The following is a 144,179-nucleotide window of genomic DNA, read 5'->3' on the forward strand; positions in this document are numbered from 1 at the left end:
CTAAGCCTTTTTTTCCTGATCAGCCAGACCATGCAGAAACAAAGACCCATTTGCATTTTAATTGAATTAATCCTTTATTATGATACAGCTCTGATTAAATTTTGGCTAGGATTAATTCCTCGCTGTGGAAAATGGGGTTCGTTGTCAGACAGTATGGGACATCCTGTCTTGGTCAGGTTGGATTTTGTTTTCACACAGTCAGTCTTTTGGGTGAAATGTAGATTTTTTTTGCTGCTACTATATTTTTGCTTTGTGAAATGTTAAAGCCTAATGTTAAATACAAAACTTGTTTTGTCAGCTATGTGCTATCCAACTTAAATGAAGCGGATGCTTAATCAATTAACGGTTGCAGTTTAATTAATACTTCCAACCATAAATTCCCAGGTACAAAAATACAAACAGCACTGTGATGGTCGCTTAATGTACACAAATCATCTACACCTATTACATTTTAATGGTTGCTGTTTTGGGAGTGGCTTTTGACCATTGTAGTAAACGTTAGCATCCAATCGAGCCAAACCTGCATTAATAATCGTCTTAAGAAGACAAGTGAGATGTTTCTGACAGACTCCATCACTCAAGAATCCTCAGTCTGCTATTTCAAGCCCCATCTTCTCATCTCGCTTTCATGTTGAGAACCTCATTGCTTTTCTCCTTAAGGGGCCATCACAAGTTCACACTAACCTTCCATTAAACTGACCTGAATTACATGAATGCATTAAACCGCACCTGCATAAAATCTTTATGAAGTCAGTTGAGCATGCATTTTCATTTTCAAAGATTTGGTTTTTATGTTAATTTTTTCTTGCCTAAAGATTAAGAGTTTTGTTTATAGATTCAGCGAAGATGGATGATTCATCATTTAGATAGTTGGGAGAGACTGCATTTTTATGAGTAAGCTCACTCAATCATAAAAATGATTAGGTTTTCTCAGTAAACAGGTCTCTCTGGAACAGTTTGGGAGCAGTTTTCCGGGAAAGCACCATTATTAGTTTTGTGAGAAAGAGAGATGTCTTCAGATATAAATCTGCTATAAATAATCCTCCAGCCTGCTTCTGTGACAAAAGGGTTTTTTGTTGCAGTCTCGGGGTCTTGTGGGAAGAAATAAAAATGCATTACCTTACCTTTTAAACCGATTATTGACATGGCATTATACATCATAACATCATAAGATCAATTAAAATGTGTTTCTAGTGACTCTAAGATACTCTGAAAATACACTATTTTTGCATTTCTTAAAGGTGAAGTGCATAATCTTATTGTAATGAGTTAAAGATAACTATGTTAAATGAAAATTCTGTCATCATTCACTTACCTTCATGCTGTTCGACAGAGCTCCGCACTTGACATGCAAGAAAAAAATAATAATAATTGTGCGCACGATTTATTAATTTGTTCTTTCAGTGTACTAAAACGTGCACATGATTACTAATTAGTTCCCTTGATTTTCTAAAATGTGAACACAGTTAACTTCGTGTGCACAATTTATAAATCAAGGGAATTAAATAGTAATTTGTGTACAACTATTTCTTTTCCTGTATGCCATGTGCGGGGCTCTGTACTGTTCTTACCCTGCATGTCTTTTAGACATAATAAATTACATACATGCAATAAATGTAAGGGTTCAAACTTATTTTGAATAGCCCCTTTGAAATCCCACACAACAAAGAATTTCATACAGGTTTAGAATGACATGAGGGTAAGTGAATAATGGCCTAATTTTCATTTTGGGTGAACTATACCTTTAAGCCATCAGTTGTTTGATTCCCCTGAAAACTGTAAAAAACAGTAGCCATCTTTAAATGGAAACAAGGACAATTGTTTCAGTAATAATAAAATCACTCCAAAAATCATTCATACACAATTTTTACATTAAATGAATAAAGCAATCAGGTCGATATGCATATTTCTATGTGACAAGATTAGAAATGGATGTAATTTTTTGACATGTGCACACTGCAAATAGCTATTGCTATATTAAATTCAAAATCAACATCAGTTTGTTTTGTATGTGTAAATCAATTGATGTCCTATCAGATGAATTAGAAAAAAAAAAACTGATTGAAATTTCAGTCGGGTTTGGCATTTTTATTTACATGGAGCATTTTCATCCAGATTGTAATGCAAAACTCATTTGATTATGTGATGCTAAAAAACATTGCTCTGTTTGTTTAAAGATTTCAATCAGCCCAACATTGCAACAGCATCAATGCAACCCAGCAACAGTGACTCTGTTTCAATATCGAAGGGAGACAAGAGGAGTGTTTGGGAAACCTGTTTGAAAACAGGTCCCCGAAGTGACGGCAATGGCAAAGAAATGACATGCTTAATCAGATAGCTGACAAGTTATACAATAGCATAAAAAAAACATAATTATGACATGCCATATCGAATCTGAATAAGCATCAGTCTCTGTTTTTCCTACACTTGTACAGATGGATCCTGTCTGTTATAAAAGTGCTTGCTGAGAACATGTCAATCCAGTGCATCACATGCTGCAGAGATGATCAAGAATTTGTTTTCTCTGTCTGCCAGCGATGAGAGGAATTTTGTCAGCCTTTATCATAATAGACGAGTTGGTTGACCTTAATCTAGGCTCTGCTCAGGGCTTTAAAAACTATCCTCCTATTCAGATCTGAGAAGAATGACATCTTTCCCAAGATCAGCATAGATTCATTTGTTGACATTCTCTCTCACTGTCTGTCTGTGGTCACATATGAGTGTTTGCATATACTGCATGCAGGAGAAGATAACGATAGCAGCTTTACATGTTACAATGAAGAGAGGATTGCTGGATGTTACAGATACCCCAAAATGTATTCATAGCCATCTTGTCCTTTTAAAAGATTAGACTTTAGTGGAAAATGGATACATTTCACTTAATATGTGCCTTTATTACTATTAAAATGTGCTAATTTATATGTTAAATAATGCTAGTAAAACATGTAATCTTTATAGTCTGTAAAAAATGGTCACAAAGCATTAAACAGATCTAAAGTATATATATTGCATAGCCTTTATTTGTACTGGTTCTGACTGAAAACTGAACAAGAACAGGTTAGAGGTCACCATGGCAACCTGTGCCAGATGCAGAAGGGGTGAGATGTTTGGGTGAGAACTCTGACACTACAACACAAAACACATTTGTTATTAAGGGGAGTATACAGTGAGTTCCATGTGAGCGGAATAAAGCAGAAATGGTACCATTAGGCAAAATATGCTAAATAGCTAATGGATACATTTGCAAAACTAAGATAAACAAGCTTGGTGTTTATTTGAGAGGTTGGAGAGTCTGCAATTACTGAAGAAGAAAAAAGACTGTGGCAGCACCACTGTTCAATGATCAGATGGTAAGGGCATGAGATTTTTAAAAGAAATAAAAAATAAAAAGAAAATCTGATGCCAAAAGCAAAAATAATCAAAGTATTTCCCCATCTGTGAAAGTTTAGTCAAACAGATAGCTCTACCCCAAACTTACACCATTGGTTGCTGTTTCAGACTGCAATATAATAAACCATTCCAAAAGTTTAGTTTTTTTCTGTGTAAATGAAAATGCTGTCATCATTACTATTGTGTTGTTTCAAAACTCTATACTTTCTTCTGTAGAACATTAAAGAAGACATTTTAAAATATATATCTGGTTTATTTATTTATTCCATCTATTTGACCCTTGGCCGGGAGATTGATTGACAGGTGATCTGGCCAATCATAAGGCAGAATCAGCTATTTTTATCCCCCCCAAAAAAAAGAATACGGACAGGAGAGTAGATTAACTTTGATGGATTTGATATGGAAAAATGGTTCTTAATAACGTCTTTCCGCGGTTGCAATAAAATACCTTCTGATGTTCATTCATGTTTATTTTGTGCTATAACTATTAAAGACAAAAGACTGAGGCGCTATACTGAAGAACTGAGGCTCTACAGTGATCTGTCATGATTCATTAAAGAGCCACAAAATGGTATTTATTGTTAATAAATTGGTAATTTTTTTACAAAATTACAAAATTGGATAGCTGCTGTATCTTGTCTGTCAGCATGTTGTCAGTGTTCTCTTTGCTCTGTGATGTATGTTTCACTGCGTAAGAACGTGTGGGGTGAGATTGTCATGGCTTGTAGGGTCTTTGCAAAGCATCAATTGAAGTTAATGGTTTTGCTTGTTTCCCAACTTTTGATGTTTTCATCCCTTTTTTTTTAACCTTTCAGCACTTTTCCCACTAAATCAAGTTACCAGTTGATTACTTATAGTGGTCTCTTCATATTAACCTGGACAAAAATGATCCTTCCCTTTTAATTTAAATGAAGTATATTCCAACAAAATCCATTGCCAATGTAAATGCTCCTTTTTAAAGCTTTACACCAATGCTTTTAAAAATCAGAATGACAAGCAACTGTGGAAAACTGATTTTTATTAGACTCTCTTGCATGTTTATGTTTCTCTTCAACATGTCAGATATATTTTGGGATGCGAATGGGTTCTTTGAGGAGAACTTGACAAGCGCATCTATACTGTCATGCTAGCTGTCAAGTGTTTGTTAAAAAACAGAGTGTACCTTTTCACAAGACCCAGTGTGCGCATATCTGTATTTGGATGCGTGTGCAAACGACTTCTTTGTGGCATTGCAAATCTTACTTATCCGTGTTTACATCCTAGGGAGTAGGTGTCACAAGATGCAAAACCACATATGAAATGACCTAGTGCAGCAGCAAGGGAAAAGATGACAAAGCATTAGTTAAATGTCAGATATCATAAGTCACCTATCTGTACACCCTCCGCAAATTACTTTGGGGAATACAATGAACTTGATTCTCTTAAGCATGACAAGAGTAAATTAGGGGAATTGTAGTTGGTTGGCCTCCACTCTCAGTTGCCTAGCAGCATACTCTGATGCAAATTCAAAGTCACTTTGTTTCCTATTGTTGTGATGCTCAAAAAAAAAAAAACCTTCTGCATCAAAGCTTTCCATAAATACAAACAGAGGAGAGCAATACTGTCCTCCTACACAAATTGGGCTTTTACATTTACATTGTGTTGTATTGTAATCAAGAGTGTGTTGCTGAAATGGAGAGGACTGTAAGTGGCGTGTTTGTCAGTACATGCACACATGTGGAAGTGTGGGTGGATTAACATCACCATAGTGATCACATTATGTCAGGCTTTTGCAGACCACAAATCTTTGGCTGTAAGCACCTGTTTCTAAAGGGTGTCATAAAAGTGTTTGCTTTCGTTCCTTCGTATTTGTTAGAGCACATAGTTTTGACATTTATGCATCATAATGCATCACTGAACATTACGACAGTATCTTCCCCTAATGTCTGTCCAAGGGCAAGAGTTGAAATTCAGAGCAAGTATTTTGATTAAAGAACAAAAACATGCTTACATTTTTATTTCATTAGGGGCATTTATATATGAAATATTATAATAATGTAGAATGATACTGACCCTCATGCATTTAAACCTGTATGCATTTCTTTCTTCTGTGGCACACCAAAGAAGATATTTTGAAGAATTTTTATTACCAAATAACTTTATATGAAATTCTATTTGAATCTGATTGGTTGAGGACCTTTTCCAGCAGTGCAATATTACAGTAGTATCAGCACTTTAACCATTTCACCATTTTTATCTCTCCACTTGTTGTCGGATCTGTACTGGCAGCATTTTTCTCAGTGAGAATCAATGGCAGAGGAGTGAACCTACTATAATTTTTCAATATTTTTACTTGTTATCTGTTGAGGAATGCAGTTTAAAGAGATTTTTAGATGACCATGTAGTTGTTTAGAACTCAATTGATATATAAAGACAGCAGCTACAGTATTTGACAATTTATTTAGACATTAGTGCTCATAAACCTACCATGAACAGCTTTATCTCAGCCAATCCTTTATTTCTCAAAATATCCTCTTTTCGCTGGACACAGCCTACTTTTGTATGGAGAAGAATTACATGAATACCATTGAGATATCTCCTTTGGGTTTAGAATAACATGGTAAGTAAATAATGACAGCATTTTCAATTTTGAGTAAGTTATCCTTTTTTTGCATCATATTGTATTTGCAGGAACCTTCTGGACTGCTCTGTCTATTTTGTGTCATCTGCACTTAAATGCATGCTGCTACATTGCAAAAAGTAAACAAGTACGGCACTCTAAGCAGGCATTCTTTTTTCACAAGCCAAGAGGGAAGTCTACATTTTGCTATGATGTTCTTTGGCAATCTCTTGCTGAAGCTCAACAGCATTCTGTCTTCTTGTTCCCACAGCTCCATCTGTCCCAGCAGGGGCCTCGGATCTGTCAAAATGATGGGAATCAGTGACAGCATTTATTCATGGTGGATTATGCCATGCAAATAATGATAGTCTCTGTTCTCTTCCATTTCAGATCTGGTTGCGTTATACATAATTGTCTTCAAGAAATTTCTCAGGATTGGCAGACTAATTACGTGTATAAGAAAGAGAAGGGTCAGCACAGAGAGGCCTTACACTAATGTGGATTATTAAAAATGAATGTATTTTTCTGATAAAGAAAGAAATTTACTTTGACAACTATAAAGGCTTTATTTTTGAAGGAATTTTGTTTTTAAATGGGTAATATTGTGTTGCTTAAAAGAACATTATTTTGTGTATTTGGTGAAATGGCACACATTATTGCACATTATTGTTCCCTATCTGTCGGTCACTACGAGCTATGTCGAACGACATATGGGGTCTCACTTGGGAGGCCAGTCATCTCTGAGTTTAAGAGAAAATGCCAATGAAAACTGGCTAGTGGATTTAAAATACCTGAGCCACTCCCTGTGCCAACGGGAATAAAAAGGGCAACAGGTGCATCCACTCATTAGATTTTTGCTTCGGAGCCAAGTAGTTGATGAAACTTTCATCTTTGTGTTCAAGCTGTTCCTGGTTGGTGTGACGGCACGGTACAGCAGTGTCCCTGTGAAGGCGATTTCCCTGGGCACTTAGACTAAAAGAGCAGTTTCTAAAAGAGCAAATCACGAACGATTTGCGTCTTTTTCAAGATGCCGTTTCATCCGTGTCCTTCTGGATGTGGTCGTTTCCTGTCTTCGGTTGACGGTCACGAACGTTGTCTGCAGTGTCTGGGCATCCAACATGCTGAGGCTGCGCTCGTGGATGCGCTCGTGGGTATGAACAAGTCATCGCTGCGATCACATCTCTCACTTCTCAAGGGGAGTGCACCAGACCCTTCTGTTGCCAACCGTCCCGGTCTCTTTGGCTCAACCAGGGGACCGCCGGCTGGCGCTCTGGGAGATCTGAGGATTACAGTGAGAAGTCCACCGGCCAAGACCCACGGTCTCACTCCTCCCGCGACGCAAGTCCCGTGCAGCTGCCGATTGATTCTGCTGGGCCGTCTCACGGCGGCCCTATCGTGTCTTTCGGTGCACCGCCCAAGGATCAGATGTCGATTGCTGCATCGGGGGATGGGTTATCGACCTCTGAGGATGAGGATTCGGTGGGGCTGCCCCCTGACCAACCCAGCTGACACCACCCAGCCTCAAGCCCTCGCGGCTGGACGATTGGTTTCTCCACGCGGGCGCGGCTCACAACCTCGTTCTGCTCCGGTTCCTTTCTTCTTGGAAGTGCATGAAGAGGTGACGAAGTCGGGGAAGGCCCCTTTAATCACCAGAAGCCACCCATCTCCCTCTTCCATCCTCACCACCCTCGAGGGCAAGGCAGCCAGGGGGTACGTGGACATTCTCCTGTGCCCGCAAAACGCCGCCACTTGGAGGAATCGTCCGCATCTCCCGTCCAAGGCCTGTAAGCTGTCGTCCGCTCTGGCTGCCAAGGCTTACAGTGGTGCGGGCCAAGCTGCCTCATGCCATGGCTTTCCTGCAGGTACATCAAGCTAAGGCGCTAAAAGCAATGCACGAGGGTGGTACCGACCCGAGGTTGATGCAGGAGCTTGCCTTACAGGCAACGAAAGTCATCGCCTTCCCTCGGGAAGTCCATGCTGGTGGTCCAGGAGTGCCATCTCTGGCTGAACCTGGCCAAGATTAGAGACATCGACAAAGCCTGCTTACTCGATACTCCCATCTCCCAGGCAGGCTATTCGGCGAAACCTTCGAGGACTTTGCCCTGCAGTTCTCGCGGTGCAAAAGCAGACTGAGGCCATCCAGCACATCTTGCCCCAGCGTGATCCTCCGGTTGCCACCTCAGCCTGCTCGTGGCTGTGGGCGCCACCTGCATTCTCCGTACCAGCTCCGTCCCATGCTGAGAGCTCTTCAAGGCCGGCACGTTGAGCCCCGCATAGGAGAGCAGCATCCTGCATGTCACTCATGGCTGCAAAGTCCTCTAGGAAGACGACTAAGTGGTCCTGACACGGGCCTGAACAACTCGGAGATGTGGGAGAAGACGTTGCGCAGTGCAAATCCGTGAATGAATGAAAGCACAAATCATCAGAACACTGGCGCGTCAAGGCAAAAACCAATAAAACCCATTTCAAACGAAGCATTCGTTGTATCCAATGGGGACATAATTACGGATGTTATTGACTTATACTGTCTTTTTACATATTGCATTGCAACAAGTAGCATAACCATAAAAGCATGTCTGCATTTGTAATTGGAGAAATGACAAACAACAAATGCTACTCTAATAAATGTAACAACTACCTTACTAACTATTAGTAACCAGCAAATTAAAAGTTTAAGGCAAATGCCGTACTTAATAATTAGTTAATAGTGACAATTGGTCCCCAAACTAAAGTGTGACCAAGAAAACTTTTGAGTCATGTAATTATATTCAATTATACATCAACCAGCCACAACATTAAAACCACTGAGAGGTGATATATTGCTTACATTGTTACAATGGCACCTGTCAAGGGTTGTGTTATATTAGGTCAAAAGTGAACAGTCAGTTCTTGCATTTTGTGTGTTGGAAAATGGGCAAGTGAAAATATCTGAGTGATTTTGACAAGGCCTAGGTGAACAACCAGATGTTTTAGGTGAACAAAATTAATATCACGTGAAACTGTTCAGTTAATGTGGAAAAAATAAATAAATATGAAATTTTATTTTAATATTTCAATAATGTATTAGTGAATTCACATTAACTAACATTAATAAATGTTTCAGAAGTATTTTTAATATTTTCCATTGTCAGTTCCTGTAAACAAAGACTAATTTTAACAAATGGAAACTTTCTTTAAAGTGTTACTATTAGGGTTGCACACTGTAAATTGCATATAGGTTAAATATATGGATAGTGCAGTGTCCAGTTAATGGAACTGAAACTTTTGGGTGGGTGGTAGTTTTACGAATCACTGATGGTGATATAACGGACAGGGTTGAAGGGGCCAGCAGAAGTGTAATGAGTCTAAAAGACAGACTGACACCTGGAAAATAGAGGTCAGTTTGTCTGTCTGCGGTGAAAAGCTAGGATTCTTATTATATCTAGCAGACACTTAAACTGTTGAAGATGAATGTAATAATGACCTTTCAGAGATTGGATAGATTTTATTTGACTCAATATAAGGAAAGCAATGGGTGTCTCCAGGAGTAACATAATATAACTCATTCACTAAGTTTATGTATAATTTGGTGTAGGCCTGCTAAGCAATCATAAGTGATGAGCCATCATGAGAGAAATGTTTTAATGGTAGTTGATAGAACTGCTAGATTGGCAGGTGAAAAATATGGAAGGACTTCACTTGTGTTAAAAGAAGAATTCACCCAAAAATAAAATTCTGCCATTACTCACTACTCACATCTTGTTACAAACCTGTACACTGTTAATTTTCTTAAGTGGAACAGAAAAGAAGCCTTGACAGACATTCTGTCATTATGAACTGCCAATGAATGGAAATGTATGCAAAGATTCTTAAAAGTGTTGCCATTTGCATTCCACTGAAAAAATTAATTAATTTTGGATTTAAAAAAAAAAAAAAAAAATGAACCTGCATGTTTATATCCAGCGATGGGATGTGTGTGGGTGTGTGGGTTGTGGCCTTCTGATTCTTTGGAGCTGCAAAGTTAACAAATGATTCCTTCACAAATTTTTGTCCCAGGTGCTTATACATACTAAAACTGGGATCAGTTAAAAGAGAAGCGTTTCAAACTTTCAATGCCTCAAATGTCTTATTTCAGTAAAAAAAAAAAAAAAAAGCCACTATGAATGCACAACCAATAAAAGATTTAAATGAATGTTTGTCTTGAGCAACAAAGACACATCCAGTCAAGTAGAATAATACTATACAACTAATGCTATTTCTTGTGGCCTTTTCATGAAAGAAAGAAAGAAAGAAAGAAAGAAAGAAAGAAAGAAAATGTTCATTTTTGACAAACCAAAATAGTTTCAGAGCACTAAATGTGGCTTTAAATCATGTTTCAAGCTACACAGACTCAGGGTCTGAAAAAGCATGTGATTTGCCAGCACCTTTGTTTATAGACATTGCTAATTGGATTACAGAGTGAAAAAGTAGTCTAGACTATCAGCTATGAACTTCAAAAACCTTTAGACAAAGTCATTTGACAAAACAAAACAAGACACAATTTCAGCTGGTAATTTAAGACCAAAAATATCTTTCATAATTTAAAAGAACAAATTTAATGTTTTTGTGATTTTCTCTTTTTTTTTAAATTGAATGATTTAACATTGAGGGACTGATTAAGCATGCATCCACTCCAAAATTAATTGTGCATTCCTAAATATTACCCTCAGAGTTTAATCCTATATTAAAACCAATTGACTACCAACATAACCCTGAAGAGCTTTAATGTGAAATTCAATACCAAATCTGGATTATTTAAAAATAAATAAATAAATAAATAAATAAATAGCGTGTGGACTTGATTCCATTGATTGTTGTTTGTAAGGAGGCAGATCTGAAAACAAACTATAAAAATCCATTATAATAAGACGTGCCCTTAGTGCATGGAGTGTGAGCTGCCCATTGCACAAGCACAATTTCTGATGGCCAGACACAATTATTCACAACCACACCACAAAATTTCACACACAAAAAAAAAATTTCTTTGGTTGTTTGGCTTACATTTTATTTGCCAATGAACTAACTATTGCATCAATCAATTTAGTGCTCAAGGACAACAGAATTCAATTTTAAATCATTTTAAAACTAATAACATTCCAGAGCTTCTTCATTCATTCATTCATTTATTCATTCATTCATTCATTCATTCATTTATTTATTTATTTATTTATTTATTTATTTATTTATTTCAGTTGTTTGTGTTTAATATTCCTTGCACTAATAAATCATTGTTAACCATGGCTAGTGCTAAATTCCTCCCGGCCATTTAAAAAGATGATCATATTACTATATTACAGTAGATGGAGGAATACACATTTGCAGTTATATTGTAGTTGGTTCAGTCCTATTTACCTCACTTCAAAGGCACAAAAGCTTGTAAATGAAACAAAAGCTGTTTGAGACTAGTCATTCCCTGCAGTCACAATCTCTGTGTAGATCTAATCGCAAAGCAGAAACTTGTCAATGTTCATTCGTAAAAAAAACCATGGGGAAAACATCCCTTTGGAGAGGGAAAAGAACAAAAACCAAGTCTTACAGCTGCAGAGTATAGAGAAATAGACAGACACATTAATTTGTTGTGGAAAGAGGAACATAGAAATAGCTGAAATATTGTATTTTACTTTATTTATTTATTTTTCATTTTATTTTCATTTTGCAAAAAATTGTGATGCAGTGGTGTTTATTACAAATACTTCATAAACTCTAAACCTAAATATATTGTTTTTCAGTAATCATATAACAATGCGAAACCTGTAACAGAGGCGTTGATTAAGCTTGAAAGAATCTAACTATTTCTTCCTTGTTGAAATGCCTTGACTGTGCCAAATAGTTTGCATAAGCCCCCCTCCAGGGGAAAATTTTTGTTTTAATAACATCAACTCCAGAGCTTCACTGATTAAACCTTTTCAGTGTGCTTAATTGGAGTTGGTATCAAATGGCCTGGACCAGATCTTTGGCACACAAAACTGCTGTTACTTGAACATCAAATTAGAAATTGTCTAAGAAATATACTTTTACATGGAGTGAAGATTAGTTAGTGAAGTTTAACAGTTAAATCTTTTGACACAAATATGTGTATTCTTCATTCTGGTGATGTTTCACAACTATATCATCAGAGAGTCTGTTTGACAATAGATTTTCCTTCAAAATTAGCATGGAAAGTTTTTTGCAAATTTTGCTCTGGCCGGCTAATATGTGAACCAATACAAATTGATAATGTTCAGGTCAGTATACTCCAGAGGGTAATCCACAAAACAGTCAATGTGCTGCATTACTAATAAGATAGATGTCACTTGTTCTTTAAGTGTGCCTATAAAGTGCTGTGTTTTTTTCCGTCTGATAAGTGAAGGTTGAAATGGATGAAGACAGAAAATCTATATGAAAGTTTTCTGTGTGAGTGTCTTACATTACTTGGCTCTATAATTATTATTATTTTTTTTTCTCGTTTATGAAAGGAGTAAGCTATATTTTGTTTTGCTGGAAGTTTGTACTAGCTGATAACTCATTATGAGCTTAGAAATCAGCAGATTTTTCCCAATGTGATCACTAAAATAATGTTTATTACAGTAATGCTTTGCTGTAATTTAAGCAATGTCAATTAATAACTCTTACATGGCAGCTCATTAAACAAAACATGTATATATAGTAAATTACCTTTTCACACAATATTTCCAGTTCCTTTGTCTAAGTTTTGCTCTCCCAACAAAATTAGTTCCACCACAAAAGTTGAAATCGCAAATCAGATCAAATTGTTGAATGAATCGATTGAGTAAATGATTAAGTAATACAAACAGTAATATGTTGCCATTTACTAACGTAATGAGTTAAATGCTGCTTACCCTATCAAATTTGAGGACTGGAGCTAACTGTTGAATAATTTACATGCTAAGTAGTAAGTGATCCTGCCAAGCCAAGAAAAGTGCACTACAGGCTCATGAAACACTATTGGCAGACCATCAAAGGGTTCCCTTTACTTATAGCTAAAGCCCAATGTTATAAGCTATATTCACCAAACAATTACATTCAAACATCTACAGGGGTTGAGAACATGAGGAAAAAGGAGAGCTATTCTGTTTGTTCCATAGAGAGGCTTAATGCAAGCTTTATGAGTCTAACCCATTATGAGAGACTCGCTGAGGCTCTGAGGTAATTATGGCCACCTCTCCTTCTTATTTTCACTTTGTCTTCCTCTCTGTCAGTAAATGGCACTGCAAGCATGTTTGCCGCTGTGCATGTCATTTACAGCTTTGAAAACAGCTTCCTGCTGAAATCTCTTGCTGACCAATCTTCTGAGACACGCACGCACACACAGTGCTTGCGTTCAATGCAGAGCATTCTCCTCTAAACAGTATTGCAGACACGATTCCCATTCAACATATCTCGTATTCAAACCCTGAGGCATCTATCCAAATGAACGTCAGAATTGTAGTCTTTTCTTTATTATCAAAGAGCTGCCATTCATCCTCCTGTCATTCATCCCACCTCACATCAGTTGGAATAGAGATTATAACATACTGACAGCAGAAATGACAGAATGAGTCCTTCTTCAGATGTTCTGGGCTGCTTCTGATGGGGATTCATTATTATTAGGTAAAGCAGATGTTTCTGCAGAAGGGTTGATGTCAGTATGGGTGGCATTCAAGATACAAATTGAAACGTTATTGTCAACAAAATGACTTCATGTCTACACGTAAACCAGGTAACATTCATATGGGATAGTTCACCAAAAAAATCTTAATTCTTAAATCTCTATACTTGAAAACTAACTTGAGTAAAAGTGCAGATATCTTACAGCAAAAAATACTCCATTGGAAGTCACAAATTCCAAAATGTCTGATCTGTAAAACTGTAAAATTAAGTAAAGTATCTGATTTGAACAGTACTTAACTATTTTACATTATATAATGTAGGTTCAAAGATGCACTAGTCCTCAAAACCTAAGATAAATGCCATAGAAAAGCAAGAAATAGGTTATTTGTGATGACAGCAACCAGAGTGTTTCTGTTGAATGAATTATATATGAACTATAATTTTTTAGGTTTAAAGTTGCATTTCAAAAATGAAAATTGTCATCATTTATTTAAGTTTTTTTCCAAATTCAATCCTTAATTCAAAATTATCATAAGCTTAATTGATTTGGTCTAAAGAGAGAAGAATTAATGACTATTTTTGTTTGAAAACTACATATAACATAGCTACTAAAATAAATGTTGGTAACTGCAGTTTGGCACAAATGAATTCGATAGTGTGAGTCTATTTTGGATACACCAAGGATGACATTTAAATATTGCCGTAAAAACCACTGCTAAAAAGCGAACACATGGCTTTAAACTATTATATTTTAATGTACAATGCTGAATGCTATACTGACGCAAAACTACAGCTTGTTAGCTTAGCATTCTGCCTGCTTCAAATCAGACAGAGATTAAATATTGTGGTAAGAACACGTTTATTTGAATTCATTAATTATAACATTTAGCCACTTTAATTAATTATTTGATCGGGGGACAGAGAGCACGCGAGAGAGACAAGTGTTTCGGGAAGAATGAGGCATCTGCAACGTTCCTGTGTGTGTGTTGAACCTGCATCTGTGCCTCTCTCTACAAACATGTGTTTCGTAACTTAAACAGTGATTTTACCAGCTAGTTGCTAATGAAAATAATGTCACAATTCAGCTATTTTATTAATAAATTTCATGTGGCAGGGTTCATAAAAAGTTTGTGTCCTCATGCAAAAAAAGTTAGGTGTCATGCATAATGTAACAAGTAATTGCATTAATCATCACAAATGTATTGGAGTACATATACTGTATTTATTATAAAATGTACTTATTGTAATTATTTCCCCACTGGATGCAACAAATGCCTTGTTTGTAATGGGTTTTATTGTTTTTATATTGTCACGCCGTGACACGGCATCACAGTATGGTGAGGATCGTAGCATTTCCGTCACACGCTTGAGGTATTCAGCCAATCACTACGCATTGGATAGTTGACCAATCAGAGCACACCTCGCTTTGTAAAAATCAAAGCGTTTCAGAATGGCGGGGCATAGAGAACCAACAATAATTTAGAGTATGTGGGAAAATAATGTGTTTTTTTAACCTTAATCCACATAAACACATTGCATTAAACCAAATACACAATAATACAATAATGTTCTTTTAGCAATGTTATTTTACCCTGTTAACATGACAAATCATAAGTCTCTTGGCCAGCCTAATTGCCCTTGAAAGTAGGAGTCATCAGACCCCACTTTCAAATCTGTGATCATATTTCAGCCAGAAAACAGCACAAATGGTCAGTTGAGGGACAAACCTGCTATTTGTCTTCAACTGTGCTAAGTGTTGTATCTGTCAAAGCTGTCAGACACAGAAGAAATGTCTCAGCTGTCCAAATGCAGAGTGGCATAGGGGGTTTTACATACATAGAGGAGCTGGACTTTTCACAAAGGAAAGAGCCCATAGAGCTCAGTGAGTACATTTAAATCTATAATTTAAGAGCTAGTCTGCCCAAAATTAAACTTCTGTCATTGATTACTCATAATGTTTATGATGATATATTGTATATATACTGTATTGTATAGCAAATACAACAATATTTCTTCCTTAATTTCTGCTTCTTCTTGGCTGTCCAACCACAGACATCAATTGTTAAAATTTTCTTTTAATATTGTTGGATTTCGTGCTGACACAGTTTAAATTCAATATTTGAACGATTTGTTAATGAATCAGTGATTCAGTTATCAAATTCATGAGTCAGTGGATGTCAAGATTGAAAGGAAAATATATATATAGAATATTAATAATAAAAAATAAAAGTCTACCAGCTGCAAGAAAATAAAAAACATTTTAAAGTTTTTTTTTTTTTTTTTTTTTTTTTTTTTTTGTTAAATATGTGTGTGGCATCCCTAAATTGCATTTTGAAAATCAATCACATATATGACTCTGGGCCACAAAACCAATCATAAGTAGCACAGTTATATTTGTACCAATAGCCAACAATACATTGTATGGGTCAAAATTATAGATTTTTCTTTCATGCCAAAAAAATACAAAATTAACTAAAATAGTTAAGATATTAAGTGTGTACCATGAAGATATTTTGTAAATTTCCACACACACATATATATATATATATATATATGCTCAATAATAAATTTCAAATAATTGTATCTCAGCCAAATATTGTTATATCCTTACAAACCATACACCAATGGAAATCTTATTTATTCAGTTTTTATTTATTAAAGTTAAAAGTTCTTTAAAAAATTTAAAAGTAAAAAAAAAAAAATTACCATTAATACTGGTTTTGTATTCCAGGTTCAGATATATTTCTACAGTGTCATGGCCCTACCCACAGTGAAATCTGATTGGTCTAAATTTAACTCTACATAACGCTAATAACTTAATGCTGGAGACTTGGTGTGTCCTGCTTGGTTAGGAAACAGTATGAGAGCACATTTTTTCCATATAGTACTGCCACTGTACGTTCTCTCCAAAGTAGTCACAAATAATTGCAGCAAATGAGATTATGTCTTGAAATTCAACGTGTACTTCAGATGGTCAAATTGCACAAACAACAACATTTACTGAGCTGAACAGGCCTGTTTAATAGATTGCAAAGGTCAGCTGTCATTGTATTTGGAATATATCAAACGCATTGAGCTGCTCTGCTGACACAGCATTAAAAAAGTGCTAGTGTTCCGACTGTATCAGAAATAGCCTTAATTCCATCCATTTGCCATTTCTGGAGGATTTGTTGAGCCTGACCTCAATATTACAGTGTAATACATGGTGCAACAGAACATTCATTGCAACCTCAAGGATTTATTTTTGTGTTGTCATGCAGTTGAATCAGGTCAAATTTTGCACAACTTATTCCTTGAAATTTTACGGCTATCATTTAAAACATTCATTTAGACAGGTAAACAAATGAGAGAGATCTCTCATGAACTCCATGCCTGTTCAGGCCAAGGATCTTCTGGCCTGCACTATAGTTACACAAGTCTGACATTTTGCCAAGGTCTAACTGCTGACCTTTTCATGAGGCGAGAGCTCTTACCATTTAGTGTCCTCTAATTGAGCAAGCTTGCATTGCCAAGAAAACATTTGCCCTGGGATTCGCTTCCCTGAGGGGGATGCTATCCACTTCTAAAACATCTAAAACAATACTTGCTATAACTATAGGCCAGAGCAGCACCTCTTATTTAATATAACATATTAAGAGAATATAGGTTCAATAACTTCAGACACTTACTTTACACAAAACATATTGCTACCTGCCCATTACATAGCTTACAGTACTTGTGTTGCTCTGGATTTGTCTAATAATTCAGGTCATTTTCACATGATATCTACAAAAACATTCCAGGAAGAGACTTGACATCAAATAAATATCTAGTCCAGTCGAATAACTCTAGATGCCGCAGATTCTTTACATCCAATCTGTTAGCAATCAAATTTGCCACACGGTACAAGCCATCACGTCATTATTAGTATAGTTCTTCTGAAACTCTCCAGCTCCATTTGTCTGCGCAATCTGCAACTTGCTCTGAAAATAGAAAATAATTGTTCACGTATAACTCTGTGGATAGTTTTAGCATGATACAAAAATGGTAATGTATTTGGTCTTGGTTGACTGCATCTGCTACGTCAGCAGCAGTGTGCACAGCAGATGTAGTCTGCCAAGAGGAAATACATCAACACTGTCATATTGTACTAAAACTATCCACAAAGTTGTCATGATTGAACTATATGTGAACAATTATTTTCTATTTTTAATATGAACATACTTGGGATAAGTCAAGCCTTGCCATTTAAAAAGAAAACACAGAACACATGGATAAAAATTCATCTCAACATCATCATTTGCACCGAACAGATGGCAAGGATTTAAAGGACATCTTTTCCAGAGTTGTCTGATTCTTATTCACCAGCGGCTGTGGGATATAAAAAGATTGAAGTGTGAGCGTGTGAAGTAGACATGGAGGTGAGATGCACTGCTGAGGAGTGTTAGGTGACGAGCAGAAGGTGACAACTTGTGATCAGGTTTATCCATGAATAGCCGCAGATTTCACATTATGCACAAGTTCACATTTACATCTGGTTAAGTTGTATTATGCTTATTTAAGGTGGTAGAAGATTGCACACCTCTGGGATACTCAACAGATATATTATAACCAACCAACTTGCAAAATCAATTAGGTACTATACACAATGGTGTGTCTTTGGAAAGCTTTCATTCAATGAGTGCATATTTTGAATCAAAATGTTGAATCAGATGAAAATAGGTGCCTTCAAAAAATGTTTTAAAAATGTGAATTCAGACACATTCTGTTTCCTGTAGTGAACCTTGTAATGAATTTTTGTACTTTTTCACAGATCGTGTAGCAAACAAGAGGCTTTTTGATCAGAGCGTAGTAGCTGAAAGTCGAGTTCTTTGACTTAAGAGATGTGAAAGCTGAAATTAAAAAGAAGAAGAACAAAACATATAAGGGAAAAAAGTTATTTAAAAAAGCTTAAAATTTATAAATGAAAACATGTATGCAATGGAAAAAAAATGCAACAACAGAAAAAATCACATGTAATTAAAACAATTACATATGTACATGGATAAATGTGACTTCTGTTTAGTTCTTAAGAATATATGCATAAACATGAACCAGTCATTTTATCAGTGATCAGTGTCTTTAACAATGTGAAAACTCACCCCCTCCGAATAGAAAAGACATAACATAAAAAAAGTGAAAATAAAAAGATGACATCTGTAAATAATGTCTTTTGCAGTTGTAGGTGTTTTTTCAATGTATTGACTCACTAAAAATAGAGTTCTGAGATGAAGAGAAAATGTTAACATTCATCATGGCAATTGCCACACTGCCATTTGGGGCAAGAGATGTAAATATTTTTGAAGTCTCAGAGTTGTAGCCATCTCTGAAAAGCTCATTAAATATTGATAGTTGTATTATGGGCTCTGTCACTTTACCTTATGCTTACGTCTTTTTGAACGATCCATTGCGTGGATAATGTTGATTGTTAGTTATGATTACAAGCTGTCAGAAGTATCCACACACCTCCCACCACATCACACAATGTAATAGCTGGATCTGGTTTCTTTCAATTTGGAGATATGATGGCACAATGAAAATATGAATGATCGTTAGATAACTATTGGGTAAGGCAAGGAGACAGTTTTGAACACACACACACACAAATATTCTTGCTCACTAATTGATTTATAATGAGAAATTATCCACAGTGCACCTATAATTTATCTGTACTTAAAATAAAAACATATTTATTTTATATTACATACTTTTTCGTATTCACTTTAACCTTACAATTACTCTTGAATGACTCCATGTTTTCCACGTGCTCTGCTAACCATGTCTGCCCTCATGTGTGTTGTGTCCCTGATGTTCATGTTGTGTATCTAAGAAGTAAAGGGCTAAGAACCGAGCCCTGAGGGACATCAGTATGAACAGGCCCAACCATCAAATTTGTTACCGCCAAAAGATACAAACTCACTAAGATAATAAAGGGATTGTGGAGTTGGGAAGTGACTATATATTTATTGTTGCTTTTGGTCAGTATGAGAAATTATAAATGAATATAACTTATTAAAAACTGTTCAAATCAGGCTTTTTTTCTGTTGTTGTTTGTTTGTTTTTTCAAAACTTTTTGAAATAAAATATTTAAATGCTGCTGACACTGTACCAGTTGACAGAGCAATTTATTATAGTGAGAACAGCAAGATTTAAATGCCCTTACAGGTAAGGAGTTTGAGCATGCAAGTGAAAGCTTTCTATACACAACAGCAGCCTGCAAAGTGACTTGAGAGGTAGAAAGATAAATTAGAAAATAAATGTATGCTCGAACAATTGACTAGTAATGCAAATGGCACTCGTGAGCTAGAGAGCTAGAAGAACTAAGAGAGAGAGAGAGAGAGATAAAGCGAGAGAGAGATAGAGAGAGAGAGAGAGAGAGAGAGAGAAATCAATACTGAACTGAAGCAGATAAAGTGCTAACAGCATTGACTTTAAATAGCCTATTAATATTGTGAAAGCTATCTAGAATTGCTTTGGTTATTTTTAGTAATCGTAATCGGAGAAGAATATGAAGATCCTGCTGTTTCAGTTGATGTAGAGAATGAGGGAAAGCTTGATGTGCATGTAACAAGTATCTAGTAAATGTCTACATCAACAAATGAAAACTTTCACATAAATGAATCATTTGCAGTAACTTAGTCCAGTTTATGACTTTTCCAAATGAGTAGAGCCATTAAAAATTAAAATTAATAAAAAAAAAAAAAAATAGAGCCATTATTGTGTGAGACTTAAACTGTTTAAAAAGACAAAAAGTCATTGGTCATTTCTAAGCTTTTATGGTCAATATGTATGCTGAAGTCCCCCAGAGTCAAGGTTCTCTTACATTTAACACATAACATAGCAGATAAGCAAACCCAGGCATAAATGCTACATATGGTTAAAAAAATGCTCCAATGAAGCATTACAATGTTGAAAAGTTGTAGTACAGAGCACTCTGACAGTAAGCCGTAGAAGATCAGTTTTTTACATTACATTTTACATTTGCAATTAAGAGTCAACATTAAAGTCAACACAAAACATTACATTCAGTTTCACTTGATAATTTAAAGTATGTGGGGCAGCTGTGGCCTAATGGATCGAGAGCTGGACTTGTAACCCAGAGGTTGCAGGTACGATTCTCAATGTTGGCAGGAGTTGTAGGTGGGGGAGTGAATGAACAGCAATTGCTCCCTGGGCACTGTGGCAAATAGCTGCCCACTGCTCCGGATGTCTGTGTGTGTGTGTGTGTGTGTGTGTGTGTTCCCTACTCACCTCTGTGTATGTGCACTTGGTTGGGTTAAATGCAGAGCACCAATTCTGAGTATGGGATACCATACTTGGCAAATGTCACGACACTTCACTCTGTTATTTTTTTTTAAGTGTACTTCTTCTTTCATGGGGGAAGATAACTACAATGCCTATAATAGATGAATATCGTTGATTTATTTATTTTTTTTTCCAGAAAGAACATTTTAGCAATAAAAAAAAAATATACACAAAGCCACAACGTATAAAGCTTTCAGTAGGCTACAGATAAGTTCTTAGACTGTTAAGAGATCATAGATGCTTGTATTGAATCCACAAGTGTAATTTCAACTCCATTTGAATTCAAATAATAATAATAATCCAGAGGAGGGCAAGCCTCACAAATCCATTAATCACAGAAGTCACTATGAAAATCATTGCATAAAAATCTCCCTGGTTTATTTGTACACTCTCAGAAGAATTAAACATTCTTCTTCTATTCTGTTTGTCCAAAAGCCATTTCAAGAATGCAGATATTTTGTATAATATCACTTAAATGTTTTCTCTCTGTATCCCACTGCTTGACTGTGTCCGAACAGAGTATGTGACCAAAGCAGATTATAGTTTGCCTGGGGTGAAGAGCAACTTACATGTAATTAACATATTGAATTGGAAAATGAAAAACAAATGAAAAAATAAATAATAATAATAATAAATCTGTCATTCACAATTGAAACTGAGATTTCTTTTTTAAAATGTGCACTATGATTACAGACAATAACCCCACCCATTTCCATAAGATAGTAGGCTCTTAGTTCACATCTCAATAAAAGATAAATTTAAAGCTCACTTTCCACCATCTCTATTGAATTTGGCAGGAACGTTGTACTGTTCTACTAACTCAGACTTGATATGCCCAGAGGTGGGAGAAAAAGAGAAGGTTTCATTAACAGTAATTTTAATTGCTAATCAACTGTGCTAATTAATGAGTATGGAGAAGGACTATGCAGAGCTGACACAAAGACAACTGCTGCAGTTCAGACACTGAGAGGAACCAATGTCTCAGAATAGATTCAGTGTAAAGAGCTGTACTGGTGATTGTTCTCCCACTAGATTTAGTTTAATAGCCCTAGGCTCTGATAAGGCAATAGAGCTTGGAAAAGTATAAAGCCTACTGAGCTCCATTGCTGTCTGTTGTCTACAAGAGACACTTTCATGCATTAAACCTGCTAAAGTGCCATAAAATGGACTTTTGCCATGCACTACCATTCACACATTAGCACCAAAATGCAATTAATACATTTTTATATATAATTGGCCAGAAATCTGTTCAGCTGCAGAGAAGCTGTTTTTGTATTGTAGTGTGGACTGTGAATATTTAGATATTTGAAAACAAGGTACGAGCAAGGTCATTTAAAATTTTTTCTGATATTTGGTGTGGACAAGTTGTTCTCGGAAAATGCTAGAGTGGACATAGAGCATTTTGAAACCAAAACACCATTTTCAGATATATCCTGATTAATGTGGATTTAGTCTCAAATGCTGACATTGTGAACAGTTACCAAGATAAAGTAACCATAATGCACTACATGACTGAATGTCACATTATACCAGACTTCCAAGTTGTTGTGAACACTACAACAGAAACATGTACCTTTCTGCTTGGAGACAGCTGAAAAATTAAAAGAACGTGTTTTAAAATTGTCGCAAAATATCAAACAAGTTTGGCATCCTCTGACTTCACAGAATCATAGTCTGAACTCTGCTCCTAAAAAAATTTTAATCTGTGCCCATCATACACTAGACCCAGACCTGTGGCCTACCGCTTAAAGCTAGCTGAAAGAGTAGAGCAGGTTTAGAGTTGACAAAGCTGAACAAATTCAGCCTGGGTTAGATCAGGTTCATCAGGCAAAGATCAGTATATATATATATATATATATATATATATATATATATATATATATATATATATATATATATATATATATATATATATATATGATCTGGAGCGTGTGCACCTAAAAGTTTGATATGTGCAGCAAACATCCAGTCACACAGAACATGGAGTGCATTGATTTGATTAACTTCTAACTAGAGTCGGCACAATACACTTATCTGCTGAAGATTGTTATTAAAATAATAATCGGTTTAAACACATTCACAATGCAGGAATTAACACTGCTGCTACAGTGAAAGCTTTAGAAGGCAGTTGAAAAATACAGCATTATCTACAGTATAGCTATATAATACATATACAGTATACACTATACCAATGCAAAGGAATCAGATTAATATAATAATTAATATAAGTTCGAAAAGAGCACTAAAGAAAATATAAGCATAGTCAAAAGTATTTTTAGCAATTTAGTTTTTAAAGGGATGTCTAATTCTGTGTCATGCATTCTGAATTATTTACACTGCATGTATGTATAAAAGTCTTTTGTGACAATATAAAGGGCGGAATGTCTTGTCTGCAAAACCATGTGCACACATCAACCAGGTATGTGTTTCCCAAAAGCATGATTAGCCAACTATTGTCACAAGGGCCGTCGTTATCAACATAGTTTGCATTTGTTGTTTCACGACTCTATAGTTCAAATGAACATTCGCAAACAGCGTCACAAACTTGGAACTACAGTACAGCTCTCGACCAGTGGTTAGAAGTCTAGTTTTTTGTTAGTAAGACATATGGTCTTAAATAAATTATGCTCTTTGGCACAATGAGCAAGCTAACATGCACTACAGTGTTTCCCCAAAAGCCCAAGAATGGTCCTCAAAAGTTTTGTCCACAACTCAAAGATATTCAGTTGACTGTCACAGAGGAGAGAAGACACTAGAACATATTCACATTTAACAAGCTGGAATCAAATATTTTTTTTTACTTTTGTCTTTCATATATTTTATCAATGACACAGACTGCATTGACTCAGACAGCTTCATTGCAGAAGGACATCCTTTTGGTCAAGTGGTTCACGTGAGCTAATTGACAGCTTTACAAACTAATGATATCGCACTGATGTCATAGCTGACGCGAATCAATAAGAGGAGAGTAATCGCTGGCTCTGTTAGCTGTTTTAGCTCTTCAGATCGCATAAATCAGTGTAAAATGAATAGAAATGCTATTCTGTATGACGAAATATTTTCAAACATGTCATAAAATTATTATCTCTTCAAATGTGCGCACCATTGGATTATTGAGAGTGAGGAGTCACGTGCTGATTTGGGCTGATTTGGGAGGGGTCTGAGCCATAGACAGTAAAAGAAATGGACACAGCGACTCCATTGGAACTCAATTGAGACAAGTGAAGCCCATTTTTAGCTATTTTTAGCACTTCCGTTTCTGATGCGCAGACCTAAACTAAGCTTGACGACGTCAGCAACCTGTCTGCCAGATGTAAATCTTCTAGTAGCTGTGCGTGCAAACTGCCATCGTTAATCTTGCAGAGACGGCGAGCTTGAGCGGGGAGTTCTTTGGCGTGAGTGAGCAGGAGTAAGTATTCTTATTTAATTATTTTGTATAGTATTTTAAAATGTAAAGCCAGTACGCCATATTAAGTTAATTGCCTGCTTCTTCTTCTGTCTGTACGTTATTTTTTTACTGTGCGACAGAGAGTCGAGTGGTTATGACGCAATCGTTATTTTTTTCGCTATTTTTATAAAAACTGCTTCTACATGGCCATAATGTAAGATAGAAGGTAGTGGAGCCCTTTATACATTGTCGTGTATCTTCAGAAATAAATAATGGACAAATGGAGTCTTTAAATGCCTCAGATGTAAAGTTATTCGCTGTCAAAGTGACGCCAACATGAATGGGAAGTCAATGGGATCCTAACGCAAGTGAAGTTCTGCTTCAGAACTTCACAGAGGCGTGACTAAACATTCCAGATCTCTTTAATTTTTGCGCATTTATTATGTCAGCGGAACAGAGATGGATCTACGAATACGAGAAAGGGAGGAAGAAAGTAAATCAATGCAAAAAGATGAGGTAAAAGACAGGGGACCTTACAGGAACAAGCGCAAATCTCTGGCGGATCGTGGATATTGTATGTATACGAACACAAATAAACTGGAGATGAGATGATTGGCTGCTGTATGAGTGATGATTTCTATTCAAAATAACGAACGTTGTTATTATTATTATTTTTAATAGCCGGATATCCATTTTTGAATCTTGATGCAGTCTGTTACGTGTCGATCATTTTGAACGAATCTTTAATATGACTCAGGAATATCGAGTGGTCTCAGAGAGTGATTCATTTTGTGTTGACCACACATGCGCATTACACAACATATGGGTTCTGAATCGACAGGTGAGGTCCGAGTCTTTTATTCTTCATGTCAGTCCCATAGAGACGGAAATATAAGTTAATTTTGCTGAAAAAGACTCAAAGATCCGAGTAAGTAAAATGATCCGAACTTCCCACTACTACTGGCAACACCGCAAGCAATTGGTCAACACTGATAAGTTGCAGCGCAATATGAAAGACTTCATCTTTAACAACAAACAACCTATGAAACTAAAATGACATAAGCTTAATTTAAAATGTCATAGGAACTGTAGGCTATTTCGAGGTGGATAAATTCAATTTAGAGGTGGATAAACGCTATTTCCGAATTTTGGGAGGTGCGTAAACGGCGTTTACGTGCGTTTAGCCTCCACTAAATCCCTGGTTGTGACTAGCTAGTTCATTTCAACAACAATGCATCGTTCTATGGTGGGTAATCAGTGAGTTACATCGTTGAACAGGTAACGCACCCCAGAATGTGCATTTTTCATTAATTTATTAGCCATTGTTCATTTGTTTCTGTAAAGTTTTATGTTGATGTCACAACTTGCAGACAATTGCTACACAAAAGCTATATATATGACATCCCTGACCCAGCCTATAGTGTAATGGTTGCAGTTCATCCTGTCAGATACTACTGTCTGTTGTGACCAGATGCATCCACACTGCGATCACATCGCTTGCCACTTTAAATGTTCAAGCTCTGTGAAGTCGGTTGGATTCTGATATCAATACTTTTATTGTTAATTAGCTGGAAGACATGTTCTGAAAGTGATTCAAATGAAATTGTTCCAACATTATTGTTATAGTAAGGGTGTGGATTTCATTATTGTCAATGAATTGGAATGATTATCACAACGTTATAGTTATAATTAATTTCATTAGTGTGAATGGGCCTTTAGAATGTTTAGAAACTCATAAGATATTTTATATTAATGCAATATTTTTCTTAGACCCTATTAAACAACCAAACATTTAAAAAATGTCATTTATTCCACTGCTCCTTTTCAAAGGAACTCTGACTAAATGCAGACTTAAGACTGTAAAATCAACCCATCTACAAAAAAGAAGCATAATGTATATAAATAAACCATCCTCTGATTTTGAATAATGCATGCATAAGGTCTTAATGGTAGCCCAAGTGCAACTGGTGAACAAAGTGCCTATGGGTAGGAAGGCAGACAGGCGAGCAATGAAAAGTAGGCCACGCCAAAATTACACACAAGTCAGGAGTGTGCCCTGCTGGGATCCCTAAAGACAAAATAGAGAACCAAGAATTACTCAGAAGGTGGAAAGAACCAGACACATTTGGAAAAGAAAATGCTCTCAAGGACAAGTTGTGCAAGTTTTATTTTAGAGCAATAAAGTCATATCTGCTAGAGTCATTAATCCTAGCTAGTTTGATTTACTATTATCTGAACATTTGTACAGTAATAGAAAGCTTCAGAGGTGTATATTTAGCAGACATTTAATCATTATTGACCGTATTTAGCCTCCTAATAAACATTCCTGGCCTTAGGTCGACAAAAACTAGTCACACATACATACACATACAGCATTGACACAAGGGGCACTATAGCGGACATTCGCATAAACAGTCTTTTTCTACAGGGTTTCTCTTTTGTCTTTTTTTGTTTTTTTTTCCAGGTTTCTCTTTCAGGCCAATATTGTTCTTTTCTGAGTAAGTTAACATGCTAATACCTGTACCTGAATTATACCACATTTGGTTTAACAGCAGTGACATTTAAGCAACTATTGTTTATTAACTTTAAATATTATCAAATAGAATTATATATTATATATCACTTTACTACAGTATATGCAATATCCCTTATGAGACAGCCCATGATCACTAGATTTTAAACGTGTTATTATAACGACTTTGTTAATGGTGATCAGCAATCAAATATTGATCATGTGGAAGTTAATGTCTTTTGCCTTTGTGTGACTTCCCACGTTTTGCAGAAAATGCAAAGGTATAGTACATTAACTTCAAAATAGGGGTAAAAATATAATACATTTTTGGCTGGACAAGTAAAAAGTCATTTTTCTCAGTTTCACACTCTAGCATGTTAAAGGTCACATTTTTTCGTGTTTTTTTTAAAGCTTTGATTGTGTTTACAGTGTGCAATTTAACGTGTTCATGTTTCCCGTTTAAAAAAATATATATTTTCCACACAATTAACTTATCTGTATACCGCTGTTTTCACTGTCATAAAAATGGGATGATGACTTTCTTGTTCTATAAAGTCCCTCCTTCAGAAATACATAACGAGTTCTGATTGTGTCAGCGGTTCCTGTGTTGTGATTCGACAGCAGCTTAGCACACGCTGCACTCCTGGAAACGTGATTGGGCTAGTTTTGGACTAGTTTTGAGAAGCAATTGGGCACGATTTGTTTTGAAAACCTGGCAATCCTGATCTGAACGCACGTGCTGGAGATGTACTTCTAATCAAAGAATGCCTTTACTGATGAGATGTGCATGAAAATCATTTGATTTTCTGTAGAGCCATACCATCTATTTAACTAAGCAAAACAGTGTTGCCCTTTGTTTAATAAGTTAGAGAAACTGTTAAACGCATCAACTTAATAAAATACACTTACCGGTTGTTGTCAATAAACAACGCCTTCTCTAGACAAAGAGGGAACTGCTCCATCTTTCAAGAATAATCTTTGTAATTTTTCGGGAACCGAGTTGAACATAAATTGTAACCATTAATCTCCAAGTACAGCGTCCCTGGGAAAGCAAAACAAAGATGACTGGACTCAGAGATGAAAATAACAGCATTTCGATGACATGGCGACAAACAAACTCGCTTCTACGGCAAGTCCAGACTCACGTTGGTGCAATCCATAACCTCCAACAGCTAGTCTCAACAGCCTCAGCTTCTTGGCCGTCCGCGTGAGGGAAAGCCCCTCTTTAAACTCATCGGCCAGATCCACCTGCGATCCCAGCAAGCTCATTCTCCTCTGTGACTCAGCAAGGACAGGTCCTGAACCGTGGGAAGCAGTTGGCTGCCCCTCTTTCCTCAAAAATAGAGTCACTATGGAAAACGCTCTTTTTTCATTGGAAAACGCTCACAATGCACGCAAATTGCCCCATTAAGGAAATCGTATCCATGCTCTTTGCCCAAACAAAATAAAACAGAGATTGTTTGTGTCATCAGGTGTGAAATAACAACGACATGGATGCAGACATCCTCAAAACTTTGCTAATGCTCGCAATGATAGAATAAAGATCACTCGTACCACGTACAGAATGCATGCTTCAAACAAAATAGTCAGTGAAAACGAAGAAGATAATGACGTGTTCTCCCGGCACCTATTTATACTATAGTCGCAACGGTAGTGAAGTCATGGGCTGTCACCGCCCAACGTGTTATTGGTGTTTTTCAATGTATGCATCAGACATGGGTTATGACGAGGCATTCACCATAGCAACCCCTATAGGATGTAAATCGAAGTTCCCTTGAAAGGGAATCATGTTTATTTCATGTTTAAAATGGGTTTTATGTTTATGGGCCGTTTCATAGTCAACACATCTGTACGCATACGCGTCCCCGAGGCTATGCATCATTACGCTTCGGCCGCCATTATGCGTCGGTGCGTAGCCAAATGTATGGTCCTAGTTTTTGATACGCGACACGCCGATTCACGCAAAACTATGCGTTGTCGGTGGGGGCGACATTGCAAGTATTGTACATTAATTCAAGTATATTGTGTTTACAGAAGAAGAAGGTTTGAATACAATGGCGGGCGAAGAGGAAAAATTATGCGAACTTATACGTATTCATCCACATGTATACGATAGTTCATCAGCAACAGAATACACTCCTTTTCGCATTTTGATCTGAATATCACACGACCCGACTCTACTAATATCACCCGACTCTACTACCTCCTGTTGCGTGAGCGGTGTATTGCATACACGCATCACCCGTGACGCTTGCGTTCACTGTTTAGACTATGAAAGGGAGCGCGTCACTCGCGTCGCTCGCGTTGCTTGCTCGCGTTTCTCGCGTTGACTATGAAACGGCCCTATGTCTCGTTGCTCTGGACGGACAGGGCATCATAATATGTAAAGGGACATTACATTTTCGCCACATGTTTGAGGTATTCGGCCAGTCACAAGGCACTGGACACCTGGCCAATCAGAGCACACCTCACCTTTCAGGCCGATGAGAATCGTAAAAATCAATGCGTTGTAGAAGGTGAGTCATAGAGGAGAAACAATAATGTACACTATGTGGAAAATAATGTTTTTTAACCCTAAACCACATAAACACATTTTATTACACCAAATAATGTTCTTTTAGCAGCATCATATGACCCCTTAAATAACTGAAGTATACTACAATTGTTAATTCCATGCAGTTACCCTGTAAGAACCATTCTTTCACGAATCAAGTCTTGCCATTTTTCCCCCATTGATATTCTGTTTCATGCTGAACTTTCATAACATTGTTGTGAATGCCACTTCACGTAAACCTTAATATCAGTGCATGAATCGCCTGTAGCATTTGTCAAGTTCTGACTATGTGAAATGAAACATCTCGTGCTACATTTGAGCACCAAACTACGCTCCCGCCTAAAATGAGGAGACAGATGTCACAATCAGAAATCTGTTGGGACCCTGTTAGAGGGGGTCGGCATCAGCACCGTGTGAGAGCTTCCTGTTGAGATGAGTCATCTGTGTATAAAAAAAGGGGTGTCGTGGAGCTTCGCTTTCAGTAAATTTGTTGTGTTCTGTGATTTTGCTTTAACCTTGCTTGCTTTACTTAGTCGTGATGGGTGACCTGCTACCTCCCTCCTTGTGGCCAGACAACAGCTTTTGGGTGACAGGGGCACAGCAGGACATATGCATACACACACACACAGACACACACACTCACACAAAATTGCTGTAAACTCTTGAGAGACCAAATCCATTTCTTAAGCCATAGGCTCTGCAGTCATAGTATGTCAGATTTATCTTCTTACGCAAATGAAAGTGACATTTTTCAAGACATACATGTTAAGATGTAAGACTTAATAGGAGTAAAAAAAAAGTGTCCAACTGGATCTGTCACAGTACTTAAGTATGCATGAAAACCAGAGGGACAGCGTTAGTCCTATGTCTTGACACTACAAATTACAAGCACCACTGTGAAATGATCTTTACACACTCATTTAGGGCAGTTTTTGTATATGCATTATATATAGAGAGAGACTGGAAGTCAGAGAATCGTTTATTGATTATTATAAAAGACATATCAATACATAGCTTTTAATGCCATTAGACTGACTTACAATTACTTAGATTGAATTTTGGTTAGTGTGTTCAAATAATTTATACTTTATACTTACAAATACTGACGTGTTGTTTTCCACTGTGCTTTTCCTCACATGCGTCACAAGTGCATTGCTACAGGTTGTGGTGAGACACAAAAGCTTGATGCTTCAGCTGGCTCCATAGCAACAGTGAAACATCACAATTTAGTTTAACTGGACCTGTTCCTCCCAGACACTTCCATGCTCTTGTGTTTTCCCTGAATGATAATTATGTTCTGTTTAAGGCTTTGGAAAAGCTGTAGTGTATGTGTTTTTATAAGTTGTAGTATGTAGTATTTCCATTAGTTAACTGCTAAAACATACATTCATCTATATTTATTATTATGTTCTTTGTGAAAAAGAAGTGCACATAACTGTACTGAATGTGCACTTGTTGTTTATTTCTTAAGAAAACCGCTTGCAGATAATATAATGTTAAAGAAATTAAAGGATATTTAAGTGTGCTTTTCTAAACACACTTAAGAAAACTTTTAAAAAGTGAACTTTAATGACATACTAAAAGGTTCAAATTAATTATTTCTTTTTTTAATAAAAAGTGCTTGTTTTGATATGTTGACTAACTGTGCTGAAGCACAGCATGTAAAGTACTAAAAGTATTGTAGTACTGTAAAGTAGTGTATTTTTATATATTACACTTGAAATAAATATATTTTAAATGTTCAACTTTGTTACAAATGTGTAATTAAAACTTTATGACTTTATAATACATTTTCATTCAGTTGTGAATAACATGCAGTTAAATGTCTTAAAACATTTCATTAATTCATTCATACTGAAGTTTATTATTTTAAAGTATATCTCTAATAAGTGATCTTAAAAAAAAAAAAATTCTAAATTTTAAAAGCTTCCAAAAGAAAAACCCACACAAAATTTAAACTTCCAGTGGATATGAAGAATTTTAAATGGAGGAAAATATCATTATGCAATTATTTTTTTTCTCAAATTGGACAGTTACTTTCACCCCTAGAAATTCTTTTGAGTTAAATATTTCTGAAGTATATTCCCATTCATATTCACACTTTTAAGCACTCCAGGGTGATTATGAACATGAAATTATCCAGCCATTGCTTCCTGTTTCACAGAAATATAAATAGGAGGAAAACAATGCCCAAATTCCCTAATCATTCATCACAATGAGAAAAACCTACGTATATATTTCTGATGTCCAGTAAAAGATAATTGAGCTTCGCAAATTTGTGAAGTGGATTTAAGAAAAGAGTTAGAGCAGTAAAAATTCCCATTTCCACCATCAGGACAATAATTAAGAATTTCCAATCAACAGAAAATGTTACTAACCTGCCTGGAAGAGGACGTGTATCTATATATCCTAATGCATGATGAGGAGGAGAGCTGAGTGGCTAAAGACTCTCAAAAGACCACAGCTGGAGAACTGCAGAAAATATTAGCATCTCGGGTCAGAAAACCTTAAATAATATGGTTAAACAGTACCTACATCACCACATGTTGTTTGGGAGGGTTTCAAGAAAAAATCTCCTAGCTCATCCAAAAACAAACTCCAGCATATTCAGTTATCAGACATGACTGGACCTTCAAATGGGACTGGCTTCTACGGTCAGATGAAAATAAAAATGAGCTTTTTAGCAGTCAACACTCAAGATGGGTTTGGTGAACACAGGGATAAAAAGTACCCCATGTGTACAATAAAATATACAGCTGTATTTTTAATGTCATGGGCCTATATTTCTGCTGGAGGTCCTGGATGTGTTGTTCAGGAACATGGCATCTTTAATTATATCCAATACCAACATATAACAAATCAAAAAGTGACTGACTCTGTTAGAAATTTTATAATGGGACATGTTTGGATCATCCAACTGTACAATAATCCAAACACAAACCTCAAAAACAACTAAAAATGGGTCACTGGGCACAAAATCAAGCTTATATGGCCATTCCAGTCCTCAGACCTGAACCCTACAGAAATTCAGTGGGGTGAACTGAATTAATGTTCAGAATTTTGATTTTTTTTATGGTCATGGGATATTTTGGAAATATTTATAATTTTTTATTCAAATAAATCAGTAACTATATCTTATAAAGATAATACCACAGTCTATAACAGTACGACAGGAAGTAGTCCATAAGTAAAATTTCCATTGTGATAAAACCACAGAAATGACGTCAAGGGACCTTAAAAAAACAAAAAAAAAAAAACACTTTATTGTTTGTTTAACGTTCATTTTTACTATTAAGGGACAAATAAAGGGGCAAATAAAGACTGACCTGTGTTGTACAAATCTGTGTTTTCTTTTTGAGAATATGATGCTTACCTTGAAAGGCAGCTTCAGACAGCCTGCCTGAGCCTAGTCTGTTCTGATGGGTTTTAGAAGGGTTTGAGGTATTTGCAGTTCAGCCAAAATGGGAGACCATGCAGCTGTTTTGAAGTTGTGTGATCTTATTAGCTCACTGCTCTTTGTGGGATTTTTTGTCTTTGACTTAATTTTTTCACCAGCACAGAGAGGGCTAGATCTACCTTATACTTTGAGAAAATCCTCTTAAATCTAAAACCTCAGATGGATTTGCAAATGTCCTTAAGTGTCATATCCGATCAATGATAAAACAAGTTCAAAGGATCTTTTGAAAATCATTCTCACAGATCTGGTTCTTGTCAAGTACAGTGCAGTTTAATATAGGCTTTTGAATTAATGGCAGAAAATGTTATTGCTCATATGTTGCTCTTTCATAACTCACCAGACTTAATTGAGTACAATTTCATCTGTATTGTTTCTCTGAACTCCTTAGGGGACTTGAAATAAACATTCAAGCTTGTTTTTTAAGCTACTCTACACTTCACCAGTGCACGTTATTAAAAAAATATATACATAGAATAATAAAAAAATAGAAAAAATATGATGGCACAAATCACGAGCCACCCTGCATTTTTTAATTATAAAAAAAAATACCAGTGAATATTATGTTTGACCCAGAACTGTATTTCACTGAGGAATTCAATTTCTTTTAAATGCTGTTGTGTTGACTTTCAGCAAAAGTATTAATTTACTCATTTTAATATTGCTTTTGTCTAGTAACAAATAAACAAATAAACATCTTCCGTTTCTTAAAAATTATACTCACTATATTTTTTATCCAAATGCTCATTATTTAGTTGATTACAGAATCAGTGCACCCATGGCAGTTGTTTATCGATCTGTATCTTGACTTTCAGGATGCGGCTCAGTCTTCTCAGCACGAGAGAATGTGAGGTGAAGGAGAGCTGTGAACACACGAGATGAACAGGGTTGCTAATTAGCCAAGCAGAAATAAACCAGCTGTCAGTCTAATGTGCGACTGCTGTGCTTCACTCATATGAGACTCTAATCCACCCAGGAGAGAGAACTGTTATCATTTTGAGTCAACTGACAGATTCACCAAGTCATCGGACATTGTTTAATTTAGCCAAATGTTGTATTTTTTCATTATTGCTGTGTTGCTATTATGGTTAATACATTATTCAGGTATCAGTTCATTAATTCACATAATTCATTATGACAAAAAAGTCATTATGACAACAAATATCATTATTTTTTTTTCTTTCTTTCTTTTTCTTTCATCTGTATAATTTGTTAACTTTATCAGTTAATATGGTGTTTTTTTAATGATCTGGTCTTACTGAGTTTCATGATACTTCATGTTCATTTAATGCAATTAAATAAAACGGTCCATTCGCCAAGGGACCCCCTCAAGTACGGGGCCCGGTGTGACCACACCTGTTGCAACCCTCTAAGGACGGCCCTGGTGAGAGACAAAGAGATATCAGGGCAAAGACACTGAAAATGTAAATGGGAGTGAAGGTGCAGTTCAGGAGAGATCTTTTCATTATTCTGCATGTCAACAGCCTAAGGATTTTTCATGTGATGGTCATACAAAAAATAGGATTGTCTGTGTTTTAGAATTAGTTTGGGTGTATAGGATGGCAGGAGCCAAAAGACAACAATTGAACACGTTGTATATCTTTATTATTTTGAACCTAAAGGATACACAATCAAAAATACTCAAGGCTTTGCTACATCTAACTAACAACAGCACAAGATTTCAAAAATCCATTTTTTTTTCTGACAACGAATATAAAAATGGAAAAAGAGCAGACTAGTGACCAAACATAGCAGAAAATCAAGCTTTGGCAGGAATTCAGATGAGACATTTCACCAAATCATCTCAAGAGTCCAAGGTTTCGCCTCTGGTTAAATGCAAGCATAGACGCCAGCTAAAGCAAGTCGCAAAGCTCTAAACACCTCCATCCATTGAGAAACCGTGAGAATATTACAATGTGTCTGACAAACATACACACCATGGGTAATTGCTCTCATGAGTTATTTACATCGAGGTTCAAAGTAGGAACCATAACATTCTGTACATTTACAATATGTTCTTTTGCCATTTTATTTTTGGCCTATATCAATATTTCAATAATATGTTGTAACAGGTGGTACATAAAAATTAGTCTAACAAGTAGGGTGTCTGTTTTCATATTCTAATGTGAGAGCATGTATGTATATTTTCTGCTGTTTCAGAAGTAAAAGCACAAAACTCTCTGTTTTATCATGCCTTTCAAGATTGTTGTTACCTAACTACAATAAGGGGCGTATGGATATTCTGTTTCCATAATGGGTCATTGACACTCACAGACATTGTGGGGAAACCTCTTGACAAGATAGCAGAGTCATGCCTTTGTACAAACAATTGTTGAGTATTAAATACAAAAAAAAGGTACAACAAAAATAATTAATAATAAATAATAATAAAAAAATTAAATAAAGATTAAAACTACGCAGCTAAAAAATTAAACACTGGACATGAACGAAACAAATGAGCCGTTGGAAATATTGGGGGATTAGGGAATTGCATGATGAAGGATGATGACAAATCTTTAAAAAGCAGCATGGAAAATCTCATTGGCTATCTGTGTTGGGAGGCTTGACATCATGTTGGGCACCTCCAGCGGGAAGCCATGGAGAAACGGAGCGGGAGGTGGTCTGCTTGGCCATGCTGTAGTGGCTGATGACGGTGTAAAAGCGGCCACGGCTGTTGGCATCCTGGGCGGTGTAGTAGGCCTCCAGTGAGGCAGGGATGCAGCGCTTGTGCTGTTGGAAAAAAATAGAAATATGCAACATTAGAGCTATGAATTGTGACTCCAAATTTATCATCAGCATAAGAACAAGATTATCATTTAAATGCTTCAATGGGACAAATGTGCATCAAGCATATTGCTATTATTCTGTCATCATAGATTAATGTACTAATCATTTAAGAAAGTATATCAAGTGTCTTTATATGTGTTTTCATAATAACTTCATGTGTGTTTGAAATAGTGTTAATATGTGTTTCAATTACATTAAACTAAAATATACTTATTTCCATTTAAAATTGTATGTCATGATTTTATGTACATTTATAATTACACATCTGTAATGACAAAGATGCAATTAACTAAAAAATATATATAACTTTAAGTGTAACATTCAGTAACACTTTAGTTAAATCATAATCAAGAATGACACTGAAACACGATTTAAAATGAACTTTAAATAAAAAATAATAATTTGACTATCACAGAGTGCACTTATAGTTACAAAAGTGTACAAAGTGGTCTTTTAGTCAAAGCTTTTTTTTGGCCTTTAATATTATGAAATTTTGTCTAAAAACAAAGTGAGCATAAATATGATTTTGAATAACTATGAATTTTACAGCACTATATATTTACAGTATTTCTCTACGTAACTGCATTTATACATAACATCTGACAGTAGGATTATTCTTATTTTTAGTCAAATTAAACAACCATTACAGAGAGAATTTAATTTTAATTGTATACACTGTTTAAATGGTTTATTTAATGAAGAACACGAAGAAATTGAGACATTTTGTGTTCATCTATTTACCTTATACACAAAGCCATCAGGGCAGGTGTGGTCATAGGTAAACGCTTTGTACACCACCAGAAACACTATGCAGGCCAGAAAGGCCAAGGCCAGTATGATTAGGATGGTCACCTGTGTGTGGAGAAAAAAAAAAAACACAAAGTTCATTACTGTGCCCTTTTAACTATTCTAGGAGTCTTTAAGCTTGGCACTTTACTTGTAGCTCAAACTGTAGACCATGCCAAGGTCATGAGGGAAAAACAAGAAATGCAATGCAAGTCACTTTGTAATAAAGCATTTGCCAAATGCATTAATCTAGATCAAATGGTCAAAACCTTGTACATTGCAAAGATAGTTGTTCAAAATGCACCTGAAAATAAGTTTTAAATAACAAGTGAGTCTAACTTCTCAAGTGAATTTATCTTTGTTTAAATTTAGTGAAAATAAATTTAGAAATTAAAATTTAGTAACCGCAACTGTTCGATGTCCAATGTTTAAAAGTCATAAGAAATATTTCTGTTTATATTTTGCAAAGTTGGAATGCATGATACCCTCATGAAAGATACAGTGGACATTTATGTTGTTCTCACTTATTATTAATGAATTCAAAAGTGTGCCATACATCAACACTGCATAGGTGTCAATTATGAAACAGAGGCAAAATAACTTCAAATTGCTAAACGGTCAGATGGTGACAATAGTGTGATCACACATTTATTCCAATCACTGCCTTCTTCAAGTACATTCACCTCACAGGATGCAGTTCAATCTGTCACACTACATTTGTCTCGATAAAGCAGCTTAAACATTAAATCTATGTGGTCCAATCTAGAAATCCCAGGCTTAAAGAAGCCATTTCTCAACCAGACCAGACTAATTTGTCAGGGGCAATTAGTTCTGTAAAAATTCAGGCCACTTTTAGCTTTTAAGTCTAAGAAACAGCAAATTAATGTTTTTGAGGACTGACTAATTAGAATTATGTGAATGGAAATGAAAGATAAATGACAGAAAACCAGCTGACATCTAAATATTTCAGATATCTCCAAGATACTGAAAAATGCATGTGCTGTCAAAAAAGTGCTGCAACACTTCCGCTAAATTAATATTAAAAAAACTGCCATCTTGTATCAAAATTACAATTAACAGCTAAAACCACAGCACCATGGACACTATTTTTGTGTCACTAGTATAGCTGATTTTAAGAAAACAGAGGTGGTTATCACTGAACTCGATGTGTGAGAGTGAATATCAGATTAATGGAAATGTTTCTACAGATATTGTGGTTCTGAACTGGATGGCACCAGATACAAAGGTTTTTCTAAGATACAGTACGTAATTTTTGACAAAATCTAAGGCATACACACACATATATAAATCATAAATTCAACTCAACAGCAAAACTATTGCTGTGTATTGCTACACTGGCAGATTTGTTTTTCACTATTTTTAAGAAGCCGTAAGACAAATTACATAATTTAGAAATTGGGAACTAGGATCCAAGGCAATAAAATAAAATGATAGTGTTTAGAAAGATGACGTTGAAAGAAGTTGCAGAATCCATCTGAAATAAGTGTTGAGAGAAATATTTCATAAAAGCTGCAGTCCGTAACTTTTTTTTTTTTTTTTTTTTTTATTATCCAACATCAATATTTGAGGAAGTACATAACCAGTCAGTGTCCAAAACTATTTCCTTAATATAGCCCATTTCAAAATGGTTAGCTTATAATAATGTTTTATAATTTGAGTGGTACGGACAGGTAGGTTTTCTAGAATAATTAAATGTATCATTTTGATGGCAGATTGTAATCGAGAATGGACTATGTATTTATGAAACACGTGAATAAAATTTAATTATATTGCAGTTTTAAATGTGATTCTATTACAGATAGCTTGGGATAACACAATATTTGTATATTAAAGACAGCCAGTTCAAAAGGGAGCATAATATGCTTTTTGAGTTAAAAGAATTTCTTAATATGAAATTTGAATGGTATGACAATTAGACATTAAACTGCACAGAAATTGAAATCTACATGCTAATGCACACTATAGGCAATGCTGATGTCGTTAACATTAATAATTAGAGAATAAAGTATAACAATAATAATAATTTGCATTGTTTGATTTTATATGAGCTAATCAAACTCAAGAAGCACTGTCTGACAGTGCCTGTCAATCACTCAACTGACTGACGCAAGAGCCAGAAAGTGACAGGAGGCGTAAGTAGACCAACTGGAGCAACTTGAAGGGAGGGCCCCGAAGGCCCTAAGGACTGTGGCTGAGTACCATGTCTGCACAGTATGAGGACGAGGTGGATTCGATCTCCAAGCTCGACTCAAGAACTTAATGACTAGGTTTAGTGTGTGAAAAATAGGTGTTTAATTTGAAATTGAAAAACTGTAACACAGCCAAACAAAGATCATTCTTATTTTTTTTAATTATTATAAAAAAAAAACATAAGGATCAGAATCAGAAATTAGAATTTAGTAACCGCAACTGTTCGATCTCCAATATTTAAAAGTCAAAAGAAATATTTCTGTTTATATTTTATATTTCTGTTTTTAAGTTCGAAGAATGATACTCTCATTGAAGGATACAGTACACATTTGTGTTGTTCTCACATATTACAAATTAATTAAAAATTGTGCCATACATCAACACTAATGGGTGTCAATTATGAAACAGAGGCAAAACAACTTCCAATTTCAAACTCTCTGATGGTTCTTTAAACCTCTGCAAAGGTAAAGACATAACTGGGGCAAAACGGTCAGATGGTGACAATAGTGTGATCACACATTTTTTCAAATCACTGTCATCTTCAAGTACATTCACCTCACAGGATGCAGTTCAATCTGTCACACTACATTTGTCTCGATAAAGCAGCTTATACAATATATCTATGTGGTCCAATCTAGAAATCCCAGGCTTAAAGAAGCCATTTATCAACCAGACCAGACTAATTTGTCAGGGGCGATTAGCTCTGTAAAAATTCAGGCCACTTTTAGCTTTTTAGTCCAAGAAACAGCAAATGGATGTTTTTGAGGACTGACTAATTATAATTAAGTTAATGGGAATGAAAGATAAACGAGAGAAAACCAGCTGACATTTAAATATTTCTGATCTCTCCAAGATACTGAAAAATGCCTGTCAGAAAAGTGTTGCAACACTTTCTCTAAATTAATAAAAAAAACTGCCATCTCCTCAAGAATTTTATGACTACGTTTAGATGCTCCATTTGGCTAAGCAGCAGCGACCTGTGAGCAAGAAGTTCCTGCTTTGGCTGATCTGGCTAACACAAGACCATCATCATGGTAAATTATTATGCGGATTACCATCTGCCTCAGAGGGGAAAGAGCCACGTCCACGCATTTCGTAAAAGTGTGCAAGGACAGAGACAACGCAAAGGACAGGACTGTATATTGATAAGGTATCCCCTTGAATGTTTTCTATGGAAAGGTCTGTGATGAGGGGCTATCTGTATGCGAAATTAAGCCTCTTTTAGATCCACCAATAAAAAACAGTTCGGGGGACAGCACTGTTTTCATGTTGTAGTGTGGTCTGTGGAAACAGAGGCTTTTGAAAACGATAAAGCATGTTTAGCCCTGTAAAACATTGTACCAATAGACATGATTATAACAGTAACGTTAATAACAGTTATGTGCTATTCACTTTCAAGCGGTTTCTAAAGATATTTACTTTGCATGCTTTTCGTATTACAGTCCTGAGAAGAGAACAGAAATTTTATTCACACTTGCTGTGACATGAGGGTAGTTGTGTTTTAGATAAATTCTGAGTGACCACACAAGTAAATGGTGAAATATGTCCCTAAATAAATTGGTCCTGCCAGAATAATTGCATGCAACTTATGTCTGTATCATCTAAGTGAGGTTTAAACATGCAGGGTAAGGCAAATGTAATGTCTTCAGACATTTCAGTGTGGATGAAGACTAGGGTTAGGAGTCAAAAATGGCATCGGTCATTCAACAGAATTACGCCATAACGTTGTTTAACAAAATTTAGCCGCAAAACTTGCATTTAGCGTCTTCACCTGAAAATGTATTGATTTACAACACTGCACCGCTAGTGGAGGCAGCCTCAAACTGCGCTGCGGCCAGGAAAAGCCGCGGTGAAAAGCCTGAGCCGCGGCGGGAAGCGAGAGAGGCTTGCTATGGTGAGAACTGGGGTGCGGCCCAGTATCTGATGCCCTCCTCCCAAATCGTGTTACTAAAACATAATTTTAAGATAGAATTTTCTCTCCCTTTAAAGGCATCAAAACTTAGGCCAGACTTGTCTTTCGTGCAGAGAAGTTAGGCCTGGAAAAATTTAAACCACCATCGTATAGATCCCAGCCCACTAGTATGTAGGTAGTACTGCAGGGCTTGGATGGATGCACTGCATGGGACTTCTATCCCAGGGTACACCTTGTTTAAGTGGCAGGGGGCAGAGCTCTTCACAAGCCGACCAGTCAAAGTTGAGATTCTCCATGGCTTTCATGAGGATGCAAATCATCTCGCTGTCCATGCTGGCCTGTGCTGAAATCCGGAGAAGGAAGGTTGCCGGGGTCCTCACCAGTAAATGCCCACTCCTGTGCATCTGAAGCTGTCAGCGACATGGAGTCACCAGCGACAGCTTCTTCCTCTGATCTGCCGAAGGAAATCAAGCAGTTCACAGCAGATGAGAGGTGCTGATCCTCATGTACAAAATACACTGGCAAGTCAAGGCATTGTTGGGAAAGTGAAGCACACAGAATTTATGCTGGTGTGAGATCACTCATGCCCAATAAATCAGTGGCATTGCCATGGCTGTTTATTCCTACAAATCTACTGGGAGGGAAGAAACAGAAAAGTGGACAGGGGAGGACCGTTTTCATTAAAGAAGGTGTTCAGGAATCGAAGTGGTGTGAGACTCATGCTCTCGAAAGTGAGAACAGTCTGTCCAGGTGAGCGCAGCTTCAGTGTGAGCACTGCCCAGGCAAGCGACACGTTCACTGTGCCACATTCAGTCGTGCATGGGTTCCTGTCATGAAATAGTCCATCTGCCATCAGTGGTTCAATTTGAATTTTATGAAGTGACAGATACATTTCTACATTCATTGACACTGATTTGAATGAAAACAACGCATCCGTGTGGAGCGGCTGACACAGAACTGCATATGCTGTTTGCGTTCAGGGGATATTCTCCAGAATGGCCGAGATGAATTGTTGAAAAAAGTTGTTCTTTTTGTTTTCTTTGCGTACAAAATGTATTCTTGTCACTTCACTCAGTCTAAAGCGATACTAAACTGCAGTGGAAACCAAGCCAAGCTATGCAGTGCCATACAGAGCCGTGCCGAGCTGAGACGTACAATGCAGTGGAAAAGTGCCATAAGTGGTGGGACTAGTGTCAAAATGGCTGTGTGCCTTTCACACTCTGAGTGGCATCTAGATTTGAACCACTTTAGTGTTGCAGGCCAGCCTGGGACATTTTCAAAAAAGTTATTTATTTATTTTATTATTATTACTTTTTGCTTGAAATTTGGCTATGGTTTGATGGGGAAAGTCTTTAATTGTATTTTTTTTCAGTCTGAGCCCCTGCTGTTGTTTGCAGGATTATTATTAATTATTCATTATTTTTGCATATTATTAATGCTGTCTTCACAGATTTTTTTTTTTTCCTTCCCCATCCACAATAAAAGAAAGATAGGGAGCCACAAAAAAGCATTCTGGCAAATCAAATCCAGGTGGACAGGGAACAGAATTGGCATAAAATTAGGTCATTCTGACTTAAATGTCAATGTGTTTGTGGCACACAAGCGTACCACCATCTGCTTTCATGTTTGTCACCCCCACACAGTTTATTCATCATTATTGTGCCCTACTGATGAGCCTCAAGGTTGTAGGGTGTTTTGTTGTTGTTTTTCTTGGTCCCCAGTGTTGTTTTTTGGGGTCAGATTAATCTATGTCCAGAAAACCATAATCCCCAGGGTGGATTTATTCAATAGCTCTTCTCTGGAGTGCTGGGGGTATTAATGCTTAATGCTGATTCTGCATGTACTATAGAAGCTACAGACTTTTTATTATAAATAAAATGATAACATGCAAAGATGTACAGAAATTACAGATGTAAGGATACACTGAGCTTTTAAATATGTCTAAAAGCTCAGTGTATCCTTACATCTGCCACTTGAATGTTCTGCAGTTCAGGTCATAATTTGCCAGCCTCTGTGACTCCATGTTTGAAAGAGTTTTTCCTTGTTAGAACCTTGCTAATGGTTTTCATTGTTCCCCCAAGATACATTTATAATTACCATAATTATGGCACAATTTAATTTACTTCTTGTCTATTAGGCACTGTATTCTGATACACAAGGCCAGGACTGATTTTTTGCTGCTTATAATATGTCTGGCACTTGTTTACTAGCTTTGCTAACTGAATAAGCCATGGCTATATATAAAGAGCTTAACTGGAGTGTTTCAAGGACAGTCTAAATAACATGTTCTTGCTGAAAATGAGTTCAAATGAACTTCTAAGTTATACTTTTTAGAAAAAGAAGTATACTGAGGCCTATACACTGCTATTTTATTTATATTAATCTATATTTACCAGTTAAAAAACCATATTTTTTTATGGAAGAGACAGATTGTGAACATGTTTTTCAAAGCCACATAATTTTATGCTGTAGCCATGTCAGGAATACTACTATATTAATTTGAGAACACAATCTTAATTTGTCAGAAGCATATTTACATGCTGAATGAACAAATCTGTCTACTCTTGGACACATTTTCACGTCTCACTTGCTTCCAGGTACTTCTGGTCATTAGGGTCCACCATTTCACTACACAATGGATGCTTTTTTGTCCAGGTCCACATACAGTATAGCTTATGCTAAACAATGGAACCAAATTATTTGTGGAATGGCTGACTAACCACTGACAACTCCTCTAATGGTGATGAATAATAGTTTTATAGTGTTATTGCCACTGTTATTTATATAAAAGAAAAGAAAATTATTTAAAAAATGTGACTTTAAGATCCTGTAAAGAGAAAATTATACCTCACTCTCCCCTTTTTACAGAAACAATGAAAGGGTATAAAAATTTTGCCTCTTCATTCAAGTGTTTGGTTCACGCATGTACATATCAGCGGCTCCTTGTTGTTCAGTCTGAGGTGGAACTGAGAGAGTTTGACTCCTAACCCTAGGGTTGTGGTTTTGAGTCTCGGGCTGACAATACCATGACTTAGGTGCCCTTGAGCAAGGCACTGAACCCCCAACTGCTCCCCGGGCACTGCTGCATAAATGGCTGCTCACTGCTCTGGGTGTATGTTCATTGCTGTGTGTGTGCACTTTGGATGGGTTAAATTCTGATTATGGGTTACCATACTTGGCTGAATGTAACGTCACTTCACTTACCTCAGTTCAGTAAATACCAGGATCATATACGACAGAATTTTGGCTCATTTCAAGTCATAGTGACTACCAGAGACATACAGTACAAAAGTGAATTGTGACCGAGTAACTTGTAGATTTTTGCTAGTCGAGCTGTTGACTGTTTCAGATGGTTAAGTTCAATTTGGTGAAATAGTTAAAAAATTTTCATTTGCAAACCAAACATCACTCTAGAACATTTGCCTGAGGCTCTGGATTACAGGTAATAATGTTGCAAATAATGTTCAGTTTCTTGCACAGACCGACTGTTTCACTTTATAAGACATCAATATATTTTCAGGGGTATTTAGTTTGTGTTCTTTGATATGTTTTTTTATTCTCAAAAATAGGCAGCTGCTGACTTGCATTTTATGAATCACCAAGGACCACAGTTTCAGCTAAAGATTTTCTTTACTGTTCTATTCAAAAAAAGAAATCAATTAAATTTAATTACGGTTGAAGTGTTAAGCTTCATAAAATTACGGTTCAACCGTCACATGGACTACTTTAATAATGTCCTTACTACTTTTCATGGCCTTGAACTTTGTAGTTGCAGTGCTGTCTATGCAGGGTCAGAAAGCTCCCAGACTTAATCAAAAATATCTCAATTTGTGTTTCAAAGATAAACTAAGGTCTTATGGGTTTGGAATGACATGAGGGTGAGTAATTAATGACATTATTTTAATTTTTGGGTGAATATTTCTTTAAGCACACTTCTTTTTCACAAGGTGATTTAACCTATGAATCCTGTAAAATGCATTCACTGGCTCTGACCTTATAGGGACCCTAACACTTAAACCAGGCTCTTCGGAAATATGTGCCTGTGGCAATGTTTCTACAGCTCTAACATTACATACCTGCAGTTTTGTGGCAGTTTCACAAGTGCCGTGCCATACTTTGTTAGCTACCGAGCAAACCTACTGCATTAAAAAAATAACATACACATAAAGCTGTATATGTGAAACAAACATTTAAAAGTATCAGTTTTCCAATCTCACAGCATGTAAAAATAGTTTTTAAACCATAACATAATAGTGTGCATCATTGGACTTTCTTAAACAAAACTTTGGCTCTGTAAATCATACTTCGTGTGAAAGTGAATAAAAATTGTCAGAGTTTTACTAACTCTACTGTTCATTATAACTGGAAACTGGAAACTTCATACTTATAGGTAAGTTTTTTGAGTTAAGCAGAAATGTGGGTAGAGGTACATGCTTCCAATTATGAGTCTCTTTGGTGGATGATCCGAACAATGCATTTATTTCCCTTTTAATAGATACAATCAAATGGCTTTCTTGCAACTGCCTTCTGTATTTTTTTTTCTTGTATTTTTTTCTGCATGGGTACAACATCTGAACTTTTTCTCAGCACATAAAGAAGACTTAAGCAAGAAGTTGTCAATTTCCCCCACTGTCAGTGCAGTTTAGTAAAAATAGAATTCTCAAATCTCAAATGTCTTCTTTTTTTTTTTGCAATTAATATAAAAGGAATCTATCTTAGAATCCCTGTGGTTTAATTCTGGAGTACTGTAATTCAATGAGTCTCCCTTGTTTCTGGCATTGTCCTGCTTTCTCTGCAACTGCAACAATCGCCTACAAACACAGCCAGACCACTTTCCACTCCATATGTGTGAGCAGCTCATCCGTCATAATTTCCTCAGGGGTTCTAAGATTCTCAGTTTCATCTACTCTTGCCGCATAACAACGGTGTCCTCAAAGCAGTGTGATACCAGTCAATAAGTAAATCAATGCATCCCTGAGCTTCAGATGACGGAAGACTCATTTTCCCAGGGTAACTCTGTTATGAGATGTGTGCCAAGGCTAACCACAGAGCATTAAAGAAGATATCCAGCTTTTATATTTATTAGATGAACAATACCTTAGACATCTGCTTTCCAAATTACCCACTCCTCCCACCTTGTATTTTTGAGCATCTAAGATTAACAGAGGAAAAGTGCACAGACATTTTAAGAAAAAATTTATATAAAAAAACAGTTGTGGGACTTGTAACTTAAGCTTAATCTGTTTCTAAGCATTTGCTATAGACACACAGCGGTGAAACAGGGTGAGGAGAGGCTTGGGAAAATCCCAGTGATGCATTAGACATCAAGGGAACAAAAAAGACTAGGGAGTTTATTCAGTATTTGTTAAAGGGGTCATATGATGCAATTAAAACTTTTCCTTTCTCTTAGTCTGTAAGTACGTTTTCATATTTAAAGAATTTGCCATTGATGATTCAAACGTGAGTTTTCAGCAGTGTAGAGTAATGCTTAATGTTTTTCATTTCTCCGATCTCAAATACAGACATGGTTTTATGTTTACGCAGCGCGATACGAAATGCAACACGTAAAAAGACAGTATAAGTCATTACAATCAGTAATTATGTCCCCACTGGATGCAACAAATGACTCGTTTGTAATGGGTTTTATTGTTTCTGTCTCTTCGTGCAGGTACACATTATGGCAAGGGGTGTAACATTTTCGACCAATCAGTGTGCACCTCGCTTTTCAGAACAATGAACTTTGTAAAAATCTATCCATTTCAGAAAGGTGGGGCGTAGAGGAGCAACAATAATGTACATTATGTGGAAAATAATGTGTTTTTTCTTTTACCTTAAACCGCAAATAAACACATTGCATTACATCAAATAATGTTCTTTTTAGCAACCTTTAATATAATTATGGCCTAATTACCATGAGTATTATATATTCATAACTGTTTGTGAATAAGCCATAACAATCTTGACAACTATTAACACAGAAACACTGTTTTGTAGTGTGGCTCTCTACACAGCTAGACATCCCTTTCAATTTCATAAAATGAGAAGTGACACAAATGAAAGAATTCTCCTCAGGGGTAGGACAGAAATGTCATGTTCAACTCCAATTACTGTATCTTAATATGAGCCAATTAGGCTGGGACTCTGTGAAGATACTCAAATTGAAGGGGACAAAAGAACAATTTAAAAGACAACCCCTATTTATCGGAGATTCCTTCAGAATGCTTAAGGCAAATGAAAAGAGAGCTTCTGAGAAAGAAAAAAATCCCTTTTATCTTGGAATTCTAAAGACAGGGTTTTTTTTTCTGCAACAGAGGAAACAGCTCTAAGAAATATTAAAACCTGAGAATCTCACAGTATTTGTTCTTTCAGAGTATAAGCTTAGCATTGATTTTCATTTTGGTTGTGCCAGTGTTTGAACACTTGATACTCCTAACAGGAGTAGAAGGGAATTTTTTTAAGCATATTTCATGAAATAATTTTAATGTGAAGCACAGTATGAAAAAAAAAAATATGTAATTAGGTATTTGAAAATGAACTCTGATCAAATTTAGAGAACACTTACAGATACCTCCAAGTTTCTGGTGTTAATCTGGCACCTGGTGCAAATTTACTTAATTACATAATAAACCCTATTTAACTAGCAGCATTGCTCTAATTTTTACTGAGACTGTAAGATGGCGGGCTGTTCTAAGGTAACTGAAACCCTGTGACAGGAGGTTGTCCAGATGAAGGCCAAAGGGATGACTTTTTCAGCCATTGCAACAGAAGTTGGTCATTCCAAATCTGTGATTTCTCTTCAACTAAAGTAGTTCCTTGAAGCTAAGAACACTGAAATAATGAAATGGCCAGCCCAGAGTCCTGGTCCTGACTGAGTCCTGACTGAAAATCTCTGGAAATCCTTGGTGTTTTTTTTTTCTTTGTTTTTTTTTTTAACAGGGAAGTTGTATCTGTCATTCATACTGCAGTGCTAATTTAACTTCCTCTGAAGTGTAGTCTTATTGCGATGTGCTAACTACTTCTCTGATCTAATGTAGAGCTAGAAGGCTTCTGTAAGGGGTAATCAACAATCTGGCAGAATAACAAGACTGCCTCTCCAGGGCCGTGTCTCTCACACCAGTGAGCCTGTGGGCATTTTGGCCATTAGCCCTGCTAACAGTGTGAGCTGAAAGACAGAGAAAGACAGAAAGGAATTGTGCAGCAGGGAGAGCTGCTCCACGATACTAATTGCTCCCCAAGCAACCTATAGGTGCATAGGTAAAAAGGCTTTTTGCTCAAGAGAGGCAACAGTGTCATAGAATAATGTGAACTCATTTTGCTGTGTAGTCAGATACAGTGAAATGTGTGTTTTTGGCACATACAAAAATGACCAGCATTGGCACATTTTTTTGAGCATGTCCTGTAAAGCTGTAGCATAACGAAAATAAATGAAGGCCGTCAAAATGTATGATGTATGATATCATACAATATAATCTATTTTTAATCAAAACTTTCTTTTGATTTTAGAGTGAAATAGGTTTCATTATGATTCATTCTCTCATCTATTACCAGTGCAGGTAATAATGTCTGGTATTTATATACATAATTTATCTGGGTATGGCCTGAATTCCATTAGGATAGCACATACAGGAAGTGTGACTCAAGAAAGTAATTTGCATTTTGTATTTGATCACACTATAATATGGAAACAATCCAGATTCATTAGTCATAGCTCTATGCGAGCTCACTATGTGTTAACATTATGCTGAACTTGCTGATCTGGTGAGTAAAACTCTGTTGCTGAAGTGGAAGTTTTTTGTTTGTTTGTTTTTAAATAAAATAAAAAATGAAAAGCAGGCTGGATTTGAACACATTTTATTGATATCTCTTGACAAAAGAGTGGATTACAGATAAGAGAGATATCATCACTCTTTAAATTGTACTAAACAATTAATCATTGGAGATATATTAAATATATACCTGTTGTCTTGTTTTGAAGGACTTTCATAAAATTGTGAAAACAAAATCATCCATTGCAAAAAGTTGTGGTGTATTTAATTATCTCCATGTCTAGAACAATAAGTTTAATATTAAAACAAAGCAGTTGTCACTTGAAATAATAAGTAATTCAAAAATATATATATATCTATTTCATGTATTATGTTGGTAGGAATGTAGACACTGAAGCAGCTTATATTTAATAAAAAAAAAAGAAAGTGAATGCTTTAATTTAAAAGGCACCTATTGTGCCCCTTTTTACCAGATGTAATATTGGTCTTGGGTGTCCCCAGAATGTGTCTGTGAAGTTTCAGCCCAAAATTCCAAACAGATAAATAATTTATTATAACAGCTGGAAAATGTTTGTCATTTTTGAGATGTGTTTATAAAAAAAAAAAAAAAAGCTGTTTTGGAGTGTATGGCTTTTAATGGAAATGAGCTGCATATTCCCGCCCCATCTCCAGAAGAGGGAGTCACGTATACAGTAAGTCTCTCTGCATTGCATATCTACAGCAATAAACAGCCAGTAGAAGCAACATAACTGTGAACGAGAGCGTGAAAGAGTGCACAAGCATGATGCTGATCAATTAAAAACTCACAAGCACCATCACACTGAACACTGGGGCCCCCCATGGATGTGTGCTGAGCACCCTCCTCTTTACTCTGCTAACCCACAACCAGTGTTAATTTTGACAGCAAATTCAGATTTAGTCTTAGTCTTTTGAATAACACACCATTTAGTTTTAGTCACATTTTAGTCATCTGAAATGTTTTAGTCTTAGTCTAGTTTTAGTCGACTAAATATCATAAGAGTTTTAGTCTTAGTCTAGTCTTAAGTCTTTTAGTCTTAGTCTAGTTTTTTTTTAGTAGAACAAAGTCAACTTAGTTGACTTGACTAAATGTTTCCATCAGTCTGTTATGGAATGGTATTTATAAAATAAACATAAGGCCTGCTCTCAATGAAAAATATACATATGCAATGCATATGACATTCTTTCAAGATGAAGTACTGTATTATTGAAATAGACAACCACCTATATTATATTTGTATTGTATGTTCATTCTATTTCTTTATTTGTGCTATTTACACAAAGTTTACATTTTTTTAAGTTTGTTTTTGTTCATTTAAAATAGCACTGCATAGTCTTCACTGTAAAATAAAATACACAATCAAACCAAAATGTATTCAGACACCTTCAACGTTTCTTACAATATCACAGTTTATTTGCTGTAGTTTAGAAATTGGTAATAAAATATGACAATAACTCAGGGTTAAACTGTGTCAGAACAACAAATTCATCTTGATAATGTCTGATGCAATGGTTAATTTGGTTCAGTCTGTGGTGTGAAAAGGTTGCATTAGAAATTAAAGAAAGAAACACTTAAGCAAAACATGCTCAGGTCCCTAATATATATATATATATATTTTTTTTTGTATTTTTTAGTCACTAGTAAAACAATATAATCTATTCTATCTGATTTTCGGATTGACTTTGGATAAATTCTTGTTAAAACTACAAAGTAATTCAATCAAGAGCAGTGAGTGATTTACTTTCATTTTCATACATTAAAGACACTGACAGCAGAGCTAGTAAATTAGGCGCGGTCACTTTAAGAGACAAATGCATCCATTATAAAGATACGCATCCGATTTCTTTCCAACGCTTTACTTTCACTGAAGACATAACTACAGACTTTTTCGAACACACTTTCCAAGACGGGTATTTCGACATATTTAGTATGTATTTCTTGTCGGTACAAAAGCAAGAAGACTTTGAGACACGTCTCTGCTTGCTCCCTGAACACCAGAACACCGCGCTGCTGAATTGAGCTCTTTCACTTTTCGCTCTTTTTCTTATGTTTATTTAAAATGCGATTTGTATTTGTTCGTTCAGGGTGCAGGAGGACGCAAATGTGCTGAAAGAGAGCTTGGTTCAGTGTTACGCGAGTAACCAGCTGCTCTGCTCAGTTAAACTTTCCCGCATCGCGGGGCTGAAGCCAACTTGATGTGTTGAATGCTTGGAGCACGTTATAAAACGTATTCTTAAAATACACATTTCTGTTTTAATAAATGCTCATATTAAAACATAGCATTACACATAAGTAGGTACAAAAATAATCAGTGATACATTTACGACCCCATAAAAATTTGGGTCGCAATGGCATTTCAAAAGGTTGCAGTGTAGTTCCCTGTGTAAACAACTTAACTGTTATGAAAACGTCCTCGAAACTGTGCGAATTTCTGCAAACTCATCTTTGTTCTCTTTTCTGTTTAACTGCTGCTTTGTTTAGCTGTTGCGCTTGCATTTGCCGCGGCTTTTTAAAATGGCTCGGCTGCTTCTGCATAGATCAACCTACCCTCAAAGATTCGCTCTGATTGGATCTCTTCTCCATTCGTCCCTCCCATATATTTTCGTCTCATTTTTATTAGTTGACTAAAGTGTCAGTTATATTTCGTCACGTTTTTCGTCATCATATCTGACTTTTTATTTAGTTTTTATTTAGTTTTCGTCCGTGAAAAAGGTTAGTTGACGAATATTTTTCGTCTGGTCTTCGTCAACGAAATTAACACTGCCCACAACTGCACACGTCACATAACTTCAACCTCTTTATTAAGTTTGCGGATGACATGACTGAGGTGGGTCTCATTAGCAACAGAGATGAGACCAACTACAGGAGCGATGTAAGCCCCCTGGCCAGGTGGTGCAAGTGACCCTGCCCTATACAATGTGACATCACACTGCATGAGAATCAAAATGGCAGGCCTAGTGAGACTGACTTAGTCTACATTTACACGACAATGAAAACATTGTATTATGTATGCCAGGCCAGTAGTTGTCACCTTGTCACCTTGTTAGTAAACAGTACCAGTAGAGAAGTGATGATTATGTGTTATATATGATGCATCTCTGTTGTTGGTTGTAATATTGATGAAGTAAATCTAACACATACTACACATATGCATGACATCACCGTTTTCAAAGATTCCCATTTTGGGTGTTTACATGGAAACAATAATTGAAACCCATGAAACATGCACTTTAAAACCTATTTTTCAAGAATATGGGTTTTCAGTCCCCAAAACGCTGCTGTGGTGTAAACAAACAGTCAAAACACATAAAACTTTACAGTTTTTGGCTGAAAAAATTGTTGTGTAAATGACCCCTTAGTTTAAAGGGGATTAAAAAAAGCAGAGTGGGTGGATTTTTATCATTGTAGGGTGGTTGTGTTTACACACTGCCAACACACATTTATGTCCAAACACCATGTAAAAGAGGACAAAAAATCTAGGTGCGCCTAGTTTTTGTTGTAGATATTTAAAACTTCATAGTATATTACAAGAAAACTGTTTAAGGCATAAATGAACTTACACAATGCTGAGTAATTAAGTCGAGTATGTAAACATATAACAAGTCTATGTCAGAGAGGATATAGTACACCATGTGTCAAAAATTTGATTGATGAGGGTCATAAAAGCCATCTGTTCTGGACACCTGTTTGTACACCCCCCACCCCTCCCCTCCCTGTACACCTCGGTGACCTAGATATGAACTTACGACTCCAAGAAGGAATTTCGGTGAGGGAGGGTGAAAATGTGTTGGGATCTATGTGCTTTTTTTTTTAAACTGTGGAAAGGGATGAAATCATGAAAATGGTATAAGGGAAGTTTTTATTAAGGTTTTAAGTAAACAGTGCATTTCAAGAAAAAAGGTTATACACACAAACAAAATGGGAACGATGTAATGATTGTTTTCGTAGTTGGAAAAGTGTAAAACGTTGTTAAAGTTGTAACAAATAAAAAAGAAAAAAAAATAGGTTACTGGTTATTTATCTAAAACAACTAAACAAGTCAAAACTATCAGATGTGTTTGCAACACGTGAAAAAGATGTGAGAGCTTGTAAAAATGTAAAAAGGTGTTTTGTTACCAGCTAGAAAAGAAAGCATTTAGCATTTGTACCTTACCTCAAACTAAAAAAGAAATGAATGTAAAGCGGCGATACAAACCAGAAAACTTGGTGTTTGTCACAATGTTATAAAAAGTTAAAAACAAAAGAAAAAAGATGGTAGGCATTACGCGGATCAAAAATAAAATCCATCAGACAAGATACTTCAAATCAAATCTATGTTGTACTTTACCACTAACTATAACTTTAAAAATCTAGACTATTACTGACAGAGAGTTAGACGAAAGAAAAAAAGATCTCACAGCAAAGTGTCAAGGCATCTCCGTTGAGCGATACTGACAGCACCGCAGACACACTTAGAACTAGGCTCGGGGAATGCTCCGGAAAAAAACCATGCCTCCAGCGCTAGAGACTGCCCCGCTAGAGGCGTGATAGCAGCGTCAAATAGATTTAAATGTTAAAATAATTAAACTAAGTAGTTTTTAATAAATAGACATCAGTCCTTAATTAGTGAAAACTTTAAAACCGTTTAAACATAAGATCAATTTGTACTTTTTAAATGATGTAGCTTTATGCGATTTTTATTTACTTTGTCTTAAAAATACAAAATAAAAAATAATAATAAAAAACAGCATTGAAAAAGCATTATTTGTTAATTACAAGTTAATTACTCTCATGTACGACTAGTCTAAATTTAGACTATTGCCGCCGATATATTTTTTTATTTTTGTCAGGCTTAATTTCTCAAGCTATGACAAAATTAACACACACAAACACACTTGCCTTCTGTCCAGTTTGTAAGTTTGTGTCGTGTTATCTAGTAAATAAAACAGACATATGTAGTTAAAAGTAGTCGGTTTAACAATATGACAGGAAAGAAATATCTCGTCTCTGTTGCCTGCATATCAGTTAGACATCAGCGGGTGTAAAAACATCTAAAGGTTTTTGGGGGTTTGCAACTCAACTGTTATCTAATTAGTTTTCCGGGGGTTCTGGTGTTGTAAATGGTCTGCTGCAGGTCGGCTAAAGTTTAAAAAAAAAAAAAATGTGTGTAATCAAATTCAGGGATCAAAGGCGCGACAATTTCAAATTTATGGCTTAGGCCTATGATCGTGAGGTTATCTGACAGTTCATTTAGTGGGTCAAATGGATGTGAAATCTTTTAACAAGTCAGACCATATAGGAATATGTAGTTTAATTCGAGTTAATTTAGTTTATTTTAGTTACATTTATAATTTTTATTAACCCCTAGATCTTTCAACCTCAACATAAATGTACCGAGAATGCAAACAAGTACACAAACACTCACTCACACACACACACACACACACCCACCCACACTTTCCTTCTGCCGAGTTTGTGTCGTGTTATCTAGTAATTAAACCATACATATGTAGTTAAAAGTATCACCCATTTAACAATATTACAGGTAAGAAATATCTCGTCTCAGATTGAAACGTGACAAACTTAGTAGTGATTCTTTAAATCCTGTTTATCAACTCTTTGAGATACTTAATCATTGAAACATTTCTATAGTCACATCTTTATTTAATATTTTCTAAAATGAGATCTGGTTTATTTCTATATTAAGTGTAAGTAAGTTGTATTCTTTCGTTGTCATATCTTTTACATTTTATTAAAATTGGTTCAACTGATTCAGGAAGATCACATTTAACACAAAGTCCAGACACATGTTTTTCCTCTTATAAATAATGACTGATTAAGTGCAATGTGTCCAATTCTATGGCGAGAGCTTCCTTTCTATCCCCAAAATTCTCCTTTCATTAAATTTGATGTCTGACATTTTAATGTTTTTATCTGATCCACTACCTTCTATTCCTATATGTGCAGGTATCTATACAAAATAAATATTTGTTTTTGGTTGTATTCTGAACAAACTCTGTAAAATGAATGACAAATTGTCTTGTTGAAGATGCGCCACACTTTAAACTTGGTAGTACTGCAAATGAGTCTGAACATATGACTACTTTAGGTATATTAATGTGTTCAACCCACTGAAGAGCCAAAAATATGACAATCATTTCTGTAGTATAAACAGACGGATGATTAGATGTGCTTTCAGGTATTCTATATCTACCCACTTGGAACATATGTGTCCTGTTTCAGGATCTTTAGATACATCTATGTATATGAGTTACTTTAAAACTATATGCTCTTTATTTTTCATCTAAACAAAAGTCCTTGATGTTTTATTTTATTTTAATAAGCCACTCAAACTTACTTTAGTAGTCTAAATCATTGAATATGTCTTTTATTTTCTTAATATCAACTTCTGGCACAAAATTCTACATTCATAAATGTATGTTTCTCAAAACTCCCCGCGTTTGGTGGCATTTAAAGAGGAATTTGTGATGTATTTGGAGACGTTAAAAGAAATGAAAAGTCTCAAAGCAAGATTTTTGTATTCTTCATTAAAGGACTTTGGTTTTTCTTAATGTGAAAATCTGTTACTCCCCTACTTTTTCATTCTTTATCTTTTTCTTCAGTGTTGTTTTATTTATTTTACATTTATTTTGTTTTATGATGTACAGAGTGTGAACGAAAATTGAGTGTAATCTCAGACCATATTTGTAAATCTACCAGTAATGTACGCCTTTATGTTTTTAATGTTTAAAGCATTGAATAAAAAAGAAAAAAACACCCACTAACACATCTCCCTAACACCTCCCTAATAACGTTGGTCACAAAGGTTTAAAGGTATGTTAAAAGAGTTAAACAAAGTAACGTTTTTAATAAAAACACATCAGTTCTTATTTGATGAAAACATTCTACCTGGTTTTAATATTAGACCGATGTTTTTACTTTAAAATTAGGTTAACCTATACCATTTTATTTTCATCTCAACAAAAATTCCTTGTTGAAAAAAATTGTTGTTTTATTTCATTTTAATAAGTCACTCACACATACTTTAGTAGTCTAAATCCTTGAATACGTCTTTTATTTTGTCAGTATTAACTTCTATCATTGCTATTTCGTTGCTATATCAATTAAAACATGTGTTTAGGCATACACAAATCTAACTGGAATGAAATGTTTTGGAATGTCTTTGATTTTTTTGCCAAAGAAACTTTAACAACATTACAGGAGAGGATAAATATTTCATCTCAAGTAGTGCGTAGAAACGCGTCTGGTATCTGGAATCTGATGTCTTTGTGTTTACTGTTACGACCATGTCAGCGAAGATTGTAAAACATCTAAAGGTTTTTGGGGTTTGCAACTCAGCTGGTACAAAGGGGGTACAATTTAAACTTTATGGCTTAGGCATGTGATAGCAAGGTTAGCTGAAAGTTCATTTACTGGTCAAAAGGACGTGAAATCTTTTAACAAGTCAGACCATATAGGAAGATGTAGTTTAATTCGAGTTAATTTAGTTTATTTTAGTTACATTTATAATTTTTATTAACCCCCTAGATCTTTCAACCTCAACATAAATGTACTGAGAATGCAAACAAGTACACAAACACAACCATACAATCATAAACACACACACACACACAAATGTAAACATTACAGAAAACATGAACATGCAAACTAAATAAATACTAATATACACTCAAACAAGTAAAAAAAAAAATACACAAACAAACAAAATAGGTCACAAACACGAACATATCTATATAAGATTGAAAATGAGTTGTCCTAAGTTTTCTTTGAAACCAAAAGTGTTTGTTGGTACAAATGTCTGACAGAAATGTATACAATAGATTAGACGTCCTTTCTCACTTTCCAAATGGTGTTGTTAACCATGATGTTTAAAATAGTTTTAAAAAAGTATTATTTTTTAGCTTTCATGCAGGATTCATGTCAGCACTCAAGTGTTTTAACAAGAGTCCAGAGACAGATGAAAATAGATGTGTGAAGAACTCATAAACGCATTGTGGTTAATAAAAAAGACTTATTTATCTAGCATAACTTACCTTCTTTTCATAACAATAAACATTCTTACGACTTTAACAACTGCAAACAAACGGTTTGGTTGGAAAAAAAATAAAAAAATAAAAACATATTGTGTTTTCTTAGTTAGAATGCTTATAGTTTGTAGTAAAATCACATATATAAGCTAAAAAAAAATTCTTCCAAACCATGCTGCTTTCACACACACACACACACACACACACACACACACACACACACCTCACAAAACTGTCAACAAGGACCTTAAGTTTTTGTTATAACGTTTAGCTGTAGCTGAGACCTTGGTGGAATTATTTTACGTACAGTTTTGGGGAAGTTACTATGAACGTTGTAATAGGTTATAGATCACAAATTAACCCATTTAAAATCTAAAAGTTTAAAAAGTAATGTAACTGATAACATTTGATTACATGTTTTAAGACTTGTAATGTTTTCAACCGTTAATCTTTTGAAACGTGTAAACAGGACAGGGGTTAACATTAGAGTACTCAACAACTAATGACCGTCAGACTTTTCAAATCCTTCATCACTTAAATTAGGATTGTGATCATTTCATTTTAAAGCACAACCACCACGAAATCAGATTTGCTTGGAGATTAAATACATATTTAAAAACACAACAAGAAAGTTTAACAGCTATGATACTGTTTTTAAATCAGGTTTTTGCACACCTATGAAGGGAAATGCCATGGCATCTAACAACGGTTGGTAAATCGGTTCAATTTAACAAATAAATATACATCGGCCAAATAGGAAATAAGCATACGTCTTTAACTCATGAAACATCTGACTCATATTTTAGAGTATTTAAGGTGGTTTATGAAATATATCAATGAAATCTGTAATCTGTAAAAATATTCAGATGTAACATTTTCATAATTAACCGCAATTTAATTATTTTTCTCACTGACTGTAACTGATTACATTTATTTTTAATCAGTTGGTGAAAGAGTTCATTACCCTCTTTAACTTTAAAAATGGGTACAATGTCCACAAACAAGGGTTTGCTCTTAAAACAAGCCCCAGACACCGACTTGGAAGCACCGTAACAAGTATAGCCATTGCAGAAATTTGTTATAGAGATTCAGTAAGTTAAACTCTGGATGCACGATTGACCGACTTACGTTTGCCATATTATTACTTTTTCTAAAGATAAAGACAATTATTTGGTTTCAGGACACACGAATCCTAACGCCCAATGATTCACAAGATAACATGACAACGGTTGCTCCATTACAGCATAGTCAACCCATTTTAGCCTGTTTTAGCACATGTATATCGTATTATTGTTGAATATAGTCATTTGGTCTAAATATGTGTTAACAGTTATTTTATTGTTGTTATATGTATTATATGTTTTTGTTTTACAAATGTAATATGTTTACCTAATACCTCATTCAAGCTATGTAGATCTTCAGGTCAGGGAACTACAATACCCATCACACACCTCAGGCTTCAAACATGCCTGTCGTGAATACATACTCATATTGTATGTGGCAACGCTCTAAATCATTGGACATCTGATTAAACGCATACGCAGATAACCTAAATAAAAAGACTCATATTCTTTTCTGTGATCTGTTTTAGTGATGCAAAGTTCGATTCACTTCTGAAAAATTATTTATTTGGACAGTTTGGTTCAATGAACCGATTCATAGGGTCCTTAAGTCATTTTCGCAGTTACGTAGTACACTTTTTTTTCTTCTAACAACTGAAGAGTCATTTTTATTTCTGTGAATCATCTAAATAAATGTAATTGTGTGAACACACATTAGCGGTCATTGTCTATTGTTCATTTAAGTTAATTCTGAATCATCTAAATAAAGTTAACTGTGTGAACACATATTAGCGGTTATTGTCTTTTGTTCATTTAAGTTAATTCTGAATCATCTAAAAAAAAAAAAAAAAGTTAATTGTGTGAACACATATTGGTGGTTATTATCTTTTGTTCATTTAAGTTAGTGATGTTTGTGTTTGCAGTTTTATGCACAGCCTCTCTGTCGTTGTTTAGCTTAAACATCAGTTTTTAGTCAGTTACAAAAGTGTCAGGCATTAAGTTTTTGTATTTTTAATTCACCTAATTATGACAGAGTTACAGGTTTCGGGTGTTTTTGAAAGTGTAAGCGGTGAAAACTTAAATGTGACCGTCGAGTAACGTTAGCTACTCAAACGAAGACAAATTGTGTAAGTGTTCATTAAGATGCAGAAATGAAAATAAGCGTACAAATATTCATAATGACAAGTACAATATAACCTAAAAACACTATAGACCCCTGCTAAGTATACCTAAACTTTTCTAGAGCGTTGAGATATTTACATTTACTGTACATTTATTAATTTAGCAGATGCTTTTATCCAAAGTGACTTACAGATGAGGACGGTGGAAGCAATCAAAAACAACAAAAAGAACAATGATATATAAATGTTTTAACAAGTCTCAGTTAGGTTAACACAGTACACGTACCATGGGATTTTAAATAATATCATAAATAAAAAGAAAACAGATTGAATAAAAAAATAATAGAGCAAGCTAGTGTTAGAGGTCTTTACACATACACACACATGCACACACACACACGCATAAATAGATATAAACCGCAATGTTTTTCATAGCGTTACACTTTGAACGATATGTTTCCATGACATTGTTAGCTCTTTCTGTTTGAATCTATTTACAGCAGTTTTCACCATCCTAATTGTAATGGTTTGGTCTTATGCTTAGGGCCTTATACGTTGTATTTTCTAGTTTTTGCTCTCGTGTTAGTGGGTCTCTTTGTTCATACAAATCAATATTTCTGCGGATTTGGGTATTAAAATATTGCTTTAAACATCGTCTTCATTCGAGACGTTTACTTAACATCATTATATCATCCTAGTTTATATCAGATATAAGATATGTTGATTATTAATTATTATTGTTAATTGTTAACAAACAAAAAAGTTGCTGAACTCAGAGAACAGAATAGCGAGTGAAGTGGATCAATCTTTTATTTCAACACTATATTGTTGAATATACATTGATGTAGTGAAGAAAATTATCAAATTGTCATTAAAAACAAATAGTACTCATGACATTACAGGCAATCTAACCAGAATATAAAATCTCTGCAGATTAACATGTTTTGGTCCAATATAAAATCAACCAACGCTGCAACAATTTCACAGGTCATAGAATCATAATTTTTGGCAGCCAACAGCACACATTGATCTGTTATAGATGTACACATAATTATTATTAATTAATAATTAATTTACGTGCATGTTTCTGCACGTAAAATTCTGGAAGTGATGTCTGAATGTGAATATGATATGGACGTTAATGACGTTCTCTATCTGTGTACATCTATAACAGATCAATGTGTGCTGTTGGCTGCCAAAAATTATGATTCTATGACCTGTGAAATTGTTGCAGCGTTGGTTGATTTTATATTGGACCAAAACATGTTAATCTGCAGAGATTTTATATTCTGGTTAGATTGCCTGTAATGTCATGAGTACTATTTGTTTTTAATGACAATTTGATAATTTTCTTCACTACATCAATGTATATTCAACAATATAGTGTTGAAATAAAAGATTGATCCACTTCACTCGCTATTCTGTTCTCTGAGTTCAGCAACTTTTTTGTTTGTTAACAATTAACAATAATAATTAATAATCAACATATCTTATATCTGATATAAACTAGGATGATATAATGATGTTAAGTAAACGTCTCGAATGAAGACGATGTTTAAAGCAATATTTTAATACCCAAATCCGCAGAAATATTGATTTGTATGAACAAAGAGACCCACTAACACGAGAGCAAAAACTAGAAAATACAACGTATAAGGCCCTAAGCATAAGACCAAACCATTACAATTAGGATGGTGAAAACTGCTGTAAATAGATTCAAACAGAAAGAGCTAACAATGTCATGGAAACATATCGTTCAAAGTGTAACGCTATGAAAAACATTGCGGTTTATATCTATTTATGCGTGTGTGTGTGTGCATGTGTGTGTATGTGTAAAGACCTCTAACACTAGCTTGCTCTATTATTTTTTTATTCAATCTGTTTTCTTTTTATTTATGATATTATTTAAAATCCCATGGTACGTGTACTGTGTTAACCTAACTGAGACTTGTTAAAACATTTATATATCATTGTTCTTTTTGTTGTTTTTGATTGCTTCCACCGTCCTCATCTGTAAGTCACTTTGGATAAAAGCATCTGCTAAATTAATAAATGTACAGTAAATGTAAATATCTCAACGCTCTAGAAAAGTTTAGGTATACTTAGCAGGGGTCTATAGTGTTTTTAGGTTATATTGTACTTGTCATTATGAATATTTGTACGCTTATTTTCATTTCTGCATCTTAATGAACACTTACACAATTTGTCTTCGTTTGAGTAGCTAACGTTACTCGACGGTCACATTTAAGTTTTCACCGCTTACACTTTCAAAAACACCCGAAACCTGTAACTCTGTCATAATTAGGTGAATTAAAAATACAAAAACTTAATGCCTGACACTTTTGTAACTGACTAAAAACTGATGTTTAAGCTAAACAACGACAGAGAGGCTGTGCATAAAACTGCAAACACAAACATCACTAACTTAAATGAACAAAAGATAATAACCACCAATATGTGTTCACACAATTAACTTTTTTTTTTTTTTTTAGATGATTCAGAATTAACTTAAATGAACAAAAGACAATAACCGCTAATATGTGTTCACACAGTTAACTTTATTTAGATGATTCAGAATTAACTTAAATGAACAATAGACAATGACCGCTAATGTGTGTTCACACAATTACATTTATTTAGATGATTCACAGAAATAAAAATGACTCTTCAGTTGTTAGAAGAAAAAAAAGTGTACTACGTAACTGCGAAAATGACTTAAGGACCCTATGAATCGGTTCATTGAACCAAACTGTCCAAATAAATAATTTTTCAGAAGTGAATCGAACTTTGCATCACTAAAACAGATCACAGAAAAGAATATGAGTCTTTTTATTTAGGTTATCTGCGTATGCGTTTAATCAGATGTCCAATGATTTAGAGCGTTGCCACATACAATATGAGTATGTATTCACGACAGGCATGTTTGAAGCCTGAGGTGTGTGATGGGTATTGTAGTTCCCTGACCTGAAGATCTACATAGCTTGAATGAGGTATTAGGTAAACATATTACATTTGTAAAACAAAAACATATAATACATATAACAACAATAAAATAACTGTTAACACATATTTAGACCAAATGACTATATTCAACAATAATACGATATACATGTGCTAAAACAGGCTAAAATGGGTTGACTATGCTGTAATGGAGCAACCGTTGTCATGTTATCTTGTGAATCATTGGGCGTTAGGATTCGTGTGTCCTGAAACCAAATAATTGTCTTTATCTTTAGAAAAAGTAATAATATGGCAAACGTAAGTCGGTCAATCGTGCATCCAGAGTTTAACTTACTGAATCTCTATAACAAATTTCTGCAATGGCTATACTTGTTACGGTGCTTCCAAGTCGGTGTCTGGGGCTTGTTTTAAGAGCAAACCCTTGTTTGTGGACATTGTACCCATTTTTAAAGTTAAAGAGGGTAATGAACTCTTTCACCAACTGATTAAAAATAAATGTAATCAGTTACAGTCAGTGAGAAAAATAATTAAATTGCGGTTAATTATGAAAATGTTACATCTGAATATTTTTACAGATTACAGATTTCATTGATATATTTCATAAACCACCTTAAATACTCTAAAATATGAGTCAGATGTTTCATGAGTTAAAGACGTATGCTTATTTCCTATTTGGCCGATGTATATTTATTTGTTAAATTGAACCGATTTACCAACCGTTGTTAGATGCCATGGCATTTCCCTTCATAGGTGTGCAAAAACCTGATTTAAAAACAGTATCATAGCTGTTAAACTTTCTTGTTGTGTTTTTAAATATGTATTTAATCTCCAAGCAAATCTGATTTCGTGGTGGTTGTGCTTTAAAATGAAATGATCACAATCCTAATTTAAGTGATGAAGGATTTGAAAAGTCTGACGGTCATTAGTTGTTGAGTACTCTAATGTTAACCCCTGTCCTGTTTACACGTTTCAAAAGATTAACGGTTGAAAACATTACAAGTCTTAAAACATGTAATCAAATGTTATCAGTTACATTACTTTTTAAACTTTTAGATTTTAAATGGGTTAATTTGTGATCTATAACCTATTACAACGTTCATAGTAACTTCCCCAAAACTGTACGTAAAATAATTCCACCAAGGTCTCAGCTACAGCTAAACGTTATAACAAAAACTTAAGGTCCTTGTTGACAGTTTTGTGAGGTGTGTGTGTGTGTGTGTGTGTGTGTGTGTGTGTGTGTGAAAGCAGCATGGTTTGGAAGAATTTTTTTTTAGCTTATATATGTGATTTTACTACAAACTATAAGCATTCTAACTAAGAAAACACAATATGTTTTTATTTTTTTATTTTTTTTCCAACCAAACCGTTTGTTTGCAGTTGTTAAAGTCGTAAGAATGTTTATTGTTATGAAAAGAAGGTAAGTTATGCTAGATAAATAAGTCTTTTTTATTAACCACAATGCGTTTATGAGTTCTTCACACATCTATTTTCATCTGTCTCTGGACTCTTGTTAAAACACTTGAGTGCTGACATGAATCCTGCATGAAAGCTAAAAAATAATACTTTTTTAAAACTATTTTAAACATCATGGTTAACAACACCATTTGGAAAGTGAGAAAGGACGTCTAATCTATTGTATACATTTCTGTCAGACATTTGTACCAACAAACACTTTTGGTTTCAAAGAAAACTTAGGACAACTCATTTTCAATCTTATATAGATATGTTCGTGTTTGTGACCTATTTTGTTTGTTTGTGTATTTTTTTTTTTACTTGTTTGAGTGTATATTAGTATTTATTTAGTTTGCATGTTCATGTTTTCTGTAATGTTTACATTTGTGTGTGTGTGTGTGTTTATGATTGTATGGTTGTGTTTGTGTACTTGTTTGCATTCTCAGTACATTTATGTTGAGGTTGAAAGATCTAGGGGGTTAATAAAAATTATAAATGTAACTAAAATAAACTAAATTAACTCGAATTAAACTACATCTTCCTATATGGTCTGACTTGTTAAAAGATTTCACGTCCTTTTGACCAGTAAATGAACTTTCAGCTAACCTTGCTATCACATGCCTAAGCCATAAAGTTTAAATTGTACCCCCTTTGTACCAGCTGAGTTGCAAACCCCAAAAACCTTTAGATGTTTTACAATCTTCGCTGACATGGTCGTAACAGTAAACACAAAGACATCAGATTCCAGATACCAGACGCGTTTCTACGCACTACTTGAGATGAAATATTTATCCTCTCCTGTAATGTTGTTAAAGTTTCTTTGGCAAAAAAATCAAAGACATTCCAAAACATTTCATTCCAGTTAGATTTGTGTATGCCTAAACACATGTTTTAATTGATATAGCAACGAAATAGCAATGATAGAAGTTAATACTGACAAAATAAAAGACGTATTCAAGGATTTAGACTACTAAAGTATGTGTGAGTGACTTATTAAAATGAAATAAAACAACAATTTTTTTCAACAAGGAATTTTTGTTGAGATGAAAATAAAATGGTATAGGTTAACCTAATTTTAAAGTAAAAACATCGGTCTAATATTAAAACCAGGTAGAATGTTTTCATCAAATAAGAACTGATGTGTTTTTATTAAAAACGTTACTTTGTTTAACTCTTTTAACATACCTTTAAACCTTTGTGACCAACGTTATTAGGGAGGTGTTAGGGAGATGTGTTAGTGGGTGTTTTTTTCTTTTTTATTCAATGCTTTAAACATTAAAAACATAAAGGCGTACATTACTGGTAGATTTACAAATATGGTCTGAGATTACACTCAATTTTCGTTCACACTCTGTACATCATAAAACAAAATAAATGTAAAATAAATAAAACAACACTGAAGAAAAAGATAAAGAATGAAAAAGTAGGGGAGTAACAGATTTTCACATTAAGAAAAACCAAAGTCCTTTAATGAAGAATACAAAAATCTTGCTTTGAGACTTTTCATTTCTTTTAACGTCTCCAAATACATCACAAATTCCTCTTTAAATGCCACCAAACGCGGGGAGTTTTGAGAAACATACATTTATGAATGTAGAATTTTGTGCCAGAAGTTGATATTAAGAAAATAAAAGACATATTCAATGATTTAGACTACTAAAGTAAGTTTGAGTGGCTTATTAAAATAAAATAAAACATCAAGGACTTTTGTTTAGATGAAAAATAAAGAGCATATAGTTTTAAAGTAACTCATATACATAGATGTATCTAAAGATCCTGAAACAGGACACATATGTTCCAAGTGGGTAGATATAGAATACCTGAAAGCACATCTAATCATCCGTCTGTTTATACTACAGAAATGATTGTCATATTTTTGGCTCTTCAGTGGGTTGAACACATTAATATACCTAAAGTAGTCATATGTTCAGACTCATTTGCAGTACTACCAAGTTTAAAGTGTGGCGCATCTTCAACAAGACAATTTGTCATTCATTTTACAGAGTTTGTTCAGAATACAACCAAAAACAAATATTTATTTTGTATAGATACCTGCACATATAGGAATAGAAGGTAGTGGATCAGATAAAAACATTAAAATGTCAGACATCAAATTTAATGAAAGGAGAATTTTGGGGATAGAAAGGAAGCTCTCGCCATAGAATTGGACACATTGCACTTAATCAGTCATTATTTATAAGAGGAAAAACATGTGTCTGGACTTTGTGTTAAATGTGATCTTCCTGAATCAGTTGAACCAATTTTAATAAAATGTAAAAGATATGACAACGAAAGAATACAACTTACTTACACTTAATATAGAAATAAACCAGATCTCATTTTAGAAAATATTAAATAAAGATGTGACTATAGAAATGTTTCAATGATTAAGTATCTCAAAGAGTTGATAAACAGGATTTAAAGAATCACTACTAAGTTTGTCACGTTTCAATCTGAGACGAGATATTTCTTACCTGTAATATTGTTAAATGGGTGATACTTTTAACTACATATGTATGGTTTAATTACTAGATAACACGACACAAACTCGGCAGAAGGAAAGTGTGGGTGGGTGTGTGTGTGTGTGTGTGTGAGTGAGTGTTTGTGTACTTGTTTGCATTCTCGGTACATTTATGTTGAGGTTGAAAGATCTAGGGGTTAATAAAAATTATAAATGTAACTAAAATAAACTAAATTAACTCGAATTAAACTACATATTCCTATATGGTCTGACTTGTTAAAAGATTTCACATCCATTTGACCCACTAAATGAACTGTCAGATAACCTCACGATCATAGGCCTAAGCCATAAATTTGAAATTGTCGCGCCTTTGATCCCTGAATTTGATTACACACATTTTTTTTTTTTTTAAACTTTAGCCGACCTGCAGCAGACCATTTACAACACCAGAACCCCCGGAAAACTAATTAGATAACAGTTGAGTTGCAAACCCCCAAAAACCTTTAGATGTTTTTACACCCGCTGATGTCTAACTGATATGCAGGCAACAGAGACGAGATATTTCTTTCCTGTCATATTGTTAAACCGACTACTTTTAACTACATATGTCTGTTTTATTTACTAGATAACACGACACAAACTTACAAACTGGACAGAAGGCAAGTGTGTTTGTGTGTGTTAATTTTGTCATAGCTTGAGAAATTAAGCCTGACAAAAATAAAAAAATATATCGGCGGCAATAGTCTAAATTTAGACTAGTCGTACATGAGAGTAATTAACTTGTAATTAACAAATAATGCTTTTTCAATGCTGTTTTTTATTATTATTTTTTATTTTGTATTTTTAAGACAAAGTAAATAAAAATCGCATAAAGCTACATCATTTAAAAAGTACAAATTGATCTTATGTTTAAACGGTTTTAAAGTTTTCACTAATTAAGGACTGATGTCTATTTATTAAAAACTACTTAGTTTAATTATTTTAACATTTAAATCTATTTGACGCTGCTATCACGCCTCTAGCGGGGCAGTCTCTAGCGCTGGAGGCATGGTTTTTTTCCGGAGCATTCCCCGAGCCTAGTTCTAAGTGTGTCTGCGGTGCTGTCAGTATCGCTCAACGGAGATGCCTTGACACTTTGCTGTGAGATCTTTTTTTCTTTCGTCTAACTCTCTGTCAGTAATAGTCTAGATTTTTAAAGTTATAGTTAGTGGTAAAGTACAACATAGATTTGATTTGAAGTATCTTGTCTGATGGATTTTATTTTTGATCCGCGTAATGCCTACCATCTTTTTTCTTTTGTTTTTAACTTTTTATAACATTGTGACAAACACCAAGTTTTCTGGTTTGTATCGCCGCTTTACATTCATTTCTTTTTTAGTTTGAGGTAAGGTACAAATGCTAAATGCTTTCTTTTCTAGCTGGTAACAAAACACCTTTTTACATTTTTACAAGCTCTCACATCTTTTTCACGTGTTGCAAACACATCTGATAGTTTTGACTTGTTTAGTTGTTTTAGATAAATAACCAGTAACCTATTTTTTTTTCTTTTTTATTTGTTACAACTTTAACAACGTTTTACACTTTTCCAACTACGAAAACAATCATTACATCGTTCCCATTTTGTTTGTGTGTATAACCTTTTTTCTTGAAATGCACTGTTTACTTAAAACCTTAATAAAAACTTCCCTTATACCATTTTCATGATTTCATCCCTTTCCACAGTTTAAAAAAAAAAGCACATAGATCCCAACACATTTTCACCCTCCCTCACCGAAATTCCTTCTTGGAGTCGTAAGTTCATATCTAGGTCACCGAGGTGTACAGGGAGGGGAGGGGTGGGGGGTGTACAAACAGGTGTCCAGAACAGATGGCTTTTATGACCCTCATCAATCAAATTTTTGACACATGGTGTACTATATCCTCTCTTATGTCAATAAGTGGGTGATATTTCTATCTGCAAAGATGCAGACAAAAGATATGAATGTGATTCTCCAGCAGTGGTGGAAGGTGAGATTAATCAGGGTTCAAACTGAAGAAAAGCCATCTGGTGTCATAAATCATCTCTGTCGTTGTGAACAGAGAACAGCGTGTCCCACAGGAGTTCAAATACACTGTCGCATTTTAACGTGACAAATGACTCCAGTAAATTGCCCAAGCTTTTCATTCAATTCTAATGGTGTCTCTAACTCCATAGAATATGTCAACTGCAGATACAAGATATAAGTGTGATGTAATATTGACTATTTTATGACACACTGGTTCATACAGAGAATTCTAGACAAGTGCCCATAATGGTTCTTTTTTTTCAAGGATAGAATCTTAATTGGATATTTCACCCAAAAATGAAAATTCTGTTACCATTACTCACCCTCATGTCATAAAATAAAATAAAATAAAAAAAATGAAGAACCTTACAGTTGTTAGGAGTACTTTTACACTAGTCTCACCATCTCATGTCTCACCTTTTTGGAGCTTGAGACTTATGGACTCAATTAACTATTGTTGCATGAAATAGAAAAACAGCTTTCTTTTGTGTTTTGCAGAAGAAATACAATGAAAAACAATATGGTGAGTAAATTATGACAGGATTTTAATTTTTGCAATTAAATTTTCGGTAACATTCTACATATTTTTGGTTGGCACTGTAGTGGAGAACATTTAAAAACTGGGGGTTGAGTGTTTCCAACTTGTCTTTGAAGACTATAAACACCATCACTCACCACGATCAATCACTCTGACAGTGACTGGCCCCTGCATTACCCGGGGTCACTGCTTGACAACATATGGTTTTGCCCAAGCAAACGATTTGTCAAATTCAATGAATGGCCATCATCTGTAGGGGGATGCTTTGAGCAATTCAGCTTAACTGCAGCATAGCATGGTCTCCTGACTTCAGGGTGGGTGACAATCGTCTCTGTTTCCTGGCACTCCCACATGATTGGGTACTTTATTTTGTCATCGAGCGAACAGCCAGTGACAATTTACTGTGTGACTAGAGAGAATGGATTGGCAGCGTTAAACAAAAGTGGATTGTGTCCCCTCAAATGCATCTCTCTGCATGACGTTCTCTTTTCTGTCAATGACTGGATGAGTTACGTTGCACCAACAAAGGCATTTCAGCTTCAATGCTTGCAGGCTTTCACATAAAAATTATTTTAAAGGGGAGACATTTGCTATTTTTGTTTATTTTTTTTTTATTTATTTTTTTTTAGAAAGCACTGACTTGAAAACATTGAAATAAATGTGAGTGAGTGAAGTGACATTCAGCCAAGTATGGTTACCCATACTCAGAATTTGTGCTCTGCATTTAACCCATCCGAAATGCACACACACAGAGCAGTGAACACAAACACACACACTGTGAGCACACACCCGGAGCAGTGGGCAGCCATTTATGCTGCGGCGCCCGGGGAGCAGTTGGGGGTTCGATGCCTTGCTCAAGGGCACCTAAATCATGGTATTGAAGGTGGAGAGTGAGCTGTACATGCACTCCCCCCACCCACAATTCCGTCCGGCCAGAGACTAGAACTCACAACCCTTCGATTGGGAGTCCAACCCTCTAACCATTAGGCCACGACTTCCCCTAATGGGGTTAATGTTTTAGCACATGTACTTATACTTTACATTACTTTACACCAACCAAAAATTAACAAAAAGTACCATGGTATTACCATTGACTTGTAATATGGTAACAGCAGTATTATTTTAATTATTTTAAGTACTATGCAGAAATCATGGATATGAAAATAGCAAGCAATTATCTTTACACAAGGCAAAAAAAATTGGCATGATATTACCATGTTTTTTTTACATTGCATCATGACATTACCATGTAAATTCACTGGAACATGAATCTGATCACTGAAGCCAGGGTATGGATATGGTACAAACTTAATTACCATGGTAAATATCAAAGCAAATGGATAATTTTAGTCCATAAGATAAAATAAATAAATAAATAAAATACAAATAAAACAAAATAATGAAAATATAATACAATAAAGTTTTAAAAAGGTCATAAAATTTTTTCTTTCTCTTTGGAGTGTTACAAACTCTTGGTGCATAAAGAAGATCAGTAAAGTTGCAAAGAATAAAGTCTCAAATCCAAAGAGATATTCTAAATCAAAGTTAAGACTCTGCCACGCACCCCTAAAATGGCTCATTCAAACACACCCCCACATGTCTACGTCACTATGTGGAAAATTTGGCACCCAAAGAAAGAAGGCATGGTTTCAGTAACCGCTGTTAGTGTTAAAGCAGCCATGTCAGGAAGATGCTGTGTGTATCTAGGAGAATGCAGTAGATGCATTTAGGAATCTTTAAGATTACTTACAACAGAAGAGCAACACATTATATGGACAACCGTTTTGTGAACCTAGGAGAGGAGGTCATTCTGATTTTGCTATGACAATCTGGTGTTTCTGAATCAGCTGCTGTAAGTATGTTTGTTATTAGTTTAAGCACTTGCTATTGAATGGTCAAATGCGGATTTTTGTCGCATGTGCGAGAGAGAGAGAGAGAGAGAGAGAGAGAGAGAGAGGGTCACACAGTGGACTTAACTGTCCGTGGCTTGTGTATTGCCACTCCTGAACTACAGACAATGTCTTCTTGTGGCATCTTACCTGGGCTAAGGAGAAGAAGAACACGCCACATCGAGGCAGTAATTAAATCATAAGCAGCCCCTACCAAGTATTGAATACATGTACACTAAATGAACTTACTTTCCAGAAGGCCAACAATTCACTAAAAATGTTTTGTATTATTGGTCCTATGAAGTATTCTAATTTGTTGAGATAGTGAATTGGTGGGTTTTTGTCAAATATGAGCCAAAATCATCACAATTAAAAGAACCAAAGACTTAAACTACTTCTGTCTGTGTGCATTTGATTTATTTAATATACAAGTTTCACAATTTGAGTTAAATTACTGAAAAAAAAAAAAATCATTTTTCTATTCTAATTTATTCGAGATGCACCTGTAAATGCAATATTTTTTTCAAGACCTGTTTTTAAAATTGTAAAAAGATGCAAGGTGTACAGCTTTATTTGAAATTTAAAATATGCCCACTCTATTTGTGGTCTTGTAAAAGCTTAACTGTGTATTAAGTGCTTTTTCTCTCTGTCTGTCTCTCTGACTAGCTGCCTCCGGTGAAGCAGTATTTTTCTCCCTCCTTTTTATTTCTTATTTCCCCCCATTTTCTCTCTGGTGATGTTAAAATGGTAGGCTTAACAGGAGCCGAAGGGTCTAGGCAGTGCAGCGTGGGTGTGCCAGGATGCGAGTGGTCCTTCAAGCGAGCACGTCTGCTGCTCACCCAACCCCTCTCCTTCATTCTTATTCTGCTGCGCTCCCAGAGATGCCAAGACCGACGGGGCAGCATTTCAGCTCAACGTCCTCTATTTTTCTTACCTCTCTCTTCCCATTCCTCATGTCTGCTGTCGGCTTGACATCCATTCAGCTATGGGATGTGTGTCTGAACTGAGAATTGTGCAGCTACGACTGAGGATTAGCTGGGTATCGGTTTTGCACTGCTAATGAGAATTTGTGTGTCTTTGTGTGTGCAAACACTCTCCATTAAGAAGCTTTATTATTTTTAGATAGATTATTAATTGGTTTGCAGCACTGCCTGAAGGTTCTGCAGAGGTGTATTCCTGGAGTTTGACAAGTAATTTCTTCTAATAATGTGTTTGTGGGCTTGCCTGTTAATTCAGTATTTTACATTTACATTTGTGCATTTAGCAGACACTTTTATCCAAAATGACTTACAGTGCATTCAGGCTAAACATTTTTTTTTTTTTTACTACTGTGTGTGTTCCCTGGGAATTGAACCCACAACATTTTGCGCTGCTAACGCAATGATCTACCACTGAGCCACAAAAATTATTTTAAAACCTTATTGAGCACAATTCATCAGCAAACATTCTACAGAAAGAAAACCACTATTTTGAACCTGATCTAAATACATTTCTGAAACAATGTTTCTAAATTTCCCACCAATGCTACACATGTGCGGAACAAAGAATATTAACTAGCAAGATTTTTGTTGTTGCAATTCAGTTGTTAGGAGGTGTTTGCCTATTGCTCCAAGCCAAAAGCGCCCAGCAAAGTCAATAAAAAATGCTTGGTTCTCTCTTTGAATGTAATGGATCTATGATATTTTTGGCAGTTTTCTGACTGAAATGAAATACCTAGAATTAAATTGCCTGGCAAACGGCAAGCAACTGACCAGAAGTTACCAATTTCCAATGGGAAGTAGTTCAGGAGCTATGTAGAGTTCCGATCATATGCTTATGTGGACATTTTTGATCCGATTCCAGCATCGGGCATGTTAAAATAATTAATTCAACTTCTGTGGCTAGACCGTATCTGACCGCCCAACCGGATGTTATGCATTCTGATCATAACAATGAGTAAGAAATTAGAAATACTTTTTTTTTTCACTTTAACATTATTAACATTATTAACAATATTTTGTAAAATAACAGTTATGAATATATATGACAGAAATAATTATTTAAAAATTATTCAATCATTATTTATGTTGATTAGCCCCAGAAAACCTATGTTTTTTTATTAGGTGAGTTTTATTAGGAGAGTAAAAATAAACCGTGTGGCAAATCTAATATTAGTATTAATGTAATTATTTTTGAACAACAATAATAGTTTTGTGTTTAGTAAATATTTGTGGCACTTAGAATAGTTAGTATAGTTTTCAAATCATTCCCCATATTTTCTCCTTCCAGCCAACTGTACTAATATCATACAGAAATCATATAACCTTCCTGCTTAATTAAGTTGTCTTAATACATTTATTTTTACATGATATGTTAATATGTTCCACTTGGCTGCATAAGACACCAAGAGACCCCAACTCTCTTTTGTTTTGAACATTTAATGAGGGGGAACATTCCTTCTTTACTTGCTGGGGGAGTACAGCAGGGAATAGGATAAAAATCCAACTGGGAGGCTTCACACATCAGAGATAACCCTGCAGTTATCTTTCCGTACTCTGAATGACTCATTCTAGACAACAACCTCGAGAAGAGTTTGCTACGTCAAGCTCATACAAGATTGCTCCGGTATGTTTCAGTGCTTCAAAAAATAACAAGCAGAAAGTTGAAAGATGATTTCAGACTAGATCATCTAGATTTTTCGTAGTGCACTGTGGTTTCAAGACAGCTGACAGTTTCATTCAGTGTCATTTAAGAAGGAAGTCAATCTTTTACCAATGTTTGCTGTCTTCTTCACCTGTCTCTCCAATGATATTCACTGCTACTGTTCACTGGTAAAACATCCCTCCAGACTCTCCAACTCTGCATTAATGAAAACAGTTCCGCCCGCCAACAACTCTCTATCACTCAACTGCCTCTAGAAATGCTTCCAGGATTCAATCCAAATAGTTGAAGAAAACAGTATTGAAACAAAGTCTGAGTGTCTACTTTTTTTGTGACAGCATTAATGACACTTAAAAAAGAAGCGATCTTTAGAACATCTTTCTAAATCACCAAGAAAAAAATATCCATGCTGTTACAGGCTGGTCTTTGAACTGGTTTCACAGGTTCACCAGTGTGGTCTTGCTGGTGAATCTGTTTTTTCCCATAATATCTGTTGACCAGCCATGATGTTCTTTTAGCAAGTGAGTGTAAAGCAATGCCACCAAAGCCAATTTATAAGAACTGACAGAACTGATTGCATTGTAAACTAATTGTTCAATGTTCATTTTCTTTCTATGAATTTCAGCCAAAGGAAGTCCAGCCATACCTTCAGTCTTTCAGAAACTCCATCAGACACACTGATGGTGAACTCCTCCACCTTGGGGACCTTCAGCTTGGCCTTATTCTTCTGTTCCGTCTGATACTCAGTTCGTGTCTTCACCACCACCTGCGAAGAGAGTGTTTATCCATCAAAACGTCAGTTTGACTTAATGTAAACAGTAAATTCCCTGAGCGTTTGATATCTGTATATCATAAAGGAAGTAACTTTCTGATCAATACCGTAATAACCATAATCATGTTAGGCCTTCCTCATGATAAAATGTCATGCTGATTTTTTAATTGCTCAGAATCACTGATCCCACACACATGCTGAGGTAAGCAGGACTTCCAGTAACGTTATCATAATTGGCCTTACCAAAATCAAAGCCTATTCCCACAACAGCACTCAGTCATGGCAAATCAGACAGGGAATATCACATTGCATCCCAGATTATGAAAAAACCTACTTGAAATACAAACTGATTATCAAAAATCTAATTTTAATCTTGTTTTCAAACCACAGGATGTGTATGTGCTTTAGGTAGTGTTTATAAAAATTGGATTTCAAGTGTTCAAAATTTCAAGCGGATTTGAGTTGGATATCCAAAAAAACATATTTCTTGAATTGCAATTTAGTGAATTCCTTATCCTGTCATTCAGTATAAACTCCAACTAATGAACTGAGATTTGAACTTTGCCCAATTTAGAATTTTTCCCAACCCTCGCTGAAGATGAGATGTGTGGTAACAGATGGAGGAATGACACCTCTAGATGATTATGTCTCAGTATTGACCTCGGTTCCTGCCACCTTGCTTTCTAGAAACCCTGAGGTTGATCAAGTCTAATGCCCTGTAGACCACTGGATGAAGCTCAACCACTTGTCATGAACTCTGCAATTACTGCTTATCTGTCTCCTTCCCAAACCCTCTGACATTTCATTTTCCCCATGAATAACCATCTTGTCTGCTTCCATTTCTCTCTCCTTCTCCTGAGCTACTGTATATGAGGCACTCTGTTATCGCTGGGATTGTTATTCTGTGTTTCCACTCCCCTAGAATGCAACCTCTGCCTCCAGGCAAGGTTGCGCATTGACTTTTTTGCTGCTGATTCAAGCCATCGATAGTGTCAACACCAGGGACTACTCTGGATCGGACTAGATTTATCCTCTCCAGTATGTGTTGTACTGATAGAAGACATATTTTATTGAAAAATGTTGTTCTTCAGTTATGGTGTCAAATAACTGACAAAAACTCATTACTGTTTTAATTCAATGAATCTGCACACCTCATCACAGCAAATAAACCTAATTCTTCAAAGATTGTGTTCTTAACTAGGCTCATGTAAAATGAATAATGTTAAGACAACTTTCAAATAATTTGCAGTCATTACTGGCTGATTGCTATCTGCAGACCTCTAGAGAAAAACAATGATTTCCCGCAGGGCTGATCCTTGTCCTGCTTAAACACTTTAATGTCAGCATGAACAATTAATGATTATTACACTGTCCAAGTTTAGGTGACAGAATTGTATTAAGTGCATATATTACAGCCACTTCAGATTCTATGATTCTCTGCTTTGCTTTGGACCATGCAAACAAACTGTTCATTTATTTATTTTGATTCTTACAGTCACAGAAGAATGAAGTTGGTAATTTAAGTGCCGCACTGGATTCAGCATTATTGATTAGTTATATATAACATTTTTCATTGTGTTTTCATTAGACTTAGCAGCAGTCTTTGAATATACCCTTGAACTGACTGACTTTATACATGAAGCTATAATTAGTGATCTTCGTTACAAAATAGAATTGGGCATATTTGAACAAAATGCTTTCAAATAATTTGTACTGGACAAATTCAGTCATTTTTCAGACTGAGGATCAAGGCCATTCTGTTAAGTTACTATACTCTTTCATCTTACAAAAAAAAAATGTCATAATTACAATCTATTTTTTTATTATTAAATAATAAATATATTGAAGTATTATGTAATGTGAGTAGGGCAGGATCATTGTCCGGCAAGGCACACATCTCAACATTAACTGACCTTATCCAAGATCTCTTCAGGGACCTTTAGAAATATGGTAGTCTAGAAAAAATTATTAAAACCAGTATTTTTTTCTTTCTGTGCTTTTATCTTCATATAGCCTAGTAATTTTTTCTTCCACTAACAACTGGAGCTAAAAAAGTGAAGCTGTAAAATAATATAAATATTATATTTACAACCAGTTTTCATTGAACAACATTTTAGTCCACAATAATGATCAAGTATACATAAAACCCTAAATTGCATAGCCTATGAGTGCCACTTGTTTTCACAAGAAAAGAAAAAGGCTCACCGGGTGACATAGATATTTTAATAATAATCCAAATACATCCTCTTCACCTCTAAACTGGCATTAAACAAAGGATGCAGCCATATGACATCTGAGATAAAAGATAAACTGGCTTTTTCTCTTTGTCATGCAGGCCAATAAAGGATTGGGGAGGGGTGGGGGTGGGGTGTTTAGGCTTGCGTGGAGGGCTGCGCTCTCCTTAAAATATGATAGCGTTCCCTTTTGTGACTGGCTTGTGCACAGGTTTTGGCAGCGTGACAGGCCACTTCAGTTAGCAGGTGCAAAGAATGATTGCGCCTTCCTCAGCAAGATCCCAAATGAGGGCTGAAGCACCACTCACAGAAAGTGTCACAGCTCGCACCCTAAGGCACACTGGTTGGCTACTCAACCTTAAAAGCAGAAGATTGTACCGACATGTTTGCGGAAAACAGTGAAAGCTTTTCATATGAAATAAAAAACAAAAACAAAATCCAAAGATAAAATGAAAGGATACTGTAATAAAAAAAAATAGCCTGACCATTTAAGTTAACACATACAGTAGGGTCAATACAACATTATGCTTTCTAGGAATCAATTCCATTTGACATTTTGCTGTGACAATAGGTGAAGGTTATATTTTTCTGACCTGACAAGAGGGATAGTAATGTTCTATTATATAAGACCTGAAGAACAATGTTCCTTACCTTGTCTGGGGCTTGGTACTGAAGATTAGTAACATCCAAGGGCGTGATGAGGGGTACGTTCTGAAAGCCGTCCTCAACACTAACAGCTTTTGCTCCTTTCTCTTGTAGATTACTCCCCAGTTTAACCATCTTTAAAAGATTATTTCACTTTTCACCAGCCTATAAATGCAGAGAATTAAAAAAAAACCGTTTAAAATAGCATTTTAAAATATTCCAGCCTGGCTCCAAGTCAAATATCGACCACCTTTAATAATAAAACAAACAAAATCTATACACCTCTGGCACATCAATAAACCATGCAGAGTCACATCACACCTTTTAAATCAAAGCATTAGGTAAACACCTCACGTGTGTCTGTCTGATGTCAACCCGAATGCTTTAAAACACACAAACGTTGCGCTTGTAAATGAAAGTAAAGGATTGTGCATTGATCTTGAAGATGAAAGAGAAAAAAGCACAGCACAGCTGAACTATATGGTGTAAAATCCAGTTGCCGAAACATCAGCCACAGAGCAAATAAAGCATCCGCGCCCCTTTTATGGCTGGTTTACCAGACACAACAATTTATCTCCCACCCAAACACAACACGCCAAAGATGAAAAGATGTTTTTAAACACGTACTCACCAAACGAGGTCAACTCTCACGCTTTAAACGGGCTCAAAGACAGTTTAAATTCGGCTTGTTGATGAAGGCAGGTGGAGCGTCGAGATGGAGATGCTGTATGTGTGTGTGCGTGCCTGTGTGTGTGTGTCTGAGTGTGTGTGCGTGGCGCAGATGCGAGAGATGCAGATACTGACGGCCTCACGCAGCATCCAGACCCTCACTTACACTCAAGCCACTAGGGGGGATCTAAAAGAAACCCTACATTTGTTTTGCCCGACCCTTACAAAGCCTGAAGCTATGCCTACCCACACCAGCTGACTTGTTTGCCACCTAGTGAAAAACTGAGAGAAGTGCAGTAGCATTTTAATGTAGGGTAGCCTACAGATCAACATTTTAAGTCAAATAACGCAGCATTAAAAAAAAATGGCCATAGTTCTGATTATAGCCTGTAGTTCCGATTCTGAATGTTGATCGGACAAGTAAAAATGACTGTAAACACCTAAGAACGTCTATTTTATATTAGCCTAATCCGTCAAGTTGCTTCTTGCTTGGCAGCCACAAACAGCTTGTGGGATAATACATGATGTACCGGAATTGTCTATTGCGATACTTAAAAATAACTAATGGTAATGTTAAAAATCTGTTAAATTACGCCTAAATAAAACATTTTATCATTGTGCAGTTTAGTTTTAGGCCTATATAAACAATAAGGGCATTGCAATGATTTTAACACGGGTAAAGGGGTTTTAGACAGCTTTTTGTGGCTTATTTTCTTTAAATAAAACACCACCACCAATAACAACAATTATTATTTATGTGCCAACATCATTATGATAAATACGCCAATGCTAATTAAACAATTGCAGGTAATTGTTAGTTCTTAATATCATAATAAACTAATTGGTCTATGTTCGAACGAGAAGATCTTTAGTCGCCAAACAAAATACAAAATTGAATTGATTTGTCATGAAATCCAATTTTAGAAACACATTATCAGAATAGTATTTGCTCACAATATGTTGATCAAGACCACCAATTTAAACCAGTTAAAACGTATTTATAGTTTAATTAATTATATATTTATAGTTATATATAGCCTAACAGTATAAATAGTAGCCTACATGAGAATAAAGAATATAATTCTTTTATTTCTGTGTTTAATTTGTTTCATGGCTAGGCTTCTAGGCTTCATGCGTTAACAAAACAACTGCTACCAATGGATTTGCATACATAGGGCCCACTCAATTTCATCTCCAGCCACGAGGGGGCGTGAAACATTACATATTTATAATGCCTGCCATTGCACTAATAATTATTCACTCAGTTATGTGTAACACTTAAGGCACCGATCCCAATTTAAAAACGATTGAAGGTGGATGGGGGTGTAACACCAACAGTGATTTTACACACAAATGTGTTATATATTGTAGCTACATGAAATACACAAACACACTGTCCCTTGAAAAAAAAATAAAAGTGCACTTAACTGTATTGGATGTCTTTTTTGTAGTGTACGTCAAATCTTTCAAGTTCCACTATTTCCATTTAATATAAATGTAAATTAAAATACATTTTTATCTAAATGCAAATAACGTGCAATTAAGTTTCTGATATTCAGCTTAAATTTAAGCAGTTGTATTCATCAAAGTATTTTAACCTTTCTGTTCCCTCCTTCTTTGGGATGCCAGAAAAAAATATGCAGGAATACTCATCATGTAACTTCTGCTTAAGGGTGTGGCAATGATGTCTCGCGTCATGCACTGCTTCAACTGATGATCAATCTGTTTATCATCCAAATAATTCCAAACGAGTTCTGTGATTGAAACCTCTCACCAGTGAACCACCATGATCTACATTTCCTGTCCCGCAGTCTCAAGGGAAATAAATAATTAGACTGTGACCTTTGTTTCCAGAGTCTGAGATGAGGATGATCTCATCTCACTCTTCCATTATTCTACAGATCCTGTAGCTGGACAGATATACGGGAACAACTGAGGCATGTTCACTGTTTTATTAGGGTGGATCATCTTCATTACCTCAGCATGATGGCATCGACCACTGTGAAATCTAGACAAAAGAAGTTTCACTGAAACAGAGCCACACTGATCTATTACAGTTGATGAAAACGTCACCTGTAAAATTATAAAGCACAGAAATCGTGATCTCCTGTGGAGTATCGAGTGAAAGAAGGCAATAAATGAATTGGTTAATGATAAAATCAGATTGGTGTTCACCGAATTGAAAAATTATGCTATCAAGCATATACATTTCCCCAATCTGACATCTGCTTCTGATTTCTCTCTAAACATGTTCAATCTTTTTTGTTCCTTTGTCTATTTTGAGAATACTGTAGAATTCAAGACATTAATAAACAAGACACTGCAAAATGGGAAATCTACATGGGTGTCAAATACAGTTAATGTGAATGTGAACAAAAGCGTTAAGAAAATGTAAGAAATGTCATCCAAAGAACAAATAAAGCGCTAACAAGATCAAGTAACAAAGAACTGAATTTCTAATAGAACCATTCAGAGACAGCAGATGGTGCCACTGAGAACACAATAACTTGGAACATAAAACCTCTAGATATAAAAACAAAAGAAATACACCCAGCTTTCTAAAGCAATGCAAATGGATGAAAATGTTAAGTTTTTTTTCTCCCTGCAACGTGGTTATCACATAAATTCAGTGTAAAACTGGCAGAAAATCCAGAGGTTGGATTCCACGGCAGAATTCCTACTAGTCATTATGATTCATTTGAGCTGTGAGCGACAGCAAAAAGAAAATCAAACGAATTCAGAGTAGCATCTGCCAGAATCTACAAGTGAGATGCATACAGAGAATATCTAGAGAACGAGACTATTTCAGGCATCAATAACACATTTCTAAAACATAATGCAAGAAATACAGGAGAGTCAACATCTTGTCACAGTTAAGTTTTATTCATTCAACATTTCACATTACAAATATTTAAAAATTATGCATATTGTTATAAATAGTTGGCTGCAAACAATTAAATAACATTAGATTTTTCTTTTGTTTCACTAGCACTTACAGACCAACTCCTAGAATATGGACATTTCGTATAACATAACTTAATTAGAAAGAAAAATACAAAAATAGGAACTTATAAAGTGAAATGACAATAAAAATTAAGGTGATATCTTAAGTAAAAAAATGCTATTAATAAATACAACAACCTTCCCATACACAGTTAAAAACTATTGAAATTTTGCCATTAAGTAACATCGTTAACAGACAGATATTTAAATATTTATTTTCCTTCAGAAAATGTGAACCATATTTTGTGGAGCACAATATAGCAATTAGTAAAAACTAGACACTTTAACATATTAAAAGCTTCACCTCAAAAATATAACAAAAATCTGATCAAAATTATAAAAATTAATTATACATTCCAATTAAAAATATACCAATAAACAGCTAAATACATTGTTGACCTAATAATTACAATGCAATCAATCACAGTAGCTTGAAATAAACAAAATAAGCAAATGAGCACAAAACCTTTAATGTTTTAAAAATAACTTCAATTATTTATATTAGTACAAATAGTTTGATTTCTTTTCTTTTTTACAAACACCAGCATGAAAAGGATTACAATAACAGTAGAAAATGACTGTGAAAAACATATTAACATCTTCTTTAAATGTCGGCAATTAAAAATGGCATTAAAGAATTACATTGCAAAGAGTCTTTATCTGGAAAAAGTTCAAAAAAAGTATTGCACATAACAACTCCGAGTTAACTTGCAACATTTACCACATTCAAGTCTTAAGTTCCCCTTCCTCCAAACGGGTTTTGATTTACTTCAAACAGACAGTGGGGATGAAGTTCTCAAGTCTTTTCAACAGCGTACTAAAGAAGATGCTTTCGTCCTGCACTGCAAATTCATCCAATGACATTTAGAGTACTCTTTTCACGTGTGTGTGTGTGTGTGTGTGTGTATGTGTAAGTGTGTGCGCGCATCCTATCGATACTGGATTATGGGGAAGGCATAGAGAATAACATGGGTGTGGGGTGGCCTTAAACGAAAGGTTTAGAAACATCTGGTGCACAACCACAACAATTAATTTCAATAGCTAATTCATGTACGTCTTTTTTTTTTTTCTCATCATGCATGCTAAGGATTACAATAGGAACTAGTTGGCAGTTCAAGAATATATATTTTCAAATGTTAAAATATCTAAACATCAAACATCCATTCTTGTGATACGAGGATCAGCCTAAACATGAACCAGATTTAGCATTCTCCTTATATTATAAGTTTATATTCCAGCTATGGAGAGGTTCTCTTTTAGCCATTTTGCGTAATATTAACATGAACGACAACTTGTTCTTACCATGCTGCTGTCAGATCATTTCCGAATCTAGGGTTGCCATTAAAATCTAGTGTACAAGAGCCAAGAACTTAAGAGATATACACTCTGATCTCTCCTCTGCAGATTTGTCGCGTCAACACAAGTGCGTGCTTAGTTGTAAAGATTCCTCAGCACTGAAATGTATAAAAAGCATAATTGAAAATAATATATATTAAATTCACTCAACTTTTTTTCTCTTAAACTGAAAATTTCCATATATGCAGATCTCTCAGTAACAAAAGTACAAAAGCTACCTTTCACAATGTGAAAAATTGAGGTATTGCAAAAAGGAGGTTTTTTTTCCATTTTGTGAAAAATGTGCCTAAAATGACTGTTGAAAAAAAAAAAAGGATTTAGAAAAGTAGTGCATAATAAATGTTTATATGTGCATGACAAAATAATTTAGCTAGAAAACACTGTACCAAAAATCAGCAGGCCATGTATAAAATAATCACCTTTAACAGCAAATTCTTCAAAAAGTGTTTAACTTCGAAAATGTTCAACCACCAGTTCAAGTGACGGCGGAGAACGCCGCCAAGCCGACACGAAGATAAATTTCTCACTAGTGCATCAAGTCTTAATTGATCACTTACTCCCTGACGTTTTTGCGCTAGTCGATTTAAATGCCGTAAATCTACCGAATTGGAAATCCTGATGCCTGGCATAAACTCCTGACCGTGCGACACGTTCGGTTGACCTTTGGAAAGCGTGTAGACTTGCGAAAAAGGTTCAGTGGTTTTCACTAGTGTTACTAGGACTTTAACTGCATGCTGATCGATTCGAGGCCAATCTTTGGTTTGCTGGAGCCCATCTGGTCTTTATATTGAACGGGATGGGGACTGGGTCGGGGGCAGAAATAATCAGCCAAAATGAAATCTGCGGGGCAAAAGAAAGGAAATGTTCATGGATTCGCTAGCTAATACACAGCCATCTTTGGTTCCCTAATGTCTGAAAGTAAAACCTCTTATGTTTCAGGTGAGCGTTCGGGGAAAGGGGCCAAGTGAGCGGAGAGATGCATGGACTACCTTCAGTTATACTTCACACTCAGGCTGCTGCAGGACAGGAGGTACATTGTTTGATCATTCGTCCTCCCTTCTAAGTAGCTTTGACTGCTGTTCTGCTTGTACGTACACCTCTTTTCAGGGTTTTAGGCTTCTGGGGGCTGGGGAAAGGCTTAGGAGACACATTTCGCGAGTTAAAAATGAAAACGAAGGCTTGCCGCTAACAGCCTGAGAGAACGACGGCTGCTTCTTGCTAAGCTGGGCCAGAAACAAAATCGAGTTCCTTGCATTTGAACCAGCTTGCAGGCAGACTACTGCAACTTTACCAACATGCTGTACATTCCCCACTAGGATGCTGAATCGAGAATTCAAATCAGGAAGTGACAGAGCAGATTTTCTCAATGTGCCTTTTGCTGATGTCATTTCCTTTTTCTGTGGTCCTGGGGGAAAGGGTGAGACCAGCTTGATATTTTTTTTTCGTTTTGTTTTTGTTTTTTTAAATATATATATTCGACTTAAACTAGCAGCTAAGCTTGAGGTATTAGTTTTCTTGCATGTCACAATGGAGATCAAATCCAGACAGCTGTTGTGGAATCAGTTGTTGTCATCAAGAAACATTAAAGATTAGCATGGTCTTAAATTACAAAGTATACAAAAAAAGAAAAGAAAAGAAAAAGAAACAGCGTCGAGAGAATTCACTAACCAAGCTTTGGTTAACAACTGAGATCTTAGACCACACATCTGCACTCTGGGTAGCAAAGAAATAAGTGCACTCTTCCCGCACCTCTTCTTTTCATGTTTGCTCCTTCGCCTTTCCGATTCAATTAAAATAGGACATAATACTTCCAATCGCAATGTTAACAAAAAGCCAATTCTAAAGTCATGCAGATACTTACTGACAAATTATACTAATACTCAATATATTCACATCTCTGTGCACATGAAAATGAAATATAATGGAGTTATAAAAAAATAGAGAGATGGATTAGACGATTTCTTTTTCTTCCTGAATCTTTTTTTTTTTTTATCCATATTTTTTTTAAATATATTAAATGACAAATTAAAATCATATTTTTTGTCTGTCTTTTTAAAATTAAACTAAAAAGGAACCAGCAACAGAAAAGTGCATTTATTTAGATGATGATTTTGCGACTCCTCCTAGCCTTCTCTTTCTCTCGCTCTTCTCCTGGCCTACCAGCTTTAGTTCCAGCGGAAGGAGATGTGGCGAGGTCTGTCGCCTCCTTCCTTGACCAGAGGCTTGTGGAACTCCCGGCCGGCGCGTGAGTGGATGGCCGCCCAGCAGTATTCACAGTAATACTGGAGACAGGTCACATTGGCGCAGAAGAAAGGAGCGAACTTCCCTCCGCAGCGAGTCCCCTGACATTCATCGCACAGCTGGTCATCCAGGACGTATGGCTTCACTTCCACCTGGACCGAGAAAGAGCAGACTGTTACACGTGTGTTTTTGGACAGTTGTCAGTAATTCCTATTATTCACAATATGAATAGTCATGACAGAAAAAAAAGTAAAAAAAAGGAAATATCTGAATATTTTTACATTATATATCAATTGTTCTGTTTTGTTTGGTTAAATCTTTTATTCATTTGATTGTCCAATCAATTATATATATATATATATATTATTTTATATATTAATACCAAAAAATATTCATACCAAAACTTTAAATATAGTTTATTTTTTACATCATGTATTTGGCAGGTTTCATGGGATTTTACTATTGAGAACCAACACCTGACCATTTTGACCTTCCAAACTCCATCTTTCTTATTTTTTAACAAGTCCTGCATTGAAGAAACTCATTTAAATTGTAACTGAAACTATGCAAAACATGCTTTTGTTGATCAGCCAAAAACATGTTGCAATGTCACAACTAGGGTTAGAGCATAGTCCAAAACTGTGCTGGATCAATGCCATTTCATTGCATGTGTATTTTTTGTGGAAGTCAGCACTGACCCGTTTATCGATTTCTCCATGCTGCAGTTGTACAAAACGAGCACTGATAGCAGCAATGTAGCTCTGCTGATTAGAGAAGGCGACCCGCCCTGCTCCCTTGGGGTACTTCAGCTCTGGGTCTGTGTCAATGCCTGCGTAGCACACGCCTCCATACAGCCTGTCCATGATCATCGCCAGCTCCACTGTCAGAAAGACAATACATTTAATGCTTAATGTTTAGAAACACACACACCACACTGCAGAATTCTTTCTACCTGTTTCATGATCTAATAAAATGGCATTTTTTTTTGCTAGCAAAGAAGATTGGGTTGGGGAAGCACTAAAATAGTCTGCAGCTAGACTGACTTGTTCTGGCACAATATAACCCTGGCTACTTTAAAATCTCACCCAGTCACTAAAAGAAACGCCATACCTGCACGAAGCGGACGTGGCACCCCACCCACAAATATGGTCTTCCTCGGGTCCAGGGGCTGTGATCCATCCATCACAAAGTCACTATCATTAAGATTCCACGGGCGAATCTGGACCTGTTATAAAACCGCACGTCAACAAAATAAATGAAGAAATAATCCACGACAGTTCAAATCTGCTGACAAATAAAAAAAATAGCATGTCTTCACAGAAGAAGTAAGGACAAATAATGCTTGATTTGAAAATGCAACTGTTCAAGAAAAAAAAAATGTAATATTTGAAGTGCAGTAGTGTAATTCATCCTTACAGGTTTGTCTTTAATGGTGGGGCTGGAAACGCACAAGTAGAGTTTTCCATCCTCCTCGATGCAGGCATCGATAAGGGCTTGAACAGAGCTCTCATCTTGAAACAAGAGGAAAGCGTATCCTTTGGAAAAATTAATTTCAGAGTTAGTAAGCAGTAGAAATTGAATATATATTTTTTTTAATAGACATAATACCAAAACAACTCCTGTCTTTAAACATAATCAGCTTTACAAACCTTAATGGATAGTTCACCCAAAAAAATATTTCATGAAACTTCAGATTTCTGTCCTATTGAAAGTCCATTCCACCGAAAATTTCAAACTTCAAAAAGTTCATAAAAACACCACCAAAGTAATCCATATGAAATGAGCAGTTCAATCCATGTGAAGAGATAAAGATGGTTTTATATGGCATACAAATGAAATTTCGGCTTTTATGCACATATATAATTAATTTACTGGTCGAGCATAACAGATATGAAGTCATGGAGTCTCTTCAAAAGACTTCAGCACTCGATTCATATGGATTACTTTTTAAAGTAGAACGGACTTCCAGTGGAGAGAAAAATCTCTCAGGTCTCCTACACTTGAGTTTTGAAGATGGGTATGGAACGACTGAGTACATGATGATAGAACTGTCATTTTTGGATGAACCATCTCTTTAATTCAGTACTCAAGCACTCTCGTGGTGATCAAGCCAGCCACAACTATAATATTGGAATGTGCAAATTATGACAATTATGGTTTAAAAATGCCCTTTAATTGGTCAACTAATCCTCTTAGCTCACCTTTCGGGGGGAAGTATGACTTGCTCTCTGCTTTGTGAGGCCAATCCACAAACAGGTGCCCAAAACGGCGAAAACTAGCGGTTATCTCATCTGGGAAAGATAATATTGCAGATATGAGCTAGTGGCTATCGTGGACACGGTTCCAAAGCCAAGAATGAACCTTGAAACCTGCTTTTGTTTTCATAAGCAGCAGCGTAGAGGTCATTCTTAACGTGTGCAATACCTTCGTCTATATCAGGGGGGAGGCCACCCACAAAGACTTTGCGAGAATAGCGCTCCACCCTCTCTCCGTTCTGGTGAGGGAAGCAGTGGGGGGAACCCAGGCCAGGCAGGCTCTGATCGCCTCTCTCCTCGTCTGGGAAGCCATCTTCCATCGGGAACAGGGATGAATGTCCTGAGGAAATGGGAGAAGGCAGGAATTATTATCTGTGTCTTTCTCAGTGTTTAAACTATATTTTCCTGCACCACAGAGTAAAATGAATTAGACTGATGGATTATTCTGAGCCCGAGAAATACTAAGACAGACAATTGCATCATCTCGGTTGTGCAATTTCGAAAGCATAGGGATTTCTGAATTATGGCTACTGTGGTCCTGTAATCAAACAAATTATAGCCCAAAGATTTGGCCCAAGTTATTTTCATACTCTGCACAGAGAGTTTTGTTAAAGCATGGATAATTATTATACTTTTCCAATGTTTAAGGTTGGTTAAAAAAATAAATGCATGCATCTGATCAAAAATACAGTAAAAAAAGAAATAATGTAAAATATGAGTACAATTTAAGGTAACTCTTCTTATATACATTTACTGTAATTTCTGTTGTGGCAAAGCTGAGATTTCTGCAACAACTACCTCCAATCTACAGTGTCGTATGATCTTTCAGAACTCATTTTAATGTGAGGATTTTATGCTCAAAATTACTATGCAATGCTACTTAATGTATTTGTGAAGAATGTGATTTTGTTTAGGATTCTGTGAATTGAATGATCAAATGTACAGCATTTGTTTGATACAGAAACATTATGAATGTCTTTACTGTCACTTTTGATCAATTTAACACATCCTTGCTAAATAAAAGTATTAACTTCTTAAGGAATCGTATCGACCCCAAACTTCTGATCAGTAGTTTATATTTAACTCTTCGTTGTTAAATACACAAAACTACATTAGAAATTTCAGGCTAAATTTACATATTATATTAGTTAATTGTGAACATCTAGCTAAACTAAAATCTATTTTACATTCTTTAAAATGTCTGTGAATGTAGAATGGGTTGTTTGTTGGTCAAATGTATAATTAAGAATTTTTATTGATTTTTATGGGGCTTTAGGCCCTTTGCTTTGCATTGTGCATATAAAACTAATTTTTACAATTAGGTCATATAAGAGAATATTTTGTAAAATATATCCTAGTGTGAGTGTTAACGTCCAGCATATGATCATGTAGCTCTGCACTAAAGCTGCAGTAATAACATAGGGCGAGGACTGGAGGATGTAGTATTAGTCCTCTGGCTCAAGCCACTCCAGCAAATTTCCTCCTGACGAGACAGAACACAGGCCTGAGCTGCTTTACAAGACTTTATGTAAGGGAGTTAGTCACAACTGTGGCCTGGATGTGTGTGTGTGTGTGTGTGTGTGTGTGTGTGTGTGTGTGCGGATGCCCTGACCACAGAAAAGCCCCAATCAAATTTACTCTTCACCAAAGAAAAAATTAAATCTCTGAAGTACAGAAGGAAAGAGGCACAATCGATACACAAATGGAAATGAAGGCTGCACGTGAACATGCAAACGATGCCCCAAAACATGTCATGCAGATGCTGGATTATTCCACCCATAATTATTTGAAAGTCTTCATTTTTCTCATCTGGATTTGTTAAAAGTTGTCTTTACCTCGTCGCCTCCCATAATTCCTTGCTGCATGTAAAATAAGATGATAACAAGTAAAGTAACACATCCCCAATGAAAATGTGAATTCTCTGACTAAAGTTATTTTACACTTTATAAATGTGTTAAAAAGTATGCCATTTCAGAGCTGTATGACTTTAAATCAAAATCTTGCAAAAAGTACAGTTAGCACATCAATTACCTGGGTTTGTTGGCTAATTGCTTAAACACTGTTTACAAGACTCATACTAAACTGTGCAACTAAATGGACTAGATGTTCTTGGCTCAGTGAAGATTGGTGGAATGTATATCTAAGGACACTCAAGATTCAACCTACCAGTCCAAAAGTGTCTTAATTCTGAGCCAATTATCAACTGCATTAAGATTGCATTAAGATAAAATGCATGGAAAATATGCCTTGACTTTTTATGTACATGTTACTTTGGGCATTAAACAATTTGTGGCTATCTAGCTACAATTTCATCTTATTTAGAAAATATTTTAAGATATATTTCTAGCTAGCACTATACGAGTAAGGAAAATGATTTGAAACAAGCTATGAAAACAGGGCCAGTTTTAATGTTATCACCATATGACTGTGGGATTTGTACATATATCCTCCATTTTTATTCCATTTGCCCAACAGTACAAGATCATGCACACCTATATTATGACATCTAGCTATACATTACCTACATTTAACTACATCCTATATTTGTCTTGTTTTTATACATTTATAAACATTTGCATTACCCCGTGTTTCAAATGCATTTAAAGAGAATATTGAAGCTAAAAGGAACCATTGAGACAAATCGCCGCCTAAAGTATTTTCAACACACAGCTTGGGCCTGTCAAGCCACCAGAACAGTAAACCAATTAAATGCATATGCGTACCATTTATGGGCAAGGGGCTGTCTCCTCCTGTGTGGGTGAATCCGAGGCGACCTTTGAGAGAGGAGGGTATAAATCAGCTAGAAGGCTGGAATGACATACAGCACAACTGAATCCACACGTGGCAAGATTAAGCAGCCACTTGAATGTACACCGAAGGTTTAGTTTTCCAGTTGACAAATTACAGAATCACTCAATAAAATGGTTGTTAAGAAGCCAAAAAAGTATTAATTACATCACTCATATTTTTTGGATGACCACCCACTACACGTTAGAATCACAATACTCTCCTGGATGCAGATCACTTTCATTCTCTTGCTCAACTCATTCTGCTTGTAGTAGAAGAATGAGAGGAAACATCAAGTTCAACCAGCACGGTTGGTATGGATTGTTTCTCTATGTGGTGTTAACATGGCTCTGGCAGCCCCCTCCTTCTACGTTTCACTCTGAGAGCAGTCTGCTGGCCAGGGCCAGCACACCATTTTGTTGCTTTAGCGAGAACAGAGAGTTCTTTTACAGGCAAAGGACAATGCTGGAAGCTATTCAAAGCAACTTGTACAGTGGACTACTTCTCTTCCCCGTCTCTTGTTTGGTCATCTCTGCCACACTGGGGTGCTGTCTGCAGGGTCAGCCATGTCAAATTATTCTAATTTGGTTATTATGTATATGGGGTGAGCAGCTTTGATGCAAGAAACCATACAACCATTTTGGGGTTGCATTAATCACGGTCCAAATGAGTGGAAAACTATAACATGACAACGATGTAGTCAAAAATGGAAAAGTTTTCCATTCTATTTTTAAAAAGTTTCAGAAATACATGACAACATTTTCAAAACAATTAGCATTTACACATATCCACGAAAGCAGCCAATAGGCTGTATTACATACGCCAGGCCAGTAGTTAGCACGTTCCTGTAGGAAAGTGAAGATTATATGTTGTATATGATGTATCTCTGCTTTTAACTGTAATATTGGTGTAGTAAATCCACACTTTGCTAAAGAAGCATTAGCAAACTCTTAAGCAGCAACAACAGTACCATGTACTCCAGCATTATTGTGTATGTTTGTTTGCGCTTGTCTTTAAAATCGAAATGTAATGCGCATGTCTACACACCTAACACACACTACACACGTGCATGACGTCACCATTTTCAAAGAGTCCCGTATTGAGTGTTTACACAGAAATGATAATGGTGGGCTTTTCAAAAACTTGCATGTTTTCAAAAATATGCTTTTTCAGTCCCCAAAACGCTGTTGTCGTGTAAACAAACAGACAAAATGCATAAAAGGGCTTCCCATTTTGGCTGAACACATTGTCTTGTAAACGGCCCCTAAGACCAGGAATGTTAATTAAAAAAGATTGCATGCTTGATTGCACCTTATTGCAGGTGTTCTTATTACCATTTTACAAAAAAATATATATATAAATAAAACAAAATGGAAGAGATATTGATTTTGAGCCACAAATATGAGCGCTCGCATAAAGAAAGTCACAAGTCTCACAAAACCAGGCTGATGTGTTTGTAAAGACTGGTGTAGTTTCAGAGCTAGAGCTGCGGAAGGAGCTCTGGTTAAGCTCTGCTGCACAGACACAGCTATTTGTAGGTCAACAAAGAGCTTTATCTCTCTTCTTGCTCTGTTTGTGTGTGTGTGTGTGTGTGTATGTGGGTGTGCAATGATTCAGCGCTATTAGGCAGCTTTTTACAGCTGCTCACTCTCACACCAAAAATGTAACACCACATCTGATGTTAAAAAAATCTACAAAAGTATGCCAGAAAATGAAAGGTGTAAAATGCCACTGGAGAGTGCAAAGTAAAAATACTGCAAAGAAAAAAAGAAAATGTTTTAATGTCGGTTTACTTTTATTTTCTTTTTTCTTTCAATATAATTCTGCTCTGCTCAATTGGGAAATAACGGGCAGCCATAGCCAGCAGCAGTGACCATAAAAAAAAGATTAAATCTAATGTCTGCTCCAGAACATGCTCTAATAAACGCTTGGAATAACGTCATGGGTTCACTGTCGTTTGTATGCATTTACAACTGTTATCAAAGGTCAGGACTCCAGGACCGTGCCTTGCTATCAGTTGTCAGCTGCCTCAAAAGAGGAATATAAAAGTGATGCAATAACCAACCAACTTTCAAGAAAATGGGACACTGGTCACAGAATAAGAGCTGTATCAAATTATCAAACTCATTATGGTACTATTAGGAGCCATTTCCACAGAAAATATTACTGCATTCAAAAATTTGAAATGCAGGGCAGTGGAATTAAAAAAGGGTTTCTAGCCTTCACTTCTTTTTTTTTTTTCATTTAACTATAACTTGAGCACTACAAACGTGAAACCAGACACAAATGAAGTGATCAAAGGTGATTGTTCAGCACGTTTACATAAAACACCAACTGAAAAGCAGTGCAGTAGTACGAAAAAGCATGTTCTGCGTGAATGACCCCTTACTGGAGTACAAGTCAGCTACAGCTTTCATTTGATTACAGAGTGAGCAACGTGGGAGCCAGCATGAGACTAACGGCTGACGGGACAAAGGTTTTTGGCCATCAGTATGGTACTTTAACACACAATCTCCTTTGGTGGACTTTTATCTTACCTTTGAGAGTGTCTTGCTCAGCCCTCATGATGTCAATCAAAGAGTTCTCCAGAGAATGCATGTTGAAGCCATCGAATGAACGGGGACGATCCTGCGAGGGGAGAAAAGGAGGATGGGTATAAGGAAAAAAACAACTTTGATGGCATTTCTCATATCCCTCAGCTCTGCAGGAGTATCCCTTTCATCTACAATGGAGTTCAAGCTGTTGTTCTTTTGTTCCTCTCAAAAACTATATCCTGTTGAAAAGAAGTCACGAATGAAAGCCTCAACAGAGGCTCTAGACCAAAATATAAATCCAATTTGGTGCACGCTACTGAATTGACCTCTGGATCATGAGGCTAATTTCTAATGTTACAAGTCTAATGTTTGACATGATTTATAAACTCAAAGGTTGAAAAACCCAACGGCTTACACTTGCAGATTTAACTTTACAATGACGTAACCCAACAAATACAAACCAAGAAATAAAATGAACTTAAACCACGTTTATCAATGATGTCGTTACTCAGAACAATGTTTGCATATATGCATTTGCCATTAGCCAAAGGGACTAATGTGTGTGTGTGTGTGTGTGTGTGTGTGTGATCCCTGGAAAACAAACTCATGGTTTTGGCAATGCTAACATCATGCTGTACCAGATAATCTACTTGATTATTTGGAAAAAAAGTAAAATGTATTAAAGACTGCAAACAGTAGCTGTTGGACAAGAAAGGCCAATACTTTAAATGGATTAGGTAGGTTATTCCCCTTTAATCGAGTGTCTGAACAGGCTCAAGACTCTTCATTCTATTGTCCACCAAAAGCAAACAATAACAGAATCTAGGTTTTCCTGTTTTTTGAAGGTCAGTAAGACAGGCTATGCAAGTACGTCAACACAGACGTAAATGTTTGGCCAAAACATTACAGGAGTACAATCCTACTGTGCATTCTTGATACGCAGTCTTGCATTACCATGACGGTAACAAACATCAGCTCTTCAAGGCACAATATGTACGTTTTCACCACTAGAGCTTGCATTTTCAAAACATGAACAAAGGCAAAGCTTGATGATGCTATAAAGGAGGATGTTCAAAGATGAGGTAATTATTATTATTATTATTTTTACCTGTACCTTTCACAGTTATTCAAACCATGAATTATACAGAGAATGCAAGCAAGGGACATTTTCATTTTTCAACATTATGACTGACTTAATTCTAGCGCGTTTAAGCACTCTCAAAATACTCCCCTTATAATCAGTAAAGCTGTCTATACATGGTTTTATGAATTAATCTCCGACAGCATTCATACATCTGCACTTTGTTGTTTACGATGAATTTGCGTGAGAACTAAAATCGGTTCATGTGTGCGTGCACTGAACAAAAACTCATCTGAGCGCCTGATTGGACATTGCATTCATAAGCTCTGCAGACTCGAGTGTGATTGGTTATAATGCGCAACAATCTATTCTCTATTACTTACTATTGGAGTAACATCTAACTTGGATCACATGTCCCTTAATAACCAATCACATCACAGCCTTGACGTCAATAAATTTCTGACAGAGTTGTATGACACTCAATTGTTGTTTACGAATACCATAGGAATGAATGCAAAATGGCGTAAGCTGAATCCCACCTGTCGGAAAAAGTCAGTGACCTTATAAAACAACTTTTTATTGTTTAGTGTAAAACATGTTTAAGATTAGCAGATAGGCTGTTGATTCATTAAATGAGAAGCAGTTTCCTCTAAAAAGGTCTTTATTCAGCGTAGTGAAGCCTCTCCTCCATTGACATCCATAAAAATAAAAAAAACAGCCTCTGGTCTCCTTTCCCACCTACTGCCAGACTGAAAGAGTTAGCTTTAGCCGTTATGCTTTTTCGGCTAATGTTTGCAGGCTACAAGCGGAAACTGAGAATATGCAGATATTACATTATTTGTAGGTGACAATGACCAGGGACGAGTCCTTATTTAAAATCTGAATTTCTCTGGAATTAATTTTTTGGCAAAACAAATACACAACTGCATGAAATATATCACATTGAGCAAGTAGTTTTTGGATATTATATCACAGAAATCGTACATATTGTGCCTATAGAGTTACCTTTAAAAGTCTGCTCAATACAAGGATAGTTTACTAAAAAGATCCTCTTCCTTGTGTAGTTCTAAATCTGTGACTTGCGTTCTTCTGTGAAATTTAAAAGGAATCTGGAAGAACGTTTTCGGAAATGTTTCTTGAAGAACATTTTGTTCTTTCAATCAATGTCAGTGGGGTTCATTTGGGTCCAGTTGTTTATTTTTTTTTATTTTTTGTTATTTTATACATCAGTGTCATACAGGTTTTGAATGATTAAGGGGATAGTTCACCCCAAAATGAAAATTCTGTCTTTAATTGCTTTCCCTTCATGTCATTTTAATCCTGTAAGACCTCCATTTATCTTTGGAACACAAATTAAGACATTTTTGATGAAATCAGAGAGCTCTCTAATAACCCGGCATTGACAGTGACACAACTGACATGTTCACTGACCCAGAAACATAGTAAGGACAAATTCAATTTTGCAAAGCTACAAGACTATTTCTTATTTGCAAAGGCAAAAATAAAGGCTTTATTCAACAAATCATCTCTCCTGCATCACCGTCTTCCATCATTTTAGGGAGTACAATGATACATGCACGCACTTTCCAATGAACATAAACAGCACAGATTCTGCTGATGACATTCTGGGTAAAGCACACGCATGCCTTGTTGTACTCTCCAAAATGGCAGAAGATGGTAACTGGGGAAGAAGAATTAATTAATAAATTAGTTTATTTTTGTTTTCTTTGCACATCATCACCCAGGACCTCAAGTGGGAGTTCATCAGCTCTCTAATTAAAAAAAGCACAGCAGAGGAAGTACTTCCTGAGGCAGCTGAAGAAGTTTAACCTGCCAAAGACAATGATGGTTCATTTCTACACTTCCATCATTGAGTCCATTCTCACCACCTCCATCATCATCTGGTATGCTGCTGCCACTGCCAAGGACAAAGGCCGACTGCAAGGCGTCATCTGCTCTGCTGAGAAGTTAATCGGATGCAACCTTCCATCTCTTCAGTACCTGTACACTTCCAGGACCCTGAAGCAGGCCGTTAAGATTGTAGCTGACACTTCTCTCTGACACTGGCAGAAGACTGCGGTCCATTGGGACCAGGACCTCACACCACAAAAACGGTTTATTTCCATCCACAACTGTCCTTATTAACAAAATATCCATGACCCACCAGAGCTTCTTACTCATGCGCATGGAAATTACTTTTCAAATAAAAAAATAAATAAAATAAAAAAATTCTGCACTTATTATATAGCCTTAACTTATATTTTAAAATTGTTTATTTCATTGTTCTATTTATTCTTGTTTGTCATTTGTCTTTGTCAAGTACCAAATTACCAAGCCAAATTTCTTATACATGTATACATACAGTACTTGGCAATAAACATGATTCTAATTCATAAAAAGCATTCTCGTAGTTTCACAAAATTGAAGTTGAGCCACTGATGTCACATGGACTGTTTTACCGATGTCCTTACTACTTTTCTGGGGTCTGGGAACCTGTCAGTTGTGTCACAGTCTATGCAAGGTCAGAGAACTCTCCGATTACATCCAAAATGTCTCAATTTTTGTTCTAAAGATGAATAAAGGTCTTACGGGTTTGGAACGACAGAATTAATTAATGACAGAATTTAAATTTTGGTTTGAATTATCCCTTTAAATGAAAGTAAATGATAACAAATATAATATCACTTTAAATGAGAAGTGTTCACACAGAACTTGAGATGCAGGGCAGTGTAATTGAAAAATGTCCAGGTCTAAACATTTATTTTTTATTATTATATATATATTTTTTTATCTTAAGTTTTCAGAATGCTTTTAGAGCAAAACAGTCAAACACATCCATCTAGTTATTGCTGAAGTAGAAAAACAATTCATGTCCAGTACAGCAGCTCTAAAACACTGCTGAGAATGTGATCTGCATTAGCATGCATTTCATGCCAGAATTGTGTGTGAATTTCATCATTATTCAATTAGCTCGCTTAAGCTTAACTCTTTATTCAAAACTACTGTTACTGGAATTAACACCAAATATGCCACCTTTTTTGAATTATTTTAATAAAAGGCCTCCCAAGGAATAATACAGTTAGAGAAGCAACTTGCTCTCTGCTAGATACATGATGCAGTCGGGTCCGTACCTGAGGCTCCAACATAACACATCTTCCATCTGAACTGGATGGTGCTGTTATTAACAGTACAATCTGCTTGTGCTCAGTCACGATCTGGCATCTGCTGGGATCTTCAGAGCAACACTCATCCCCCTCAGGTTAGAGAGGCTTTGTGCTCACGCAGGGCACTTATGCCACAGCACAGGGCTGGCTCGCTTATTCAGAACACGAGTGCGGGCCAAAGGCCGTCTTCAGAATTACTGCACAGTACACTCCGCTGAGAGCCCTTTGATGAAGAACCAACTCCATGAGGAACTGAAGCCATCATTGACAAAAACCGAACGAGCTGCATTCTATTCACCACATCTTATTAAAAAGGTGTTAATGAGCATTTTCCACTTCCTTAACACGAGAGCTATTTCGGGTTTAACTATAATTAGACTGCGTGCACAGCTTGCTGACTTAAAGGCCTTTACCCACCAGGGGCATGTTTTCAGGTCATCATAGTTCAAGCGATATGGAAAAAGTCTGATGTGAGCTTTTCAGAACGGGACCTTGATGGAACACCCTGATGTGAGTGATTAAGTGTGGCATGTTACGGGTGTTTCAGGAATTACATTAATCTGAAATGTCATGGCTAAACTAATGAAAAGGGGGACGGGGGGAGAATGGGAGGCAGAGGCTTGACATTGTGTTTTTTGTCGCAGCACAAGGTATTTCAAAGCCTTCCACATCAAATCACTCTAAAGCCTATTAATCCAGCCTTTCCACACAGTTGGGGAGGCAGGGGGTATGGAAACCTTCCACAGGGGAGTGCAACTGACTCTGCTGATAAAGTAATTAAAGTGTAGAAAGAGCTCTCGTTCAGATAGATGACATAAAATAACCATGGCCGACATGTTCATGCCTCTATGATAGACCCTTTCTCATTGGAGAACGATCAATATGACAAAATAACATTGAAAAGGTATGTGGTCTCCAAATGACATTTGAAGAACACTGAAGGGTCTATCTATCTCCAGACAGCACTGAATCAAGATACCGGAGATAAGCATATCTATTTGAAATGGAGTCCACAACAAAATGCAGTAAGAAAATGAAGGGAAGCAGCTAGTGTGAATTTATTTTCGGATTACTGTGGTAATATTACAGCACTGTGCCATTACAAAGGAAATTGTAGGTTAATACAAACAGAAACCTAAACAAAGAACTCAACACAAGCATAATTACTTGTACCGACAAAAAAGTTTTAATATACATCCTGTAACCTATTTCAACACAAACATATGCATTACTACTATTTAACTGATCATATTTGCCAATGTATGCCAATATTCCAATTTATGCTTATATGTTTCAAAACCAATATGATTGCAAAAATAAGTGTCATGCTGGTCAAATACAGCGACCAGGGAATATAATACAATGTACATTTATTGACTTTGAGTTACAATACTTAAGATTTTTTGTGTCCATTACTACTTTTATTGTATGGAAAAGATAATCTTGCTCATACTGCAAAACATCTCTATTGTTAAATCATCTCTTCTGCAAAAGATGCCAAACTCGAACCCAATGGTCAAAGGCATGCATGTTTCGCAAGTTTACATAGAAAAACAAAGGAAAAGCAAGGCAGTGAAAGGCAAAAACACATTCTGGATGAACAGCCTTTAAATAATGACAGAATTATCATTTTCATATTCTAGAGTCTAACCCCAAAAACCATTTTCCTTTGTATCAAACCACAAAGATCCCCAAGATTAGAGGTGGTTTAATGCACTGGGTTGAATGTCTGTGCTGAGGCAGCCAGAAGCCCACGCAATCATACGAGAATTTAAAGAAGATTATAGAGGGTTAAGATGATGGCTAGAATTTACAAAGCAAAAGACCTCGCCGACCGATAGCATAGTGTACTAAAAACACATTACGGTAACAGAAGAGTTTAATATTACAGAACGAATCTAGAAAGGTATCAACAAAAAAAAAAAAAGAAAAAAAAAAGATTGAGAATGATTTGCATGCGGTGCAAAATGAAAAATGTAAAGTGTGTCATTAGGCAACTGCGCTGTCAAATTCTTGGCTAACCCTCTGTTCTTTACAATAAAGCTGAACAACAGATAGTCTCAGCCTCAGACGTCACACCCACCTACCGTTGGCTGAACGTCTGATGCATATGTCAAATAAAAGTGGAAACACTTCAGGAGTATCAAAGTCATCATCGGATTGGTTGAATTATACAGGATTTCCAGAGACGAATGTTTTGCATTCTTTAACGTTCTGCCTGGAAACAAACATGCCATGACACCCAACCCCCGCACGAAAGAAGAAAGCTGTAGTGTTTACAACTGTGACGACGAGCGCTTATCAGGATCAACTAAATGCTGGATTCTCAAAAGTATATGAAATATTTAAAGTCCGCGGCATAGATTTTTTAAAATACGTCTGAGAGTTTTATTGTGTTACTGTTATTGTGGCGACATTTCCATGCCCCGAAACATGATACTGAACAAAACAAACTGTGATTGGTCGTTTGACATGTCTGTTAAACGGCCTCATTGGTGGGCCTTGGCCAATGAAAGCTGCCATGGATTCCAGACCTTCAGCCTTCAGTCTGAAGGTCTGGCTATGCAAGACTAAGCAACAGATGACTATTTGCTATGGGCACCTGCGCCCCGTGACAAAAGCCAAACAAAAGCTGGCCTTGAAAATTAAACAAACAGCTTTAAGTTGTCTCCATGTCAGCTTGATCACTAATTGAACCTTGGTCACATAACAGCCCAGTTGGGTAAGATAAAAGACACTTCCCAACAGCCATATTTGTTTTGCTGCTTTCTTTACAGTGTCTTCAATCATTTAACCTTGTCAAGAGAACCATCTTCACCATCATGAATTGCGTGTCCCATTTCTAATTTTCGCTCTGAGCACTGCTTAATTACACATCTCAGCAGTGCCTGTTCATGTGTGAGTCTGTCAATGTGTGTGTGTGTGTGTGTGTGTGTGTGTCCTGCCCCCCTCCGGAGACAGCCTTTGCTTTCACACCAAACATCAGATATTCTTGGCTGAGAGTACACAGAGCCTGTGGAAACTTCCAGCGACATGAGGCAGTGCTGGGAATCACATCACGTATTCAACCAGCTGGAGCAAATAGCTGCAAATAAGAGCTGCCTGTTCTCAGTGGTGGAAGCCACAGGTTCCAAGCGCTATCAAATATCTTTAGTTTGTTGGTTTTACAAAGTACAGAACACATCTAGATCACAAAAGTGCAGGCTGACCCAAGTTCCTATACCAGATGATGACCTCTCTGCGCAAACGACTTGATAAGAAGATCTGGGAAGCACCTGTTCACTGGAATCAAGCTGAAAGGGAGATACTCTGACACAAATGAGGGCTGATGGCCCACAGAACTCACAGTGCTTACTATAACGCTACATTTAATGCTAACTAGGGATGCAACAATTAAAAATTTTCAGAACCAAACCGATCCCGAAGATTCTGAGTATCTACTGATACCGATCCAGTCCGATACCAACACAGTTTTTTTTTTATTCAATTTCTATACTTCTCTGTGTTGACCTGATCGTCACTCTTTTGTGTGTTAAACACTATCTACTACCAGTGATGGAGTACTCGAGTCCTGGACTCGGACTCGAGTCCGACTCGAGAATCCATTCTCTGGACTCGTGACTCGACTTGGACTCGTGAACTGATTACTCGTACTTGGACTCGGACTCAAGGATATATAAAATCGGACTTGAGCATTCATCACGTTGTTTTTGACTAAAAATTTTATAAAAAAAATGTTTCGTGCCCAAGACCGGCCACGATCTATTCTTTTCCCTAACAGGCACTGCTACAGTTCGCTCTCTTTGCTTGACAACACACTCACTGACGTCATTTACTTTCACTTTACTTTTTTCCCAAAGCGCTCGGGCACTTGCGGGAAAGGATGAAGCTGATTGGTTAGTTCTTGTCACATGACCCACGGTGCGCTTGTGGCATTCTGAAAAGTTGAGATGTTTTTAACTTGATGGGGTGCGGACGCGCCTGGATGCTGCCGTTATGAGCGTGCATACGCTTCCATTATGAGCGTGCATACCGCGCGCCTACAGTACATTGTAAATAACGAACTTGAGCGTGCAAAAGACGTGATATTTGAACGGCCCTTATCGTTACACATTGCTTTCTGACTAGGCGCGTGCTGTCACACACACACACACACATTCACTTGAACACAAACAAACGCACTCACGCTAAATCACTCGTTCACTAACACACAAACGCTCTCTCTCTCTCTCTCTCTCTCTCTCTCTCTCTCTCTCACACACACACACACTCATTGTAATATGCACATTTCTTTTTTTTCGCCGAGTGTATTTCTGTAATACAGTGTTAAAGGATTAGTTCACACAAAAATGAGAAATTTCTAATCATTTACTCCTCCCAATGCCATCCAGGATATCCATGGCGTTTTTTCTTAAATTATGTATTTTAAGGAAAACATTTCAGTATGTTTTCTTCATATAATGGACTTCAATGCCTACCACCTCAGTTGGTTGCTATTGTTTCCTCAAAAAAAAAAAAAAATTCCAATACGGGACTCGAGACTCGACTCGGACTCGAGCTCTGGTAATGGTGACTCGACTTGGACTCGACTCGGACTCTTCTTTGGTGACTCGGACTTGGACTCGGACTCGAACACTGAGACTCGAGACTCGACTCGGACTCGACAGTTGGTGACTCGACTACAACACTGTCTACTACATATAGACAACTTAATTTGAATAAAAAATAACAAATTAAAAATTATACAATCACAATCTATGACAAAAATACTATTATAAACCAGGTTAGTAGATAGTTCAGCAACTAAAGACACTAGAAAAATCAAGGGTGCACAACAATTGTATAAAATCTAGTGAAATATTTTGTTTACAAATAAAAGTGAATATGTCCAAAATCTGGTAAAATGTTACACATTGCTCCTTGTATTGTTGTAAAATACATTAATGAAAAACAAGTATATACATTTATATAGAAATCTAAAAGACGTTTCTTTTAAATGTATAGCAAGGTAATAGGATACAATAAGAAAGTCTATTAATAATATTTGATTGCGCAGAAAAGTATTATAATACTAAAGGCGTCAATATAGAGTGCACTTATGCACATCCCGTGTACAGAATGAGGAACTTGAAACAAAACCCAGTCACAAGTGCACAGGCAGCGGAGCCCTCCGAGTCCACATAGAACAGTAAGTACAACACACAATGCTGCTCGGCTCTGTGTTCATCTTCACCTCTCTCTTCACAGCAGTTCAGTCAGCGTATTGTTTGAGTACCGTATTTTCCGGACTATAAGTTAGGGCTGGGCGATATATCTAACGATATGATCATGCACCTAATCAGTAAAGCTGCTTCGGTTATCACCGCTAAAATCGACATCACTTGCTTATAATTGGAGTGGCATTTAATACACAGAGCCGTAGATCGCTGACAAGCTACGCCATATTGCGTTCATTATCGCAGATGAAGCGCCTTCAATAATGAACGCGATATGGCGTAGCTTGTCAGCGATCTACGGCTCTGTCTATTAAATGCCACTCAATATAATGACAATATAGTGACAGCTATGGTGATGACAACATCTGTTCACCAAAACATTTATCCGCATAATATACAGTAATAACATTTTTTAAAAAAGGCAGCTGTAGTTCCCACAGATTCTGCTTTATAATAAACAGTAGCAACATTTTAGGTTTCACAGGACTGAACTTACATTTGCAGTAAAAAAAAAACAAAAAGGTAAATTTCGTTAACTGGTATAATGTTACTATTAAATTCTGCTACTCTGTTTTGTACCTGTATTATATACTGATAACCACCATAACAAAACACATAAAAGATACACAAATTTGAGTTAATCACAAGTATCTACAAGCTGTGCTATATTAAAAGGGTCATATGGTTTTGCTTAAAAGAACATTATTTTGTGTATTTGGTGTAGTGCAATGTGTTTATGGGGTTAAGGTAAAAAAAAAATTTGTACAAAGATACTGTACATTATTGTTGCTCCTTTATGCCCCACCTTTCTGAAACGTGATGATTTTTACAAAGCTTTACAAGCGTGACGAGACAAAACCAATAAAATCCATTACAAACGAGGCATTTGTTGCATCCAGTGGGGACATAATTACTCATTATTATAACTTATAATGTATTTTTGTTTGTTGCGTTGCATATCGCACTGCATAAACTTAAAACCATGTCTGCATTTGTGATCGAAGAATTGACAAACAAGTGCTTTACACTGTTCAAAACTTGTGTTTGAATAATCAGTGGCAAATTGCCGACAAACAGGCGCCAGAATGTGCTTGCAAAAATGGGATTGCCCCACTTTATAGAAACAGCTTTTGTGCACAGAAGCATTTTAGGCTACTAGTTCAGGAAACAGTCCTCATCCTTCATAAAATGCACTGCACATATCTGAATATTTGGGCTGAATATCTGGAACACTGTTGTAAATACAACTTAACCACTGATTTTCTAGTTGTGTCCTCTTTTGGAAGACCAAGCAAAGTATTTTCACTTTCACAACGAAACACACAGCATCTCCACAACATGGTGGCGGCAGCAACAGTGAGAATAAAGGTTACACCTCTGCATGAACATTTGGGTGGTGTTATGTGGTGGCATGTTAGAACGAGCCGTTTTAGGAAGGCGTGGTTGACTTAATTTTTATAAAGAATCTCTCTTTGGATTTGAGACTTTAGTCTTTGCAACTTTACAGATCTTCTTTACGGATCAAGAGCTTGTAAAACACTCCAAAGAGAAAGGAAAAATTTAAGGTGCACACAAATCCAAATAAAACATCATGGTAACACACGTCACTTAGATGCATTAAATAATTAAGGAACATAAGAGGTAAAATAACACTCAAAATGTACATAACTGATAAAAGGTAATAAGAAACAATTGTTTAAACAATATATCACAAAGAAAATTGAGAATTTGACAGTGTACATTTGTTTACTGTAAATTATAAGACTAAGATTATCATTATAAGATGACTTCATTTTTAAGTCTGTACATTTAACAGTAGGTTCCTAAAAATGTCTTGTAAGATTGAGTTTTTTTTTTTCCCGTATATGGGAAGGGAATCAATAATTAAACAATTAGTAGCATATTATTATCACTATAGTGCTATACTGTACTATTTTTTTTATTTATTTTTTTACAGTGAAGAATCCATAGCATCTTTTTGGAAAGCTATTTTTTTAGTTATTTATAATTAATACATTTGGCTTTAATGGACAGGAAAGTCTAAAGACAAGAGTAACAAGAAGGGAGGTCGTCTTACAGGGTTTTCTTTTTTTCTATATTACACTCAATTTGCTTGATAAAATAATGTTTTTTTTTTTTAAAAAAAGAAAAAAAAAATATTATCACTACACTGAGTCCTTAATAATTTATGTTGTTAGAAAATAATGCACTCCACTAGTGGTCGACCTATATATTGGCATTTTTCGAATATCCGCATTGGCCGATAAGTTTTTCTGCTTGGCCGAAGTGTTCGAGGCGAGGCTTTTATTTTGACGGTGCACCAGACTTTTATTTTGACAGTGGTGAGAGCGGCAGCGCCTGAGCACACAGTGCTCACATTCTCCCCATAAATTGTATAAAAACATGGACGTAGTGTCCGTGAGGTCACCCGTAGACTCCTGAAGTCTGTTTTTGAAGCTTAATGTGTGCAGAGCGAGCCGTCGCCATCTTGGCAGTGCGTCATTGAGCGACTCTCCTGGGCGATCAAAAATGGGCAAAAAGGCGGGAGCTGGTAGCTGAAGCCACGCCCACCTAGTCCGACGGCAGTGTCAGCAGCGGCAAACCACCTGTCACTCACATGGCCACGCCCTTAATTATGCAGAACTTTAAGTCTTGATATAATATAAATGGATGAGTTACAAAAAAATTCATCCCTCACAGTTGTCATGAAGGCCAAAATTTGCTATTTAGACCAAAATCATTTCTCGATTCTCCCTCGTTTACTGTTGTTGTTAACAGTTCTAATACGGATAGAAATCGGTCTAATAACCTGATAGAACAGTTCAACAAAGGAATTAATGTATACAGAAAGTATTATAATGATCGCTTTTATAGTGTTAGTAATAGAAAAGTAAACATTAGAATACTTTCTTGTTTGCCGTCAGCATTAAAGGTCCCATGACGTGGATTATTTCCTTTTCTTTAAATGCTTTTTAATGTTTCCTTAGGTGTACTTATATTGTTAGTATGATTTTTACATTTAAAATTTAGAAATAAAAATAATTTTTATATCCTGATATTAGCCCTCTGGCTTGAATGCTCTGTTTGAAGGGGCGTGTCTGCTGTGAGACTCAGAGTAAACGACAACTGTTGTGATTGGCTGACATATTTGCATTCGAAATGCGTATTACTTGTGGAAACCCTCTCATACATATATATATATATATATATATATATATATATATATACACACATTTTTCTTTTTACTATTACAGCTGTCGAGATTAACGAATCGTGGAAGTGTTGATTATATAATTATTTTTCTGATCTTTTCCCCATCACATGAAAGGCTGCAGTGATGAGCATTGAGTAGATGGAGTCTGTTTATCGCGTGAATGCAGTGATCGCGTCATTATTGCAACACGTTTTCTCCCACAAAATGCTTTCACCACAAATAACATCAAACACATGAATACAGTAAGAGCTTTGTTGTGCAGCATAACAGCGTCATTCATTGTAATGGAAGTTTAGGCAAGTTTGCAGATATACTCGCGACGTGTGACAGCTCTGAAAAAAAAAGGGAGCGTTCTTTGATCGCTCTCTGTAGTTAAATCACAATTTAAATAACAGATTTGTTTCATGCTACTAAGAGAAACAACATGAAGTTGATCATTTAGTCACTGGCTTGATTCACTGATGCATAAACAGTATTAAACGATTTTGAAAAAAAGTCTGTGTGAACTTGAATGATTAGCTACACATCAGAAATCACTGATCACAGATCAGGCATTAATGAACACTGTTACTCACTGTTTGTGGCAGTGCTGTCGAATCCATATCATAAAAGTATATTTGTAACGCCTGTGCTGACATAGCGACTGGATTATATGTGAATATTTGGGCGGGCAAAGCAGAGAAAGGGGAGGTAACAATTCTCCTTATAACGTCACAAGGAGAAGACTCAAGATCAGCCCCTTTTGAGCTTCCATTTTCTCAAAGGCAGAGAAAGATAGAAAAAGCTCGATTTACACCGATTGCAATTTCTAGAAACTTGGGGACCATATACAGGCTAGGGGAACTCATTATAATGTTAAAAAACCTCAGAAAGTGAAATTTTCATGTAATAGGACCTTTAAGCAAATATGCATTTATATAATTTAAACAAATCTCTGAATGACTAATAAACATTTCATTTCACAAACCTTGCAAACTTAGTTGAATCCCGTTGTGAGATCTTGTGAAATGTATGTGTATTCAGCATGATTGCGTGTTCTCTGTGTGACGGTCAGTCTGTGTGAATTGAATACTTTAAAGGAACACTCCACTATTTTTGAAAACAGGCTAATTTTCCAACTCCCCTTGAGTTATACAGTTGTGTTTACCATTTTGGAATTCATTCAGCTGATCTCTGTGTCTGGCGGTAGCACTTTGGCTGTAGCTTAGCATAGATCATTGAAACGGATTAGACAGCATCAGCATCTTGCTCAAATATGACCAAAGAGTTTAGATATTTATCCTCCTTAGACTCTTCTGTAGTTATAGTGTACTAAAACTGATGGAAAATTTTAAGTTGTGATTTTTTTTTTAGGCAAATTAGGAGCATTACTCTCATACTGGCTTAATAATCAAGGAACTTTGCTGCTGTACCACGGGTGCAGGCGCACTAATATTAAGCAGCACCTGAAAATAGTCCCCAGCTAACTTCCAACTGTAGCCTATGTTTAGGCGCTGCATAATATTATTGCGCCTGCTGCACCTGTGATACAGCAGCAAAGTTCCTTAAGACTTAGTACACAATGTAACTACAGAAGAGTCAAGTTTTAAATAGGAAAAATATAGAAACTCTTTGGTCATTTTTGAGAGAGATGCTAACGGTCTAATCAGATTCAATGATCTATGCTAAGCTACAGCTAAAGTGATACCTCCAGAAATTGGCAGAATGGAATATTAAACGGTAAAACCCAACTGTTTAACTCTAGGGGAGTTGGAAAATGAGCCTATTTTCAAAAATAGTGGTGTGTACCTTTAAACTTTAAACTCGTTATTTCAAATTATACATTGCTTTATGCATTTGCCCACTATCATGTTCATGTCATTTTCACTGTGTGCTGTATGTAAAATGAGTGTTGCCCCTGCTTTATTTGAAAAATATGATTCCCTGTGCACACAAACCTCCCAGAATACTGAGTGCCCTGTTGGTTAGTGTTTACTTCCTTGTCATGCCTAACAACACCCTTTATGACTACATTCACAATATAGCATGTACCTTATAGGGAAGTAAAAAAAAAAGTTTAATCTATCTATCTAATATATATGTATATATATACTGCCAAAGTATCTAGGACTCTATGCCCTATCTTTTGCCCATCATCACTCCACCCCTCAATCACATGTACACAGACACACGTTCTAAACAAACAGGAGCAGTTCTAGTACAGCTTATAAACCCTTACGAGTATGTCATGCTGCTGTAGTGTAAAATAATTGAATGGTTATTATATTTATGCACTGTGTACCACTTTAACAAATCTAAAGAATCCATTTATCTATCTAATCTAGCTCCAGTTATGTATGACAAGGCCAAAAATATACTACCAGAAATAAAACCGGTCGGCCGACATTTTAAAACGTGCTACTATGATTAATGTAATGGCTTACGTAAATGTAATCAAATGCGTCAAGAAGACAATGTCTACATTACAATAATTCGCTTTGTAAGATTAGCATCAAACCATCCCAGACAGCGTCATGGTAGGCAACTGTCAGCTTCTAAAATCCAACAGAGCTGTTTGGAAAACAAAACAGGCAGGGCAAAGTTAGTCATCCAAGCGTCTAGCACATGTTGCTTTGGGCCCAACTCAAGCAGAATTTGTCACAATGTGCCATGAGAGAGCAGAAGCAGGCAAATTAAAGTGATGCAAATGTACAAAACAATGATCCACATGTTACAAGGTTCACACCGACAGTAAAGGCAGCATCAAAGCAACCGGGAATCATTCATTTAAATGAAAACTGCCAGTTTCTGATGACAAAAGCCAAAAGATACTGCCGACGACGTGAGAAAGTTGAGTTGAGCTTAAAAGCAAATGAGCAGCAACACGTTGGGGTGACTACCAACGGGAGTGCACAGAGACATACAACACCTTTTAATATAAAGTGTGTGTGTGTGGGGGGGGGGGGGGTGCATTATCTAGACATATGCATTATAAGCTGTAATTATACTGACTTTAAAAGTTTTCTTTAAGTTAGATTAAACTATTATTCTCAACGTTTTATTAAACATATAATTAATATTCTTTAACAAAGATAAAAAATAGCATTTGATAAAGCTTTGAGTAGACCTAAATAAAGCCTGTTCACACCAAGAACAATAACTATAAACATAACAAAAATAATTATATTAGCATCCAAATCAACGGTCTGTTTATTATATACACTGCAGTTTCATCGCCCTGCTGCTTTAAATGCTCAAGCTCTTTAAAGTTGGGTGGTTTCTGATTGGCTGTTAATGATTTTTTTTCTATCGCATATATGGCCAAGTTTTAACAAAAGCTCAAAACCTTTACTTTATAGTTCTAATTATCATCCTTGATGTGAACAGGCCTCTTTAGGCCTGGCCAACATGGGTCATTCACTGCTTTTCGTTAGCTATTTTTGAGGCAGATCATTGTGCCAATATAATCTACACACCTGGAAAGGGAAGATGTTCTCGCTCCTGCTGTCATCCATCCAGGACTTCGGGTTGAATCCGGGGCTGGTGCGGGAGTACTTCTGCTGGGGCATGTGGTTGTTGGGGAAGGTCTTCTTCAGAGGTGAGATGGAGTTGAGAGGTGTCATGCCGCCATTCAAGCCACGGCGGTACTCACGGCCCTGGGAGCCACCCCAACCACCGTAACCCCCACCTGGGCTCCACGAAGTGGAAGAAGGAGAGGGTGAGGGGCTCTGGTAGCTGCCCCAAGGTGAGGGAGGCTTGCTCATGTTGTTGGAGAGATGCGGCAGCTGGCCGAAGGGGGCGCTGCGGTGGGGGAACGGCGGCTGATGAGGACTGGCCGGAGAACGACGATGCTGCTGGTGCTGGCTGTGAGGGTGCTGGAAGTGGGGGTGAGGTGGGTGGTGCTGGGAGATGGGACCGATCTGAGGGGAGAAGTTCCCCCCGAACCCCGGGCTGACGTGGTGGGAGAAATTCTGGAACAGCAGAGGGCCGTTGTTGGCCGAGGCGGCCGGGTTGAAGAAGCTGATGTCCTCATTGATGATGGTGGAGGGGGTGGCGGGGATAGCAGCCGACCAGTTGTTGAAGCTGGTCAGGGAGGAGGAGGAGGTGCTGGACTGGGCAGCTGTGCCTAGTCCCGAGGGCTCCTGATAGTCAAAGGGCGTCAGCACGGGGGACTCTAAACGCAGCTTCTCCTTGCCGTTGGTCCCATCGGATGACCCACTCTCCACTTTACTCTCCTCAGCACGAGCCTTTTCCAGCTCGGAGATGATGGCGCTCTCCTGGTGTACGGGGGAGAGCTGCTGCTGCTGCTTCTCTTGGGTCTCTTGCAGCTCCTGCTGCTGGGCTTTGGGCTTCTCTGAGCCGAGGATGTCATCTTGCATGTTGCTGTGAGCGCCGGCCGCCGGGAACAGCCAGGTCGAACCGCTGCTGCTGCTACCATTTCCAGCAGGGGTGCTGTTTATGAAAGCGGCGGGGCTGGCGGTCGCATTCTGGTGGTGGTGTGGCGCTTGCAGGTGAGGGTGGATTCGTACTGGGAAAGCAGACTTGTTGCCAGTGTTGTTCTGCACTAAGACTCCAAACCCGTAATCCCCCATTTATGTTCTCCAGTTCAACCTGGCTCCGACACAGTTGTTCTTGCTTCCTAAGCCCTGAAATAAGAACGCATATCCATGGTTAAAATACTCCATGACGCAGTTGCTCAACATAATTCATGACATACTGGAAACGCTGAGGACACCCTTTGGTGAGAGACTATGTCTGGCCAGACGTCACAAATACTGACAGGACAGATAAATGTGATCAACATCGCCAGGATATTTATGGTATGACAGGTTTATGTTGTCAAGTATTATACCATACTGGCTATAACACAAGTTATAAATGTCTTTCAGGCTCTAATTATAGATTCGTGACGACTCTTCAGCTAGCAGCTAGCTACCGGCTTATTCAACAGGAACTGCTAAAAGGCTTCATATCCACCGAAAGGCCGACTCGACCGTGTTTTTCTGACGCAGGAAAAAAATACAGTAAGATAGCTTCCTCGATAAAGTATCGCTGTTGATATAATTTAAATATCTAAAGGGGACAAGAATCCTTAGTATTCGCTTATCTTTTCAACGAACGAATGCTCGAGCTGAAAAAATGATGACGTCTTCTGCTCTCGCGCTACAATAATCACAATATTGCACGATTTAACACATATAAAGGCACAAATACACATCTTATATTAGGGAGTTATGATAAAAACGTTCACAAAAAAATAAAAATACATTTACTTATCACCTTAGTGGCTGATCCCAGCGATGACTGAGGACAGACACTTGATCCAGATATATCACAACGCAAACTAACAACGCAGAAGCTCGAATAAACTTGGTGATCGGTTACGTTACTTTAATCTGACAGGAGTGTCTATTTTTTCTCCGTTCCTCGTCTTGACGTGTCCTGCCTTCTCAATGACACAGCCCTGTCTCGCTTTAGCCAGCTGCTAACCTTTAAATCACTTGCTTAGACGATTCTACGTCATTGACTTCAATATAAAGAGACTAGTTTAGTTACTGGTGAACTGCAATGCGTTCATGCGTCCTTTTCATTGTTAAATAATCGGTTGTGTCTTTTTTTTTTTTTTTTTTTCACCAGCGCTCTGCTTGCTCCCTTCGCTACGCTGCCGCTGCTGTCCTTTTCCTCTCCACGGCACAATCTACTGAAGCCAAATGACAAGGAGACCCAGTCCACACACACTTCCGGCTAAAGCTCCGCCTCCGCCGCGTCAGACCACGCCCACTGGAACCTCACAAGCCGTATGTTCCGCCCACGCTGGTGGAAGACACGGGCTTTAATTGGTCAGAGCGTACGGTATTCCCGCCCACTGTTTCCTAATTTGGAAGCGATTCATAAATATGTGTCTCTCCTTTAAGGTCATTCGAGTAACGAGGTTCCGCCTTTTCCATTTACGTCTTGTAATCTCCTCCCTGTAAGGTCAACAAGGCTTCAAAATATTTAGTATTTTCTATCTATCTCTCTCTCTCTCTCTCTATCTATCTATCTATCTATCTATCTATCTATCTATGTTTTTTTATATATGATCTTTATAGCCATTTTTCATTATTTTATAGTTTTTATGTTGAAAAATATGGTAAGCACGATTAATGTTGAAAGTGGAGGTCTCAGTGGCATATACAGTATATGCAGCACCACAAAATGCCATGCAACATGTTTAAATGTATATACCCTCCTGCAATTTCCCTGATATCTTTCCTGTCCCCTGGTCATGTGCAAACGTGTGTCCTTTCTTAAGACGCTGGAAGGAGCTTGAATCAGCAGGGGCTGGCTTTTCCCAGTTGCAATGACACCTGCTTGCACCCTTCTTCCCTGTTTTAAGCGACCCGGATCAATCTCATTACCAACAAATGGGTCGGAGAGCAGGGAGGAGATTGGCTCTGAATATGACAGCTGTGCCCTTAGACAGAGGTCTCATTAAGGCCTGCTGCTGACATTGCTGCTGTTTTCACTCCATAATGGAGCTCCTCCACCATCCTCATTTAGACTTCTCATAGCACTAGGTCTACTAACAATGAAGCCCGATTGTAGAAATCAGCTTCTGTGGGTGACATCTTAGGTACAAGACAACCTTTATATATTATTATAATATAACACGACTACAAATACATAAATGAAAGGCATAAAATATTGCTGTACGGACTGAAATTGTTTTATTATGTTCCAAAAAAGACAATGCAGTCAACGATAAAGGAAATCAGTCATTATACTAAAATATTTGACCAATCAGACTGAATCATCCAGGGAATATAGTAAAGTGGTGGATTGCCAGTAAATGAACAAGTAAGTATGGGTAAACTAAAACCCACACTAAAATCGAATTGTTTAAAAAACAGGCTGTACAATAGCTATGGCTGCATACGAAATTGCATTCTTCCTAACTACCAACAAAGTTTGTCTGAATTAACAGTACTCATAAAAGAGTGGGCAAAAAGTACCCAGGTGACCTCACGACCATACGATTCAGAAGTATGCATATTATTGATGCTTTATTGATGTGATATTGACAAGATGGCAAATATAGTACATCCATATCATATTCATACTGCAAACATCCATAAAGAACTCTTTTGCAATCGTGAAATAATCACTTAATCATACTTAAGAGAGTGTGCGATTTCGGACGCAGTCTATACTTTAAGTAGTATTTTCTGACTCTATATTTTTCCCTTTCATTTTTCCGATAGGGATTAAAAATTACAAAAAGTTCAAATCAAAATTCGTGTGAAATTCATTTGTGAAGACTGTTGTGATAAACAAAACCTGCATCATAAACTTTTGTTATACAGAACATATTTTCTGCAATAATCCAATACCCAATGGAAATATCTTGTTGGGAACCAGGGTGATGCTAACTTTAGGGTTGGCCTACAAAATGACATCAGTCACAGCAACACTGTAGACTCTAAATCTATTTATAGCATTTGCTTTTTCTAACAGTCTGATTTTATAAATAAAAGACACAGGCCTCTGGAACATTTCTTCCAGAGACCTCATATTAACCTGGGTCAATCAGCAACCAAAGAACTCTGATTGGCATCTAATTAAATACCAGTAGACAGTTCTCTTCATTAAACTCCTTTAAGCACTCATCTAACATTAATTAGAAAAGTTTAATAGTAATCCCAGTGGAATTGGCTATTAACACTGTCGCTGTGTACCTAACCCCTCGCTCTCAGATTTCCTCTCCAGCACATTCTCAGATGTTTAGTGTAGTTTATTCAGACATCTGGGCAGTCTGTTTGACATCTACACTTAATGTGGAATGAAGATGCCACCATGTTGTGGAATGAAGATGCCACCATGTTTAAACCCTGAGAACGGTTTAAAAAGCAGAGACAAAACCTGTCAGACTGGCTTCAATGGAAACACACCTTTGCAGCAGAGCCCAAATGACCTCCATGCAAAATTATTCAGTCAGTCAAGCATATTTACATGCATTAAGGCATTTTGAATGAGGTTGGTTCATTTGAACAAGCAGATGTGCATTTGTGTCTCGCTGTAAAGATTGAGCCACTGCAAACGCGACCCTGGTTCAGTCTCCGGTTTCATTTGCCAAAGAGCCAGAAAGAGTATGAATAAAACATAGAGTACATTGAAAAATTAATCACCCCTACCTGAGGCATAATTATGGTACAATACTCTCCTCAAGAGAAGAGAGTGACGTTGTAACGAAGATGCATTGTGTTAAGTAATACAGCTTATTTTGTGTGCCATGAAATATTTAGCTAGTGTACACAGGCCTAAACAAAGCGATGTAAACTGAACACGCAACAGGGATCGTATTCTCAGTCGCAGCTGCAAGCAACTCGTTCTGGGTTCGCAGTATATTTTCATAGTCCCAACATATGTCTTAATATATCGATAGAATATTAAACTCACAAGATGGACCTTATTTCATTTACAATGTTTTTTTTTTTTACAAATATCTCAATTTAGTGAACATTGACCGGAATTTTTAATTATTAAAATAATAATAATAATAATAATAATAATAATAATTTGGCTTAACCTATGCAGTACTATAAGTGAAAAAATTATTTTAATTTAAAAATATTAATATTTAAAAATATATATATATATAATTTAAATGAATCATCATTTTATATTATTTTGCTCTCACTATCAAAATTAAATAAGCCTTTAATTAAGGGATTCATTAATCAATTCCTAGAAGTGACATATTTTGGTGGGAAAGTATTAGCGATATGGTTGGTGATTCAAATGATGTTTTATGGATTGTCTCACTTTAAAACAAAAAAATAAAATTAAAATAGTTACATAAAATTTTACATTTGTACACTTCGATTTCAAGAAATTATCTTTTATTTATGTATTTTTTCTATTTATTCATTTCAATCAAGCAATCATTTATAGCTATAATTTATGTTTTAAATGCTTGAGCATGTTTCTGTAAAAGACTGGTACACAAATGTACAGAAATACTCTCTTTACAACACAAGTATGTCCAGGTTTTTGAACATTAAATAGCTCAAAAGACACTCCATAACTGGAATAATCTCACTGCATTTAAACCGACAGGAAGGTTGAGCCAAAATGGCTGCACTGCAGAGAACGCTTGACAGTCACATACTCGAGCAATTTGCACAGTCATCTTGTATAGTCAGTACATTCAATCACACCTGGATGTAGTTTAGATGTTATATATTCTCTTGATACCCTATTATAAGAGCTCAGCATGCAAATGTTACACAATTGATCATTCTGCTGTGTCTGCTGCGTTCTTTGCATTGGGCCAAAGCTTGTGCATATTGCTCACCGTCTATTTGTTCTTGTTGGGATCCCTGAGGAATAAAATCCTAATTAAGCTGAAGGGACCAAGCATTCACAAGCACATCAGCTCTGCTTTTGGGAAGGAATGTGGATAGGCGGCCATTCACGTCAGTGAAGCATTTGCGATTTCATTAGTCCTCCGGGTCCAGAGAGGAATAAATTATAGACAATCAGCTCAGCATATGTATGCCTATGGGTGTGTGCATATGTATGAGAAATAAAAAGAATGTCTGCATTGAGTGGCAGTTTGCATTTAGGCATTGTCATGTGATTGTGACGTCCCAGCTTGCCATTCAAACCTGTATGACTTATAGAACACCAAAGGGAAAACTCGAAATTATCACAATTTTCAGTGCAATTACAATGAATTGTACTGAGGCTTTTATGACCCAAAGAGGATGAAAAGCACAATAAATTAATCACAAAAGAAGTCAGTTTAAACTTGATCAATATTTTCTGAAGTCATGAAATACCTTTGTCTGAGAAAAGGACTGAGTTGAGTTGAACTGAATCACACTTTTGTGATTTGGATCAACCTTCATTTGGAAGTGAAACGAAAATGAGAATTGTTGCCAATGCAGGTAGCTAAAATTAGTTTATTTCATTTCAGTTAATGTTTATATTGTTACAAGTAATCTTTTTTGTTATCATGAAAAAAAAAACTATTTCACACTGTTCCTCGGACTGTTCATAATATGGCTTCATGCATACTTAATAGATACTTTTATAGTGCTTTTGAATAATTTCTGAAGCTTAAAATCCTCATTCTCTATCTCCTTTAATAAGAAAAAGAGTAACCAGCACAATATTAAAAATGTTTCCTTTTATGTTCCACTTGAAGTAAGAAAGAAAGAAAGAAAGAAAGAAAGAAAGAAAGTTAATTCCTCAATTTGAACTTTTGACGTCAAGGTCATACCAACACGCTTATGTCTGCATGTCAAAACACAATAGCAATTATAGGGGCTGGCCTCCAAACTGAAATAACTCACTCTTTCTCTCCCGCAAAACGCTCCTAACCCTGTGAAACGCTGACACGGCTGATCAGTCTGAGTGGTGGACGAAAAAGTGCTGAGTCAGCCTGGGCTGCACGTCCTCCTCCACAGCAGCGATGCTCAGAATGTGGCCTCATCAATAATGAACCGTTCCCTCGGCCTGCCGAGAGCCATAGCCATCACCCACTGCAGTGGCTTCAGTATCAGTCGGGTGTCAGCGAAGGCGAGATAATGCATGTGGGCTATAGCAGCATGCTGGTGCACAATGCGCTGTTGGTAACTGGGATGGCCCCGGGCATTTCGGGATTGGAATAATTAAAACTGTTATTCAGCTTCATAATATCACTGACAAACTCCTGCTAAGTTAACATCGCTCCAGATGTTCCCATCCCTCATATGCTGCTTTAAATTCCTGTAACAAAAAGCTGCAAAACCAGGTGGTTTCCCCGGGCTTCATACAGCTTAATTTCCTTCACAAGTTTGTTGCTGCCCTACTTAAACATGGGTGTTCCTAACTGTGTCTGCTTTGAATAAAGTAAACAGCGTAAAATTACAAAGAGATGGTGAGAAGTTCACCTACAAAACCTTTTAAACGTTAGTGCTCACCAACAGCAGCCTGTTACCTCAGAATTAAGTCATTATCTACAGTATATCTACAGTATAAAATAAAGTTTGTGTGTGTGTGTGTGTGTGTGTGTGTGTGTGTGTGTGCACATAGTAATTTTTAGCAACAACAACAACAAAAAAATTATAATAATAAATATCTATTATTTATTTATGTTAGTAACATAGAAAAAAGTCATTGCTGGCCCTTTTGATCAGTTTAATGCATCCTTTCTGAATAAATAATTCATTTCTTTCATAGAAGTAAAAGAATCTAACTGACTTTTGAATGGTAGTACATATACGGTCCATGTTACTATAATATAATAATTCTATATAATGTATTTTTCATATGCCTATTTCAATTTATTGATTACAGAGCATGACCTTTTCGTTGTTATCAGGGTTTGGGTAGAGAAATTGATTTTCCACCCAGCTATGTTCATAGTTCACAGAGTTCTCTATGAGGACGGCCGATGGTTAGCTGGATTGGGTAAGATATGGGACATGGGTCATGAATCAGTTTTAGTAGTACTTCAGTGCTATAATATGTCTGTAAGACTAGCCTGCTCAAGAAAACTCATCCCATCCTTCTCAAAAAGGCTTATATTTGGAGGCTTTTCCAAGAAAATTGATTTTTGCAGTGCTGCCTTGTAGGACATTTTCTGTATGTTTACATGAAGAATAAAAAGCTTTATTTCTTCCGAATAAATTATGCTATTGCCCATAGCTCAGGAATCATACCGCTATGGGATTCAAGTGATTTTTATGCTCTAGTTTTTGCTTTTTCTCGCTCTACTTTTTGAAGGGACTTTTTTTTTTGCCAAAGAAAGTAGCACTAAAGTCAGCTGAGACCATTTGGTGAAAACTATTAATGTTTTGTACTCAATATATGCCTATATAAAAAAAGTGCTGTGACTGTTGTATAGCGATGGGAGGATAATAAACCATGGTATTACCATTTTACCTGTTCAAAAGCATGATACTGCCATGCATCCTTTTAATTAAATTTTTTATGTAAATGTATTCCATTTCAGATAGAGGCACAATTATCAAAAAAGGTTTGGGAGAACAGGTATTAGTGCATCACTGAAAACTTGAAAACTAAAATATTCTGTGCTTTAATACATTTTCACACAGTGAAATAAGTGAGGTGTTCAATGCTATTCTCATTCCACCTTACACACCATTTTTCTCTGTATAATTTGTAGGCCCAGGCTAGAGACAGATGGTGTGACGCTATATATCAGAGCAGCAATCTGCACTCCCATCAAACATTTACACATTTTCACCTCCCTTTCTGGAGCACACACTCACACACACACACACAATACTAGTAAAGTGCACTGTCTATCCCAGTCCTCTTCTCAGTTAGCTCTGGATTTCGGTGGATTTTCCCTTCCCCCAGCTTTCATGCCCACTCCCTGCTCCTGAAAAAGCTCCCGGGAAGAAGCTCAGTGGTGCAGTGTTTCAAGACTCCCCCATGTGGGAGCTGTCCTGAATGGGTCATTCAGAGGCCATCTAGCAACAGACCAACACATGGTCCAATCAAATTATACATACAGCCACATGTCAATAGATTGGCTGATCTGTACTGTTGGGCTAACGCTAAGAGAGATGACTAAGCTTCATTTGGTGTCGTTTATGAAATCTGTCAGCTGACCCTGTTAATCCTAATGTGCTGATAGTTGAATAGACTTAATGTTCTTGCACTATATATGTCATAATAATTTGTATTTAGGTATTTGAGAACAGGTTTTCCCTTCTTTATACCATTCTTATTTTTCTATATTTCCAGTAACTTCCATGTCAAATTCCCCATAAGAGCAGTCTTGGAAATAAACAAATAGTTTGGGCATTATAAATTGCATACTAATATATATTTTTAATATATTCATATATTAAATTTGGTATAACAAGACTAGATACTACAAATTTGGATGATTTGTGAATTAACATTCAAAATGTTTTTTTTTTCTTTTTCAAAACCTTACTTTCGGTTTCCTGCATCTGTTGTTTTTCCACGAAAGAAGTAAATTAAGGTTTGTGTTATCCATTTAATTGTCCAGTTCCCATTGTTATTTTAGTGTTATTTATTTACTATTACTATACATCACAATTTATATAATAATCATATTTATAATAGTAATAAGTTTCAGTTTATATTTTTTTATATGTTTTACTTTTCGTAACTTTAGTAACTTTTTTTTCATTAATTTGCCAAGGCATCTAATATTGACAATTAATTTTTAAAAACTATAGTTTTAGGAACCAATAATAACACTGCCAATCAGTTGCCATTAATTTCTAAATTACCAAATAACAGTCGAAATATAAAGATCCACTACTTTCTTTTCAGGGTAGTAAAACCATTTCTGTACCCTGCCTTCTTGTTTTCAACATTAATAACAGGATCACATTACTACCTACAGTAGAGCACCAGTGTAATGCAGTGACATTTCCACATTACAATGGCCATACATTGCCTTATAAAGAATCCTTTCATTGGTATGCCTAAAATGTAGCTTCTTATTTTAATATGCAAGTGCATTCCATTCAAAATAAAAGGACGACTATCTAGTGACAAATTGCTGCGTTGGTTAAGCGTGCTCTCTCCTTGGCTGCAGTGGGAGTGAGGCGTGGGATGCAGTGATGCTCGGTGTGAAGGTCCGCTGTCCTTGTGTGGGGTGGCATGCGGCGGCTGCCGGGGCTACGTGGGCAGCGCTCACTCGGCTGTGTGCAGAACAGAGCGAGAGCGTCACGGTTAGAGGCATCGGTGCATTCAGCGGGGTGGACACACAGAGCCACAGCATGAACACACAGCCTCGTCCCGTGGGCCATCTGCAGACAGACACGACGCTGGTCCAAAATAAAGGCAGTTGGAGTGGTTGTAGATGAATGATTCAGTGACTCAGTGTAATATAGATAATTATGGTATATGTGGCCACTGCACCCATGTAGAAAGAGTATTTTTTTGCCATAGACTACCATAGAGTTTGTTACCCTTTTCCCACTATCAGAACAGCAAGTTGTATTCACATCCACTCATTAATGTATATATTTTAGGTACATGAAGAAATAATTTATGACCATCCGTTGAATTATTAGGAAATAATAGACACCTGCTTTGTGTCGTGGCCTCATCACCACCTCGGTGTGCATTTAAAAAAAAAAAGTCAGTTATTCTGCTTATACTATGGTTATAGCCTCAAGACATTTGACAGGTGTTGAAGATAAAATGCTCTCATGTGTAGGACTAATTTCTTACACATCTCATGTCAAGCCTCAGTTACTGCATTCGAAAGCTGAAAAATGCTGCCTTCGAAGGATGCATTTCCAAGGTAGGAATGCATCAAGGCACATCCAAATCCAATGTCAGCTTCACTTACTGTCTCCTGAGATGCCGTCATCCGATCGATTTTTGAAGGCAGCAAAGAAATATCCTTTCCTGCCTTTGACATCCCACAATTCCGTGTGTTCCATTCCGTGACGGTTGAGCTACAAAAAATAAAGATGGTGTCTAGAATGCTAAAGATGCTTTTGGTGGTCAGTTTGTATTTCTCTGATGTTGCTTGGTTTGTCTAACTCAAACATTTGATAAAATTACATCAATCACTGTGATATCAAAATTTCTAAAAATCTAGATTGACAACCTAAACAATTGCTAACATAGCTTTTAAAATCAGAATTGAAAAAGTATTCTCACTGCTTTGTAAAATTACAGTTAAATGTCACATGGACTGTTTTACCGATGTCCTTGCTACATTTCTGGGTCTGGGAACCTTTCAGTTGAATTGCTGTTGATTCAGGATCAGAAAGCTCTCGGATTTCATCAAAAATATCTTAATTTGTGTTCCGAAGATGAACAAAGCTCTTACGGGTTTCGAACAACATGAGGGTAAGTAATTAATGATATAATTTTCAGTTTTGGGTGAACTAACACTTTAAGTAATAAAAAGTTAAAGCAAAATGAGAATGATCCAGTTGTGTTCTGTAAATGAAATCATTATGAATCACCAAACACCTGATTAACATGAAATGACAAAAGGCAGTATGTGCAGTACTGAATCATTTTCAGGTACATCCTGAAATGTGTTATTTTAAACATAATCTATATCCTATGACCATTTATATATTATATAACTATCCTCACTGACATCACACAGAAGAAAATGGATGAGGAGAAATGTGAGATACAAGGATCCATTTCTATGACAAAAGGCTTGCGTTACCAAGGGTTACTGGCTTTTTCCAAGTACGGCTCTTATCACGTCAAACGGATGCCCAGCAAATGCACCGTAATCAAATTCCTGAAAGAGGGTAATTAGTTCAGCTCCTGTGCTCAAAGCACCGTGTCCAGTCCAGCTATGGTGAAATAAGGCCTCCACATTGTTCTCATATGTTATGCTAACATGGCTAATTCTGCTCAAAGCCACATCCACAAAAATGTGTTTTGTTCAGCTTTGTACTAGGGCACAGTTTTAATGTTCATGATATCTAAATCCAATTCACTTCATGATAACGAGACTAAATATGGTAAAAAAAAAAAAATTCTGTTAAGTGTCAGAAGACTTGCAGAAGTCATTTATGCTCTTAGCAGATGCTTTTTTAACCAAAGCGACTTCGCACATATTGTGTAAGTAGCAACTACCAGAACAGGTAGCTAAAAATACAAGTGAAGTGCTAATATCATATATATATATATATATATACACACAACTGATTTTAAGAAGAGTATCTTCTCTGCTAAAAAAAAACAACAAAACAAAAAAACATTAAATGATGTTTGGTGGTCTGCTGTCCGTTTCCCAGCCTGACCAGCTGAAATGTTCTCATTAAATCATATAATTAAAAATCATATTAAAATATACGTTCTGCTCTTCTCCATGAATGTTGACATTAAGTAAAATCAAGCCATTTCAAAAGCATGCTAAAAAAATGCTTATACCAACCAAAGATGGTTTGTACTGACTTGGCTCATCTCCCAGCATGGCCAATCTGGTGTTCAATGCCCAAAACCCAAATGAAACCCTCAGAACAGACCAGTGTTATCCACTTGGAAAAGCAAAATAAGCAAACTACTTTAAAATGGTTTAAGATGTATTTTTAAAAGGGAATATCAGTATACTGAGCATGTCAACTCAAATAATTACTTACTTACTTAGCTTACTTAGCATAGCATGCTTAATGTCATCCCATGCTAGTATGTTATGGAGTATTTTATGGAATTGTGTGGGTTTTTCTTATCACTACTGTAATGTTTTCCAGGTTGAGGACTGTAAAGTGTTCAATACTTGTGGAATATTGCCCCAGCACTCTATTACATTCAATACATCTGAAATCACTGGCATCTCAGACAAGAATTGTGAATGTATGTTCTTTGAAAATGGACTGCTTCTGCCACACCAGGGGAAAGTCATCACCCAAGATGCACCATGGGGGCCTGCCCTAAATAGCCATCCAACAGGAACATTGTTGAGGCCCTATAGCCACTTCCTGCAAAAGTAATCATCCTTAAAGCCCTGTCCCCAATTCTGTCCTAGAAACCCTGAGAACTCTTCACATCTTAGAAATTCATAGCATCTCTTTCCTGAATGCTATGTTTCAAAGTTTTAGATCCCAACAGACCCTGAACACGTGTCCTAATATAACAGAACTACAAATTTCAGACACCTATAACACTTTCGAAACCCAGTTTGCAAACAGTTGTTCTCAACACCAGAACAGTTTTGTCTCTGCAAACCATTGCTGGAATAATTTGTCAAGAATATGTGAAAATTACAATATCAGCTGACAGTCCAGTCGACACAATATGACTGCTGGTTTCTATCCTTCAAAAAAGGTCTCTATACCTAAGCTTTAGCAACCCAAATTGTTGCCAATTCATGAACAAGAAGTATGCCTTGTTAAAATAATGAAATTGGTGTAACCAACATTCAGAAAAAAACCCATAAAACAGGAAAATGTATCTACTGCATGATAAGGCAAGGTTATTTCAGGTTTTAAAATGTCAATGTGGTGCAACTTCCAGAAGAAAAAAATAATAAGAAATATATTGACAATGTTTAAATAATAACTATAATAATTAGGTTTAATGGTTATTCCACATGACATTTTTACGGCCTTCTTTCCAAAAAAAAAATCTTGGCACATGAACACATTTCTAAGAACGTAGCACTTGTGCTTTAAACTAGATGTTAATACACACACACACATACACACACACACGTATGTGTATATATATATATATATATATATATATATATATATATATATATATATATATATATATATATATATAGATAGATAGATAGATAGATAGATAGATAGATATACATATAGATATAGATCATTTTCTTTTTCATCCACGACACACTTATACATCATTGACCCATTGAGCATCTTGATGCATCAATAATGCATTAGATGTGCTTAAGGTTACTACTAAAGCAATAATTACAATGACAACCTGGGAGGAGGGGGTCTATTTATGGCGATGACCTCGTAGTGATTTATCATCCAATGGCGTTACATTCAGAAACACTGTTCCACTGCTGGATGCTCGCTCGCAAGGTCAGATCATTGGAAGTGTGCTAGAGTGTCGTCCCCATTTGCTTGCCATGGCAACAGTGAATGGTGGCATGGCAGCCAGGATACAAGCTTCAGGGGTAAGCAAGAAACCAGAAAGACAAAACATCAATACTGATGTGACATTACATTTCAAATTGAGGGCTGATATATCTTCTGTTGAGATGTTTGTAATAGTGGATGACATTTTTTATTTCATGCAATTGAAAATGACCTGTGATAGGTTCAGCCAACACGTAATGCAAATAAAAAGTAGTTATCAATTGGAGAATGTATTTTTAATGTTTTGTCGGCTGCACCAAGTTCCCTGCAGATCATATATCAAAGCTTGGCGCTAACAACAGGTCACAGGTTCAGTTCCCAGAATGTTTTGCTTGAATGCATGGTGTAAGTCATTTAAACACATCTGCCAAAATGTAAATCTTGGTATGCACTGTGCCATTGAAAATATGACGCCAAATCTAACTAAAATGTTTGGAACCCCTAATGGTTTGATCCATGATGGTATTTATGACCACATTAATAACTACAGCACCAAATGTAGATATACTGTAGCTAATACAAGAAGATTTGTATGAAGCTTTTCAATCATAGGGCCCTATTTTAATAATCTAAGCATTAAACTCAGGACTTGTCCAGATCCACTTTTGCTAGTTAAACGATGGGAAGATTGGTCGGTGTGCCCGGGGGCATAATCTAAATGGGTTGTCCCTATTCTCTTATTGAGTAAAGGGTTTTTTTGGGCATAACGTGCAATAAACCAATCAGAATCTCATCGCCCATTCTCTTTAAAAGCCAGTTGCACTCGCTCCATGGCGGGTTTGCTATTTAAGGCGGAATTACATTTTTCATTTTTAAAAATGTTTGTATGCTGCTACATGTCCCAGTGTGTGTGTAATAATCAAAGTATATGCGCGTTGTGGACCCGCCTAAAGGTGCATATTGCTAACGTGCTCTTTAAATAACGAAGAAAAAATATTGCACCAGACTTTAGACCAGGTTTGAGTTGGTCTATGGCACAGTCTATTTTCATGTTCCTCAAAATAGCAACGCACCAACAATACGTCTCTACACCTCTATTTTAGACCAGCATGCCCATGTATGCACAAATGGACGCAATGCATTTTCTATTTAAACAACGTGGCACATGATGGGGAAATTAGTGTCAATTTGTCAAATGTCAATTTGTAGGTGAACATGGAATGCTAATTCACTGTGCATTACCTTAGGAATGTGCAAAGGGTTTTTAAATAGCGTTATATTTGATTTATGAGTAAAATAAGGCTTGTGGTTTACAATACAATAGTTGACTGTAGTAGTTGTCTGATTTCTCAAGCATGTAAACTTACATCCTGGTGGTAGCAATAGTTCTTAAAGTGCCCCTATTATGGGTTTTTGAAAATTACCTTTCATGCAGTATCTAACACAGCTTTAAGTGAATGAAAACATCCTGCAAAGTTTTAAATATGAAAGTGCACCATGTATAAAGTTATTGTCTCTCAAAAGAAAGAGTTGACTCTGTATCATTGAAACGAGTAGTTTTTAAAATGAATCCCAAGCCAATCAACATGAAACACTAGCATATTGCCCACCCACTGGTTGGTCTTTGCGCATTGATCTGAATGAAAATCAAATTCATTCTTTGCCACTAGGTGCTGCTTCTCGATTTCCCCGGTAACTGTACACAAAGCAGCACTGCACTCACAAACGCTGCTTTTTCAGGCATTATAGGCATGATGAAATTAAAATGAGGCCAGTCAGACCAATCACTGCAGATTAGCATCACACAAAGGAGGGTTTTTTTATACCTTGCATGCATGTCAACATGTTGTTGGGGACTCTCAAAACCAAAATATGAACCTTTCAATAACAATAATATGGGCACTTTATGTGACACCACTTTAAGTGCTAAAACACACACACACACACACACACAATAAAACACATTTACTTACTTAACTGAATTTACATTTCCAAGGCATGTCGTTATCTCAAGTGAGCAATTAAATAGTCAAACTTCAAAAACTTAATTGAGCATACACATGCATGACAAACTAACAGAGCGCAAAAGAAAAGGAGCCCAGTCATTTTGATCAAAACAACATTTGCTGTTAAAGACAAAAAAAAATGCTTTTTGAATTATTTCATAGAAAAAATATTTTATAGGAACAGTAACTTTAAATGCATTAATGAAAAATAAAAAGTGGCCCTATATCATTACAGGAAGAGTAATATTCTCACAGTTTTTGTGCAGAAATGTAACAGTTGGTGATTTGTTAAATTGGCTTTTAAACTGTTCTGTTTTAAATAACTTAATATTATTTTCTTTTATTATATTATTATTATTATTATTATTATATTATAATATTATTGTCTTTTTCATAGTATTTTTGTGCAAAATGTATAGTGTGTATATGTATATGCATAATGTTTGGGTACTGGAATATCCCTTTCCTGATTAACAGATAAATCAAATAAATAAGTCCTAAAATAGATACATTTTAATCTGAAGAGGACTCTTAAACATATGCAGATCAGACTCTGCTTTGGTGGGCGCGTGTGTCTGAATTCTCTGAAGTGTGTGTCTTCAGAGAGCAGTATCCTGGATTATGTTGTAGAGATGGCAGCAATGATGCAGATTTTCTGAGCAGATGGGGCATGTGATAGGTCACATCTGGCAGTGGGGGAGGATGAACGAAAAGAGACAGAGCCTTTCTAGTGACCTGTGCTGAGTCGAATGTAAGAAAGGTTCAGTGCAGGCAATTGTTTTCTGTCGTAATACCACAACATTATTATACTGAATATTGTTCCTCTGATGAACATGAAAAAAAAGAAATCTACAAAGAATGTTAGGCATGCCTATACATGCAAAAGCCATTGACACGAAGCTTGGGAATTGTAGGTGCATTTTTAAAATTGAGTAGCAGGGTTGTATTAACAAACAGGTAGAATATTCCTGATGATATTTATACAATCAAGTCGTGTGATCAGTCTCTCTTTCAGATGCCTTGAATAAGAACCATTAGTGATTTGCCAGTTAATCACTATTTAAACGGGTTCTGTACAGGTTGAATTATTTTCACAGTGTGAATTATTTAAATACAGTACATTGCTATTGACCTAAATCATTTGGAGCTGTTTCTCTGTACAACAGTAACATTATACTATAGACCTCAGAGACCATAAAGAGTCGAGGATAACACAGAATGTTTAAAAACATTACAATGAACCTACCTGAGGCAATATATATGCTTGTTGTTTAGCTTGTAGCTTAACTAGCCATGTAGCTATTTATTCTTCTGAGTAATTCATAATTTAACAAGCCACATTTTTGAATAGCTTTGCCCAGTGTTGGTGGTATATTGTTAATACTAATACATAATTTTTAATCAGATTCTAAAACATGTATAGATGTGATAGGATAATGTCTTGGGATTGTACCCTGAAAAGACTAAAAAGTATTTTTCTGAACTGATGGTGTACCAGAGAGTCTTGAAACACTGTTTAGTGGTGTATGTGCGTGATGGTGCCTGTGAGAGAATCCTGCTGTTACATGTGATCCGCCGGCTCTCATGACCGGATTACAGACAATGAGCTCCATACAGAGGCCGCAATTGCTTGACCCTGAGGTACATGTTTCAGCATCAAGGCCACACAGGGCGTTCCTCAGGGTTCTGTTTCGGGCCCGTCTTGCTTTTCACACTTTCATTTTCATTTTGTGGATCCTCTGGAACTTATTTGACCTCATTGAGATGAAGGATACTTGACTTGGGATTACTTCTGAGTGGATTCCTTCACTTAAGGTTTCGACTACAAGCACTCCCACACACACACACACACACGTAAGTTGATATTCATCGTAATAAAGGTTCCAAAAGTGAGTTTTTAAATCAGATGCCATAGAAGTATCATTTTGGTTTTCCCAAAGAACCGTTCAGTGAACAGCTCAAAAACTTTTTTTATTAATTTAAAGAACATTTTAATCATCTTAAGAACCTTTTTGCACTATATAGAACCATTTGTACAATAAAAAGGTTCATTGTTAGTTGTTCCTGGTATTACAGATGTCGATAAATAACTTTTATTTTTAAGAGTGTACGTGTATGGTTCATGGAGACGTGTTCAGCAAAACCATTTTAAGCACTTTATTATTAGAGCTTGCTAAGCAGGTAATTTATCATGAACAATACATACAATTATGCAATTTATTAGAGAGAGATTTCAACTATCCAAATTTCTAAATGACTTTTAGCTGTAACAGTGTAATACATACACATACAGGAATAAACGTGAAATTCATAAACACTTGCAACAGGATCTGGATTTTAGAGTGAATGAAACTATATCCGTATGACTGATCAATACAGGTTTTGTAAGTTAGAGGACACACCTCCTTAAGAAAGACGGCATCACAGCATCCAGCTCTCAGTGCTTAGAGAAATGCCCTTTGACAGATGCTGTTTACAGTCGCCTATGTTGTTTATTTTCCCTTCCACAGTATCCGCCTTGCATTTATTTGTACAAACACACACACACACAGAGGTGACAGAGGTAACATAGAAGGCCAGCACCTTCTGATTTCCTCTAAGAGCATGTCATTCCTTAAGCCCTGGCACTGAACCTATTTGTTTCCCCTTTTTACTCAGTGCTTTACTTCAGTATTTGTATTATGTTATAATAACATTAAACTATTATTATTCTGACATTTAATTATTTAATTATGGAGCAGACATGAACGATGCCTCAAAGTCACATGGCTTGTCAAAAGGAATCTGAGCCATAATTGGAATATCATAGAATCTTGGAAAGTAAACAGATACCAAAACACAGTAGCGGTGGCCTAGCAACCACTCAGGACACACTGTGTTTGCTCAGCAACATTGGAAAATGTAAAAATCATACGATGCAGAGTACCATTAATATTAGTAATCTGTTTCATTGAATATGCATAAACGACATCTTTCTGTCATCAATTTTTCACCTACAGTAGTTATTTACCTTCTGACTGCCATATACAGATGGTTTTTGATGTGTAAGGTAAAGAGGCTCAGCTTAACACACATACTCAGCTGCACATGGTAAACCCATGTGACCATATTCTCAGGCCATGTGAGTCTTTGTCAATCTCTGTCTACATCATGACATGCATAATAGATCAGTAACACACGTGCACTCACACAGAAATTACATTTTCAACACACTTTCATGGCAATTCGTAACTATTTTACATTTTAGCAAACTGGTGGTTAATTAATGTGAATTTATACAATCTCATTTGCACATTTTTGTACAATCAGTTTACGCCCCACTGATGGTTAAATTTAGGGATGGGGTTAAAATAGTTAAAGGTGCAGAATGTAATATTGACAGCTAGTGTTTGAAATGGGTACTGCGGTGTGAATTCAAAATATTGGAGTGTTGTTTCTCCTACCCCCTCATTCATCAGACTTTATGCTCACGTTGGTTTCCAGATTGTGGACAGTTAAGAGGAATGAGATGAGTTAATGGATGAGTTGATTTATCCACATTTTAATATGTCTCTGCTCATGGGACATTTTAGATGCTTTAAATGTATTAGACGTTGGCTGGAATGTGCAATCTCTGATCCAGTTTGTTTGCTGGCTCCATGGCTGCAATACATTGTGTTTACTGCTGGCAACCTGGTGTGTCACACAGACCAAAACAAAAACAGACATTCTGACACAGAACACACATTTCAAAGTAAATCTGGCTGTAGCATTGTTTTTCAAAGAAACAGGTATGTGAACTTGCATGTTTCATCTGCAAACATATTATGGCATCATTATGGTTTAGTACAGTCAAAAAAATTACATACAGCAACTTAAGCAGTTTCTGCACAACTAGTATCATTTAGCTGAACTACAAAAATAAAGCATGTTTCAAACAACCTTTGCAAATGCAGTTTTCACACTTCACAACTCAAACATCACAAACACAGCTCTTACAGGTCTGTAAAAGTGAGGGCATTTTAAGGTAAAAAAACAAAAACAAAGTTACAAGTAGATTATTTTCAATTAAAGGTCCTTTTAATGTAGACTTTAAATTGAAGTTAATCTCACATCAAAAAGAAACTTTCCAATTTCACTGTATAGACTAAAACCTAAAAATCCCTTCAAATTACTCCATCTTGCTAAAGACTACCAATGTTTAGCCCGTTTTACCTTGTTCCTGTTGTCTTTCTCTGTATATTTTGACAAATGTTAAAATTTTGGCTCACAATTCTGTAAAGGAATCTTAATTTCTTTTCCCACACAGACAAAACACCCTCTGGCTCAGCCTGATACGCTCCAAACTCTCGCTATTGGCTGCATAGAGATATGCTAATACATTCAGTGCCATGATTGGACAAACAATTTACAGTCCTGAGGCTTCCAAAAAAGATATTTTTTTTTACATTATATAGTAAGACCACTACGGAGCCCCTGAAAGGACATGTTGATGGGAAAAAATCGGGGTGATTTTTGTTCTCTCACACAACTTTTGTGTTCACTTTTGCATTCACTGAGACTTTCAACCATTATAACAGAAATGTTTTGGGGAAAAATTGCCTACCCTACTTAAATTTAAGATTAGGTTGACATATTCCTTCTTTTCTTGATAATTTTTTTTTTTTCATCTGCATTTCACAGTCTACTCAGTAAACACACTTCACATCACTGTGTCTTCCCTTCCTGTGCCAGAGTTGCACAACACAAACCACAGTTAGTTGCTAATATGCTTGTTCATCCATGCCAGACACAGGAAAGGATTACATGAGGGCAGCACTAGCCTGTTCTATCACAGCAGCTGACCTCTACAAGGGAGCACAGTGTTCCCGGCTCCCTGTTTTAATAAATAGGAAAATTTGGGTGGTGTGGAAACGGTAGTGGTGGAGTTATATAAGACACCTTAAAATATTCAAAAATATTAAGTTACTGTGAGCATTTGGGAAAGTGATGTGGCATTTTGTAAATGCTCAGAAAGCACCAGTGCGAATAAAAATTTGTCGATTTTGATAAAGGTTTGTCTTTGACGAGTTTCTAACCAGTTGGTTGGTATTGAAAACTGATGGTTAAACTGAAGATTAAGAATAATAATCTGATCTTTCAAGTCAAAGACTGCATTCCAGTTGACAGGGTCCCTACGTAGTGTTCACTGTTCCAGTGCACAGAATCTCGACTCAGTTTGTAAAAGTTATATATTCTAGCTAGTTTTCACATATGTGGCTTCACTAATATCTTGCCACTAATAAATTATAAGGCTGTTTACTGTATCTGCCGCTATCCTTGTATTTATATAATTACAGTGTTATATATGATATGCATGCACAGAGTACGCACACAGTATTCATATATTTCTTATTCAAAAAGTAAATATTTAATTGACCGAATAGTTTTTTGTTATTAAATGAAATTCAACCACCACCTTGAACAGATGTCACAAAATATTGTGCTTTCTTTTGTGTTAAAAATGCATGCAACTCTGACTTAGATTATGGCCTGAAGACCATCATAATTATGCTGCTTACCTTGTGATGTTGCCTACATAGGTAGCTCATTAGGTTTAGAAACAACATACATCTTGCTAATGAGCAATAAAACTCAACTAGCTCCAATATTGGAAAGAGTAAACACATACAAACAATTTCATCAACTACCAAAACAATTTCAAGCTAAAATGAGCTGAATTTAATAATGAAGTTCATCCAACACTCATGATTGCTCTCTATTGCATCACTTCATAATGTTACCAGCTCTTGGCTTCACACGCAGCCTGCTTTTCTAAAATACAACTTAAAATCCTTTCTTATTCAATTCAGTTTGCAGTTGGAATGTCTGACAATCAGTCACACCTGGGTGTTAAAATGTGATGATGGACTTCAGCACGTCTGTCAGACCTGTTCACACACCATCATGGAATCCCACACCCATGAAGTCACTAACCAGGACCTGCTTAGAGATGTAGAGATGTATTTCCCTTTATACAAACACATGGGGGTGGCTAGTGGACTGCACATGTCATCAGGGTCAGGTTTCAGAGGATTCTGGACAGTGATTGGATAAGAGCACAGCAGAGGAAGTTAATTTGGAGTGCAAAGGTAAACTTAAGAGCTTGCTTATATATAGCCATCACATGTACAGGAAGCTGATACCTTATAACACATTCATGGGACCATTTGTCAGTTAAGTTAATGTTTGTTTTAGTATTTTAGATGGTCTAAATGAGTAAAGAAAACCAAAAGATTAATATATGCCTGTGTATGTTTTGCAGCATGATTTGTAATGGAATTAGAAAATAATTTTCTTGTTTCAAATTCTTGTTAGGCTTGTTAGGTTATCAGGTTTAGTGATTTAAATAAAATTGTGTGTAACGTCTGTTTATATGAGAGAAGTGGGTCAGATGTGTTTCTGTGTGTGTGTGTGTGTACTCACACTGAGTGTAATTATACCGGCTTTCGTCACATGATCAATGTGCATGTGATACTCAGGGCTGTGTTTTCACTCTCTCACATGGCCGTGGAATTATGAATAAGGATCACACCCCACAGCTATATGTTTGAGTGAATGTAAAGCCCTATCCCGCTGTCCTCCGCCAGTACAATATGAAACCAAACATCTGGGAAAATGATAAAAAAATTAAAAAGAGCGTGTTTGTGTTATCCAGCCAATCATAGCTCTAGAAAAAAAATGGCTTACCTCAGTCCTGTAGTAATTCTTCTGCCATTTCTTGACCAATAATGTAGAGATTAATTGAAATGAGAATCATCACAGTTTTGACCTTTCAGTTTGAATTGCAAACCAATCTTGTCAATCTTGTATTCCTGTGTTTTGTGGAACACAAAGGAGTCGTTTTAGAAATGTCCAGTCTGCTCATTTCTATACAATGGCCAAAAATTATAAACAGCATCATGTGAAATAAGATATATTGATGAACACTGGAAATAAAAATATTAAAGCCCATTGACTTCTATTGTATGGGAAGTGACGCTTCTTAAAATATGACTTGAGGATGAGTAAAGTATGATATTAATGCTGAACTATGAATACAAATCACATCTGAGAGCAAATTCAACATGTAAATCAGTCACAATGCACATTTAACCCAATGCCATTTGATGCCATTGATTTCGAACCTGGTGCAGCATGTCTTGAAGCACAAGAATTAATGAATATGCATGAATGTGGAGAGGATGTTTTTCAGACAGTCATAAATTTTGCATGGTTTTTTTATGAGAAAGTGTTTTTTTTATTTGTGTTATTATTTTCAGTACTTTATTCTACCTTTGGCGGCACAAACTCTATTACATTATATAATAATTTTATTATTTTGAATACACATGAGCAAACAGCATTCTTTGAATATCAGTGAAGCAAAGTCTAACCAAGTGTGCAATACTTCCACAAAAGTAGGTGTTATCAGCACTGAGCTGGTATGTGATGGGTTTTTAGTTGTGTGAGGACAAATTTTCCCTCAAACACACACATACGCACAGCAAAAACAGTGAATACAAAAACTGTTTATACTAACAAAGCCCAATAGTTCAGAGGACTGTGAATATCCAGGCTTCCTGTTTGGCAACTATGGTTGGCTGAATCCTCTGTGTGTGCTCCAGGGGGAGGGTATGTGTGTGTGTGTGTGATCTTGTGTGTTTGGAAGAAGTGGAAGGGCTGGTGGTTAACAGAAGCCTCCCTGTAAGCTCAAATTGATTGAGACAGATCACTTGCAATCATTCAAATAATTGAAACCACCTTTCCCAGAGCTGGCAACAAGTAAATAATGTGCTGGGGCGAGGCTGTGCTCTGATTGGTCAGTATTAGATGGTAACAGTTTTCTGATTGGTTCATCATAGATAGCAACAGTGCTCTGATAGCTCAGTTATCAGTTGTTAATAGCGAGAACTGGACCATAAAGTGTGACTGTTTAATAGTTAGCTGCCGTTTTGAGAATTTTTAAATAAAACATGTTTACATTACTCAAAAATTGTTTATTTATTTACATTTAATATTGGCATACTCAAATATTTGAGTTACATGTAGCTTGACTTGTTGAGTTTATTCCATTTTATGTCATGGTGTCAAACAAAGACTTTAGGTATAACAAGAAAATGCACACATTTTATTGTAAATAAGAGAAAGTTAAATGTGCACTATAGGCAGAACAAGCCCTGCCTTATAAATAAAAGAGTCAATCGAGCCAACCAACTTACATTTACTCATGTATATTGTATATTTAATTCGTTTCATAGCTTTACATTTACTAAATATCTATGTTCTGACCGATCAGTTAAAGACATAGAGTTCTCTGATTGATGCAATATAGATGTTAACAATGCTCTGATTGGTTATTCATAGACAGTAACAGTGCTCCAGTTGGCTTCCAGTAGACCAATTTAGAGTTCTGATTGGTTAATTCTAGACTGTTTGGCCATTTTCACCCCTTGCTCCCACCCATCTCTCTCTTTCTATCCTAAAAATGCTGATTCTTCTTTCACCACACATTCCAACACAAATCTCTCTGCCTGACTGGTTCAGTAAAAGCATGCTTCTGGAATCCACCCCCACCTTCCTGTTTAAAATCCATACTGACGTGTAACAGTATAAACACTCTAAATGTTACTGATACGTTTTTTCATACATTTGATTCTTTCACTGAAGTCGAATTAGCCTTTTAAGTGCTTCCCTCCAGCCACAGCTTCTAATGTAAAGCTCTTAGAACAAAACACACTTAGATCTATTATACAAAGGTCTTTCGAAGCTCTCAGCACAGAGCCAAAGGCCCCTGTTTTATTCAGGTATTTCCTATTAAAATGGGAAGTTGTGAAGGTTCCTATCGAAAGGCTTATACTTCTTTTTTTTTTTTTTTTTTTTTTTGCTATAAGCTAGGACATGCAATTATTATTATTATTTTTATATATATATATATTTCTTTGTCAAGTTTTAGTACCACGCTACCTAATAAATTGACTAAATTAATAGAATTTCTGTATTTTGTAAAATCAGTATCAACTTGATTCTACCATGATATTTTAATACTCAATACTCAAAAAATTATAGCTCAAAGAAAATTTCACAGCTAGTAATGCGACACTGTGGTGGCTTTCATGTGCAGACATCTTGTAAATACAATCCTTCCAACATGACTTGAAGGCAGCATAATATATATGAACTAAAAGCCATAAAACTCTGATTTTGTTTATATGAAGTCTTTAAAATATTCTTTAATCATGCTCCAGACTGCAGTGAAGTTTCCTGAAGCAGTTGTGAGTATACAGTTGGGCTGTTACTGTGGCGAATGTTACCCAAGTTTATGGCCTGATGAGTACATGTGGCTGCCATAAATAGCAGCATGCCTATAACCACAGCAGAGACGACACCTGCAAGAATCTTTTAATGTGCATGTGATCATTTGTAAAGACCGGCTGGTCTATAGAAAGCTTTGTAAACGGCGTGTGTGGGTGATTGTGTGCTGCAACACTCAAGGTTAGGCACTGAAGTCTGGTAGTTTATGAGAATTTAAAGTAGAAATAATGCTTTTAATCTCCACACACGCACATAAATACAAACAAATGCAAACCTTAACCACCTGAAAATAAGAACCATATAGAACTATTAATTCATAACCTATAACGCCAGCGTGTATGCCTGTGGAGTTTGCACATATGAATGCCATTATACTAGACCGTTTGCTTTCAACAGAAAAAGCAATGTTCACTGTGAAGCAACTGAATGAGAGGTGTGATAGGAAAAGTGTGAGTGTGTGTGTGTGAATGAGATTGTGATGTGTAGCAAGAGGAAAGTTACAGATATTGCTCTAATCACCATCCCTGTGTAAGACAGAGTGAGGGTGTGTGAGAGAGAGATAGAGAATGAAAAAGAGAAGCATGTTTCTGCAAAGATAAAAAGTGCCAACTCTCACATACAGCTTATGAAAATAATAGGAGGTTCAGAAATTAGCCAGTGGGAGAAAAGGTGTGATAAGAGCTTACCAAAGTCTGAATGTTTATAGGGGTCAGTGAATGCAAAACTCACTTTTACATGTTATTTGAACATAAATGTGTTTTGGCAGTGTGTGTACACAACTACCCTATAATGATAAAAATCCACCCAGTGCTATTTTTTTTTTTCAGCTCTATTGATGATATCCCCTTTTTCAAATCAAACCATTCTCAGTTTCTTTTCTGTGACCCACAGACCCAACCCCACCCCCCCCCCCCCCCCCCCCCACGGTTGTTGATGGCGTACTTTCATTTTTTAAAGAAATGTACCCTCCAATCTACCAAAATGCGTCTATGTTCGTGCAAATCATTTGTGATCCAGCTTCGCCTACAGATTTTATTATAAAACTTTACAAATCTGCTTTCCTAATAATTTGCTAGTTAGCTAGTTTCATGGCTAAATGCAACTAAATGTGGCTTATGTAAACAGGACAGCTCCTCACCCACTGAAGAGTGGGGTGGGGTCAGCAGAGCTCATTAGCATTTAAAGGGAAATTCAACAAAATGGGTTGCTGCAAAATAAGGTTGATTTTAACAAGTTAAAAAGGGTGTTTTTTACACTACCTTTTTTAAACCAAAATTCGAACAAAGTATGTTATAAGCTTTTCATTAAGAACCTTAAGAATCATATGAACTTTGGCATGCAATGACCCCTTTAAAAAACAGTCGTCTTTGAATATTTATTGCAAAATCTTTAGAATAGAAAAAAAAAATCATAAAATGTCTATTTCTTTAACTCAAATATTTTACTGAAAATATAAAAATGTATTAAAATAGAATAGAATAGAATAGAATAGAATAGAATAGAATACTATCAAACTTTAAGATTTAAATATTTACATATGACTGGGAAACTATTTATGAAAAAATATAAAAATAACTAAAATTTAATTTAAATTCTATAAAAAAAATTAAAAGATATTTAGCTGGTGAAATATTTGAGACAAAAAAAGAATATAATTTTAATAAATTTATAACTGAAATACAGATAAATACATAAAAGAATAGCACAGAAATTTGTGCATCAATAAAAAATATTTCTATTTTACAATAGAATAGAATAGAATACGTCTGATAACAAGGTTATGGTACAATAAAATGATAATAATTTACTTCCAGGGTATGCATCATTGGAATACATTACCATTTGATACCATAACTGTTACCATATTGCCACCGGCACATTACATCTTCTGTACGTCATCTGTGTCTGCGAGCACAGCATGCAGTTCACAAACAGAACACTGCTAACAGGCTGTCTATAAAAGTACAAATACTAGCAGCCTTGCACCATATTAAATATAACAGAAACACCCCAAAAACATGGCCATGCCAAGATTCACACAAGCCTAATATATCCAGACCTCCCTTCAGGGACACAGCAAGGGCTACCACTGTGAGCAGCAGTTTAGATCTTAATTAGTCCTCGATTCATTTATTAAGTGTGGGAGAGTGTAAAGACCCAGTGAACTGAAAGAGTGAACTCATTCTGCTCTGCTGGGATGTGTGTGTGCTTGTTTCTCTGTACCTGCGAGGGACACATTTATAAAAATGTTCTCACAAATAAAACCTTTTAAATAGGGCAGTTTATAAAACAGGCCAAAGGAGGATTTTACAAAATCATATTTAAAAATGGTGGGAAAGGTTTAAAGTATCTTATAATTAGCTAATTTTGAGAATAATAAAAGTCAAGTATATTTTTGATATTTCAGTGTTGGTCTGTTGGTTTAGGTGGTTGCCAGGCCATGCTATGCAGTTGCTAATGTATTGCACTATTGTGGGTGGTTACTAGGGTACTGGTGTTGTGTGTGGTTGCTAAGTGGATGTCAGCTGTCTGTCAAACAAATGGTTCATAGTAAGACAGAGCATAGTATTATGTATAGAATGAAACTACTCCAGTTCAAATTCAATAGAAGAAAATCCATGCAAACTGTTTTTAGAGGATGCATGTTATTATTCATTAATTTAGTGCAATGTAACTCTCAAACTGAATGGAATTTAGAGTAGAACAACAGAATATATGACATACTGTAGTTCATCTCAGTAGTATATGTCAAAATAAAAAAATTAAAAAAAAATTGAATTGGAAACAATGGAAACTGTAATGCTATTGACTGCTTAAATAAAAAATATCCCGCTGTCAATTTCTGACATCTTGTCAACTTAATCTAGGCACACTTAAAGATGAATGAATGCCAGCTGTTTTTTACTGTGCTAAGTGTGTTTTTTCTTCTATATTTATTTCTCTGAAAGATTTTTAAGAGATAAAGTTGATTTCTTATTTTGATATCCACACACAATTTAATCTGCATTTCAAATCCATTTGACACTATTCTCAAGTTTTGGTGCTCACTACATAATAATTTAACTCTCCTCTTTGAAATAAATAATACATTTAAATGCACTGAACCATCTTTAGTTCTCAACATTATTGAACACATACATACACCAAAAAATGTTATAGTCAGTAGAATGTCTCTTGAGTGACCATCAAAATAAAATGTTACCAGACATTAAGTAGAGAGTCTACTTATAGTTGACATGTAGTTGCAAAGTTAAAATTACTGTAGGTAGTAGAGTGGCTAAAGTAGACTGTCAAAATAAAGTGTTACCTCTGTTTCTACCTCTTTCTCTGTCTAACTCAGTCACTTACAGCCACTATCGATTCCCTCTCCAGCTGTGACTCATTCCATACACACACGTATAATACGTCACATCATACACAGACTATTCACAGATTGTATACTAGCCCACAAGCACACACACAAACACATTACTCACAAACAACCCCTTCTCATTGATTTTCTCCGGCTGAGAGCTGCCAGCATACATTTCTGCTCTGCTATTAGCTGAGAGGGACACAGAAATATAGAAAAGTCAAGAGGGAAAGAAAAATGGAAAAACAGTAGGGCAGCAGGCAGGAATAGACAGGAATAGGGAAAATCTGAATATATGAATCAATGGACGTGAGTAATGGAGAGCAGAATGCACATGTATTTTTTTTCCAGGCAGCAATTTTCCATCAAATGGAGAATGTGCATTTAAACACACAGGCTTTGTCACATACCAGAAAGTATCCTGCCTTGACTATGTTTGGAATGGCATACTACAATCATCAACGTCATGGGAAAATGTCTTCTGACCTTTTTACAAAAACTCCCAAAACTTACAATGTATGTATGTTTCAGCTAAAATGAACACTAGTGGCAGTAAAACACCAACAGGTTTTATTTTTATTATTATTTTTTTTTTGTGTCGCAAAACATGCAAGAAGCAAGTAATATCATTTTGCAGAAATGTCGCCCCAGATACTTTTTTCACAGTAAATCTGGGTTGATCATATATCCTGCTATATATGCAGCATGCAGGATGAATAATGTGTGCAGCATGTACATTTTCTGTTTGCATAACAGATGACCTTCTAAATGTGCTAAAGTATATACTGTCCATATCCCACAATGCAATGTGCTTTGTGACTTTCCATTTCTCATGTGAAAAATTAACAGATTTTTTCCTGACTTATTTTATATTTTATGAACACATTTCGAAGAAACAATGTAAAATATTTCATATTTTGGCAGTGCAATTAAGTCATGTGATAATGTATCACAGTCATTCCATATGGCATACTGCTTTGCATACTATTAGGCAATAAATACTGTGTACTACACATTCAGAACCGTTTGGAATCAAGTATGATGGTTTTATACAACACCATACTTGATTCCAAATGGTTCTGAATTAATTCATTGTTTCTTTCAAATTCAGATGAAAATGGAAATAAAAGGCTGTTTACAGAGTGTATACAACTATAGGCTGTTTTGTATAAATTATACTTTATTATTATGACATTGTGGCCACAAATTAAGAATTCATTCTCACAACTTGAGAACTGGCAATGTTTTATTGTGTCTATTGTGTACTAATTTGTTTTATTTAGTTAAATCATGGCCACAATTTAACTAAAACGACAATGAATCAGTACAATTTCACATTAAAAATTATTACTTTTTATTATTATTATTATTATTATTATTTTAGGATTGTGTAGAGCAGACTAGAAGTGAAGTGGAAGAGAAAAGGGGTGAGATCGGGAAAAGTTCTTGAGCTGAGATTTGAACTCAACACTCGTAATGCAACAAAACTGTATGACGGCGCTGCCCACAAGGCTACTGTTGCTGACTAAAAATGAATTCTTAAGCAATTTGCCACCGTAACTTGGTAACTTAATTAATTCCCACGTTGTAGTTTAATCATGGCCATGTTGTACTAATTTCTTTAATTTGGTCAAATGGTGGCCACAAATTCTTAATTCATGGCATGTTTGAAGCTCCATACACTATGCAATGGTTTATTAATGTCTACACTTATCACAACCCTTAACCTACCCTTAGAGTAATGTAAATACAGTAATTACGTGTTATGTGTTATATAGCTACAGGAAACCAACAGAAAAATATTGTTTTCTACCTATTAGATTGTGTTTTATTAAAGTATACACTTACCCCAACCTTAAACCTACCCTTACGGTAATGCAGATACATTAAATATTTTTGTTCCGAATGAGAAAAAGGACGTAATATTGATGTGGGCATGCGCAGGAAAAGTTGACGTGTAGGATAAGATGTCAGGACACCGTCTCTTTCTTACCTTTTTTATGATTTTATGATCTGAAGAAACTTCCTTCTCCACAAAGAACCTTTTGTGAAACAGAAAGGTTCCTCAGATGTTAAAGTTTTTTTGTGGAACCAATTTGAGAAAAAAAACAATTCTTCTATGGCATCGTGAAGCTCATTTATTTTTAAGAGTGTATACACTCTCTACATAGTGCACTGCAGAAATATTAGACTAGATGCTATTTTCACATAACCAGTTCTGTGGTAACTTGCTATCATTCTTATGCAATCTTTTTTCTTTCTCTTTTCTTCTTCTAGGGATTTATGTCTCTTTCAGTCTATTTTCATCATCTCTCACACGCATCTTCATTTTCCTCAAGGGTCCTGAGTTGAACATTGTGCCAATCTCTGCCACCTTCTTTCTCACTCTCTGTTGTTCTCTTGCTCTCTCACTCTCCTCCTATAATAATATTTGATTTAGCAGCTTTTTTTTGTGGTTGATACATGAGAGAGGAGAGTGAGGTGCAGCTAGATTGCAGAAGAGTAGGAGGAGGAAAAGGAGAGAGGCAGGCGCTCACACCTCCCGCTCCCGAGAGTGAATAATTGCTCTGATGGTGTTTGTGGAGGGAGGGAGCGTGATGTAGCGCGGGAGGCGTGAGGAGTCAGGGAATACCCTCATGAAGAGGGTGAGTGGGTGTAAGATGAAGAAACGCTGTCAAATGTAAAACCTCTCTCTCTCTCTCTCTCTCTCTCTCTCTCTCTCTCTCTTTCGTTTCTCCTTCAGTGGTGTGTGGCGTGAGAAAGCTGAGCCTCCAGCCCATGTTTAAAGATTCATGATGCAGAGTTCTGCGTCTCAGCAGAGAGCTCCACTTACACACACACACACACACACACACTCCATATGCTTCTATACCAGAAGAAAAGCATTGGTCATGCTCACATACACCATGAAGATAACTAAATGTATGAAATTCACTGAAAAAAAACTGTGTAGAATACATTTTGACTCAAATAATTACAAAGACATGTAAAAGCTGCATTAAACATGTTGAAGTAGAAAGACTAAAATATGTTTTCCTGTAAAACATACTCCAGACAATTCTCCATGTAATTCTCCAAACATGCTCCAAATAATAACTGAAGACATTTTTGATCAAGAACTGATTTAAAACTAAGAATTAAAACCTTAATTTAAAGGGATATTTTTTTCCTACCCCACTGACGATTTTTTAGTTTCAAGCAAAACTTTTTGTTTTTTTAAGAAACAAGACTATCTTGCTTGTTAAAGGGTTAGTACAGCCAAAAAATTTAAATGAGGTGTATATGACTTTCTTCTTTCAGACGATATCAGTTGGAGTTATTTAAAAAAAAAATTGTCTTCAAATCTTTCAAGCTGTTGTTGCGCTCCATTGGTCCTTGAGAAGTTTAATAAAAAAGCTCATCCATTAAAAAAAAGTGTCTCACATGGCTCTGAGGGGTGAACAAAGGCCTACTGTAGCGAAATGATGCGTTTTTGTAAGAAAAATATCCATATTCCAAACATAATAATCACGTTAATCTAGCTTGCGCTGTTCTTAGAGAATGACGTTTAAGGTCAGCCGTCAACTTCTCATGGAGCACAACACCTGCCGTGTTGCATCTAACAGCTTGAAAGATCAAATTACTCTGACTGGATTCGCCTGAAAGAAGAAAGTCATATACACCTAGGATGACTTCAAGGTGAGTAATTTACGGGCTATTTTCATTTTTGGGTGAACTAGCCCTTTAAGTAAATGTATGTTGATTAAAGTAGATATTTAAACTTGAAAACAAGACAAAAATACAATCAATATACAATCAATATAACTGGACAGCTCAGTATCATAGTATCATAAAGAAATGTTTTTACCACAGAATGCTGCGAATGACAAATCAGAATCAGAGTTATGTTATGCAGTATACATTGTGTTATGCATTATTATGTAAAAGTAATCATGCAAAATAGGGAAAAAAAGCACAATAAATGTTTCAATCACTTATCCATCTTTATTCTCTGCATTGCAGCAGAACAATTTTGCTAATTTCATGTTAGAATTTGCTGTATGACACATTATGCTTCATAATGCAGCACTCTTCTTGCTTATCAATGCATGCCGCTATTTATAGTGTTTCCCAAGAGCAGAAAAAGACTCCCATCTGAAAGAGCGTGCGTATACACACACACACACACACACACACACACACACACTCGTGCTGAGGGAAGAGAGTAGCTGCAGTGGGAGAGGCAGAAAAAAGATTTCTGAAACTCTCAGAGTGAGAACTTGAGAACGAGGTTAGAAAGAGAAGGTGAGAAATATATGAATATGATTGATGGGCACAACACCACATGAAAAGAGGTGAAGGAAGAAGGAGGTGATACAGGAAAAGGAAAGAGATTAACAGCATGAGGAATATTTCCAAAATCATCCATCTAAAAGACTGTGCTTTTTTTTTTACAGTGAATAAGGTACAAAATAAAGCCTTAACCACTGTCTAAATGATTTTTTTTTAATTAATTAAATGGTTTTTATTAGCTGTTACAGTGATACAGACTGAACTTCACATATTTCTTACTTTAATTTGAAAATGAACACATCATACAGCAAGAGATACTTCTAAGAGTCGAAAATAAGAACAGAGCCATGTTGTACCTTTTTCTGCTACGCACCCAAAACAGAGTTATCTGATGCTTAGCACACTCATTGTCTTCAATAGCACTCTCTACAGCAACTTTATCCCTTTACCTAACCTAATCATGCCTCTGAATATGCTTCTGCTCAGATGACCCAAAGGATAATTGACATGAGAGCCCTCTAGTGGTTGGGCTCATGACTCCAGCCAAAGGTGTTTTGGTACAGCTGTTACCAAAAGGTGTTGTAACCACACTACCGTTAATATTGAGTTGAAGAACCAATATTTAGTATAATTAATATTAAATTAAAACTGTAACATCACAAGTGTGCTGTAAGCCTAGCCTTAATGGCCTCAGTAAACAAAAGCATAATCTCTTTCCTCGCTTTTAGAAGGAAGTTGATTTGCAGATTATGCCGACATGCGACTTCAGAAGGAAGTTCCTCTGTGTCATGTTATTATTATTATGGCAACTGATATAGCTACACCAGATATCGTTGACGCTGTCTGAACAAAGGGTTCAGATTTCATCATTTACAATATGATAGTTTGGACAATAAATCCTAAAGAAAGCTGGAATTGTGTGCTGTGTGAACAAAAACCTAATCATTTTCCACATAGCAAAGAAGATCAGAAAGGAAACACAACCGATTTTGGAGCATATTTTGCTTATCAGATTTGTTAAGATCTCAACCACACTTGATTTTATCTTTTGCTTGTCTTACGTTTCCCAAATCAGAATTCCAGAATCGACTTTTTCCATATCACGCTTACATATCTGACTTTATTCCTGCTGTGCGATTCCTATCTAAAATAAAACTCAAGCATCTTGACTTTGTCAAAGAAGTAGAGCTGAGCCAGGCTTTGAGATGCTGAAGCGTGATTATCTATCACCACTCTCATGTCTACATCTCATGCGGAGCGGTGTGGCGTCTTCGTAAGAAAACAAATGGAAAACATCCTCAAGAGATGCTGACAGAGCACCGTCGGAATTCAATCTGGCATGTCATAGTCATGCAGAGAATGTAAATCGCAAATAAAATGAGTCCAGGTCTGGTTGGTTTGAACATCGTCCACAAGTGTATTACAAAGACAGGCACTCCTGGACAGATTGGTTGTTGTATGCCACAGCAGTGAATGATGAGATGGCGGGATTCTGTGAAAATGGCAACATACTATTAAAGGGGTTTTGCGCCTTCTACTGTACTCAGTTATTATTAATAAGCCACCATGGATTCATGGTCATAAATAGTTGTTTGATAAATGGCCTTCTAAAATGACCACCTGACACCAAAGTCATCATAGATGGGGAAATTCTGTAATGATGAATGGGAGACTGCAGCAAATTAGATATTTGCTTTCCCATTTGCTCCGAAAGCAAAAGAAAAAATGTACTATAGCATTTAAAGCATTTGCATGACCCTTCAAAAGAGGAAAAATATTAGAGAGACTGAAACCAATTTTTATAATAAGGTTTGTTTCATTTTTATTTTTAGTTAACCAGAAATTAACAAAAAAATCACTCTTTAGTGCTCATTAATATATATATACATATATACGCGCACACACACACACACACACACACACACATATATATATATATATATATATATATATATTAGTGCTGGTAATTTAACGCGTTAATTAGAAAACGCATTAAAATTATTAACGCATTTGACGCACTTGCTCTGCCCCAGACCTATGTGGCTAATCTGCCATTTCATACAGTCGATTGATGACTAATATGAGGCAGGGCAACAACTTACTGCATGATGGAGACTAGAGAATATCCCTAAAATTCAAGATATGGGGCATAAATGCCCGTTTGAGATTGTTGCATGTTTACATCACATTAATTAGATAAAAAAAAAAATGTAATCCCTTACCAGCCCTAATATATATATATACAGCCAAGTATGCTGACCCATACTCAGAATTCGTGCTCTGCATTTAACCCATCCAAAGTGCACACACAGCAGTGAAAACACACCGTGAACACACACCCATATATAATGCGCACTAAAAGTTTATTTACGTATGATATATGTAGATTAACAATTTATACAAAGGAGTCATGGTTGCACTTTATTTTACAGTACGTGTACTAACATGTACTTATAGTGTACTTACAGTGTATTTATCTAAGAAAGTTCTGGTAATACAAGGTTACTACATGGGGTAGGGTTAGGTTCAGGGTTAGTACCTAGTTATTACATAGTTATTGAAATTACTATAATAAGTACATAGTATGTACATGAGAAACAGGACTGTAAAATATAGTGCTACCGGAATCATGCATAAAAAATTATATGGTACATTCATAATACTGAGCTAACAACAGTTTAAACAGCCACCAAAAGTAAGTCATCCAAAACTTCAGAAGTGTATTTTGGCTGATCTGGTATGTTCCAGAAAGCTAGAATATTAGAAATAGGATATTACAGAAACAGAAGTATTATGTTGGTTTTTGTAGGTATATTGCCACAGTTCAGAAATGTCTGCCAAGTAGCTCTAAAAGTGAATTGCATTATCGTGTTTGAAAATAACACTACAGCCAACCTTAAACCTAACTGATCATGTGAATCCCAGAAGCCTCAAGTCAGTCCATCACATCAGCGTCTACAACAACAGAGACCGTCCTACCTATAGAATCCATTACTTCACTAACCACTGGTAAAGTACTGATGTATTTTCAGTACACATAGTCACATGCCATTTTAGCTTGCTTCTACAAGACTTCAGCTCTATTATCATGACTCATGTCTCATAGGACTCATACCTGAGCGTTTAGTATCATATGTGCAATGTTGTACCAGGTGAGCTACCAAGCAAGTTTACTATGTCAGTAAAGCCACACATTTGGAGCAGGTTATGTCATGCAAATGTCAAAATGCATTTGTTTACATATTACCTTTAGCCCTTAAAAAGGCCTTTGCGCATTGACACATTGATAATCTGCACCTCTAATCGTAATTTATGAGAAAAGGAGTACAGGTTGTTGGTGTTTATTGTCACTAGTGGTTATTTCAGATGGAAACATACATTTTTGGAGTTTTGAATTGTACAGTGGGTAGAGTCACTGCTGCTTTTGGTGATAGTCACTAATGAAGGTCTGATGCAATCAAGTAGATATGCCCATCTTTATACACACAAAGAGATCATTTCATCCATTCAGTGTACTGTTCTAGAGCTTTAAGCATCTGACCATTCATTGTGCATATTAGAAGTCCCTGTTGTCACATCGCCCATGTTTGCTTATTTCGTCCTGCTCTAGGTAAGATGAGCAGATTCAGCTGTCTTTACTGCTGTCTGCGTATACTGATCACTGCGAATTACAAGCAGCTGCGCAGCCATTATATACACTAGCCACAGAGCAGCAGCTGTGCACACCGTGATACATCCTCAATAAATAACATGTAAAGCTGGCTTTGTAAAACCTCAAACTCAGTGAAAGCAGTGCAGATCATAGAGTGAAAGAAAACAGCAAAAAGGTTGGTTTGCAAAGAAAACACACTTGTTTCCTGTGCTGAAAAGATCCCTCCTTATTTGCAGGCTAAATTAGATTCAAATGGGCTGGAAGCTTTATTGTTTTTCCACATGCATGGTGACTTTGGCTCCTCATTTGGTTGGGTGACGCTGACAGTGGTCAGTCCTTATTTTCTTATTTTCATTTTTTATTAAAAATTAAAATTAAAATTAATTTGTGTGCATGCTATCATTGGAATACACCT

The 144,179-nt window shown here is 36.2% G+C and overlaps 2 protein-coding genes across 6 annotated transcripts; both read right to left on the reverse strand.

Moving 5' to 3' along the window:
* Positions 1-34,411: 34,411 nt before the first annotated feature.
* Positions 34,412-77,034, reverse strand: nsg2 (neuronal vesicle trafficking associated 2). 2 transcript variants are annotated; one of them, XM_052587385.1, is made up of 6 exons: positions 76,787-77,034; positions 76,505-76,537; positions 76,162-76,320; positions 73,151-73,270; positions 36,357-36,467; positions 34,412-35,558 (listed from the first exon to the last, which is right to left on the reverse strand). In XM_052587385.1, the coding sequence occupies exons 3-6, from the start codon at positions 76,288-76,290 to the stop codon at positions 35,367-35,369; spliced, it is 552 nt and encodes a 183-aa protein (XP_052443345.1). In that variant the 5' UTR covers positions 76,291-76,320; positions 76,505-76,537; positions 76,787-77,034; the 3' UTR covers positions 34,412-35,366. The 2 variants fall into 2 exon arrangements, with proteins under 2 accessions (XP_052443345.1, XP_052443344.1); XM_052587384.1 differs by lacking the exon at positions 76,505-76,537 and having other exon boundaries at positions 76,787-77,026.
* Positions 77,035-79,686: 2,652 nt separating this feature from the next.
* On the reverse strand, positions 79,687-109,370 carry LOC127985680 (cytoplasmic polyadenylation element-binding protein 4). 4 transcript variants are annotated; one of them, XM_052587731.1, is made up of 11 exons: positions 109,289-109,370; positions 107,131-108,300; positions 91,004-91,094; positions 88,403-88,453; positions 87,515-87,538; positions 85,849-86,019; positions 85,626-85,715; positions 84,841-84,959; positions 84,535-84,649; positions 84,123-84,304; positions 79,687-83,576 (listed from the first exon to the last, which is right to left on the reverse strand). In XM_052587731.1, exons 2-11 carry the CDS (start codon positions 108,244-108,246, stop codon positions 83,349-83,351), a joined length of 2,187 nt encoding a protein of 728 aa, XP_052443691.1. In that variant the 5' UTR covers positions 108,247-108,300; positions 109,289-109,370; the 3' UTR covers positions 79,687-83,348. The 4 variants fall into 4 exon arrangements, with proteins under 4 accessions (XP_052443691.1, XP_052443690.1, XP_052443692.1 ...); XM_052587730.1 differs by having other exon boundaries at positions 108,935-109,367; XM_052587732.1 differs by lacking the exon at positions 87,515-87,538 and having other exon boundaries at positions 108,935-109,366.
* Between the last annotated feature and the right edge of the window lie 34,809 nt (positions 109,371-144,179).

Source organism: Carassius gibelio, chromosome B21 (assembly GCF_023724105.1).
Source record: "Carassius gibelio isolate Cgi1373 ecotype wild population from Czech Republic chromosome B21, carGib1.2-hapl.c, whole genome shotgun sequence".
NCBI classification, from domain to species: domain Eukaryota; kingdom Metazoa; phylum Chordata; class Actinopteri; order Cypriniformes; family Cyprinidae; genus Carassius; species Carassius gibelio.

Bases quoted from the DNA above. Each gene is read 5' to 3' on its own strand.
- nsg2 (XM_052587385.1), bottom strand. From the start codon at position 76,290: ATGGTTAAACTGGGGAGTAATCTACAAGAGAAAGGAGCAAAAGCTGTT. The intron at 73,271-76,161 runs GTAAGGAACATT...CTCTCTTCGCAG, and splicing joins AGTACCAAGCCCCAGACAAG to GTGGTGGTGAAGACACGAAC. The intron at 35,559-36,356 runs GTAAATAGATGA...TTTTTCCAACAG, and splicing joins CTGATGGCTTTGTGTATAAG to CACAAGCGCTGCATCCCTGC.
- LOC127985680 (XM_052587731.1), bottom strand. From the start codon at position 108,246: ATGGGGGATTACGGGTTTGGAGTCTTAGTGCAGAACAACACTGGCAAC. The intron at 88,454-91,003 runs GTAAGATAAAAG...CCTCTCTCAAAG, and splicing joins TGAGCAAGACACTCTCAAAG to GTCGCCTCGGATTCACCCAC. The intron at 83,577-84,122 runs GTCAGTGCTGAC...TTCTCGGTCCAG, and splicing joins ATGGAGAAATCGATAAACGG to GTGGAAGTGAAGCCATACGT.